We start from the raw sequence: 121,896 nt of genomic DNA on the forward strand, positions 1-121,896 counted from the left end.
TTTAGTGCCCAGCACCATAAAAAATGAGTTAACTAATTAAATTTGATTTTTTAAAGAGAGAAAAATCCTTTTAGATAATAAATAAGTAAATAGATAAGTGACCAGGGTGGCCAGTCCCCTGCTGTGACCCCTTGGGGAAGGTGACAGAGCAGGGGCAACTCTGGGGGCAATGGAGTTGGGGGATCTGCACCTCCACTCCCCCAGGTACAGCCCCCAGAAGACGTCAGGGAGTCCTTCATGTTCTGTCCCCAGCAGGCCCGTGCTCCCATGACCGCTGGCCACAAGGAGGATCTCAAAGTTCCGAGAGCGTGGGCGATGCCCCTACACCACCACCTCAGAGTCCCCAACAGGTGTCAGTCCGCTTCAAACAACGACGACAGACACACCATGTCCCGACCTAGTCGCACTCTTCTAGAAGACCATCCTGTTTCCGAGACAGAGAAGTAGGTGACCAGAGCACAGCCCCCAGGTCTTGAATCCTGGTCGTCAGGTTCTGGCCTGCCCGCCCTCTGGGACGCAGGTCTGGGATGCAGGGTGAGCCCCTGGGCAGGCTCTCTGAAGGTGCGGCTCCAGGGCTCCGGGCAGCGGGGGTCTTCCACGTTCAGTAGGGAGCACTCAGGGTCATGGCCCCACCAGGCGCACGCGGTGGCTGGGGGTGTCCAGAACACTGCTGTTCACTAGCGAGCACGGACCCACAGGGCACCAGGTCTCAGTTGTGCTTCTTTTCGTCCTGGGGAAGGGCCTAGCAGCGCCCGTGTGGACAGGAGAGGCAGCTGGAGCACGTGGGGTGTGAACGATGCTGACCTTGCTGGGCCACGCGGACATCGCCTCCCTCCGCCCTTCTTCCCCTGTGAGTGTGTAGGGGAGCACGGCCTGCCCCGCCAGGCCATATGGGGGTCTGTGCCAGCAAGGAAGGGCTGGGGTGGGGCTCGGGGGCACAGGCTAGCCCACATGCACGAGGTCATGGGAGCCATGCCCAGCACCACTAAAGAACACCAGCCCCTTCTCAGCCTGTTGGGAGAGTCGTTTGGAGCTCACAGACTCCCCTGAGGAGGTTGGGATGCCCAGAGACCCACAGGCCGAGACAGGTCATCTCCTGGGGTCCTGCAGGCCAGGTGGAGCCCAGGAAATGCTGTACCCAGCCCATTCCTAACTGAAGCCACTGAAAGCGCTCTCAGGACCACCTCCCTGCCACCAAGAGGAGGCTGGGCCACAAGGGCCTCGCCCTGGCCCCAGCGCCGTGTAGACTCGGCTTCCCCTCCTGGTCACTGGTGGCCTCTCCAGGCACCCACTGCTGGGTGGGATGGGTACAGGGGCAGGGGAGGTAGGCACAGCCCCCAGGCCTGCAAGGAAGCCCGCGGTGCGTGGGCGGGAGACGCCACAGGTCCTTCAAGGAACAAACAGGAGTGCCAGTTCCCGGGAAGGGCCAACAGCTGCAGGCCAGGCGGGGAGGAAAGTCCACCAGGAGGGTCAGCCACCCACACCAGGCCTCACCACGCCCGGGTTTATGGCCAGGTCCTGTTGCGGGCACAGGTCCAGCGCCACCCTTCTTCCTGCCTGCTTCTTCCAGGAACCAGCGGGGATAGCAAGAGCCAGGGGACCTAGGATCCAGGAGACCCCCAGCTCCTCTGTGTCCAGAGAGGGAGGAAACGGGCAGCTGTGTGCTGCAGACCACAGGGCTGGGGAGCACCACGGGGAGGGGCTGGGGAGCACCATAGGGAGAGAGGGAGCATCATTGGGAGCAGGGCTGGGGGAGCACCACGGAGAGGGGTTGGGGAGCACCACAGGGAGGGGGGCTGGGGAGCACCATGGGGAGAGGGGCTGGGGAGCACCACGGGGAGAGGGGCTGAGGAGCATCACGGGGAGGGGCTGGGGAGCACCATAGGGAGAGGGGCTGGGGAGCACCACGGGGAGGGGCTGGGGAGCACCATAGGGAGAGGGGCTGGGGAGCACCACGGGGAGGGGCTGGGGAGCACCACGGGGAGGGGCTGGGGAGCACCATGGGGAGAGGGGCTGGGGAGCACCACGGGGAGGGGTTGGGGAGCACCACAGGGAGGGGGGCTGGGGAGCACCACGGGGAGGGGCTGGGGAGCACCATAGGGAGAGGGGCTGGGGAGCACCACGGGGAGGGGCTGGGGAGCACCACGGGGAGCGGCTGGGGAGCATCATAGGGAGAGGGGGAGCATCATTGGGAGCAGGGCTGGGGAGCACCATTCAGAGTGGAGCAGCAAGGAACCCCCTCCACATCACTCCTGACTCTGGGCTTCTAGGACATCCTCTGGCTCAGGGTAAGTGTCAGGGAGGACAGATGAGGCCAGAGGACCCTGTCACCCACTCTGTGGGTCTGGCCTGTAGATATAGCTGCAAGGGGTTCCACCTCCCTCCAGCACCCCACATGCCGAGTCAGCTGGGAGGAGGTGGGGCGCAGGGGCAGAGGACGAGTCTGGGGACTCCAGGGCTCCAGGCAGGCAGGTCAGGGTGAGGCTGGGTTGGGCAGGACTTGAGGTCTAGACTAGCCACAGGGTTTGAGGTGGTGGGAACTGGGCTCAGGGCAGGTGAGAGCAAGGTGTGAGGGTGGGAGAGGGCTCAGGAATGAGGCCACACTGCAGCCACTCAAGGAGCAGGACCCATTGCCCAGGAGCACAGGGGCAGCATGGTGGGCACCTGGTGTCCACTCTGTACCCACAGGGCTGCCCCTGGGCAGCTTTGAGGCCTCTGCTACCTGGTTCATAATTGAGGGATGGGATCACAGTCCTAGATGCTTCTCCCAGGGCAGTGGACAACACTGCCTCCACCCGGCTGACTACTCCCTCTGCTCCGGTCCAGGCGGTCACCAGGGAGACCAGCTGTCCTCAGGCCACACAACAGCACAGGTCCAGGCAGGTGTTGGTGCCCAGGTAGGGCCTGACATGCAGAGGGGAGAGGATCTGGGCCACCTCTGTGGTGCCTCCCTCCCCAGGTAAGGCCCCCAGGGGCCACTTCCTGCAGGCCCATCTCTCCCACCAGCTCTTGCAGCAGGCCAGGGAGGGGAAGGGAGGACACTGCTGGGTCAGTGGCCAGAAGCCCTGGGGGCCCATCAGCCCTCCAGTGCCCTGAGGCAGCTGCACTAAGCGAGAGACTGCCCTCCCAGGGACTGCAATGCCCACCTGGCATCTCCAAGCCTGTGTGGCCATGCCACCGGCTGGCCCCCAAGGTGCCGCAGGGCTGAGTCTCAGGTGGAGGTGACCTTGCTGCTAGGGAAGAGGCACAGGCCGGGGGTTGGGGGTGGTGCCAGTTTCCAGAAAGGTCACCTCAGACGGTGGCCTGGGCATAGGTATGGAGGCCCTTCACTGCAGGGCAGGAGGGAGGAGGCCCAGGCCCGGGCAGGGTGGGGTCAGCTCCTAAGGTCATACCACCACTGGGCTACCCCAGAGGGGCCCTGCAATGGCAGTGAAGTGCAGAGATCACGGGCCTGGGGTGGAGTGGGTACCACCCTGAACAGGGTGCCTGGGAATCTGCCCAGAACCCCTGCCTCTTGGAAATGCCAATGTCTCTGTCGCAGCCCAGGGACCCAGCGAAGTGCAGCAGCTCCCAGACCCTCAGTGGACACAGGAAGGCGAACAGGGGCTGACATGGGGCCTGTCGGGCAACTCGGGACCTGAGGACCCAGCAGCTTGGACATTACTGCAAGGGTCATGACTGGGGACACGTGGCAGGGCATGGGCAGAGTAGAAAGGACATGCGTGGTGACAACAGTACCAGGATGCTTCACCCGGTCCCATGCTGGAGAGCCAGTTCCCCAGGGTGAAGGCCCCAAAGGTCCTGTTCAGCCTTGCAGCCAAGAAGGGAGGGGACAGTGCCCAGCCTCCCAAGTCAGATCTAGGGCATGGCCCCTCCTGGAAATGAACAGCTGAGTACAACCTCGAGACCCTGGAGTCAGCTGGGCTGAGCGTCACCCCCACCCCCGGAGACCAGGTATGGCTGCTGGAGGCCGGCAGAGCCGACCAGAGCCGGCCAGAGCCGGGGAGCAGGGCTGGGGCTCAGCCCCCACATCCTCACCACCCAGCTCAGGATTTCCTCTCCCTGAGCTCACCGTTTCCCTGTCCTGCCCAAGCCTGCAGAAGGTTCCAGAGGGCGACACGCCACAATGCTGAGTCCCACCAGCAGGTGGCGCCTGACACCCACACTGTGTCCCCAGGCGCTGTGCCGGGGCCTGTGTGCGGGCTGACAGGGTGGATCCCAGTCACCTGGGGAGCCTGGGGAGCCTGGAGAGCACACTCAGCCCCTCCTGTGGGACACTCTAGAACAGGCAGAGCCAGTTTAGGGATCTGAACCACGGGGGCCGGATGAGCACAGCTGGGCAGTTGCACAGGGGTGTGGGTGTCAGCTCCCAGGGCGGCACAGCCAAGATCTGAACTCTCCAGCGTGAGTACCTTACACCTTGACATCCAAAGGGCGTGCATGTGGGTGCATGAGTGTGTGTATGCATATGGGTGAAAGTGCACAGGTATGTGTGTGTGTGTGCCCACAGCAGGGGAGCAGCCCTGTGTGAGACATATGCTTGTGAGCCAAGTGCATGGGAGGTGTGAGCACTTGCACACACAAGTGTGGGTGTGGATGCTTGTGCTGATTCCCCTGCTGTGGGGATGGGGCAGCAGCCTGCCAGGCACATCCCTCACTTCATGGCCCTGGGGTCCCTTCCACCAGGCCCTCCTGAGGGCAGAGGTACACCCTTCCTCTCTCTGGAACCACTACAGTCAGAGACTGACCTGCTCTCGCCTGACCTGGTCTTTGTCTCTCCTGTCCTCAGGAGAACCTGTCCAGTAGCCGCAGGCCCAGATTCCACATGCCCCCCCAGGGCCTGCATTCACTGTGAGACCAGGGGCATCTGGCTCCTCCGCTTGCTCCCTGCGTGACCCTGGGAAGGTCCCTGCCTCCCTGTGCCTCCATTTCCTCCTGTACCTGGGGACCAGCCATCTTGACCTGAAGTAGGTCCAGGGACAACAGGAAGCTTCCCACCACCCTCAGGCACCCAGGACCTGTTGCTCCAAGGATCACACTGTCCCCAGCTGGTCAGTCCACCCTGGCTCTGCCTTGGACCTGCCTCCCTGCCTGGCCTGTCTGTGACCCTGCTGACAGGGAAGATCAGCCACAGAGAAGGAAGGTCCATATATACCCTCGGAGGCCTTCCCGTCTCTGCCCAAGGCCAGGAGACCCCCATCAGCTGGGCCTAGTGGCCCTTCTTGCCCAGGAGTCAGTGGGGCCTCCTGGCACCAGCCCTGGAACCCAGGAAAGGAGTCTCACAAAGCCCGGGTGGGAAGGGCCAGGAGTCCAGCCACACAGTGCCCTGGGCAGGGAAGCTGGAAAACCCGGGTGTGGACAGGATCCCTGTCTTCCCCACCGTGTCAGTGTGTGGGCAGGTCTCTCCTGCTGTCCAGGAAGAGCCCTGGGTATCCATTTTCCCATAGAAAGGAAGCCCTAACTGGGAACCAATAACTGCAGCCAACCAGGGGTGCCGGGCCCTGCAGAACCAAGACCCCAGAGCTGGATGGGGGCAGGCAGGGTGGGGCAAAGCCAGTGAGTGGCTGTGGGCATCAGCTGCCATGGCTGTCACTGGGAAGCTCACCATGTCCTGCAGCAGTGGGTGCAGGAGAGGCCCGGGCCAGGAGGACACCTGTTCAGCCCAGGGACACCAAGACCCAAGGAGATGAGGTGGGGATAATGCTTCCACAGGGACGGCCTATGGTGCTCTGTGTGAGCCCAGAGCCTGGCAGCCCGAGGGGTCAGGGTCTGCTCAGAAGTTGTGACCACAGCAGCTGGGGCCCCTCTTTGGCAAGGTGGGAGCCAGAGGCCCCCAGAGTGAACAATGTTCCAGCCCCCTGGAGCTGGACTTGCCCATCAGTAGCATGTGGGCAGGTGTTTGTTATAAGGGGGACAGTGGTGCAGAGGCCCTGGGAAGGACAGGCTGGCCCTTCCATATCCAGAGGGGGAAAAGATGCCCACAGCTGTCCCCAAAACAATTTCCAAAGAGCAGAGGAAATTTCACACCTGTGGAAACTTGTGTAAATATGTGTCCAATTGCATCTCCAGGGTCCTGACCCCACACCCTAGAGGGTGCCCTCACTTGGAAACAGGCTGGTTGCAGAGGTAACTGAGATGGCAAGGTCACTAGGGAAGGCCCCTCTCCAGCCGGACAGGTGTCCTTGTGAATAGGAGAAGTCTGCTCGCAGACACACGCAGGGAGCACATCACGTGACGATGGAGGCGGAGGTCAGGTGACCAAGGGTCTCAGCCAAGCAGAGAAGCAGAGACAGCCCTCGCAGCTGGGAGGGACCAGCGGCCAATGCCTGGAGCTCTGCGTCCAGCCTCCAGCCTGTGAGAGAACCTGCCCAGTTCATGTGCTTCCAGGAAGCCACCCAGGAGTCACAGGACTGCCCAGCACCTCAGGCAGGAGAGACAGGGCCCGGTGGGGGTGCTGGTGGCTAGCAGGTGGGCATGGACACCGGCTTCCTGGGGCTTCCTCTCCTCTGTGTTTCCAGGTCGACTTAGTGACCATGCACCACTGTGCACTTCTGTAAGAACTGATGGGGGCTGGGCTGGGCTGGGCTGGGGCCCAGCGGTAGAGCACTTGCCCAGCATACAAGTGAGACACGGGATCTGGTCCCCAGCACCCATTAAACATGATGATAAACTGATACACAGAATGAAGGACTGTGTCCAATCACAACTTAAAAACGAATCGGTTCCAGCTCCCAAGGGCTCCCATCTCCAGCAAGGAGCGTCCTCAGGACGTGGGGTCAGTCCCAGACACAGCAGCCCAAGAGGGTGGCTTAGGAGGTTTGGGCTGCTGCCACACAGCACCACAGATGGTGGCTGTGGATGGTGACACTGCTCCCCAGGTAGAGCCCAAGTCACAGTGGCGAGCCGGGCACTTGGGAGGCTTCCTGCTCACGGTGGGTGCTCTCTCACGGCTCCCTGACAGGCAGAGGGTGCTCTCTGGGCCCCTTCCACTCAGCGGGGACTCTGTCTCTGCCCCAGATTCCGCCTCCTCCTCCCATTGCCCTGTACCATATGGATTTGAGGGACACAGCTTTCTGGTCCACAGTGGCCAGAAAGTGACCCTGCCCGGGTCACCACTCAGCAGAGTCCCCAGGGCATGGTGAGAGGGCCAGGTGGGGTGGGTTGGGTCCTGTGGTCCAGGCTGCTGCAGGGCACGGGATTCTGGCGAGGACAGAGCTGCCCAGAGAAACCTGGGGACCTGCAGAAGACCCTGCCCTGGCCTGGACGTGGAGTGTCCCCCAAAGGCCATGTGCCAGAGCTTGGTCCTCGGCTTGGTGCTGTGGAGACATGGTGGAGCCTGATGGGAGGCCACAGGTCCTCAGGGGTGTGCCCTGGAGGGGGATATTGGGATCCAGCCCCTTTCTCGTGGTGTTACTCCAACATGGCTCCCACCATGGTTCACTGCCTCACCACAGGCCCAAAGTAGCCTATCGTGGACTGAAATCTGTCCTCTGTATGAGTTCATTATCTCAGCTGTTTTGTTGCAGTAGCACAAAACTGACTGACACACCCACAGTGCATGCCTGGGAGGAGGACCCTGGCATGGAGAACCCCTCAGGTATAGGGGGGACAGCTAAGGCTCCTCCAGGTGGGGAGCACATCTGTCCACCAGCACCAAGGACATTTCTAACTCATGGCTCGTGGTATAATGGGCAGGGCAGTCCACAAGGTCTTGCCTCAGTGTAACAGCCCCTGGACAGAATGGCTCCAATCCTTTGCATAACAAATTGCAAAGGTGAGACCCCAAACCACTGTTTCTGCACCTTAACTGTGTCCAGAGCAAAGCTCCAGAAATGCTTGGCTCCCAACAAGGCAAAGCTCACTCCAGCAGGCACCCACTCAAACAGCACCAGCAAGTCAAGAGAAAGCAGGCTTGACCCAAATCAGGACCTGTCCAAACCCACACAGCACTAAAATCAGCAGGCGTGGTCTCAGTCGTCATTCATGTTCTATGTGACCAAACGGCCGTGGGCAGGAGTGAACACGGGAATCTAGAGGTGTGAAAAGACCCAACTTAAACTTCCAGGGTTGAAGAGGACCCTGCCCAGGTGAGTGCCCTGGGTCCCACTGTGCAGATTAGACACTGAGGAGCCGTGAGCCCTGGCCACTGGAGCTCTAGAGGGACTTGGGAGTAGGGAGAGCAGGCCAGGGCCAGCCCCCAGGAGCAGAGCAGGGGGGCCCACACAGCCTGATGCGCACATCAGCAGAGTCAGAGACGGGAGGGGACGGTGGAAAGGCGGCCACACCTGCCCAAGTGTGCCGAGGTCAGAGGCTTCCCCACACAAGGAGCTCATGAGCCCCCAACACAGCGAGGAGGCTCTGCCAGGACCAGCCTCAGGCAGGCTGCCACCATTGGTGCCAGGAGAAAACCTTGGAGCGGGGCAGGGCACGCACTGTGCCAGGATGGCACCCACCACATGAGAGGACAGCAGGTGGCACCTTCCAATCAAACTGACCCAACCTGCTGGGTGCGCACACAGGACGTGGGGAGAGGCCTCTGGGTGTAGGAAGCAGGTGCCCAGGGAATCCGGCCTACACCAGGGCACAAAGCGCCAGAAACAGGACTTGTGGGGGCTGAAAATATTCTGCTGACCACTTTCCCTTCTGTGTTTCAAGGTGCTGGGGTGCTGGGGTGCTAGGTGCCCACTGACCCCTGAGCCACAGTGGCCCTCTGCTCACTCTTTCAACCTCTTAAAGATATCGACATAAGGAAAAGCAGCAATGCAGTGTGGGGCCTGTAACCGAGGCTGTAAGATGTGCATGAAGATATCGGAAGCCCTTTGGGCGGAAAGGCAGCTCTGGGCTCCCATTATGATTCTGGTGCCTCCGGGAGAGGCTGCAGGGAGCAAGGATTGGTCCTGAAACCCCAGGGTGGCACTGGGATCACAGAGCACAGCCGCAGAGCCAGACAGCAGCACACAGCTGAATCCCAAACAGACCAAAAGAAGGCAGAAAGAGAAAAAGGAAGGGACAGAGGCAAAGAGGCCAGGTGGCTTGGCAGCCTCGCCAGCCCTGTGCCGTGAGGGCCGGGCATCCAGGAGTCTCAGATCAGCTCTGCCCCCCCAGCCCTGTCCAGACTGGCCGCCAGCACACCACCACCTTGCCCTCAGGCCACATCAGGGCCCCTTCCCCACCCCCTCTTGGCCCTCACTCTACCAGTTTCTCCCAGCTGGCTCTGGGCTCAAGCCCCCCTGGGCACCCATGGGGCCTGCCCTGGCCCTCCCTGACCCTGGCTGCTGCCTGGAGGGCCCAGAGCCTCCTCTAGCCCTGAGCTGCCGGACCCTGGCTCTGGGCTGCATCTGTCTGCAGAAGCCATTGGACTTGTGCTTCAGGGCCTACTGACCCCTTCACCCCCCTGTGGGGACAGAGGACTCCCAAGGGGGAGGGGGCCTTGTGCCCCCCAGCCCAATTCAGGTGGCCACCATCACCTGACCACAAGCTTTCAGGGCCACATAGACAAGGCACAGTCCTCCCGTCCTCCCAAAGCTCCCTCCCCATTGCCCAGGGGAGGGCCAGCACTCCGGGAGGGCCAAAGGCGCCTGACAGCCCAGCCATGCAGGGCAGTTCACTGTGTGCCGCAGGCAGCGCAGGGGGCCAGGCCCCAGGTCCCAGCCTGCCTTATCTGTTTGCTTTTTATTCAACATCCGCTTGTCAGTACAGGAGCCAACAGGGTGACGCTCTCTGTGGTCACGCAGCCGTGCCCTGCTGGCCCTGGTTTGGGAGCCCTTGGACTCGGCCTAGGAGCAGGAACTGGGCTGATATTACCAGGATATGGAGCCCAGCCCCAGGGCCTGGGCTCGCCCTGGGGGCCCATTAGGGAGAGCCTGCTCCTGAGCCCCTGAGCTCCTGCCAGGAGCAGCCTGGATAAGGGCTGTGACCCCCGAGGTTTGTCCAGAACCTGGGCACCAGGGTACATCGAAGGGCATCCAACGGACAGGCCATGCTCCTCCCAGAGTGGACTGGGCGCCTCACCCTCCCATGGGGTGAGGACAGAAAGGGGGAGGAGGTACGGGTAGTGGCAGACAGTGCCGCCTGCACCCGTCTTGGGGCTCTGAAGTCACCGAGGGCACCCTGGGGGCTTACCTGAGGTTGCAGGTGGGTGACAACCTCCCAGGAGCGGGGGCTGGCTGCAAGGTGTCCCCTTGCCCCAGCTCTTACCTGAGGGGAGGAATAACTGGGCCAGAGCCCATCCTGGGGGGCTGCCTGGACAAGAGATGGTGTCCAATTCAAGCCCACCTTCGGCTCTGGCTGCCCTGACCCTGGCAGGAGGCACAGCTCCCTGGGGGCTCAGCCCACCCACCCACTTTTGACACCAGCCCTATTGGCTGTGGTTTGTCAGCCCCAGCACAGTTATCAGTGGACAAAAAGGACCACAGGCCTGGCCAGGAGGGACAGTAAGCCCCACAGTCGATTTGGGGGCACGTTCCATCCAGCCGGGGCAGAACTGACCTCAGGCGGCAGCCCCCAGTGGGTGGTGGGCTGGGGCCAGGACCTAAGACCAAGGGGAGGGCAGATCACCCCCAAGCCCAACCCAGGTACCCAGGGGCCAAGGCCAACATGTGGACTAGGGAAGGCCCCCAGGAGCACCACAGACGGGAGCCTGGAGACCCTTCCCAGGGCTGCACTCCCCTCTCCAGACCGGAGCCCAGGGCTGAGCTTGGAGCCTGCTGGTTCCATTATCATAGCCGGGAGAGGGGGGCTCTGCAAGGGCCTCTGAAGAGGCAGGGTCAGTTGCTGTCAGGGGTGGGAGCCAGAGGTCAGGAAGTGGACAGGCCCTCGGGCATACCAGGGTGGGAGAAGGCACAAGTGCTGGGGCTCCAGCAGGATCCGGCAGCTGGAGCCACGGTAGCTGCAGGACGAACGTGGACAGAGGTGCAGGGCTCACCGTGTTCGGAAGCACACTGGGACAGCCAGGCTGCACCTGTAGTGGGGGCGTTACCTGTGACACTTGTGGGGGCAGAGAAGGAGGGAGAGTCCCTGCTGGGGCAGTGACTGCTGCCCAGACCTCACTGAGCAACAGGCCCAGATGGCTACCATATGCTGCATGCAGGGCCTGGGGATACAGCTCCCACGCCTCCGCCACTCCATGCCAGGGTCAATGGGTTCCCACCATCTCCCCAAGTAGCAGGTGCCCACGGGCCAGTCCTACCACTCCCTGACCCCACAATGCTCAGCCCAGGTGGCCCTTGTCCCCCTCTGAGGACTGGACCAGGCGGCCCTGAGCTTCACACCCTGATCCACAGGAAGCCCTGAAATACCCCGGGACCATCTCTGGTCAGGAGTCAGGACAGGCTCTCCTGGTCACAGCTGGGCCCAGTCCTGGGCCTTGTCAGCCACACGAGAATTCCTGCTCTGCTGCCAAAATCTATCCCAAACACACCCCAAAGCCAGTTCTCAGCTCTTTGATCTGATGTTGACCAGCTGCCAAGCCCCAGGGCCGGGGCCGGGGCTGCTCTTCCCTGTCCTCCCTCCAGGGAATGTCACACATGGCCCAGGAGGGGTCCAGTGGGCAGGTACAGGATGGGAGGAGCAGGCTGACCGATGTGTCCACTCCAGCATTTCTGTGAATGAGAAGCAATAAGCCCTGGGTTTGCAGCTCCCTGTAGCCCCAGGCCTGTGCTGGAGCCTTCTGGAGGACTTGCCCAGGAGGATGTGCATGTCCTTACCCCAGCCCCAGTGCCAAGCAGAGGTCCTCTCACGGCTATCCAGGAGCCACAGCCTAATGGGCAGTACCTCAGAGTGGAGCCAGGAGGCTGGAGCCAAGCACCTCTCCCTGGACTCTGGGGCAGACCTCGCTGGACCTTAGGCCCAATCCGGATCCTCCTCCACAGCCTGCCTGGGCCCTGGGTGACCACTGCTCATGGATGGCCATAAGAGTCAAGGGTCTGGGCTGGGTGTAAGCATGGACAATCACCCACTTATATAGCCAGCATGCTCCGCTTTCCAGGCAGCGGAACCGGGTCTTATCGCTGAGATTGCCTCAGGAACAATGGCCACATACACTCTTATCGTCCAGCCTCGGAGCTGTGGGCTTGGTGCACTCGAGTGCTCCCAAGTCAAGAGACAAAAACGCCTTTCAGCAGCAATTTCCTGCCAAACAAGTGTGCTGGGAAGGAGGGGGCCTGAAGCCCTGGCCCGCACCAGGAGGGGCCCTCAGCCAGGGCCACGATAGCACTGTTGGGCAGAGCTGTCCACCCACCTCAGCACATGCCCTGAATGGTAGAGAAGATAGGACAAACCCCAGACAGCTGCCAGCAGCAGACGCAAGCCCAGTGCATGCACACACACAGCCTCACATGACACGTGTCCTTCCAGATGCACAGACACAGGCACACGGTGACACCAGTCCAGCCCCCGCAGACATGCCCTCCAGTCAAATGCCCTTTCCATGCTGGCTGCCCTGATGCAGTGACCAGCCCAAGACCCCAGCCCTCCTCACCACTTCCTGCCCCAGCCTACCCACAGCTCAGGCAAGGGCAGGTCCCCCACGCTATGCAGCTGCTCAGCACAACTGGGCAAGTTTCACTCCTTACCCCCAGTTTCCCACCTGAGCAGGCTGGCTGAGCAGGGAAGAACCCTGAGCCAGGCATAGTGGTACTGCCTGTCATGTCAGTGACTTGGGAGGCTGAGGCAGGAGAATTCCAAGTTCAAGGCCACCCTGGGCAACTTAGCAAGACCCTCACCATCTCAAAAGAAAATATCAAAAGGACTGGGGAAGTAGCTTAATGGATGAGCACTCCTGGGTTCAACTCCTAATACCAAAAGGAAAGAAAAAGAAAAAAGAAAGAAATGAAGAAATAACCCAGAACAGGAAACTCAGAAGCAGAGTCCAGAGTGAACACTTAACTGTAATTTTATATGAAAGCAATGTTCTTTTTTCTTTTTCTTTTTTTTTTTTTTTTTTTTTGTCTGTGTGCTGGGAATCAAATCCACGGCCTTGGACATGCCAAGCACACACCTACCACTGAGCTACACTACAGTCCGACAGTCCCTTCCAAGCTGCAGTTTGCTTAAGGTGAGCACATGACACCCACTGCTTCTGTCTCAGTGCTGCATGTCCCCTCCAGGGTGGGGGTGGGTGCAGGGGCTGCACTCCAGGGCTTGCCCCTTGGGGGTTGGGGGGAGGCCCCGGGTCCAGGCCAGGGGACTCAGCTCCTGTGAGATGAGGTGCTGTCCCATCTGGGGAGGTCAGGCTTAGGCAGTGCTGGGCAGGGACACCAAACCTGCAGTGGGAGCTGCTGGAGGGTCCTACAGGGTAGGACACAAGACCCTTCCCCAGGAGAGGAGGCACCTGGTCCCTGGCTCCCCACAGAGCTGGACAACCCCAAGAGTGACTGGTTAGGTCCCGAATCCCCTCCTAAGCTGCAAGAGGGCCCCAGGGAGGACCCCAGCCCTGCCCTCCTCCTGGCCTGCAACCTCACCATTGCCCTGACCTTTGTCCCAGCACTAGCCCTGACCTTTTGTGGCACTGGCACATGCCGCTATCTGCCCCGCCTCTAGATGTTGTCCCAGAAGCCCACCCTTCTTCCAGTGGGTTGGCAGCTCTCTGAGGGGGTCCACCAATGCCCAACATTCATCCCCATGGAGGGGCTCTGGGATGAAGAGACTCCGGGGCCCCTAGTCCTGCTCCTGAGTTGGGTGGCCCCTGCCAGCCGAGCTGCTCAGATCTGGGGGATCACCTCACAGGAGGTGACCTGTCCTGTGTCCCCCCTCCCCACCCCTCAGAGGAGGCCACGTGAGGAGAGGTATCCAGGTACGCAGCAACACGGAGACTCCCCTGGGCATCCCTCAGGCCCGGCCCCACAGGAGGGGAACTCAGGGGTGAGGGCCCAGCACATGGGCAGCTCTCGGGGTATTCGGGACCCAGTGGAGGTTAGGGCTCACCCAGAGCCACCCAGCACCCTGTGCTCCCCGACAGGGCAGACAGGGGCCCAGTGGGGAGGCCCCTGGGACGGATGGCCCACTCCCGGGGGAGGTGTCTGCAGGACCCTGGAGGGCGTGTCCCCTCCCCCCGGGAGTGGGCGATAACGGGCTGCGGCCGCTGCAGAATTTTCCAAGAAAGGTCAGGTGCTGATAAAGTGGAGGCTGAGATCCTGTTTGGCCACTGTGTGCCCGGTCAGCAGTGGCAATTACGGCAGAGTGTGGGGCATGAGTGGCGCAACAGGGGCAGGGCCACCACCCCTACATAAAGCGTGTGGGACTGGCACTCAGGCGCAGCGCCGGCAGTGGCAGGACGGCTGGGAGCCCAGCAGAGGTGCCCGGCCAGAAGTTCCTCTCCAGCGGCGACACCATGGTGGGGCTCTGGCTGCTGCTGCTGCTGCCCCACGGGGGAGCCCTGCTCAGCACAGGTGAGTGGGGGCAAGCAGACCCGCCAGAGGGCCAGCGCCCCACGGGCCCTACACGTGGGCGAGTTCCCAGGTCCTCTTGCCTGGCTGACTCTGCTGAAGTGGACTGACCTGTAGGTGCTGATAAATGGGAGCAGGAGGAGCCAGGTCTGCAGGTGCTGCCTCCCCATGGGCCCACATGCCACTAGGTTCTGTCCGCCTCCTGGGGATCTGGGCACAATGGCCAGGGAGGGTGCAGGAACAGGACAGGGGTCCCTTGGGCACAGCCCCTCCAGGAATGTGGGACCTGAAACACAGCAGCTCCAGACAGGTCAGTCTGTCACCCTCCCTCTCTCAACTCAGCCCTGGTCTCTGGGGCCTGAGGGTAGCCAGCAGGTGTGGAGGGGCAGGGACACAAGTCCCTCACCAGGGAGGCTCATGGCCAGGAGAACAGGATGGACTGCAGAATGGGCCCCTGCCTCAGTTTCCCCTTCTTTAATGTGGGGAGCTGTCCTGTCCACTGCCTGACTCAGACCACTACCCTTCAGCAGCAGCTGGGAGCCTGCTGGGGGTGGACAACAGCTAGACAGAGGGCACCCTTGGGGCTGTGCCCAGCCTGGGGCCAAAGCACTGGTCAGTGCTTGGACTCAAGCAGCGTGACTCCCTTCCCCCAGGAGCCCCACCCCCACTGGCCAGGCCTCATCTGTGATGCCATGGCCAGTGCTGAGCCCCACAGTGAGGGGCCAGGCTCCAGTCAGGTCGTCTGGGACCCCTGCCCCTCACCCAGCACACCTGGCAGGAGAAGGTGTGGGGTGGAAGAGCCCAGATGGGGTCTGGGAGGGGAGGGGAGGGCTTGGGAGCCGCCCCAGTGGGCATTCTTTGTGCACTGATTCTGCACGGACTGGGAGAGGGCAGCGGCCAGCAGAACATGAGGTCAGACAGCAGGTCATGGGACCTGGGGCTGAGGGAGGCCTGTGGGTCAGTCAGTTAGCCCAGGCCATGCAGGGGTGGCAGGCGGGGCCACCACGCGTGCACAGGAACAGTGAGTGCTCCTGCCGCCCCATGACCTGCCCAGGGCTGAGAAAGCCTGGGGGTGGCAGACCAGCCACCCCAGATGCCTTGGGGCCTGGCGTCGGGTCGGTCAGCAGGAAGCACAGAAAGTCCCTGGAAGGAGAGTCCACAGCACTGACGGCCTCCTGATTTTCTTCAAAGGGACCTCTGGGGTCAGCGCCAGGTAGTCAGAGACAGAGGCTCAGTGAGGCTGGCGCCTGGTGGAAGGAGGGGCTTGGCAGGGGAGCGGAGTCACCCACAGATAGGGACAGGGACCCCGGGGCCTGGCAGACATAACAATGAGGGGACTGGGGGCCATGGAGCCAGACACAGGTCTGGGGCAAAGAGAGGGTGAGAACTGAGCCTTGGCCATTGGCACCATACAAGGTTAGGGTGGACCCAGACGTCACCGTCCATCTGAAAGGTAGAGGACTGAGTCACAGAGGATTTTGCCCAGTGCAGACTGACCAAGGTCCCATACCTTCAAGAGGTGCTGTCCCTGGGGCACCCTGGAAGGGAAGGCCAGGACCTAGGGTGGGGATGGGTGAGGAGTGGGCACCAGCCTGCGCCCAGCATGAGCCTCACACCCACAGGGGAAGGCAGGCACATGCCACTGCAGCCGAAAACCACCTTTAGGGCCGGGGCCAGCGTGAGTGGGCCCACACACGCCCAGCCTGTCCACTCTCCAGGCACTCAAACCTGGCGCTCCTGCCAGCCAGAGGACTCCTCCCCAGGCTGAGGCTCAGTCCCTAGGGCCAGACAGCCTCCATGGCTAGGTGCCTCTGCTCAAGCCTCAGCCACACCACCCTCAGCCACCCAGCTCAGCTCCCGGGGATGCCAGAGATGCACACACTCTGGATGTGACTAGCAGCAATGGGAGGGGCAGCGTCACCTCCCAGAGCTTGGCAGAACCTGGGTTAGGGCTCCAGGTGGGGAGTGGGAAGAAGGGAAGCCCCCTGAGCTGTCTCAAGGGATGCACTGTGTGCACCCAGCTGCTCAGCAGGGGGAGCCAAGGCAGGGTAAGGCCCAGGAGCACCTGGACAGCCCAGCCAGCATTCAGATATTGCCATGACCCAAGGGAGCCACAGGAGGGCCAGGTCCCCAAGGTGTGGGGTGGGGGAGGAGGGAAGAATGTTCGTCAACCTGCCCCTTGATGAGGGAGGAAAGGGGTTGGGAGCCAGGAGGCAAACCCACAAGGAGGCACCCTCACGGCCTGCAGGAGATAGGCTGGCCATCTTCCCAGCTTCCCTACTCCATGGTCACCATGACCCATGCTATTTGGGCATCTCCCTGGTCACAGTTGCCAGTCCAGGACCAACCCAGGGGGCTGTCTTGGAGGCTGCCAGGCAGGAAAGAGGCAGGAAAACGGATGAGCTCAGAGCCCCAGGAGGGCAGACTTGGCCCTCGCTCAGCCCCTGGGCGGTTCACAGAGCTAAATGTGGCTCCCCACAGGGATACCAGGAATAGTGCTAGGAACAGCAGGATGTAGCCAGGCAGAGGGTTCAGGGGACAACCCGCTCTATCTCCACCCTCATCACCTGCTTCCCAGAATGCCTCATGCCCACTCTCCTGGCCTCACCCACCAGCTCCAGCGGCCACCCCACCCCAGCTGCCCAGAAATCTCTGTGTCCTGTTATCTCTGTCTGTAGACACACAGGAGGGGCCCAACCTGTCTGGGCAGCAAGTGGTGAGGGAAGCCTGGCAGACAGGCCAGCAAGTGTCCTGGCCAGAGGATGCCAGAGAGCCATGCCTTGGGGCTGCTCTGCCCTGAGGCCCAGAACTGGTTGCCCAGGGCTGCCCCGCTGGCTGCTCCACTTCTGCCTCCCACAAGACAGAGAGTCCCCCCAGGAGTCACTGGGCACTAGAGCACCCAGCCCTGGTCAGAGGTCACCTCCTCAGAAGGTCACCCTTCCCCAGTGGTGGTAGCCTCTCCCCACCCAGCACAGGCTGGCCACCCTTCCATCTGCTCATGGTGGCCGGCAGCCTCTGCAGCACTGTGTGCACGCAAGAGCAATCTCCTGCCAGGACAGGTCCATGGAAGCACCTCCTGCCCTGTGCCCTGGCTGGGTCATGGGCCCAGAACAGGGGCTCCATGAAGACAAGCTGAGCTGACGCTGCATAGACGAACTGAGAGGAGAGGAAGGGACAGGACTTGTGCGGGCCACCCAGAAGCCAGGCTCAGGCTGGCATCCCCCACCCCATCCTCCCCAGGGCTGCTGTGCGCCCACAAGCCGAGTGCTCCCTGGGTCCTGGGAGGGCAGTGCTGGGCAAAGCCGACAGGGATGGCGTGGGGGCTGGCACTGACCACAGGGCACAGGTCTGGATGCTGCTTCCTTTGCTACAGAGTGCAGGCTTCCCTCATGTACCACACAGGCAGGCTCACCAGAGCATAGCCTGTGTGACAGGGCCCAGGCCACTGCACGCCCTCGCCTGGGGCTCCCAGAAAAGCACCAAGCCTCAGAAGAGCCACTGCTCAGTCTGGAGCCAAGGGCTGATGCCCTGGGCAGCTGCACCACCCCCTGCAGCCTCTCCCTGCCAAGACCCCCTGGGTGAGCCCACTGCAGGGGGGCTGAGCAGCGGCCTCCTGTCTTACAGACCCCACGACTGGAAATACCACTGACCCCAATGCTGAGGGCAGCCTACAGTCCAGTAAGGCCTGGGACGGGGGGTGGAGCCCAGCCCAAAGCCAGCAGCCTGGGAGACAGTGTCCACGGTGTGGGGGGAGGCTTCCAACACACCCAGAAAGCTACACCCCTCCCCGTGTGGGCTCCCAGGGTCCTCAGTGGAGCCATGAGCTGCAAATGCCCTTCTCTCTGCAGCCCTGAAAAAGGGCTGGTGTTCCTCATGGGGGGCTGGCCACTTCTCCACCTTTGACCACCATGCCTACGACTTCCTGGGGACCTGCAACTACATCTTTGCGGCCAGCTGCAAGGGTGCCTCACCTACCTTCAGCATCCAGCTGCGGCGAGGGGCGGACGGGAACATCTCTCGGATCATTGTGGAGCTAGGGTCCTCCGTTGTCACCGTGAATGAGACGACGATCTCCATCAAGGACATCGGGTGAGCCAAGGGGCTAGGCCAGGTAGTCAGGGGCTGGGGACCTGACCCCAAGGATGTCAGGTGAGCCACGGGGCCACCTGGGCAGTTGGGGGCAGACACTGACTGCTCTCATCCACAGGGTGGTCAGCCTGCCCTACACCAGCCATGGGCTCCAAATCACACCCTACGGCCAGAGTGTGCAGCTGGTGGCCAAGCAGGTGGAGCTAGAGCTGGTGGTCATGTGGGGCCCAGACGCCCACCTCATGGTGAGGACTGGGGGCCTGGGCAGGGGCATACGGGCCCAAGGTGCAGGGCTCAGGAGGAGCTGCCCTCCTTGGGCAGGGGTCTCAACCTGCTCTGATCCTAATTGGCAGTACAGCCAGGCCCTTTCTGCCAGGCAGCACTGACCCCTGGCCAGTAACCTGGACTGGATCTAGGTTTTCTTGGTAGCTGTTTCCCCACTTAAAAATAAGGAGGATCCAGCAAGAGGTGGAACCCCCAAGGAGGAACAAGGTGTGGGGACGGTGGGGGCCCGGGGAACAGGAGTGAGTGGCCCGGCCGGCTGGGCAGGAGCCCCTCCTGCACCCCATGGGGCCCAGCAGCACCCACCCTGCAGGTTCTGGTGGAGAGGAAGTACATGGGCCAGATGTGTGGGCTGTGTGGGAACTTCGACGGGAAGACGGCCAATGAGTTTCTGAGCGAGGATGGTAGGTGGGAAGGGGCAGGCAGGGCTGTGGGGACCCAAGCCCACTTGGCTGGACCCCAAGGTGTTGACCCCCACCCCATGCCCTAGGCAAACTCCTGGAGCCCTACAAGTACGCTGCACTCCAGAAGCTGGATGACCCCAATGAGATCTGCACCTTTGAGGCCATCCCCAGGACCCCCGTCCTGCAGGCCACACATGTACGTGAGGTGGCCAGGCCCTGGGGCCATGCTGGGGCCAACAACCCCACCTTCCAAGCCCCAGGCATGGTGTGGGAGGTGCCCTGACCTGTGTGACCCTGAGTGGTCTGCTGCCCAGGTCGGGATCTGCACCCAGCTGCTGACCCTGGTGTCCCCTGAGTGTGATGTGCCCAAGAAGCCATTGGTGCTGAGCTGCCAGGTGGACATGGCTACATGTGCCCAGCCGGGCCAGCAGAACTGCAGCTGTGCCACTCTGTCTGAGTACTCCCGCCGGTGCAGCATGGCACACAGGCCTGTCAGCAACTGGCGGGGCCCCGGCCTCTGCTGTGAGTCCCGGTGGGATGGGGCGGGGCTGGGGGAGTCACAAGAAGGCCCCTCCTGGGTGGGGTCTGGGCTGCTGGCTGGGGTGAGGCCTCTCACAGACCCTGTGCCTCCTAGCCGTGGGCCAGTGCCCAGCCAACCAGGTGTATCAGGAGTGTGGCACGGCCTGCATCAGGACCTGCTCCAACCCACAGCACAGCTGCTCCAGCCCCTGCACCTTTGGCTGCTTCTGCCCCAAAGGTGAGGCAGGTGCTGGCTCCCACTGTCCCCGACACCTGGAGATGAGCCCTGAGAAGGGACAACACACCCTGCCTGACTTGAGCACAGACTTTCTGCAGCTGGAGCCCCAATCCCAGGGCCCCTCTGCCCACCCCCAAACCTCACAGCTCCTACGGACCTAGGAACCCACAGCCACACTTGCAAACCCACAGGCGTGAGTGGGGCCAAGGGGTGGGGGTCAGGGGGTCCAAGAGCTGCTGCGGATAGGTGGGCTTTCAGGTGGGCCTGAGGCAGTTATGCATCCGAGACTCGCCAGGCTTGCCCCTCACCTGGGCCTGCACCTTGGTAAGGACCAGCAAGGCCTGCGCAGGACGGCCAGGGAGGGAGCATCCAGCGGGAGGGTGGGAGGAGGTCAGTCCCACCCAAGCCCAAGAAGCCACTTTCTGGCAGGAATGGTACTCAATGACCTCTCCAACAACCACACCTGTGTGCCGGTCAGCCAGTGCCCCTGCGTGCTCAATGGAGTCACCTACAGCCCTGGGGAGGTCGTGAGGGCTGCCTGCCAAAGCTGGTGGGTACTGGGGAGGGCCCCTGATGGCCTGGAACACAGGGGAGGAAGGCCACTTACAGGGTCACCCCCTGTGGCCCCGCAGCCAGTGCACCATGGGCCACTGGACGTGCACAGGGCAGCCGTGCCCGGGCCACTGTTCTCTGGAAGGCGGCTCCTTTGTCACCACATTCGATGCCAGGCCCTACCGCTTCCACGGCACCTGCACCTACATCCTCCTCCAGGTAGGAAGGGCTTCGGGGCTGGTGGAGAGGGTGTGGTCCCTCCACCCCTGAGCAACCTGGTCCCCCACAGAGCCCCCGGCTTCCCAACGAGGGCACGCTCATGGCCGTGTATGACAAGTCAGGCTACTCACACTCAGAGACGTCCCTGGTCGCCATCGTCTACCTGTCTGGGCAGGTATGGCTGCCCCCACAAACAGAGGTGGGCCCAGCTCTTGCCTGCTCTCAGCCCTCCCTGATGCAGGCTGCCCTCCCTCCAGGACAAGATTGTAATCTCCGAGGATGAGGTGACCAACAATGGAGACACCAAGTGGCTCCCCTACCAGACCCGTATGTTCCTGCCCAGCTCCGGGGCCTCCTGGGCCACGCCTCTGGGGGCAGGCCTGACAGCCTGCTGAGCACCTGCCCTTGCAGGCAACATCACCATCTTCAGACAGACGTCTACCCACCTCCAGATGGCCACCACCTTCGGGCTAGAGATCGTGGTCCAGCGTCAGCCCGTCTTCCAGGTGTACATCACCCTCGGGCCGCAATTCAGAGGCCAGACCAGAGGTGAGGCCCCACCCCTGCCTTGGCCAGGTGGCGAAGGACACATGAGAGGCTGGCACTGGCCCTGCACATTCAGGGAGCCCACAGGAGTGTGGCCACCTGAGGCCAGTAGCCTGTCATGGGGGCACAGCAGGACACTGCTGGGGTGCAAGGGGGCACAGGAAGGGCAGGTGGGGCTTGGCCCTCACGGTCTGCTGCACAGGGCTCTGTGGCAACTTCAACGGGAACACGACCGATGAGTTCACAAGCAGCGCAGGCATTGATGAGGGCACAGCTGCACTCTTCGTGGACTCCTGGCGGGCGGGGAACTGCCCGGCTGCCCTGGAACGGGAGATCGACCCCTGCTCCATGAGCCAGCTCAACAGTGAGTCCACCTGCCCTGCCTCCCAGGCCTGGGGCTGGGGAGGGGACACAGGGCCCACAGCCACTTTGTCACCCTAGAGATGTACGCAGAGACCCACTGCTCCGTGCTGCTAAAGAAGGATGGTGTGTTCGAGAAGTGCCACGCCGTGCTGGACCCCAAGCCTTTCTACAAGGTGGGCCTACAGGCACCTGGGGAGGCAACACAGTCCTGGGCACCTGGGGCCATGGCCAGGGAGAGGAGGTGCCATGGCCTGCCACGGCTGGCTCTTCCCGCAGAGGTGCGTGTACCAGGCCTGCAACTATGAGGAGACCTTCCCGCACATCTGCGCGGCCCTGGGCGCCTATGTGCACGCCTGCTCCTCCCAGGCCGTGCTGCTCGGGGACTGGAGGGACAGCGTGTACAACTGCAGTGAGTGCAGCAGGCCAGGGGGTGGAGTCGGGGGTGGCTAGGACATGGAGTCCCAGGCCGCTTCTGCCTGGCCGCCCCACTGGCCAGTGGGCAGCACGGCCCAGACCACAGGCCCCAGCTGCCATGCGGAGGGCCTGACCCCAGCTCCCTGCAGCCATCCCTTGCACCGGCAACCGCACCTTCAGCCAGCAGAGCCAGGCCTGTGACCACACCTGCCTATCCCTGTCCAACCGCGAGGTGGAGTGCCACCCCAGCGCCGTGCCCGTGGATGGCTGTAACTGCCCTGACGGCACCTACCTGGACCACAGGAATGAGTGTGTGCGCAAGGCCCAGTGCCCCTGCCTGCTGGACAGTCACAAGTTCATCCTGGCCGGCCAGTCCACCATGGTCAACGGCATCATCTGGTGCGGGTTGGGCCTGGGGGTGTGGGGCATCGGGGCGCAGGCTCATGCAGCCTCTTGGGGGCATTGGGTGCAGGCTTACGTAGCCTCATGCAGCCTCTTTCTTATAGCCACTGCATCAATGGACGGCTGAGTTGCCCAGGGCAATCGCAGGTGTTCTTGGGTACGTACAGCTGCAGAAGCCACCCAACGGGGGACCCTGGCCTCCCTCCTCTGAGACCCTAACCCCACTCTCCACTCCTGCAGCTTCCTGCCCAGCCCCCAAGACCTTCCAGTCCTGCAGCCAGTCCTCAGAGGACAAGTTTGGGGCCGCATGTGCCCCCACGTGCCAGATGCTGGCCACCGGCATCACCTGTGTAAGTGGCAGTGAGAAGCAGCTCAGGGGCCTAGAAAGGGTTGTCACAGGCACAGGAGGCTGCTCTGCCCTCACCCCTCTGTCTCCATCTCTGTCTGTCCCAGCTGCAAGTGTGGGCTGTGGGTCAGGGGTCAAGAGTAACTCTGTGGCCAAGCAGCTGGATGAGCATGCTCAACTGCAGGGCTCTGTGAGGGCAGGGCCAGCCTGGGGCACCAGGCTCTCAGGCCCCGGGCCAGGGCAGCCTCAGGCAGGCAGCATGGAACCTTCCCTTAGAGAGGTGGTTCTACCAAGAAAGACCCCCGCAGGATTCACGGAAGTGCCTGGGAAGAAGGCCAGGGCTGGGCGGCAGGCTGGGGCTGCCCCCCAGGGATGCTGACCCAGCCCCCTCCAGGTGCCCACTAAGTGTGAGCCTGGCTGCGTCTGTCCTGAGGGATTCTACGAGAATACCAGTGGGCAGTGTGTGCTCCCCGGGCAGTGCCCCTGTGACTTTGCGGGGGTCTCCTACCCCGGGGGTGCTGTGCTCCGCACCGACTGCAAGAACTGGTAAGCCCACCTCACCCTTGAAGCCCAGGCCCCTGGGACTATCTGGACAGACAAGGGGCACCCAGGGTGGGAGACCCAGGGGTGGAGTGTCCAGGAATGGGATGCCCAGAGCTGAGGTCCCCAGAGGCAGGGTGCCCAAGGCCTCCAAGGACCCCAGGGACCTCACCACATGTGGGAAGAGAGCTGCCACAGCACCCCACCCTGACCTCTCCACAGCACCTGCTCACAGGGGAGGTGGACCTGCCAGCAGAGTGCCCATTGCCCATCTACCTGCATTCTCTATGGGGAGGGCCACATAATCACTTTCGATGGGCAGCGCTTCGTCTTTAATGGCAACTGCAAGTACACTCTGGCCACGGTAACTGCCAGGACCCCAGGAGCCAGGCGACAGGGACTGGGCTGGGCTGGGCACCCAGGGCTCCTCCTCAGCACCCTCATCCCTGCAGGATGACTGTGGTGCCAACTCCCAGCCCAGCTTCAAGATCCTGGTGGAGAATGTCGTCTGCGGGAAGTCAGGGGCAACCTGCTCCCGAGCCATCCAGATCCTCCTGGGCGTGAGCAGCGGGACCCCCCACAGGGCAGGAGAGGGCTGGGCCCATCACACAGCTGGGCCCTCACTGTCCAGGACCCTCAGGTCCCATCTGTGTTGTGCAGCCCCCCCTTCCCACCCCCTCCTCACCTGCATGACAGGGAGGGAGGAGGGCGTGCTCATTGCCCCCAGAAACCATTCACCAAGTGGGCATCTTGATGTGCTGCACTAGTGGCTGATGACCACCACCTCCTTCCAGGGCATCACCTGGGCAGATGGGAGGGTGTCCTCCAGGGGGCCGAGCCTGTTCCCATACTCACTGGAACCTTCTGCCTGGGGCTGACTCCCGGCAGGTGCCCCTGCCCAAGTCCTTGATGGACTTGGTCAGCCTTGCCTTATACACTCAGTCCGGGGCAGCCCCAGGTACCACGGAGGCCAAGCAGCGGGCAGCCAGTGCAGCCTGTCTCCACAGGGCCTGACTGTCACGATGGCGGACAGGAACTACTCCATCAGCGGGGAGAACTCCCAGGTGCACGTGCTGGTGAAGCCCAGCTCCTTGAACCTGGTTCTGGACATAGATATCCCCAACCGGCTCAATATGACGCTGGTCTGGAACAAGCACATGAGCGTCTCCATCAGGGTCCACCGTGCCTCCCAGGTACCTGCCACGCTGGCCAGACACAACCCTGGTCCAGCCAGAGCCCTGAGGTCTCAGGGTGGGGTGGATCAGGAAGGCCACATGCTCCCTGCCTGACACAGAGTCCCGTAGGACGCCCTCTGTGGCTTGTGTGGCAACTGCAATGGGAACATGAAGGATGACTTTGAGACACGCAGCAAGTATGTGGCGTCCAACGAGTTGGAATTCGTGGACTCATGGAAGGAGAGCCCGCTGTGTAGGGACGCGAGCTACACAGAAGACCCCTGCAGCCTCAACCCCTTCCGCCGCCCCTGGGCAGAGCGCAAGTGCAGCATCATCCACAGCCAGACCTTCACAGCCTGCCACAGCAAGGTGGGCCCTTGGGCACGGCCTACAGCGCCCAGGGCTCATGACCCACCCTGGCCCAGAGTGGAGAAGCCAAAGTCCTCCCACAGTTGGGGGGTGGACAAGGAGAGGGCAGAACCCACAATCCAAGACAGGAGCCCTGCACTAAGGTCCGACTGCTACAGGGTGCGTAGCAGCACCCAGGCCTCTGCCCTCCAGAAGAGGATGGTGGCCTCCAACAGGGTCAGCAGGATTCAGGTGGAAAGCCCACTCTGCAGCACCTGGTCAGGGGAGGAGACCTGGGGCTGCCCAGGGTAAGGACCTGGACACTCAGGTTCTCAGGCTTAGCAAGCACAGAAAGGGGCCAGCAAAAAGTCGCTGAGGCAAGGAGCTCAGTGCTGTGGATGCTAAGCCACGAGCACAGGGACGGGGCAGGTCGGGGGGACCCTGGCCCAGGGGTGGTCTCTGGGAGCATGAGCGCCCATCAGAATCCTCCCTCGTGGCCTCAGCCGAGCCCCTGCAGCACTGACCTGGGCAGACCTGCAGGGCAGGGGTGGCTGAGCACGGGGCTGCAGCGGCACAGACAGGCCTGGCCCTGGCCCTGCAGGTCTACCGCATGCCCTACTACGAGGCCTGCGTGCGGGACGCCTGCCTATGTGACAAGGGTGGGGACTGTGAGTGCCTGTGTGACGCAGTGGCCGCCTACGCCAAGGCCTGCCTGGACAAGGGCGTGTGCGTGGACTGGAGGGCCCCAGACTTCTGCCGTGAGTGCCCTGCCCCAGCCCCAGTAACCCTGAGCCCTGCAGGGCCATGCCCGTCCCCGCCCCGAGGCCCCGCCAACAGAACCCAGACCTCCCACATGGACTGACCACGGCCTCTCCTCCAGCCATCTACTGCGACTTCTACAACACCCACTCGCAGGTGGGCGACGGCAAGTTCCAGTACACGCAGGAGGCCAACTGCACGTGGCACTACCAGCCCTGCCTCTGCCCTGGCCGCCTGGACAGCTTCCCAGACACGAATGTCGAAGGTAGGGGCACAGGCACCTTGTTTCCTCATGTGTGCACTCATCACTGACACACACACACAATTGTTTGCACGCTCATACACACACACCCACTCGCACACCAAACCGCACCTTCAGGTACCCACAGCCTCCTTCACCCACAGTCTCCTCCCTTCCACCTGGCCTTTCACGCACTCCTGCTCACAGTCACGGATTCACTACACACACGCTCACTCAGCAATGCCCAGGCCCAGAGCGGGGTTAGGGACAGGGCCTCACAGAAAACAAACTGCTCTGACTTCCACTCTGGCCAGAGTGTCGTGAAAACCAGGCCAGGAAGCAAGACACTCAGGCACAGCCTGGTAGAGGGCAAGACGGGAAGAGCCCAGGAGACAGGCAGGGAAGGGGACAGGAGGGGAAGGGGACAGGAGGGGAAGGGGACAGGAGGGGAAGGGGACAGGAGGGGAAGGGGACAGGCAAGGGAAGGGGACAGGAGGGGAAGGGGACAGGAGGGGAAGGGGACAGGAGGGGAAGGGGACAGGCAGGGGAAGGGGACAGGCAGGGGAAGGGGACAGGAGGGGAAGGGGACAGGAGGGGAAAGGGACAAGAGGGGAAGGGGACAGGAGGGGAAGGAGACAGGCAGGGGAAGGGGACAGGAGGGGAATGGGATAGACAGGGGAAGGGGACAGGAGGGGAAGGGGACAGGAGGGGAAGGGGACAGGCAAGGGAAGGGGACAGGAGGGGAAGGGGACAGGAGGGGAAGGGGACAGGCAGGGGAAGGGGACAGGAGGGGAAGGGGACAGGAGGGGAAGGGGACAGGAGGGGAAGGGGACAGGCAGGGGAAGGGGACAGGAGGGGAAGGGGACAGACAGGGGATTCCAGGGCAAATAAGCAGTGGAGCCAGTGCAGCCAGGGCCAGAGCAAGGAGCGGTGGCCACCAGGACAGAGCCCTGGTACCCAGGAAGGGGGTTTCCGAGCTGGGAGTGAAGTGAGAGGAAGGCAGGGGCTGGTGGGGCTCGAGCCACAGGGGGACCCTGCTGGTGGCAGGGAGCTGGGTGCCAGCTGGTGCTGAGCCTGGCCCTTCTTTGCCCTAGGCTGCTACAACTGCTCCCAGGATGACTACTTCGACCACCGCACGGGGACCTGTGTGCCCTGCAGTAAGTCCAGCTGCAGGCAGGCAGCGCCTCGGGCCCCCTGTCTCCTCCACAGACCACGTACTCACCCAGCTCCAGCTCAGAGCAGAGCCCCCAGGCCTGACAGGGTATTGGGGAGCACAGTGGGAATCTTCCTGGGAATCTAATTCATTCAGCAAGAGACACCACTGGGCCACAGCAGCCGGGCAGCTTGCTTCTCCAAGCCAGCTGAGAGCAGAGGGAGGGAGGGCAGGGGACGGGGAGGCGGCAGGCCGCTCAGCACCCTGCCCGGGTGGCACTCCCCTGCCCCTGCCATGAAGAGCACACAACTCTGCCTACCTGCTCAAGGAACCCCTGGGCGAGGGCTGGGGGCCACGTGGGCAGTGGCATCTGACCACCCTCCTCTTACAGTGCCATCCAACACAACCCTGCCGCTGCTGCCGACCACAGGTGACTGCGCTCACTGGCTGCCACAGGGTGTGGGCGTGCTGGCTGGGGACTTTCTGGCTCCATCAGAGAGCCCACACACTAGCCCAGCAGGGGAGGGGGCAGGAAACACGAGGGTGAACCCCAGGTCCAAAGGGGGAGGGCATGCAAAGTTTACCTCCACAGCCCTGCCCACTCAGCCCTTGCTGGACTGGCCACTGAGCATGAGGCAGGGACTCAACAGTAAGTCACCCAGAAGACCCCACCCGGAGCCCATGCTGCCATCAGAGGCTCGGCCATCCCCTGGGCCTTATACTCCATCCCTCAGCCCAGGGGCCATAAGGCTGGGTGGCAGGAAAAGGCGAGACTCAAGGGGGTGCAGGTCTGCCCCTGCCTGTGCATGAGGGCAAGTCTGCCCCACGCAGGTGCACCACCCACAGAAGTCCAGCCCAGCACAGGGGCCTCCAGGACCACCAGCCCTGGGCCTAGCTCCCTACCCATAGCTACGTACCCCATTGCCCAACCCTCAACCCATGCCTCCACTGAGGACCGGACACTCTTGACCACACGGATGCCATCTGCACTCTCCTCAGGCGGTAACACGGAGGGGACACTGGAGTATCTGGCGGGTGTGGGGAGGGGTATCACCTGCATCCCACCCCTCAACACACAGCAGACCTCCTGCTGCCTGGGACTATGAGAGGACAGAGCATTAATCCACCCAGCTGACCAAAAGTAGGCAGAGAGAGCCCCACGTGACCATGGTCCCTGCCACAAGGCCATCATCCCAGAAGTGATGTGGAAGACATAAGAGCAAGGCCAGGGGAGGCAAGAGGCCAGGATTCCTCCAAGGAGACCCTACAAGGGACCCTGGCTCACAGGAAAGGGGCAGGGACTCAGGCACAAGCCTATGAGATGCAGGTGGGAACACAAGATGACACTCTGGGTGGCAGTCCTTGGCAAAATCACCTCCAATGACAGCAGCCACCTCTTACCTCACAGCCACACGGAGGTCAACAGCCACAGGACTGACGGTGACGGAAGCCATAACACAGGCCACAGCAGCTCCCGAGAGCCAAGGCACAAAGTCCACAGCTCAGTCCACAGCAAGAACCACGGAGGCCCCACCAAGCTCAAGAACAGGAACGCTTCCCAGCCAAGGTGAGGGGTGGCCGGGAGGTCAGCTTCCCACAGCCACACGAGCCACAGGGTGCCACAGGTGGGCCACACCCTGAGAAAGCAGAAAGGCAAGTCCAAGAACAGGGACAACGAGCCCAAGGGGACAGAGGACAGAGGCAGAGAGGAGGGGGCAGAGCCAGAAAGACGCTCACAGACATGGGAACTGAGAACAGGTGCAGGAGGGCCACCGTTAGGACGGCAGACCCATGGGGACCCACGGGACACACCTCCAAGCCAACACAGAGCTCCAGAGAAAGAGACAGGTGACCAAAGAAAGGTGCTTCAGGGTCAGACACACTGAGGACAAACACCCACCAGCGAACCCTCAGGGACATGCCTCCAGACAGAGCAGGAGCCTGGAGTTCAGGACTGAATGGTAACACATGTCCTGGGTCCACAGAGACACCAACCCACCAGGAAGTGCTCAGAACGACCAGGAGTCCTGGGACCAGCAACACAGAGCCACCTGGTGCTCTCAGAACAACATCCTCACAGCAAGAAGACGATGACACGGAAACCTCAACAGCAGCCACATCCAGTCTAGGGACAGAAAAAACAGCCTCCTCCATCAAACCACATGAAACCACAATCAACACACGGCACACGTCCACCACAGCCATCTCAAACACCACGCAAAGTTCAAACACCCTCACAGGGGGATTCCACACTACGACTGGTCCCAGGACCTCACTGACCTCTCTGGTTTCCACACTGTCCACCCTCTCTCTCACACCAACTCCTCAAAGCCATACAAGCCCATCCAGCCAAGAGGTCCCCTCTAAAAACTCGGACACAAGTTCAATGGACACATCTCTCACCAACACAGTGGTCACAGCCACTGGACCCACCTACACCTCACCTGTGGTCACTACGTCTACCAGTGCCTCCCACAGGTCCTTCATCACTTCCACAACCTCCCCTGCCTCCCTGTCACACCTTTCCTCCTCCCCACATCCCAAACCCACATCACCCCTGTCCACCAACATCACACCCACACCCACCAATACACAAACGGGGACCCCGGTGGCCCACACCTCCTCTGCCACTCACACCAGTACACAAACCTCACGGACCTCTCAGTCTTCAAACACCGCGTCTGCCTCCAACACTGCCCACCCTTCCGTTCCCCTCCCAGGAACATCCGTCCAGATCACCAGCGCATATCCAACTCCACCCGGTCCCCAGACCTCACTTACCTCTCGGGCTTCCACATTGTCCACCCGTTCTCTCACACCAACTCCTCAGAGCCTCAGCAGCCCGTCCAGCCCAGAGGCCGCCTCAGAAAACTCTGACACAAGTTCAATGGACACCAGTCACTCCAACGCCATAGTCAGGGTCCCTGGACCCTCCTACACCTCACCACTGAAGACCACATCTACCACTGCCTCCCATAGGTCCTTCATGAATGCCACAACCCCCCCTGCCTCCCTGTCACATCCCACCTCCTCCGCACAACCCAAACTCACCTCACCCCTGTCCACCAGCATCACAACAACACCCAACAACACCCAAACTAATAGCCCTGGGGCCCACACCTCCTCTACCACTCACAACAGGACACAAACCTCTCAGTCTCCAAACACCACGTCTGCCTCCACCCCTGTCCACACCTCCTTTCACCTCTCAGACCTGCCCCTACAAAACACCATCCTGTTTCCCATTCCTACTGGTCCCTGGACCTCACTTACCTCTGTGGGTTCCACACTGTCCACCCCACCTCTCACACCAACTACACAGACCATCAGCAGCCCGTCCAGACCAGAGGTACCCTCGGAAGAGTCCGAAACAAGTTCAATGGACACCAGTCACTCCAACGCCATAGTCAGGGTCCCTGGACCCTCCTACACCTCACCACTGAAGACCACATCTACCACTGCCTCCCATAGGTCCTTCATGAATGCCACAACCTCCTCTGCCTCCCTGTCACATCCCACCTCCTCCGCACAACCCAAACTCACCTCACCCCTGTCCACCAGCATCACAACAACACCCAACAACACCCAAACTAATAGCCCTGGGGCCCACACCTCCTCTACCACTCACAACAGGACACAAACCTCTCAGTCTCCAAACATCACGTCTGCCTCCACCCCTGTCCACACCTCCTTTCACCTCTCAGACCTGCCCCTACAAAACACCATCCTGTTTCCCATTCCTACTGGTCCCTGGACCTCACTTACCTCTGTGGGTTCCACACTGTCCACCCCACCTCTCACACCAACTCCTCAGAGCCTCAGCAGCCCGTCCAGCCCAGAGGTACCCTCGGAAGAGTCCGAAACAAGTTCAATGGACACCAGTCACTCCAACGCCATAGTCAGGGTCCCTGGACCCTCCTACACCTCACCACTGAAGACCACATCTACCACTGCCTCCCATAGGTCCTTCATGAATGCCACAACCCCCCCTGCCTCCCTGTCACATCCCACCTCCTCCGCACAACCCAAACTCACCTCACCCCTGTCCACCAACATCACAACAACACCCAACAACACCCAAACTAATAGCCCTGGGGCCCACACCTCCTCTACCACTCACAACAGGACACAAACCTCTCAGTCTCCAAACACCACGTCTGCCTCCACCCCTGTCCACACCTCCTTTCACCTCTCAGACCTGCCCCTACAAAACACCATCCTGTTTCCCATTCCTACTGGTCCCTGGACCTCACTTACCTCTGTGGGTTCCACACTGTCCACCCCACCTCTCACACCAACTACACAGACCATCAGCAGCCCGTCCAGACCAGAGGTACCCTCGGAAGAGTCCGAAACAAGTTCAATGGACACCAGTCACTCCAACGCCATAGTCAGGGTCCCTGGACCCTCCTACACCTCACCACTGAAGACCACATCTACCACTGCCTCCCATGGGTCCTTCATGAATGCCACAACCCCCCCTGCCTCCCTGTCACATCCCACCTCCTCCGCACAACCCAAACTCACCTCACCCCTGTCCACCAGCATCACAACAACACCCAACAACACCCAAACTAATAGCCCTGGGGCCCACACCTCCTCTACCACTCACAACAGGACACAAACCTCTCAGTCTCCAAACACCACGTCTGCCTCCACCCCTGTCCACACCTCCTTTCACCTCTCAGACCTGCCCCTACAAAACACCATCCTGTTTCCCATTCCTACTGGTCCCTGGACCTCACTTACCTCTGTGGGTTCCACACTGTCCACCCCACCTCTCACACCAACTACACAGACCATCAGCAGCCCGTCCAGACCAGAGGTACCCTCGGAAGAGTCCGAAGCAAGTTCAATGGACACCAGTCACTCCAACGCCATAGTCAGGGTCCCTGGACCCTCCTACACCTCACCACTGAAGACCACATCTACCACTGCCTCCCATAGCTCCTTCATGAATGCCACAACCCCCCCTGCCTCCCTGTCACATCCCACCTCCTCCGCACAACCCAAACTCACCTCACCCCTGTCCACCAACATCACAACAACACCCAACAACACCCAAACTAATAGCCCTGGGGCCCACACCTCCTCTACCACTCACAACAGGACACAAACCTCTCAGTCTCCAAACACCACGTCTGCCTCCACCCCTGTCCACACCTCCTTTCACCTCTCAGACCTGCCCCTACAAAACACCATCCTGTTTCCCATTCCTACTGGTCCCTGGACCTCACTTACCTCTGTGGGTTCCACACTGTCCACCCCACCTCTCACACCAACTACACAGACCATCAGCAGCCCGTCCAGACCAGAGGTACCCTCGGAAGAGTCCGAAACAAGTTCAATGGACACCAGTCACTCCAACGCCATAGTCAGGGTCCCTGGACCCTCCTACACCTCACCACTGAAGACCACATCTACCACTGCCTCCCATGGGTCCTTCATGAATGCCACAACCCCCCCTGCCTCCCTGTCACATCCCACCTCCTCCGCACAACCCAAACTCACCTCACCCCTGTCCACCAGCATCACAACAACACCCAACAACACCCAAACTAATAGCCCTGGGGCCCACACCTCCTCTACCACTCACAACAGGACACAAACCTCTCAGTCTCCAAACACCACGTCTGCCTCCACCCCTGTCCACACCTCCTTTCACCTCTCAGACCTGCCCCTACAAAACACCATCCTGTTTCCCATTCCTACTGGTCCCTGGACCTCACTTACCTCTGTGGGTTCCACACTGTCCACCCCACCTCTCACACCAACTACACAGACCATCAGCAGCCCGTCCAGACCAGAGGTACCCTCGGAAGAGTCCGAAGCAAGTTCAATGGACACCAGTCACTCCAACGCCATAGTCAGGGTCCCTGGACCCTCCTACACCTCACCACTGAAGACCACATCTACCACTGCCTCCCATAGCTCCTTCATGAATGCCACAACCCCCCCTGCCTCCCTGTCACATCCCACCTCCTCCGCACAACCCAAACTCACCTCACCCCTGTCCACCAACATCACAACAACACCCAACAACACCCAAACTAATAGCCCTGGGGCCCACACCTCCTCTACCACTCACAACAGGACACAAACCTCTCAGTCTCCAAACACCACGTCTGCCTCCACCCCTGTCCACACCTCCTTTCACCTCTCAGACCTGCCCCTACAAAACACCATCCTGTTTCCCATTCCTACTGGTCCCTGGACCTCACTTACCTCTGTGGGTTCCACACTGTCCACCCCACCTCTCACACCAACTACACAGACCATCAGCAGCCCGTCCAGACCAGAGGTACCCTCGGAAGAGTCCGAAACAAGTTCAATGGACACCAGTCACTCCAACGCCATAGTCAGGGTCCCTGGACCCTCCTACACCTCACCACTGAAGACCACATCTACCACTGCCTCCCATAGCTCCTTCCACACTCCCAGACTCTCCCCCGCCTCTCGGTCACATCTTTCCCCCTCTCTACACCAGGAGTCCATGTCACCTCTGTCAATCCACAGCATGTCCCCAACCATGAATACACACACTAGAGGTCCTGTTTCCCACCCCTCCTCTGCTACTCAGACCCGTACACGAACGCCGCGGGCCTCTCAGTCTTCATACACCCCATCTGCCTCCGCCACTGCCCTCACTTCTGTACCCCTCAAACTAACACCCCTCAAGACCTCCAGTGCATTTTCAGATCCTTCAGGTAAACGGACCTCACTAAACTATCCGGTCTCCACATTGTCCAGATTCTCTCCCAAAGCACCTTCTCAGAGCCTCAGCAGGACAACCAGCCAAGAATTACTTTGGGGAGCCTCCACCCCAAAGCCAAAAAACTCCAGTCTCTCAACCATAACCGTCAAGGCCACGGGACACCCGAGCACTGCACCACTGAAGACCCTGGGTACCAAGGCCTCCACACACGCCCACAGCTCACTCAGCACTTCCAGAGTTCCACCTACTCCCCTGTCACACCCTTTGTCCACTCCACTCCAGGAACCCACATCAGCTCTAGCCACCACCAAGACAAAACCTGAAAGCCCTGTGGTCCTCACCTCCTTGGGCACTCACAGCAGGCCACCAGCCCCAGAGAACCTTGACTCTTCACGCACCATGTACACCTTCGCGACTGCCCACCCCTCAGTTGCCCTCACAGGAACTTCCCTCAAGACTGGGCCCCAAACCACACACACCTCTGTGTTTCCCAACTTCTCCACGCTCTCAATGACACAGAGCCCTATCAACCTTTCTAGCCCAGAAGTCCCCTCCGAAAATTCTGACCCAAGTTCAATGGACACCAGTCTTTCAAATACAATGGTCAGGGCCACTGGACCAACCTACACTGCAGCACTGATCACTACGTCTACCAGTGCCTCCCACAGTGCCTTCCTCACCTCCCGGACAACCCCTGCCTCCCTGCCACGCCCTTCCTCCTCCCCACACCAAACCTCCACATCCCCCCTCCCCAGGAACATGATCCCACAAACCTCCCCTGCCCCTCTATCCTTCCCGTCGTTCAGTCAATACCTGAAATCGACATTGCCTTTTGCCACCACCATCACAAAAACCAGGAAGCCCATGCCACTCAACTCCTTGGACCTGCACACGACTCAACAACTCCCACTGACCCCTAAGCCTTCCTATCCCGACTCTGCCTCCACAATCGCCAACCCATTCAGTGACCTCACAAGAAAACTTCTATACAACACCCGCCTACTCACAATTCCTACTGATGCCCAGACACCACCAGCCTCTCTGGTTTCCACACTGTACACCCTCCTTCTCACACCAGCTTCTCAGAGGCTCACCAGCCCTTTGAGTCCACAAGTACGAAGAGGAACCTCCTCCCCAACGCCCATGGGCTCCAGTCTTTCAAACACGACTCTAAAGGCCCCTGGACCCACAAACACTGCACCACTGATGACCACTGCTACCAATGCCTCCAGACTCTCCCACATCTCAGGGAGCACTTGCAGAACATTCCGTGCCACACTGTCACATCCTTGGTCAACTCACCTGAAATCCACGTTAGCTGTAGCCACTACCCTCACACAAAAGGGGAGCCTCGTGACGAACACCTCCTTGGCCACTCATAACACTCTGCAAATTCAGTGGACCTCTCAATCTTCATATAATGCATCTGCCTCCACAAATACTCACCCTTACGTTGACTGCACAAAGACGACCCACCAGACCACCAGCAGGTTTCCGATACCAACTATTCCCCATACCTCACTGATGACTCTGATTTCCACACTGTCAACGCCCACACTCACACAGAATTCTCAGAGCCCCCGAAGCCCACCTAAAATAGAAGGGCTATGGGGCACCTCAACCCCAGGACACATGGGTTTCAACCTTACAACCACAATCAGCAAGGCCACTGGATCATCAAAAAATCCTTCACCAAATACCACGACAACCCAGGCTTCCATAAAAGCCAAAAGTACGGTCAGCACTCTTCCAACCTCACCTAACCTCCTGTCAATCCCACTGAAGACTCCATATGAAACCACCACATTACCTATTGCCACCACCATCAGACACATCGACAGTCCCGCCGCACACACCTCCATGTCCCCTCCCAGCACTGCACACACGCCATGCACCCCTCAGGCTTCATACACCTCGTCTGCCTCCACCACTGCTCACCCGTCCCTTCACCTCACACCTACGCCCCTCAAGACCACCAGCCCATTTCCACCTCCCACTCCTCCTCACTCCTCCCTTTCCTCACTTATTTCCACACTGTCCAGTGGCTCTCTCACACCAAACTCTCAGAACCTCAGCAGCCCATTAACCGCACACGTGCTCTGCAGCATGTCCTCCCTGAGGTCACTTAGCTGCAGTCTTTCCACCACGAACATCCAGGACACTGGACCCACAAACACTACACCACAGGTAACAACATCCACCAGGACCACTCCACGACCCAACATTCTCGACACCAATTCTAGACACTACACTGAACCTCGGTCATTCCGACACACGACTATGTACACGAAAACCAAATTACCACTGACCACCATCATGGAGAGGACCATGAACCCAATGGCACTCACCAGTGTGGCCCTTCCCAGCACTCGACTAATCCCATCGCCCTCTCACTCCGTGTACACCACCTCTGCCTCCACCACGGCCCGCCCTTCCATCCACCTCACTGGAACGTCCCTCAAGACCAGCAGCACACTTCCAACGCCTACTGGGCCGCAGACCTCACCCACTTCTCTGGTTTCCACACTCTCCACCCTCTCTCTCACACCAACTTCTCAGATCCTCAATGCACAATCCAGTACAGAGGTCCCCTCTGAAAGCTCCCACCCCAGTTCAATGACCACCACTCTTTCAACCACAGTGGTCAGGGCCACTGGACCCACCTACACCTCACCTGTGGTCACTACGTCTACCAGTGCCTCCCACAGGTCCTTCATCACTTCCACACACTCCCCTGCCTCCGTGTCAAACATTCATTCCTCCCCACATCCCAAACCCACATCATCACTGTCCACCAACATCACACCCACACCCACCAATACACAAACGGGGACCCCGGTGGCCCACACCTCCTCTGCCACTCTCACCAGTACACAAACCTCACGGACCTCTCAGTCTTCAAACACCGCGTCTGCCTCCAACATTGCCCACCCTTCCGTTCCCCTCCCAGGAACATCCGTCCAGATCACCAGCGCATATCCAACTCCACCCGGTCCCCAGACCTCACTTACCTCTTGGACTTCCACATTGTCCACCCGTTCTCTCACACCAACTCCTCAGAGCCTCAGCAGCCCGTCCAGCCCACCAATGCTTTGGAGCACTTTTACCCCAAGGTTCATTACTTCCAGTCCTACAACCACAACCGTCAAGCCCACGGGACCCACAGCCACTGTTCCACTGATGACCACATCTACCAGGGCCTCCACACAGGCCCCCAGCTTGATCAGTACTTTCAGGACCTCCCCTGCCCCTCTCTCACACCCTACGTCCACTCCGCACACAAAATCCACATTACCTATCGCCACCACCAGCACACAAACATGGAGCCCTGAGGCACTTACCTCCGTGTCCCCTCCCAGCACTGCACACGTGCCATGGACCCCTCAGGCTTCATACACCTCGTCAGCCTCCACCACTGCTCACACGTCCCTTCATCTCACACCTACGCCCCTCAAGACCACCAGCCCATTTCCAACTCCTCCTACAGCCCACACCTCACTTACCTCCCTAGTTTCAACACTGTCCACTGCCTCCTTCACACCATCTTCTCAGAGCATCCCCAGCCCATCCAGCCCTGAAGTTCTCTGGACCACCTCCTCCCCGAGGTCAACGGGCTCCAGTCTTTCAACCACAACAGTCAAGGCCACTGGACCGACAAGCACTGCACCTCTGGTAACCACATCTACCAGGGCCACGACACGAGCCAACCTCTCCGTCACCACTTCCAGAACCTCCACTGCACCTCTCTCCTTCCCATCAACCACTACTTACTTGAAAAGCTCTTTACCTCTAGCCACCACCATCAAGCAAACCATGAGCACCATGGCACTCACCTCTGGGACCCTTCTTAGCACTCAACTAATCCCATCGACCTCTCACTCCTTGTACACCACCTCTGCCTCAACCACGGCCCGCCCTTCCATCCACCTCACTGGAACGTCCCTCAAGACCAGCAGCACACTTCCAACGCCTACTGGGCCGCAGACCTCACCCACTTCTCTGGTTTCCACACTCTCCACCCTCTCTCTCACACCAACTTCTCAGACCCTCAATGCACAATCCAGTACAGAGGTCCCCTCTGAAAGCTCCCACCACAGTTCAATGACCACCACTCTTTCAACCACAGTGGTCAGGGCCACTGGACCCACCTACACCTTACCTGTGGTCACTACGTCTACCAGTGCCTCCCACAGGTCCTTCATCACTTCCACACACTCCCCTGCCTCCCTGTCACACCTTTCCTCCTCCCCACATCCCAAACCCACATCACCCCTGTCCACCAACATCACACCCACACCCACCAATACACAAACGGGGACCCCGGTGGCCCACACCTCCTCTGCCACTCACACCAGTACACAAACCTCACGGACCTCTCAGTCTTCAAACACCGCGTCTGCCTCCAACACTGCCCACCCTTCCGTTCCCCTCCCAGGAACATCCGTCCAGATCACCAGCGCATATCCAACTCCACCCGGTCCCCAGACCTCACTTACCTCTCGGGCTTCCACATTGTCCACCCGTTCTCTCACCCCAACTCCTCAGAGACTCAGCAGCCCGTCCAGCCCACAAGTGCTTTGGAGCACCTCTACCCCTAGGTACATTACTTCCAGTCCTACAACCACAACCGTCAAGCCCACGGGACCCACAGCCACTCTACCACTGATGACCACATCTACCAGGGCCTCCACACAGGCCGCCAACTTGATCAGTACTTTTAGGACCTCCCCTGCCCCTCTCTCACACCCTATGTCCACTCCGCACACAAAATCCACATTACCTATCGCCACCACCAGCACACAAACATGGAGCCCTGAGGCACTTACCTCCGTGTCCCCTCCCAGCACTGCACACGTGCCATGGACCCCTCAGGCTTCATACACCTCGTCAGCCTCCACCACTGCTCACACGGCCCTTCACCTCACACCTACGCCCCTCAAGACCACCAGCCCATTTCCAACTCCTCCTACAGCCCACACCTCACTTTCCCCGCTGCTTACCACACTGTCCACTGCCTCCTTCACACCATCTTCTCAGAGCATCCCCAGTCCATCCAGCCCTGAAGTTCTCTGGACCACCTCCTCCCCGAGGTCAACGGGCTCCAGTCTTTCAACCACAACAGTCAAGGCCACTGGACCGACAAGCACTGCACCTCTGGTAACCACATCTACCAGGGCCACGACACGAGCCAACCTCTCCGTCACCACTTCCAGAACCTCCACTGCACCTCTCTCCTTCCCATCAACCACTACTTACTTGAAAAGCTCTTTACCTCTAGCCACCACCATCAAGCAAACCATGAGCACCATGGCACTCACCTCTGGGACCCTTCTTAGCACTCAACTAATCCCATCGACCTCTCACTCCTTGTACACCACCTCTGCCTCCACCACGGCCCGCCCTTCCATCCACCTCACTGGAACGACCCTCAAGACCAGCAGCATACTTCCAACGCCTACTGGGCCGCAGACCTCACCCACTTCTCTGGTTTCCACACTCTCCACCCTCTCTCTCACACCAATTTCTCAGACCCTCAATGCACAATCCAGTACAGAGGTTCCCTCTGAAAGCTCCCACCCCAGTTCAATGACCACCACACTTTCAACCACAGTGGTCAGGGCCACTGGACCCACCTACACCTCACCTGTGGTCACTACGTCTACCAGTGCCTCCCACAGGTCCTTCATCACTTCCACAACCTCCCCTGCCTCCCTGTCACACCTTTCCTCCTCCCCACATCCCAAACCCACATCACCCCTGTCCACCAACATCACACCCACACCCACCAATACACAAACGGGGACCCCGGTGGCCCACACCTCCTCTGCCACTCACACCAGTACACAAACCTCACGGACCTCTCAGTCTTCAAACACCGCGTCTGCCTCCAACACTGCCCACCCTTCCGTTCCCCTCCCAGGAACATCCGTCCAGATCACCAGCGCATATCCAACTCCACCCGGTCCCCAGACCTCACTTACCTCTCGGGCTTCCACATTGTCCACCCGTTCTCTCACACCAACTCCTCAGAGCCTCAGCAGCCCGTCCAGCCCACAAGTGCTTCGGAGCACCTCTACCCCAAGGTACATTACTTCCAGTCCTACAACCACAACCGTCAAGCCCACGGGACCCACAGCCACTCTACCACTGATGACCACATCTACCAGGGGCTCCACACAGGCCGACAACTTGATCAGTACTTTTCGGACCTCCCCTGCCCCTCTCTCACACCCTATGTCCACTCCGCACACAAAATCCACATTACCTATCGCCACCACCAGCACACAAACATGGAGCCCTGAGGCACTTACCTCCGTGTCCCCTCCCAGCACTGCACACGTGCCATGGACCCCTCAGGCTTCATACACCTCGTCAGCCTCCACCACTGCTCACACGTCCCTTCATCTCACACCTACGCCCCTCAAGACCACCAGCCCATTTCCAACTCCTCCTACAGCCCACACCTCACTTTCCCCGCTGCTTACCACACTGTCCACTGCCTCTCTCACACCATCTTCTCAGAGCATCCCCAGCCCATCCAGCCCTGAAGTTCTCTGGACCACCTCCCCCCCGAGGTCAACGGGCTCCAGTCTTTCAACCACAACAGTCAAGGCCACTGGACCGACAAGCACTGCGCCTCTGGTAACCACATCTACCAGGGCCACGACACGAGCCAACCTCTCCATCACCACTTCCAGAACCTCCACTGCACCTCTCTCCTTCCCATCAACCACTACTTACTTGAAAAGCTCTTTACCTCTAGCCACCACCATCAAGCAAACCATGAGCACCATGGCACTCACCTCTGGGACCCTTCTTAGCACTCAACTAATCCCATCGACCTCTCACTCCTTGTACACCACCTCTGCCTCCACCACGGCCCGCCCTTCCATCCAACTCACTGGAACGTCCCTCAAGACCAGCAGCACACTTCCAACGCCTACTGGGCCGCAGACCTCACCCACTTCTCTGGTTTCCACACTCTCCACCCTCTCTCTCACACCAACTTCTCAGACCCTCAATGCACAATCCAGTACAGAGGTCCCCTCTGAAAGCTCCCACCCCAGTTCAATGACCACCACTCTTTCAACCACAGTGGTCAGAGCCACTGGACCCACCTACACCTCACCTGTGGTCACTACGTCTACCAGTGCCTCCCACAGGTCCTTCATCACTTCCACAACCTCCCCTGCCTCCCTGTCACACCTTTCCTCCTCCCCACATCCCAAACCCACATCACCCCTGTCCACCAACATCACACCCACACCCACCAATACACAAACGGGGATCCCGGTGGCCCACACCTCCTCTGCCACTCACACCAGTACACAAACCTCACGGACCTCTCAGTCTTCAAACACTGCGTCTGCCTCCAACACTGCCCACCCTTCCGTTCCCCTCCCAGGAACATCCGTCCAGATCACCAGCGCATATCCAACTCCACCCGGTCCCCAGACCTCACTTACCTCTCGGGCTTCCACATTGTCCACCCGTTCTCTCACACCAACTCCTCAGAGCCTCAGCAGCCCGTCCAGCCCACAAGTGCTTTGGAGCACCTCTACCCCTAGGTACATTGGTTCTGGTCCAACAACCACAACCCTCAAGCCCACGGGACCCACAGCCACTCTACCACTGATGACCACATCTACCAGGGCCTCCACACAGGCCCCCAGCTTGATCAGTACTTTTAGGACCTCCCCTGCCCCTCTCCAACACCCTACGTCCACTCCACACACAAAATCCACATTACCTATTGCCACCACCAGCACACAAACATGGAGCCCTGAGGCACTTACCTCCGTGTCCCCTCCCAGCACTGCACACGTGCCATGGACCCCTCAGGCTTCATACACCTCGTCAGCCTCCACCATTGCTCACACGTCCCTTCATCTCACACCTACGCCCCTCAAGACCACCAGCCCATTTCCAACTCCTCCTACAGCCCACACCTCACTTACCTCCCTAGTTTCAACACTGTCCACTGCCTCCTTCACACCATCTTCTCAGAGCATCCCCAGTCCATCCAACCCTGAAGTTCTCTGGACCACCTCCTCCCCGAGGTCAATGGGCTCCAGTCTTTCAACCACAACAGTCAAGGCCACTGGACCGACAAGCACTGCACCTCTGGTAACCACATCTACCAGGGCCACGACACGAGCCAACCTCTCCGTCACCACTTCCAGAACCTCCACTGCACCTCTCTCCTTCCCATCAACCACTACTTACTTGAAAAGCTCTTTACCTCTAGCCACCACCATCAAGCAAACCATGAGCACCATGGCACTCACCTCTGGGACCCTTCTTAGCACTCAACTAATCCCATCGACCTCTCACTCCTTGTACACCACCTCTGCCTCCACCACGGCCCGCCCTTCCATCCACCTCACTGGAACGTCCCTCAAGACCAGCAGCACACTTCCAACGCCTACTGGGCCGCAGACCTCACCCACTTCTCTGGTTTCCACACTCTCCACCCTCTCTCTCACACCAACTTCTCAGACCCTCAATGCACAATCCAGTACAGAGGTCCCCTCTGAAAGCTCCCACCCCAGTTCAATGACCACCACACTTTCAACCACAGTGGTCAGGGCCACTGGACCCACCTACACCTCACCTGCGGTCACTACGTCTACCAGTGCCTCCCACAGGTCCTTCATCACTTCCACAACCTCCCCTGCCTCCCTGTCACACCTTTCCTCCTCCCCACATCCCAAACCCACATCACCCCTGTCCACCAACATCACACCCACACCCACCAATACACAAACGGGGACCCCGGCGGCCCACACCTCCTCTGCCACTCACACCAGTACACAAACCTCACGGACCTCTCAGTCTTCAAACACCGCATCTGCCTCCAACACTGCCCACCCTTCCGTTCCCCTCCCAGGAACATCCGTCCAGATCACCAGCGCATATCCAACTCCACCCGGTCCCCAGACCTCACTTACCTCTCGGGCTTCCACATTGTCCACCCGTTCTCTCACACCAACTCCTCAGAGCCTCAGCAGCACGTCCAGCCCACCAATGCTTTGGAGCACTTTTACCCCAAGGTTCATTACTTCCAGTCCTACAACCACAACCGTCAAGCCCACGGGACCCACAACCACTGTTCCACTGATGACCACATCTACCAGGGCCTCCACACAGGCCACCAGCTTGAACAGTAGTTTTAGGACCTCCCCTGCCCCTCTCTCACACCGTACGTCCACTCCGCACACAAAATCCACATTACCTATTGCCACCACCAGCACACAACCATGGAGCCCTGAGGCACTTACCTCCGTGTCCCCTCATAGCACTGCACACGTGCCATGGACCCCTCAGGCTTCATACACCTCGTCAGCCTCCACCACTGCTCACACGTCCCTTCACCTCACACCTACGCCCCTCAAGACCAACAGCCCATTTCCAACTCCTCCTACAACCCACACCTCACTTACCTCCCTAGTTTCAACACTGTCCACTGCCTCCTTCACACCATCTTCTCAGAGCATCCCCAGCCCATCCAGCCCAGTAGGGCTCTGGAGCACCTCCTCCCCAAGGTCATCGGGCTCCAGTCTTTCAACCACAACAGTCAAGGCCACTGGAACAACAAGCACTGCACCTCTGGTAACCACATCTACCAGGGCCACGACACGAGCCAACCTCTCCGTCACCACTTCCAGAACCTCCACTGCACCTCTCTCCTTCCCATCAACCACTACTTACTTGAAAAGCTCTTTACCTCTAGCCACCACCATCAAGCAAACCATGAGCACCATGGCACTCACCTCTGGGACCCTTCTTAGCACTCAACTAATCCCATCGACCTCTCACTCCTTGTACACCACCTCTGCCTCCACCACGGCCCGCCCTTCCATCCACCTCACTGGAACGTCCCTCAAGACCAGCAGCACACTTCCAACGCCTACTAGGCCGCAGACCTCACCCACTTCTCTGGTTTCCACACTCTCCACCCTCTCTCTCACACCAACTTCTCAGACCCTCAATGCACAATCCAGTACAGAGGTCCCCTCTGAAAGCTCCCACCCCAGTTCAATGACCACCACACTTTCAACCACAGTGGTCAGGGCCACTGGACCCACCTACACCTCACCTGTGGTCACTACGTCTACCAGTGCCTCCAACAGGTCCTTCATCACTTCCACAACCTCCCCTGCCTCCCTGTCACACCTTTCCTCCTCCCCACATCCCAAACCCACATCACCCCTGTCCACCAACATCACACCCACACCCACCAATACACAAACAGGGACCCCGGTGGCCCACACCTCCTCCTCCACTCTCACCAGTACACAAACCTCACGGACCTCTCAGTCTTCAAACACCGCATCTGCCTCCAACACTGCCCACCCTTCCGTTCCCCTCCCAGGAACATCCGTCCAGATCACCAGCGCATATCCAACTCCACCCGGTCCCCAGACCTCACTTACCTCTCGGGCTTCCACATTGTCCACCCGTTCTCTCACACCAACTCCTCAGAGCCTCAGCAGCCCGTCCAGCCCACAAGTGCTTTGGACCACCTCTACCCCTAGCTACATCAGTTCCGGTCCAACAACCACAACCTTCAAGCCGACGGGACCCACAGCCACTCTACCACTGATGACCACATCTACCAGGGCCTCCACACAGGCCCCCAAATCGATCAACACTTTCAGGACCTCTCCTGCCCCTCTCCAACACCCTACGTCCACTCCACACACAAAATCCACATTACCTATCGCCACCACCAGCACACAAACATGGAGCCCTGAGGCACTTACCTCCGTGTCCCCTCCCAGCACTGCACACATGCCATGGACCCCTCAGGCTTCATACACCTCGTCAGCCTCCACCACTGCTCACACGTCCCTTCACCTCACACCTACGCCCCTCAAGACCACCAGCCCATTTCCAACTCCTCCTACAACCCACACCTCACTTACCTCCCTAGTTTCAACACTGTCCACTGCCTCTCTCACACCATCTTCTCAGAGCATCCCCAGACCATCCAGCCCTGAAGTTCTCTGGACCACCTCCCCCCCGAGGTCAACGGGCTCCAGTCTTTCAACCACAACAGTCAAGGCCACTGGACCGACAAGCACTGCACCTCTGGTAACCACATCTACCAGGGCCACGACACGAGCCAACCTCTCCGTCACCACTTCCAGAACCTCCACTGCACCTCTCTCCTTCCCATCAACCACTACTTACTTGAAAAGCTCTTTACCTCTAGCCACCACCATCAAGCAAACCATGAGCACCATGGCACTCACCTCTGGGACCCTTCTTAGCACTCAACTAATCCCATCGACCTCTCACTCCTTGTACACCACCTCTGCCTCCACCACGGCCCGCCCTTCCATCCAACTCACTGGAACGTCCCTCAAGACCAGCAGCACACTTCCAACGCCTACTGGGCCGCAGACCTCACCCACTTCTCTGGTTTCCACACTCTCCACCCTCTCTCTCACACCAACTTCTCAGACCCTCAATGCACAATCCAGTACAGAGGTCCCCTCTGAAAGCTCCCACCCCAGTTCAATGACCACCACACTTTCAACCACAGTGGTCAGGGCCACTGGACCCACCTACACCTCACCTGTGGTCACTACGTCTACCAGTGCTTCCCACAGGTCCTTCATCACTTCCACACACTCCCCTGCCTCCGTGTCAAACATTCCTTCCTCCCCATATCACAAACCCACATCACCCCTGTCCACCAACATCACACCCACACCCACCAATACACAAACAGGGCCCCCGGTGGCCCACACCTCCTCCTCCACTCTCACCAGTACACAAACCTCACGGACCTCTCAGTCTTCAAACACCCCATCTGCCTCCAACACTGCCCACCCTTCCGTTCCCCTCCCAGGAACATCCGTCCAGATCACCAGCGCATATCCAACTCCACCCGGTCCCCAGACCTCACTTACCTCTTGGACTTCCACATTGTCCACCCGTTCTCTCACACCAACTCCTCAGAGCCTCAGCAGCCCGTCCAGCCCACAAGTGCTTTGGAGCACCTCTACCCCTAGCTACATCAGTTCCGGTCCAACAACCACAACCTTCAAGCCGACGGGACCCACAGCCACTCTACCACTGATGACCACATCTACCAGGGCCTCCACACAGGCCCCCAGCTTGATCAGTACTTTTAGGACCTCCCCTGCCCCTCTCCAACACCCTACGTCCACTCCACACACAAAATCCACATTACCCATTGCCACCACCAGCACACAAACATGGAGCCCTGAGGCACTTACCTCCGTGTCCCCTCCCAGCACTGCACACGTGCCATGGACCCCTCAGGCTTCATACACCTCGTCAGCCTCCACCACTGCTCACACGTCCCTTCACCTCACACCTACGCCCCTCAAGACCACCAGCCCATTTCCAACTCCTCCTACAACCCACACCTCACTTACCTCCCTAGTTTCAACACTGTCCACTGCCTCTCTCACACCATCTTCTCAGAGCATCCCCAGCCCATCCAGCCCTGAAGTTCTCTGGACCACCTCCTCCCCGAGGTCAACGGGCTCCAGTCTTTCAACCACAACAGTCAAGGCCACTGGACCGACAAGCACTGCACCTCTGGTAACCACATCTACCAGGGCCACGACACGAGCCAACCTCTCCATCACCACTTCCAGAACCTCCACTGCACCTCTCTCCTTCCCATCAACCACTACTTACTTGAAAAGCTCTTTACCTCTAGCCACCACCATCAAGCAAACCATGAGCACCATGGCACTCACCTCTGGGACCCTTCTTAGCACTCAACTAATCCCATCGACCTCTCACTCCTTGTACACCACCTCTGCCTCCACCACGGCCCGCCCTTCCATCCACCTCACTGGAACGTCCCTCAAGACCAGCAGCACACTTCCAACGCCTACTAGGCCGCAGACCTCACCCACTTCTCTGGTTTCCACACTCTCCACCCTCTCTCTCACACCAACTTCTCAGACCCTCAATGCACAATCCAGTACAGAGGTCCCCTCTGAAAGCTCCCACCCCAGTTCAATGACCACCACACTTTCAACCACAGTGGTCAGGGCCACTGGACCCACCTACACCTTACCTGTGGTCACTACGTCTACCAGTGCCTCCCACAGGTCCTTCATCACTTCCACACACTCCCCTGCCTCCGTGTCAAACATTCCTTCCTCCCCATATCACAAACCCACATCACCCCTGTCCACCAACATCACACCCACACCCACCAATACACAAACAGGGACCCCGGTGGCCCACACCTCCTCCTCCACTCTCACCAGTACACAAACCTCACGGACCTCTCAGTCTTCATACACCCCATCTGCCTCCAACACTGCCCACCCTTCCGTTCCCCTCCCAGGAACATCCGTCCAGATCACCAGCACATATCCAACTCCACCCGGTCCCCAGACCTCACTTACCTCTTGGACTTCCACATTGTCCACCCGTTCTCTCACACCAACTCCTCAGAGCCTCAGCAGCCCGTCCAGCCCACAAGTGCTTTGGAGCACCTCTACCCCTAGCTACATTAGTTCCAGTCCAACAACCACAACCTTCAAGCCGACGGGACCCACAGCCACTCTACCACTGATGACCACATCTACCAGGGCCTCCACACAGGCCCCCAAATCGATCAGCACTTTCAGGACCTCCCCCGCCCCTCTCCAACACCCTACGTCCACTCCACACACAAAATCCACATTACCTATTGCCACCACCAGCACACAAACATGGAGCCCTGAGGCACTTACCTCCGTGTCCCCTCATAGCACTGCACACATGCCATGGACCCCTCAGGCTTCATACACCTCGTCAGCCTCCACCACTGCTCACACGTCCCTTCACCTCACACCTACGCCCCTCAAGACCACCAGCCCATTTCCAATTCCTCCTACAGCCCACACCTCACTTTCCCCGCTGCTTACCACACTGTCCACTGCCTCTCTCACACCATCTTCTCAGAGCATCCCCAGCCCATCCAGCCCTGAAGTTCTCTGGACCACCTCCCCCCCGAGGTCAACGGGCTCCAGTCTTTCAACCACAACAGTCAAGGCCACTAGACCAACAAGCACTGCACCTCTGGTAACCACATCTACCAGGGCCACGACACGAGCCACCCTCTCCGTCACCACTTCCAGAACCTCCACTGCACCTCTCTCCTTCCCATCAACCACTACTTACTTGAAAAGCTCTTTACCTCTAGCCACCACCATCACACAAACAGGAAACCCTGTGCCATTAACCTCCTTTCGCCCTCCTAGCACTCCACAAATTCCATGGTCCTCCCAGTCTTCACATGCCACGTCTGCCTCCACCAGTGTTTATCCTTCTGGTCCCGTCTCAGAAACGGCCCTCCAGACCACCCATACTTATCCAACTCCATCTGGTTACAAGACCTCACTTACCTCTCTCGGGTCCATACCGTCCATGGTCTCCCTCACACCAACTTCTCCAAGCCTCTCCAGCCCATCCAGCCCAGAAGTGCTCAGTGGTACCACCACCCCAAGGCCTATGGGCTCCAGTCTTTCCACCACAACCATCAAGGCCGCTGGAACCACAAGCACTGCACTACTGATGACCACTTCTACCAGGTCCTCCTCTGCTGCCCCCCTGTCCCTCCCACTGTCCTCTCCTTACCCGAAACCCACATTATCTCTGACCACCACCATCAAACTCACCGGCAGCCCTGTGGCACTCACCTCCATGGCCCTTCCCAGCACTCAACACACCCCATCGACCTCTCACTCCTTGTACACCACCTCTGACTCCACTTCGGCCCACCCTTCCATGCACCTCACAGGAACGTCCCTCAAGACCAGCAGTGCATTTCCAACGCCTACTGGGCCCCAGACCTCACCTACCTCTCTGATGTCCACACTGTCCACCAGCCCTCTCACATCTCCTTCTCCCCGGCCCACCAGTCCTGAACTGTTATGGAGCACTTCCTCCCCAAGGTCAATGGGCTCCAGTCTTTCAACTGCAGCCTTCCAGTCCACTGGACCCACCAGCAGTGCAGCGCAGATGGCCACGTCTTCCAGGGCCTCCACAGAAGCCCACCACTCAGTCGTCACTCTTAGAACCTCTGCTTCCTCCCTGTCACACCTTTCCTCCTCGCCATACATGGAATCCACATCACCCCTGTCCACCAACATCATAACCACACCCACCAATAGACAAACTCGAAGTCCTGTGGCCCACACCTCCTCTTCCACTCACACCAGTACACGCACCTTATGGACCTCTCGGTCTCCATACACGGCATCTGCCTCCACCACTCTCCAGCCTTCCGTGCCCCTCTCAGGAACGTCCCTCCAGACCACCAGTGCATATCCAACTTCAACTGGCCACAAGTCCTCAGTTACCTCTCTGGGTACCACTCTCTCCACCATCTCTCTCTCACCAACGTCTCAGAGCCTCACCAGCCCGTCCAGCCCAGAGGTGTTATGGAGCACCTCCATCCCAAGGCCAATGGACATCAGTCTTTCAACCACAGCCGTCAAGGCTACTGGACCCAGAAGCACTTCGCCACTGATTACCACGTCTACCTGGGCCCCCACACAGGCCCACTGGTCTTCCCACACTGCCAGAACGTCGTCTTATTTGCGGAGCTCTTCTTCTCCCTTGTCCTCCATTTCTACCTCCAGTTCTACTTTGTCCCCCGTAGCCTCACCATCTGCACTCCATAGTATTTTCACCACGTCTGTTTCTGTAGAGACTACACATCCTTCCACACTTTTGCCCAAGGCCTCATCCACAACCTCCCTGCCAACTTCTTTTCAAACCTCTTCCTCTCCCATTTCCACCTTGCTGTCACCGAGATCTCCTCTTACCACATGGTCCACCTCAGTCCCTTCAACCTCCCCCACTGCTCCCCCACTGTATGCACCTACCAGCAGTTCCATCCCTCCTGCTCCGTTTCCCACTGCATCTACGAGTGGGTCCCATTTCCCTTCTCCTTCTGTCTCTCTCCTCCCCACCCCAACCTCCAGTCCTGTTAACACTTCCCTTTTACCTCTTTTAAACTCCTCTTCCCCTGACTCTGCTCTTCCCACCCTGCCAGCTGTCCACACATCTGCCACCCCAGCTCAGGTGCCAAACTCCAGCCCAGGCTTCCCTTCCACGTCCAGGATTACACCCAGTGCCTCCCCTTCCTCTGCCTTCTCACAGTCCACCACCTCCCAGCTTACTTCTCTTACCACCCAAGCCTCCATGCCAGGCCTTGTGTCTTCAACCTTGGGGATGACAAGCTCAACAGTTTCCCCTACTACCAACCTTACCAGCAGTCCTCCTGGTACCTCCAGGCTGCTAACGTCCATGCTCCTGTCCAGCTACATAACCTCGCACGGAAGCTCCTCTACCTTCCCCCCAGCAACCCCCTCCAGGGTGGCCCCCTCAGTCTCCTCTCATGGTAAGTAGCATCTCTGTGGCCCCCATTGGCTCAGGGCTGCATTCCAGGCCTGCCTCTTTCCCAACAACGCTGTGCTGCCCCTCATGCATACTGCCTTCCCTCATCCCGCCGCTCCCCCATGTTGCCCACAGCCCTTGTGCCTGTCCCAAGCCCCATTCTTTTATCCTCTCCTGAGCACCCCCTGTGCTAACGCCAGTCTAGATGAAACTGGTGCTTTCTTGCCCATGTCTCATACCAGCATCAGAGGCATTTTTCACACCCCGGGCCTCTGCTCATGTCCCTCTGCAGTTTTGACCTCTTTTCAGGCTGACATATCTCCCCAAGCAGCCTTCCACAGCTGACTCTTGGGAAGCTCAGAGGGTGTGAAATAGCAGGGGTCCCTGAGCTCAAGGAACATGACCTCCTTGAGTTAGAGAGGAAAGCAAAGTCCACTGCAAGTATGCACCTCCCTGACCTGCGGGAGGCCGAGTGGGCCTGGAGACCAGGGCTGCCATTTAATGGAGGCACTCTCTGTGAGCTGCTACTTCCAGCCCCCCTCCTGCCCAGCAAGTGCCAGGGTGCCCTGCAGAGCAAGCATAGGCCATGCCATGCAGCAAGAGCTATCCACCTTGTGTTCTGGGTATGCCCTTCCTTCCCTGGAAGTATTCCTCCTGTTGAACATGTTCTTGGAGCCAGGCTGCCCTGGCACGTCGTCCCCCAGCAGTTCCTTCTTGCCAACCCTGAGCTTCACATTCTGCTGTGCATGAGGGCTTCTCACCATGTGAGATAAGGACTTGGGCACAGGCTCTTTCCCGTGGAAGTAGCATCAGGAAGCAGAACAGAGGAACAGGAGTAGGCCGCTGGGGCTCAGCAAACTGGGCCGTGAGCCCCTCCTTCCTCAGCTGGTGCAGGAGAAGCTGGGTGTGGTGGGTGACAGAACCAATTTGGTGGAGGTGAGGGAGAGAAACACGGTGCAGAACATCCAGTCTGCCAGAAACTTCTTATTTTTTTTTTTAAATGTGTTGTAATGCCTGTCCCCTATACCAGCGCACCCTGGGCTGTGCTGCAGCATCACCACCATCTGACCAGGTGTCCTGGTCCTCACACCACACCCCTCCTAGAAACCCAGACCAAGGGGCCTGCTCTGCTTCCCTTCCCCCAGTCCTGGTGAGGGGAGTCCCCTTTTGGAGACACTGAAACACTCTCCTTGGCCCTCAGCAGGTCCTGAAACACCTATGGCCATAGGCCATGTCTGGGGCATAGGAAGGGAGGTGGTGAGAGCTGGGTCTCAGGTTCCTGTGGGGCCCAGCTCACTGCCAGGTCCTTCAGAAAAGCCAGGAATGAGAGGCTGCCAGCCTTTGTCCCCATACAGAGCCTGGTCTGAGCTGCGGGGGCCACAGTGGGACCTATAAGTCTTCAGGCTTCTCCAAGCTTCTCCAAAATCGGTCTGCTTATGCAGCTGTGCTCTCAGCTCAGTGGCCCTGCTCTGTGTGAGCATTCATCTCACTGTCCACTTAACTCTTGCCTCTTGGCCCCCAGGAGCCTGCAGTGTGCAGGAACATGAACAGGAAATCACCTACCAGGGGTGCACAGCAAACGTGACCCTGACCCGGTGCGAGGGTGCTTGTGCCTCTTCCGTCAGGTGAGCCCCTGGGAGTCAACCTTCCTGGCTGGGTCAAGACCCACAGCAAGTTGCCAGGCTGTCGGGTCCTCGCAGTGCTGCCTTGTCCCAGTCCACAGGGTCCAGGTAGCCTGCTCCATGCCCAAAGTCAAACTTGCCTTGTGCCTGTGAGCAGGAGTCAGCAGGAAAGGGAAGGCTCTTAAAGGTCTGGCCTGCAAACGGCTTGGGGTCCTGCTGCTCCTCAGGGGAGAGGTGCTGCCCTGACCCTCTGCTTGTCTGCTTCTTGGCAGCTTCAACATCACCACCCAGCAGGTGGATGCTCAGTGTAGCTGCTGCTACCCGCTCAACTCCTACAAGAAACAGCTCCTACTGCCCTGTCCAGACCCCAACACACCAGGCCAGCAGCTCAAGCTCACCTTGCAGGTGTTCAGCAGCTGTGTGTGCAAACTCTCGCACTGCAAAGACTAGAGGAGCTGCCTAGTCTCGCACGCACCAAAGGTCGCAGGCCAAGAACAAGACAGATGCCACCACACTCCTCCTCTGGACTTGTCCAGCAGCCTCTTTCCTGGACATAGATTTGGACTCCACGAGCCCTCGGAGGTGGCTCACCTGAGGCCACTGCAGGGAAGAAGCTGCTGGGAAGGAGCCCTGACCATCCACCTCCTGCTGACCCAACCCAGAGTGTGGGTGTGACATGGGCACGTGCTGATCGCAGCATCTGCCACGCACACAGCCTCCCAGCCTTTGGTTGTAGAATCTTGCAGAGAAAACAACCCAGGAGCAGATGCCAGGGAGGAGGCTGCTCCAACAGGGCTGCTGGGGGAACATGTGGGCTGATCAGAATGGGGACATGGAGGGTGTGGGTACCTGGACAGGGACAAGGAGGACGAAAGGCCAGGTAAGCACGAAATACAGCAGGGAGGGGTATCCCCAGTCAGGGTGACAGGCAGGTGCAACACAGTGGCACCCAGCTGTGCAAGATGGCTGCCACCAGAACCCACATCCTCAGAGGAGGCTGTCACCCACCACCAAGTTGATTCCAAATAAACTGGATCTTGTCCAGGCAGAGGCTGATCCATGAGTGCCACTGTGCCATCCCCAACTCCCTCAGGCCTCTCTCCCTGGGTGAACCTACATGGTGGGCACAGGACCAGGGCTGGGTGGGGCTGCTGCCAGGTGGGGCTTGGAGAGGAAAGGCCACCACCACTGGCCGTGCCCCCACCCAAAACTCTGCGCAAGCCCCTGGTGAGGCTACCACCCTCTGGGTCCCTCCAGCACCATCCCTGCCAGGCTACAGGATCCCTGGCAGGGGCAACCTCACCCTACAGGCAGCTCAGCAGGAAAGAACCCTTGGGCCCATCCCTCCTGTGCACTTAGACCAGAGGCCTCCAAGGCCAGGACTTCCAAGGAGCCACAGCCCAGCATCCATTGAAGCAGGGAGCCTAGGCAGACCTGGCCATACCCAGAGTCATGCTATCAGAGCAAAGGTGCTTTGTGGTGTTGTGAGGTACTGTCCAACACTGCCCAGGCCCAGAGAGACTGTCCTAAAGCTGAAGGACAGGTTGCACAGGCAGATGGTACTCCAGGTCCTTGGTGCCAGCACCCACAATGCCCACAGGACACTGCCCAAAAGACAACACACACATCCAACTGTACTAGCATTTATTTTTCTTTGAAAAGGAGCACAATGCACAGATGGACACCCCTGGGACAGCACAGAGGGCAGGCCTGTGCCTCAGCAGCCCTTCCTATGCCAGGGAGACTTGTTGCCCAGAGACCACTACCTGGCTGCCCATGCACAGGAGCCATGGTCATGGGCCCTGCTGTCCACATACAGTGTGTGGACTGCACATCAAGGACAGTCACTCTGTCCAGCAGCTGGAATAAGAGGATGCAGAGGCTCGCCCTGGCCAGCCAGGCCATCACCTGCAGCAAAGCCCATCTGAGGCCGGGGCATATCTCAGGCAGACCAGGAGCTTTGGGGCACACACACACCAAGACCAGCACAGGAGGAGTTGGGTACTCTGAAGGCCACCCTGCAGCTGTCCCTAAGACTCAGGATGGCAGGATGATGGCCAGAAACTGAGGCAAAGGGCCTTGCCATGCCCAGTGTCTGGACATCAAGGGAGTGACAGTGGGTCCTGACTTTCCTGTGTCTCCTCAGGTGCTAAGGGCTCAAGTGTGCTCAGACAAACCTGCCTGTCCCCTATGTGCTGACCCTAGGAGCCACCGCAAGGCACACCTGCCTGGGCTCCCCAGGCCTCTCTGCCCCTCCACATCCTACCTTGCAAGCATGTGCAGGGACACCTGTGAGGGCTGGGACGTGTGGCCAGCAGACCTGGTGCGCCCTCAGTACAGCAACATCCAGGGCCGCTGTCCTCCCCAGTTTAACCTCCTCCACCCCCACATTCAGCAAGGACTGGACAGATGCAGTCTGCAGCTCTCGGTCTCAACTGAGGCCCTAGGAATGTGCACTTGACAGGTGGAGGCCACCAGCAGGAAGGACAGGCACACCCTGCAGAGTCTTGCAAGATGAGCCATGGTCACACCCTGCAGAGCCATCAGGATCCCTCCACCCACCAAGTGCAAATCTAAGGTGTCAGACAGAACCCATCACATAAGTCCCTTCAAGAACACCGGTGCTGTGGACAGGGCTGGCTGAGGACAGCAGGTGCCTGGTTTGGCCAACAGTCATCAAAACAGACGCTTCCAGCTCCTCAATTACAACCCTGCCCAGGAGTCGTCTGGCAGTGCCTCGGCAAGCCCCGTGCAAACACTGCCCAGCCTGCAGGGTTAGCCACACTCCTCTCGCAGAGTGGGTCACGCCAGCACGGCCAAGTAGTCCCAGGGTAGCCCTGTAAGCACATTAGTGCTGCTGCTCCAAAATCTGAGAAGGGTCTGCAACAGAACAGCGGCACTCAGACAAAACCTCAACACAATCCCCACTTCCACTCAAACTTCTTATTTCCCTTTAATTTGTAGGCTGAACCACAGGGCTGTCTTGATTCCCAGGGCCCGAGGCCCTCCTGCTGGGGCAGGCCCATTGCAGTCCTCCTCCAACAGTGCCCGCTGTCCCGCGATGACCAGGGGCCGGGCCTGGAGGCACCTTGTGCTGTGATGTTCAGACATGGGGTTTTGTTTGCATATGGTGACGAAGACAAATGGCAGAGACGAGGAGAGACGCACAGATACGAGCCAGACCTTCTGCCCATGGATTAAAACTGCTCTGACAGCAGCTCACACAGCCTCTGCGAGACGGTGTCTTTGCTGGTGCGCAGTGTGAGCCGGTACATCTGAAACAGAGACAGAGGTCAGTGGCACACCGAAGCCCCGCGCAGCTCCTTGAGGCAGCAGACACAGGCTCTGCAACAGACAGCAGCCTCGCAGCCCGAGGGCAGCCAGCAGCTCCCCTCAGTGGGCCTCCACCTCCCAAGGGCAGCTGCTCTCCAGGGATCACCCATGAAGTGACAACAGGTGCCCCCAGCAGAACTGGACACAGAGACTGGGGCCCCTCGGCCAGAAGGACACTGCTCAGGACTAAGAGGAAGCACCACTGATTGAACTGCAACACGGAACTTGCATGGGACCCCACATGCCAGGGCCCATGGAGAGGCGGGAAGCCTATGCACACTGACGGGCGCAGGCACACGAGGTCTCCACTCGCCCCCACGGGAGTCCTGACCTGGGCTTGCAGATTGGGCTCCAAGCGCAGCAGGCACCCGATCTGGGTGGTTCTGGTATGTATGATGCCAGCACCCACAAAATTCGCAGGATTGGGATCGACTTCCTCGAGGAGTGCAGAACCAAATCCAATGATCTGTCCAAAAGGAGGAAGGGGTCAGGAAAGGCACCGGCCATGGTGTCTGCCTTGGGGACACCACCACAGCCTTTTACCTTTGCTTTCGTGATTTCTGTATCCATCGGATGCTTTGCTTTGAAAATGTTCTGCACCTCTTGTTGTGGGCTGAGGAAGGGCACGGAGGGCTGTCAGAGCTGGCAGACACACTGGAGGCTAACAGGCCACCCACTGGATGACCCCTGATCCTCTCCCCACCCCCAAGCATAGCCCTCTCACTTGCTCAACTGCTTCCAACGTTGAAAGAAATCCTGAGAAGCCATTTCTGTGGGCTGGAAAAATTTGTTGAGCGTGATGGGTAGCTTGACAGACACATTCTGGAAGGTGCCACCATACCTATGGGCAGACGTGTTGACAAGAGGGAAGGGACGGGGTTCCTGGTTGCACAGCCTTAGGGCTTGGGAAGCCACCCAGGCCACCCCAGCAGCAGGGTGGACAGTGCTCCTGCAGGAGCCAAGCCAACCCTCCATACACCTGCTGAGGCAGCTGGCACAAGTGAGGCCAGGGCCACACGCACTGTCTGGAGCAGAGTTGGGAGGACCGGCACTCACCCTTGCCTCTCATCTGCCTCCAGAGCACCAGTGTCTGTGGTCAGGGTGGGATATATCCCCACAGAAAGACTGAAGAGAAGCATTTGCGTAAGTACTGTTTCTAGAATTTGAAAACGTGCTTCTCCAAACACACTGGCCTCGGGCCTACAGGGAACCCACAATCACAGGTACTCCACAGTAGTACTTGCAAGACGATGGGTCTGCATGCAGCTGCACAAGAAGCCCTGCCTGGGTCTGGAAAGCCACCAGCATCTCCTCTGCAGCTGTCTTTCCCAGCAGTCAGTGCCCAGGGCCCAGCTGTCAGCTACTGCAGACTGGCCCTGCATCCCCTTGGGCCACAGAGCAGCACTTGGGACTTCAGGGCACTGTGGTACATGATGCACTCACGGCTAGCTTCCTATACTCTGGAAAGCTCAGGTGACTGGGTGTCCCCCGTGGTGGGGGGGGTGCTCCCAGGCACATGGGCAGGTGCCCAACGCTCACTCCTACCTGAACTGAATGTTGAGGACAGGTGCCTCTGTGAAGTCAGACACGCACTCTATGTTAACCACCTGCTGCACCTGTGCGCCTCCATCTACAGTCGGGTCCACAGGCTTGGTCTGCAGGTTCAGATGTGAGCAGGAAGGTTAAGGAGTTCAGACAGGTCTGGAAGAGTGGGCCCCACTGGGCAAACCCCTGATCCCTTACCCTTACAGGAAATAAAAAATTTCAAGGGATGATGGGTGAGACAGTAAGCAGCCTAAGGGCAGAACTCCATGTGTGGTGTTACCCACTTTTTCCTAGTAGTGACCACAGCACTGCTGTGTGACTTGTCAATGCTCGCAAACAGATGAATACAGATGATACTGATAACTGAGAGCCTAATCTCTAACCCTCAGCTATTTGAAAAGCATATGACAGACAGGAAGTAGTGCATGCCCCACCACACTGCAGAGCTCAGGCCAGGACCATCACGAGACCTGCCCTTCTGCCTGTGACTGGACAGCGGGCCCAAGTGCCCAGGGCTGCTGAGCATCTGCCCACTCCCTTCTCTTGCAAGGCCACTGGAAAGGACTGCTCTGCTCATCCTACCATGTGGTTCTGCTGCCCTCAGCAAAAGCCAGTGCCCATGGCTTAGTAAGGTAACTATACCACCTGGGGCAGCTTTGTGCAGTCAGCAAGCAGGTGCTACTGAGCTGCAAGCCCCTCGAGAAGCCACCCACACAACCCAGCTGGGTCTGGAGGCGGAACAAAGGCCTCTCCTTCCCTCTGGACCCTGAGCCCACTGGCCACTTGGCTTTCAGGCTCAGGACTATGCCATGGCCCCTCAGAGCACAGCAGGCCCTAGGGAGGGACATGCAGGTGTGAGCCTTCACTCCTGATCTTGGACAAAGACTCAGTGCAGCAGACTCTGCATCTGTGTGTTTAATATCTATTCTGGAACAGTTTCAAGAGTGTGTGTTAGTATCTCTCTAAAAACACATGTAGATCTCAGGTGGAGAGGAACTCAGTTCCACCCATCTGACCAGGTCCCCCAGGGAGGTGCCCTGTGCGCCCTGTTCAGACTATAGACCTGTCCCTAAGTGGCGACTCCCCACACACCCTGCTCTCAGTAGAAACAGGCCAGCTGCAGGCCTCGTAGGGCAAGGAGCAGCACTCAATGGTGACTCACCAATGACTCCATAGGATAGAACGAGCCAGGAAAGGCAGCAGATGGGGGGCGGACAGGCGCACTGTCTGAGGCACACCAGAGGCCACCCTGCAGGGGCCACTGACCTGCCTACCTGGAAACACCTTGCTATCATGACCAAAAGCAAATTCCTCCAAGGTCCAGCTAAACCTTAGATGGCCACCTGTCTGTCAGTGTCTGAGGCCCAGGTTGTACCAAGGATATTAGACTGCAGGTCATCTGCACAGATGAGAGTTGGAGTGAAGTTCAAGAACTGCGTGGAAGTCTTGTTACCATAAAATATGAACATCCGGCCTAGAAAACAAAAACAACTGAGTCGCACACTTGGTCTGCATATTTACAGTGAAAACCAAGGGCCCCTGTAAGCCCCGGCTGAATCAAAGCTAACTGCCATGACAAAAGCTATTGCTAAAATTAATGTTTTCACTGATTTTAAAGGGCATGTAGCCAAGCACAGTGGCACAGGTTTGTACCCCCAGTGACTGGGGAGGCTGAGGCAAGAGGATCATAAGTTCAAGGCCAGCCCAGTTGGGGGGGAGGTGGTGGGGGGACCTCTGTCACTTAAGGAGACCCCATCTCAAAAAATTAAAAGGACTGTGGATGTGGCTCAGTAGTAAAACATCCCTGGGTTCAATTCTTGATAGCAAGAAAGAAAAATGATGGCATGCCAAAGCCAGAAGCAGCACTGCTCTCCACCCCTCAGCAGCATATCTGGGTCTTCTGACAGCTCCTGCACACCTGTGCAGGGAGGGCCCAGGGGGCCAGGCTGGGAGGCACCACTCACACCAGCAGTGCTGCAGGGCCCTGTGCAGGGTTCCGGTCATGACAGCCCAGCAGCATTCAGACCCCACTTAGCCCCTCTGGGAAGGCCTGGCTGGGCCTGGACCCACTGGATGGCCCAGAGCCAATGCTGCCATGTAGGGACTGTCCTTCAAACATGCACACTGAGCCTGCCCCACCACAGACCACCGTGCCAGTCAGCTGCTGCTCTGTGCCAACCAATTAGAGCACCAGCACCCTCACACAGGTCTCAGTGGGATTTCCACCCTTTCAGTTCAGAAAGGAATGTAAGCCCCAAAGGTTCTGAGAAGACAAGTACTTTGCTGTCTATGGGAGGCCAACTAGCACGTGACCGCATTTGTCTCCTCTTCTAGATTGGTGTGGCATCATCTGTCACTCTGTGATCTGGTTGCCTAGGTGACCCAGACAGTAGCCCTGATCTTTAGGGTGCAAGCGACTATGTCTTTGTGCATGGACGTGCCTTCCTATATCGCCATGGGTGGAGTTATGCTCACCTGTTCCTTTGTAATATTACCCCTTGCCCTGTTTGGGATAGAATGTTCCATGGAAACACCCTTTGTGTGTCCTCTTCTCTTACTCTGTCCTTGGGTGTGGCCTTCCTAGATATCAGTCAACTTGCTGACAACAGACATCATGAAGCTAGACTCAGCCCCTTGAAACCTGACCCCTTGCCTCATATGAATGGCTTCTCCTCAGTAAAAGGGGTGAGCATGTGCGCTCTCTCTCTGCGGACCCTTAAGGTCAGAAGAGCCATTACAGCACCCCCAAAGAAAAAGGTATTTCTGTCACGTGTGGTTATTTCGCGCAGCCCAGTTCCCCTGGAGTGACCCTGAGTGTTTTAGTTGAGTGCAATCCGGCAGGTGTCACCCCTGCACAAACCAAAAAGTAAATCAAGACCAGGCAAAGTCATCATAGCCAGAGGCTAGGACCTTGGTCACAGGAGCAGGAGGCCTGCTCACCACAGCACCTGCAGAGCCCTGCCCCACCCCCACCAGGGCCAGCAGGAGAGGCGTGTTTTCCCTTCCTCCCTACACTCCTGCTCACGAGGCTCCCTGGGTGGGAGGTGGGACAGCACATCCCACAGGGGCCACTTCAGCAGCACCATAGATTTGATGGGTATATTTTTTCTTTTTAGACTCAAAACTTTTCTTTTTCCATATAAAAATTGGTAAGTGGGGGCTGGGGTTGTGGCTCAGTGGTAGAGCGCTCACCTAGCACTTGTGAGGCCCTGGGTTCAATCCTCAGCACCACATAAAAATAAATGAATAAAAAATAGGTATTATGTCCCAAATACAAAAAATAAAATAAATTAAAAAAAAATTGGTAAGTGTCTCAAAACCCACAATAAACCATTCAGTCAAGTTTACAGTGTGCAGTCCAGGGCACTGAGCATGCTCACACTGCTGTGCAGATGTCACCACCTCCACCCCCAGGGCTCTCTCTAGTGGAATACTCCCAGACTGGAACCTGCCCATCAAATACTGTTCCCTGCCCTCTAGCCCCTGCCCTGTCCAGGCACCTCATGTGACTGGGATCATGCAGTGCGCTTCATGGTATAATTGGTGCTTTACTAAGCCTCGTGTCCACAGGGTTCCTCCACGTGCAGCAGGTGTCAACACTGTCCTCTGTGCAAAGCTGATCAGTACCCCACAGTACACACCTCTCCACCACCCACTTTGAACACTCGGGCTATCTCCTCTGAGTTACTGTGAATGACGCGCAGCCACGAACATGTGTCCACGACACCTCTTCCAGACCCCGCTTTGACTCTTTGGTCTACACCCAGAAGCAGGCTGCTGGATCATGCCCATGATCATCTCCACCTTGCTGAGGGGCAGCCCTGCTCTCATCCACAGCGGCCACCCCAGGTTACACCTAGCAACTGCCCAAGGCTCCCTTCTCTCCACATGCTCTGCCTGTGTGTGAGGTGGCGAGAGCTGCAGCTCCCCATGCTGTGGCTGTGTCTGCAGCCTGATGGGGGAGCGTCATGCATGCCGGGTGGCCCTGTGCTCCTTTCCTCTGGAGAAGTGATTGCCCTGGTCATCTGCCGCCTCTAGACAGAGCTACTCCCAAGGGGGAGGTGTGCAAAGGACCCCTGCATGTTCTGGATATGAGGTTCTCGTCAGGGCCACCTGTAGCATTTCTTGTTTCCCACGGTTTTCAAAGGGAGATTTTATTAAATATTTAAAACACGTACCTAAATTCTGCCGAAATTCAGACTTAAGTCCAATTTGAAGCAGCTGGTTTTCAAACAACACACCATTATTTTTACAAACAAACCTAGGAGAAAAGGAATAGTATGATGTCACTCAAAGCCACTTACTGCAAGGGAACTTTTTTCAAAAACGGCTTAAAGTCCACCAAGGCTTAGATAACTGGTGGGGACGGGAAGACAGCGTAGGGACCACTCCTAAGACCACTCACAGTGGCTGCCAGAGACGGAGAGCAGGCAGCAGCCATCATCTCCTTGTGTTCCAGGGAAGAGGGCACCACTGCCCGTACTCAGGGATGAGGCTTGCGGCAAGCTGGGGGCTGGGCAGTGTGCAGAAGGCACAGCTACAGCCCCTCCATGCTCACAGTGGCAGCCCACTGGGCAATCTCCTTGCCTACCCGCACCAACCCCGCACTCATCATCTTCCTGAATTCTGTGGCCACCTACCTGAGCCACTTGGGCAGATTCCTCACAGGCACTGGGTTGGCACACTGTGACCTAAGAGGGCTTTACCAGCTCTGCTCCAGGCCCTGTTTCCAGGAGCTGTCCAGGCAGCAGGCCCATGGACATCCCTCTGTAGACCCAGTTCCTGAAGGCTCTTCCAAGTCCTTCAGGCCACAGTCTGACAGACTGCCCAGCTCTGGCCACCAAGAAGTGCCACAAAGTCAAATCGCAAATGGACAGGCAGGACAGTCTTCCAAAACACCAGAAAGTATGTGCTGAGCTCCTCACAACTGAGGCTGTCCCCATCAAGAGTGGGCTCACAGCCTGGGGCTCCGAGCACAGGCACCATGGGGCTGCCCCACTGCAACTCAGCCATAGAAGGGCCCATGCCAATAAGGGGCCATGGGGGTCACACTTGATTTGGACTAAGATATCTTAAATTGAAATCTGTCAGGGATACAGAAAGGGTATCCATCTACTATCCCCAGCATACCACAGATGTTTATGTGGTCAGTAGTTCTCTAAAGGGCCAATCTCAACTGCACCTGATCCCTAAGGAACGTGCAATGAACAAAGGCCATGCCAGGAGGCCACAGCCTCCCTGCACTGACTGTGCCCCAGTGACCCAGCCCTGTGAGAGCCAGAGCACAAATCCTCCACACTGCCCCAGTCACACACTACATGACGACCCTCTGTCAACGTCCAAGCCAGAACCAACACCCTGGAGCCCAAGGAAACAGGGCCTAGCCACCAGAGGAAGCATGCACACAAGGCCAGACCACCAGGGCAGCGGGAGGTAAGAACAAGGGTACATGGACCTGGAGTGCAGCCTCAAAGGGACAGTGGGCACCAGAGGCACATACAGGACTCTCAAGGCCCTCCCCTCTTCCACCACTCCATCTCCAACAGGACATCAGGGAGAGCTGCACCCAGTTGCTCAGAGGGTCACAATTTAGAAATGCCCTGTCTGAGTCCCACAGAGCAGCAAAATAGGCCTTTGGCCCAGTCCCTGGCAAGTGCTCAAAGCCTTGTGAGGTGACAATACAACAAGCCTGGGGTGGCTCGCTAGATGGAGCCACTGCCCTCAGAGGATGTCCAGATTATGAGCCCTGCCCCAGGACATACAGCTCCTTTGGCCACAAGCACCTTGGAGCCTGGGTCCACTGGGCGCTCTCGAATTGAGACTGGCACTCTGTGAATGAGGAGAAGTCTGCTTAGGCCTTCTCTAAGGAACAAGAATCAGTATGCAGGATGACCACAGAAACCGCAACACACGCAACACCACAAAATTTTAAAAGTTGACCGTCCAAAGCTAAAGTGGGGGAAATTTTGGACTCAACATTTCGATTATAAGGAACTAAGAAATTTTTCTAGACTTCAAGATTACAAGCCAACAGTGTTGTGATATTGACAAAATAAAACACTTAAATAATAAACGGGAGGATGGGCTGGGGTTGTGGCTCAGTGGTAAAGTGCTTGCCTAGCACATTTAAGGTACTAGGTTCACTACTCAGCACCACATAAAAATCAAAAACAAAGTTAAAAAATAATAATAATAATAAAAAATGGGAGGAAAGCCCACAGGACTTCTACTACCATCTTCAAAATGGGGGGACAAAGAACCATTGCATTAAGGTTTTCTAATCTGCACCCAGGACATGCTGCCACTCTGCAGGGTGGAAGTGAGGGCCCATCATGTCCACAGATCTAGACATAAGCAGGCCTGGCACAGTGGTACAGCCTAAATCCCAGCACCTCAGGAAGCTGAGGCAGGAGGATCGCCAGTTCCAGTCCACCCAGGGCAAGTTAGCAAGAACTGTTTCAAAAAACAAAAAGGGCTGGGGACTTGGCACAGTGGTAGAGTGCTTTCCCAGCACATGCGAGGCCTAGGTTCAACCCCAGTACTTCAAAAAAAGGAAAGGAAGGATGGAAGTGAGTTGACTAGGGATATGGCAGTGGCAAAGCACCCCTGGGTTCAATCCCCGGTACCAATTAATAAGTAAATTTTGATTATAAGGAACTTAATCAATCAATCAATAAAAGCAGATTCAGTCCTAAGATGGAAGAAAGAGAGTAAGTGCTGGGAAGAACAGTCTGACATCCACATTTTGAAAATGGGGGAAGACAGGGAACAAAGGCCGGAGCCAACACGTACTGCAGCAGGGTCAGGAGGCCCTAGAGCTGCAGAGCTGCAGGAAGAACTCACACCTCCAGGCCAGGCCAGGCAGGGTGCAGGCAGAGCGCAGGCAGGCCACCACTAACTCAAAAGTGAATGAGTCCTTAAAAAAGAAACGGCATTTATCCACAAGGCTGACAAGGAACAGTGACAGGTTAGAGAGCAGGGTGCAGCGGAGAGCAGCAGCCAGAGTGTGTACTGAATGCCCAGAAGCACCAGACCTGCAGCTCCACTGCCCACCCTGGGACGCAGACCTGCTGACCTTGTAGCAGGCACAGCACCAGCAGGGGTGCCGGGGGACTGAACACAGAAAGTGGTTTACACCTCTCTCCCAAGTAGCAACCAGGTGGTCATGCTGCCCGCTGCCCAGCCGACCCTGTCTATACTTCCCATATTTGGTGCAGGAACCTGGCTACCTGGCAAAGTTGTCTTCAGAGCCGGGAGCAAGAGGTGCCACCGAGGAAGCCGAGTCTGAGAACACATCCACCAGCAGCCCGCCAGAGGAGGGCGGTGGCGCCGCAGGGGCAGGGGGGGTGGCCCCCAGGCCCAGGAGGTCTGCCGACGGAGAAGGCGTGGACTGGAAAAGGAGGGACAGCATCAGCACCAGAACTGGGCACGGCAGTGTGGACTCTCAAATCCCCCAACCCACATCCACCCAGGCCAGACAGGCTGCCCTTTCTGAGTAGGCACACAGGGCCAGGTGGGGCAGCAACAAGAGGCTACCCTCTACACAGCAAAGGAACGGCCAGCATTTCTCCACAAATGCCACTGGAATGAAGAGAAGTCCTGAAAACATTTTTGCCATCAGACAGCAAGTTTTAGAAGACAAAAAAAAAAAATAATAATAATCAGCAAGCCACTTGCTACAAGGCATTCCTGGCCTATTTGTCAAGTCTTATTCAGTTGAGGGGAAAGGCAGATTAAAAATTGTACAAACAGCAGGAGGCTGAAGCACTGCAGGTTTGAGGCCAGCCTAGGACACTTGGTGACACATGACTTAAAATACCAGGGGGTGAGATGTGGCTCAGCAATGGAATGCCCTGGCTCAGCCTCGGCACCATACACAGCACGGCCTGCGGACAAACACATGACTTTGATCCTCAGAAAACTATTATATCCCTTGGTGTGATGGGGGCCAGAGAAGGGATCCCTATATCACCCGGTGTGACGAGGGCCATAGAAGTGACCACTACATGATCTGCTATGAGGAGGGCCACAGAAGTGAGTGCTACTTCACCAGGAGGCATAGCTCCACGCACCTGCACTTGCTCTTCAAGACACGCAGCTGGCTCACCTCGGCTCTGATTCTATGTGGGCCTGGGCCCAGTTGCAGAATTAAGCCAACCACACAACTGGGTGCCTGGGTGCTTCCAGCAGAGCTCTTCAGGACCACTCAGGCCTGGGATCTGATGGTCACATGACTGCAGATGCTACTGACTACATGAACTTAAGGCCAGAGATGTGGGTGCCTGCACGAAGACACCCTCCCAGTGGCTGGTCCAAGTCCCACTGGACAGCCATGAAGACTAAACCAGGTTACAATGTTCCAAGAACTAGGTCCTAAGGCCATCCAACATACTCACTCAGTCTGCACTGGTTTTCCCCAGAACTAGCCAAAAGGCTGTCATTCCCCATGTGGAAGCCCCGGCACATGGTGCCAGGCCTATAGGCCTGCCATCTGGCCTTTAGCAGAGCCATACCGGGCACAAAGGACCTTGCGGCCCCTTCACACCAAGCTGGGGTGTTAAATGTGTTTAACTGCATGTGCAGATACATGGCTTTATGCATGGACATGACTCCAAGATGAAAGAGGCACAGAACATCAGCTGGTGAGATGGGTGTGGGTATCAGAGGCCCATGCTGGGCCAGGCAAGCCCACTGGTCTGTCTCTGCAGGTACCAGGAGCACTGTGCTCCCTCCTCAAGGGGCACTGATTGACCCAGAAGACCTGGGTCACACATGCCCCAGGAGAAGAGAGAGGCCACAGAGGAGCGGGCAAGTCTGGCTGGACCCACTGCAGGTGGCTACTCTACCCCTCCGCCCAGACCTGTGTCTTCAGGAGGCTGTATGCCAGAGGGCTATGGGTTACAGACGGGCACCCACAGGGTGAGCCCCTGCAACTCTGCCAGCCAGTCAGCTCCTCACCACTGGCTCCTGAAAGGTGGTTCCAGTATGTCTGCTTTCTAAATGTCTCTTAAAACTGGGAAACCCCCCTTTGTCCTATTAAACAAGCACCCCAAGAGTTATGAGTGTAAGAGCAAGGCTGCTGTATCAGGAGGACCCAGCAAGCCACAGCCACACCCCTACCTCCCCAACCTGCTGGCCTCCAGGCCTTAGGGAGACCCTCCCAGGAGTGCTGCCAGCATCTAGACACCTGAGCTGCACCTATTCCCTCCAACAGCAATCACAGCAGGAACTCAAGCAAAGAGCACTTGTGCCCAGACTGGGGCCAGCACAGCCTCTGGGGACACCTGGTCAGCAGGATGGCCAGCCACAGCCAGGCAAATCTGCAGTCGCAGGTATGTCCTGGTGCCCTCCATGGGATCACAGGTGAGATTTTTGCAAAGATGTTCTGGCATTACCCATGACTTTAGTAAAAGACACTTTGGTCAACAGTGCCCCAGATAAAAAGTGCCACATGAAACTCAGACCTCCCAGTGTTGCTAGGCAAACCAGGTGTGCCCCTGCCCCCATCCTGCTCCTCTTCCTCAACGCCCAGGGCCCACCAAAAACCCACTTTAGGAGGAGGTCTGCCATTGCATCCCATCGTGGAGTTCAGGGTGCAGGCTGCAAGTCTCACCATTCCCACTTTCCCAACCATTCGCCTGCCAGGTGCCTGTAAAGTCAGGAAGGGGCAGGCAGCCCAGTCAGAAAACTGAATCAACCTGAGGAGGCCTCCAGAGGGTGGGCCTTATCAAAAAGCCAAGCCTCAGGGAGCCCACACCTACCTTCCAAGGACAGCCTCACTGCACCCAAGGCTCTGACCCCCTGAGCACATAGCCCAACCCCTCAGCCTGGGTCCCAGGCCCACCTCCCAGTCCACACACACCTGGCTGGGCATGTCATACCTCACTTATCAGGGTCAATGCACAAGAGAAAAACCAAGTAAATCCAAACAGAGACCAACGACAGCCTCATGGTAGCCACCAAGGCCCCTCTATGCCTACGGATGCACCTTCTTCAGAGCTGCAGAGCCCATGTGACACCCTAGCAGAACTCTGTGGCTCTCCTCAGAGGCTCTGTAGGACCTGGTCACTGGACACCTGCACCCACATCCTCCTCCAGACGTAGCCTCACCTTGCTAAGGCCAAAGCCTCTGCTCTGCAGGACATGGCTGCTGCCCTTTTGCCCTGGCCTGGACCCCATGGATGCCTGAGCTGGCACCATGTGAATAGCCCCATGTTAACAAGCCACTCTCACCACGTCACTCACAAGGAAGATATTTACTCTACTTTTCTGTAGAGTAAAAAAGAAAACCTCCAAGAGCAGGGCCCGTCCTCAGCCTAGAAGCATGCAGACAGGCCACCATGGGAGGGCAAGGGACCAAGCCCCCAGGTCACCTGGAGGGAAGTGGGGAGCTGGCCTGCCGCCAAGAAGCCAGTCACACAGATACCTCCAGCAGGCAGACACCAGCCTCCTGCAATAAGCCACCTGAGAGCCTGGGTGAAGAAGCACGCAGACCCCAAGCCGAGAGCCAACACTGGGCTCTCAGTACACATTAATAAAAATTCTCCCTGACATGCTCACACTCTGTGTATCCTGATCTCAGGTTGTGGGGCCCCGGGGGTCAGGCACAGTAGGCAAGGACCCACCGCGGCGCTGGTGCTGGCTGGGGCGGGCTCAGGGCCCCCATTCACATCCGCACTCCGTTCCCGCTTGGTCTCCTCCAGGTCGGTCACTGTGCTCGGGCCCTTCTTCTTCTTGAGCTTGGCCAGGATGGAGGACTCACGCTCTGGGAAGGGCGGCATCTCCTCCAGGACAGTTGCCTGGTTGAAAGAACACAAGCTTGGCTTGGCCCAGGGCCCTGGATGCCTAGCCCCAGTCCACCAGGCCACTGCGTACCAGGATGTCAGTGCTGGCAACAGTACTGAGGCGCAGATACTCCACAGCTCGCTGCTGCAGCTCCACATCCGCATTCTTCAGCTGGCTGTCGCTGCGCAGCACGTCCTGGATGGTGGTCTTTACCTCCGGAAAGAGGTTCACGAACTTGATGTAGGTAGACAAGAGCAGCGCCCGGGTGGGGACGCTGCACAGGTGGAACTTGGAGTGCAGCAGGTCGAACTGGATCAAGGGGCTGGTCAGGGCAAGGCAGGCTGTCAGCTTGCCAGCTCAGAGGCAAGCACAGCTGGGCGCTCATGCTAAGATAGAAGTCCCCAGGGAGGCTGCGTTTGTTGTGCCAGATCTGTCTGCAGGTACTTGAGGACACCAGCCACAGGACCACATAATCTGCACTTTTAACAGAGGCATGCTACTTGAATGACTTGGAGGGTGTTGGATCAATGTGAGGACAAGCACCTCCCATCAGGAGGACGAAGGGTGCAGGGCAACCCACGACAGAGCACATGCCAGCCGGCACACAGGCCCCACCATGCCCAGCCTAGAGCTAAAACACCCATCCATCTTACCTGGATCGAGGATCCCCAGCTATCAAGTTTCCAAACTCCCCCAGGATGTAGCCGCCTACTTTGACCAGATTCTCGTGGCATGCTGGAGCCTGCAGAGCCTACGAAACCATGAATGGGCTGAGCCAGGTACAGGAGCTGCAAGCCATAGCAGAACAGCCAGGGGCACCTGAGCCCAGGAGGAGAGGCTCAAAGGGACAGCAAGCTCAGGGCAGGGGGATCACAGGGTACAGCAAACAGGAGCAAAAAGGGCAAAAAACACCACCCACCGGGATTCACATGAGCATGGGCACCAATGCCCTACTCACCACCCTTGCCCACCACATGAACCCAGGCCGCACCTCGAACACCGTCTTGGCAGCATAGCCCTGTACGTCGTCCCGGTTGATGACAATCTGAATGACTCGGTACCAGACCTCCTCGCTCACGTAGTCTCCTGCGATGCGGATCAGGTTGAGGATGGTGTCCACGTACCAGGTGTAGTCCACTGCATACTTCTCAGCCAGGATGGCCACCTTCAGCACCTGCCAGGGGACCACCAAAGGACAAGCCATCATCCAAATCCGTAGAGGACCTAAAGTTGGGGTGTGCAGAAAGCCCTCACTGGTTCTCTAAGGAGGCCCAGGGTGTGGAGCCACTACTCAAGCAAGAAAAGCCATCGACCTCCAGGGACAGGCAGCAGTAGCTGAGCCAGGCATGCAATGGGACACTATTACCAACAGCCTTGTGCCACCTGCAAGATACCCCAGGTGAAATGGCACTGCACACCATCGTCAGGCCATGGCTCTTCCTCCCGCCGGCTTGCCCACCACATCCTCAGGCCTCCTCTTATTTGCCTGCCCTCTCTCCATGGGAGGATTGCCAATTCACCACCCCTAACCTAGCCCCGCAAGCTCACACCATAGGGGCAGCCACCCAGTCTTCTTGCATGGAGCCCAAAGGGTACCAGCTGCCAACCCTGAGCCAGCCATCATGGTGACCAGATCCCTCAGGCCCCACCATCCCCAGCCTAGAGCTAAAACACCCATCCATCTGCTCTGCACACGCCCTCTCCCATCAGATTCCAAGACACTTCCAAAGCGTCAAAGCCCATGGCCTTCGAGCCAGCCCTTGCCCTCAGCTGTAGGCTGGGGGCCCTCACCACCTCCCATAGAACATCTTCCTGAGGCTACCAGGCCTGCCTCCAGCACCCAGAACACATGCAGACCACCGTCCTGCCCCCAACCTGCGAGCACATGAGGGAGAACAGCCTGTGGGCTGGGTGGCCGTACCACCCAGACCCCCAGCAGCCAACAGGGCAACAGACAGGTGGGTGGTGGGTGAGTCCTGGTCCTGGGACTGAGACATGTCAAGAAAACCAACAGGACAATAGCTCCTTGTCTAACAACCCATAAGCCAGCACTCAAACCCTGAGTGCGTGGTGCACACGTGATGTGCCAATGGGCACAGTTCCCCTGACTGCCACACCCCTTAGAGCAGAGTTAAGGAGGGCCTCTCCAGTGACCAGCCCCCAAACCAGACACACCCCAACAAGCCCCACAACTCAGGCCAGAAACAGACACTGGCTGAAGTCGGCAGGCCACTTGCCCAGCCATGCCCCACATAGGTCCAAAGTGACCTTGAACTCTAAGCTGCAAAGCTGGAGTCAGAATACACCTTTCTAGGCGGGGGTTGTGCTCAGAAGTAGAGCGCTTACCTAGCACACGTGAGGCACTGGGTTCGATCCTCAGCACCACATAAAAATAAGATAAAGACATTGTGTCCAAAAAAAGCATTAAAAAAAAACACACCTTTCTATTGTACGTCAATTACCTCAGGTACTTCAGAGAGCTCAGCAACACCCTGCAACACCCTGCCTATCCTCGGGCATGGAGAAGCCAGTGCCACCCCTGGGTTAGGAGCAGAGCAATCAGGGCAGCCATGGGGCTCCAAGGTCCCCTCCCTCAGACCTGCTCTGTGACAGAAGCAGGGGCTTGCTGGGCGGCAGCAGCCTGTCAGGAATGTGCCTGCTGCATGGCGACTGACAGGACTCACGAAGGGAGCCACTGCTCAGGCTTAGTGCCAGCTAGAGATGCCGAGGACCAGGAAAATCAGAGACGCGTCAGCTATAGTCCAAAGTCAGCACTGCTGAGAGCTCTACCCACAGGATGTGAAATGCTGGCCATGACGCACACCACGGAGGCCTCGTTCAGACCCTGCCAAACTAACACCGCACTGAAGGACAGAGGTCCTGGGAAAGCCTGCTGCTGGGCAGATGTGAGGCTCTCCTTGCTGACTGGAAGGCCAGCACCAAGGGATCCTCTGTCGAGCGTCCTCAAGCCTGCTGGACAGCCACAAGCCACCAAGGAACAGTCCAGAGGTGGGCAAGCCTGGGCTGAGGACTCACAATCTCCTCTCGGATGGAGTAGTCGGCTGTCTCCAGGTAGCTCAGCATCTCGGCCACAATCTGCTGGGCATTGCTGCGGTCACACATGGCGTAGAGCAGGTCCACCGCTCGCTGCCGCACACTCACGTCCCGTTCTGTCTGCAGGGGAAGGAAGGAAATCAAGAGACTGCCCATGCAAACCACAGGCTGGTGGACAGTGGATGTCCCCTGAAGTGTGTGTCCCAGGGGCCCTGCATCTGCACCCTGAGGGGGCCACCCGGGGCTCCCAGGGCTCTGTCCTCATCAGGCAGCCACTGCACCCACCCCCTCACCATCTGGACCTGGAAGCCCAGCAGACTGGGTCCCAGACCCCTCCTCACTCCTCACTCACCACCCCAACGTGGTCAAACAGTCCCTCCCGCCTGGAGTCTAGCTCCCTCCCACTCACTACCACACCCACTTCACCAGCCAGGTTCTCTGTGCCCAGTGGTGGAGCCATGGAGGCCTCTCTATTGTGTGGTCACAGACTGGTTCCTTCTGCATCACCTGGGAGCTCGCTATGACCCTGCCCCAGAAGGAACCAGAACACGATGTGTGAGGAGGGTGGGTGTGGTGGTGAGCTGAACACCCCAGAGCAGCACAGAGAAGAAGGGCCCAAACAAGGGCTAGAGCCATGTGAAGTGAGAGCTGTTCCCTGTCAACGACTATGGAAAGACTAGAACAGACACTAAGCCAGGACCAGAACCCAACCTCAACTGGTCCCCACACAGAGCTCAGGGAGCCACAGAATGCCAGGACACGTAGACCTGCTGGGCCACTACCCACAGCTGGGTCAGGACACGTACTGTGACCTCCACCTGTAGCTCTTTGCCGCTCCGTGCTCACAGGCAGGCCCGCTGGTCAGTCCTGCAGACTTGGGCAGAGAGCAAGACATGGCGACCCCAGCTAGGCGCCTCCAGAGCTTAAATTTTAGTTCTTAAAAAATATCTGAGGGGCTAGGGTTGTAGCTCAGTGGTAGCGTGCTTGCCTAGCACTGGGTTCAATTCTCAGCATCACGTACAAATAAATAAAATAAATGTCCATCAACAACTAAAAAATTTTTTTTAAAAATCTGAAATCCTCGAAAAAGTGAATTTTTCTCTGCCAAGTGTGATTTTTCTTAAAAAGAATAAAATATCTCATCTTTCAGCCAGGTGTGATGGTGCCCAGCTGGGGAGGCTGAGGCAGAGGACGGCAAGCTCAAAGGCAGCCCCAGCAGTGGAGGGAGACCCTCAGCAACTTAGTGAGACCGAGTATCAGACATTCAAAGATATGAAATAAAGGACAGGGACAGGGCTCAGGGGTTAACATCCCTGGGTTCAATTTCTGGTACCAAAAAAAAATTCACCTTTCTACCAAAAAAGAATCGCTCTGTTCACTGAACCATTAGATGGAACTCAGCAAGCAGGATCCCACAGGAGAACTGTCCCACAAGAAGTCAGGACTGCTGTGGTCACATGCGTGCAGCCCAGAGTCCCATGCAGTGTGGGACTGGCCAGGCAGTGTGGCCTCAAGACACGGTGGGACCCCATGGCAGGGCAGATGACAACTAACCCAGAAGCTGTGCCCATTCTGTGTGATGGGTGACAAGAGTTAGGCCACCACTTCTGGACCTAAATGCAACTGCCAAGGGGACCCAGCGGTGTCACAGAAGCACCCACGACTCCCACCATGGTGCTACCTTGAGGGCGTTGATGACAGTCTCAATGTGGGTCTTGACAGCCTCATGGGAGAACTCGGAGCTGGCCAGCGTGCACATACTCTCCAGAGCCAGGTAACGCAGATTGGTCTCCCGGTGCTGCAGGAACTGGCCCAGCTGGTTGCAGGCGCGCACTAGCAGGTTTGGTTCACTGCACAGGCAGAAGCGGGCGGGAGAGGCTTCCTCAGCACTGGTCACACCAGCAGGAGAGCCTTGGACCCTGCTGTGCCCTGACAAGAGCATGATATGCCGCCCAAGCAAGAACTCCAGGGGCCCGAGAGGCAGGAGCCCAGCTTGGTTCCTCAGTTGGGTGTCGCACCCTACAGCTCCTGCTCCCTCTGGAACCTCCCAAAGCTCTGAAGAACCCCACCCACTCTGGAGTCTGAAGGTCAAGGTGCTGCTGGCATCAGGTCCTGACCAGAAAAGCAACTTCAATCAGCAGCCAGCTTGGTGCACACGTGTATGGGCAGCAAAAGGCCAGGGCAACCAGCCAGTGAGGAGGTACGAGGCGCGCACAGGCAACTCCACGCAGCCCCCACTGCTTCAGGTGACTCCGGCTCTCTTTAAGTATATTCAGTGAGGACCATGAGGCAACCTCCAATTAGAAACCTCATTTCACACCGCTCCCGACCCTGATGAGGGTGGACATCAGCCTGCTGCTCTACAAGGAAGCAGTGACTAGAGAACAGCTACTGTCTGCCCACAGGCCCCGTGGGCCACACGTCCCCTCTCTGAGCCAAAGCACAGTGCTGTAGGCCCACAGGGGAGCAGGACAGCTACCCACAGCCCTCTGTGCTGTGTCCACAGGCAGGGTTGTCTCTACCACTGCCCCAAGAGACCTGGGCCAGCACAGGACACACAACCTTCTGCAGGACTATGGGAGAAGCCAATCGGACACAGAAGCACAGAGGGACAGGAGGTGGCTCTGGGGATGGCAACAGTCAACAAAGCATCTGATGAGGGTTCTGGGGCCAGAGAGGGCATGCCAGGTGGCAGTGGGGCAGAGCCCATGGGGAGCAATGCCGAGAGTCACACCAGCGTGTGCAGGAGGCCAGCAGCTCACCTGTCATGGTGGATAATCAGGCTGATGGCCTCGAACAGCACCGCATTCTTGGCGTTGGAGTGCTGTACTTTCTTTGACTTGGGCGGCTCCTGGGCTTTGTTCAGGATGGTCTCCAGGCACTCGGTCAAGCGGCCTCGCACTGCAGGGTCTTCTAGGCAAGGAAGAAGGACTGGTCAGGCTCCCTGGCCTCAGACCCACACCTGCTGAGAGGCCCCCAGACTAGCACAGCAGATCTGTGGACCCTCGACACAGCCAACCCTAACGGTGGGGCAGCTGGGAGCACTCACAAAACCACGAGAAAGCCGAGTCAGCACCCCATTCCCATGGCACGGACACCAGAAATGAAGGGTCCTGCACCTCAAAGCAGGCCACACACAGAGCACTTTTACTGGGATACAGATCACCTTAGTGGAAGGGGGATAAAATCCACAGATATGGACAAACACAATGAAAAAATCTTAGGGCTAAAGGGCCAAAGGCCTTCTATGCACCTGCTCTCATCCACAGGGACAGGAAGAGCTGCAGTGGCAACACAGAGGGAAGCCTCACAAGGCCTCTGGGACCAAAGGGAAGGAGCACAAGGACCAGTGATAACTTGGCGACTCCTGTGACATGGCTACTAGCACTGGTGACAGGCCAGCATAGGACTCAGTGGCACAGCTCTGGAGTTGATGGTAAGCCCTGCTTCATCTCTAGCACCATGGAAAGAAGGCTTGTCTCAAATTGCACAGATCTGAGACCACAGAAAAGCACAGAGGAACCCTAGTCTTAACAAAACTGAGACACTGCTGTATCAGCAGAGGGAGCTACAAATGAAAACCAGGACTCCTGCAAGGAATTTCCCACAACAGCAGAAGGCTCAAATTTACTCAAAGAACTAAACCCTCCCGGCGCAGGTCTGGGTAGGCCGACTTCCCCTGCCCCACTGGCCATCACCTGGGGGTGGGTAGCACTGCAGCAGCCTTAGGAGCTTGACCGACAGCCAGGGCGCCGGGACAAAATAGTAGGTGTAATCCTGAAGATCTGTTGAGGCCGACGTCACAATCTGTAACACAGAACAGGTGAGAGGTGCTGACAGCAGGAGCCCCAGAGGGCACCCAAGAAGCCACGCTGACTCCTGAGGCCATGCCCATCTGCAGATCCACTCTGTTCCAGGTGCAGGTGCACACACAGCACTGCTTTCCTGTCTCCACATCAGGCACACTGTGGGCCTGAGCCACGCTCCAGTGGACAGTCCTGTCCTGTCACCATGATGCCTGCCGTGCTCTGCAGCACAGAAGGGTCACAGCAGGTGCCAGTCAACAGCCAAGCAGCAGTCCTCTCTGGCACCCCACTCTGTGATGCCTGAATGTGACATCAGCCTTTCCTCTGAGGGCTGGGGAATGAATGGCATACCAGAGCAAGAGCTTTAGGCCCCTAGGAAGGGAAGAGAGAAGCCAGAGTTCTGACCCCACCCAGGCCCTGCAGCCCCAGGCACAGACCTCTGTAGTGAACTTGCCGAGCAGCAGCAGGCTGCACTTACAGCTCAGCACAGCCCTACACAGCAGACCTCACCATCCTTGGAAAGGAGAACCTATGGCCAAGACCTCTTTCCTATTGGCACACAACCAGGGTCTTCCTCCTCCCGCTCCAGGAGCTCAGAGTGGCTCCTCCTCCCCACAGAGCACACGTGTGACATGGATGCCAGCATGAACCCATCTGAGAAAGCTCAACCCACCCTTGCCCTAAGCTAAATGGTACTAACCTAAACTGTGGTCGTACACACACCTCCTGCAGAAAGCAGAGCTCAAAGCTGCTCAGCAAAGATAGACCGACAGGACAGACACGCACTGCCAGAGAGCAGAGGCAAGCACATTAGGCAGGCACCACACTGTTTCCCATAGGGGAATTCCTACAAAGGAGACCCTACTTTAAATGGCTTCCAGTTAATTAATTATAAAAGTGTTCAGCAAATTAAAGATAGGAACTTCTTTAACGTGATCAAGAAAACCAACAAGCAGTGGCCACATCTGCCATCCCAGCTGCCTGGAAGGCCAAAGCAGGAGGATTCAAAGCTCAAGGCCAGACTCAGCAACTTAGCAAGAGCCTGTCTCAAGATAAAAACTAAAAAGGGCTGGGGGTGTGACTCAGTGGTTAAGCAACCCAGGGTTCAATCCCCAGTACCCAAAATAAGAAAACCAACAACAACAAAAAAGAAACCATTCTACAGCAAACATCATACTTAATGGTAAAATATCAAAAGCCTTCCCAATGAGACAAAACACAAAATACTGATCACGACTTCTGTTCAACATCACAATGGAGGTCTGTATTGGAGCAATAAAGCAGGTGAAATAAACAAATACGGACTGGGAAAGGAAAAATAAACATAGATGATATAGTGGAATGTAAAGAAAATCCAAAGAAAGCTGCACATAAAGTACTATCAATCAGAGAATTCAGGGGGCTGGGGTTGCAGCTCAATGGTAGAGCACTTGCCTAGCCCATGTGGAGCACTGGGTTCAATCCTCAGCCCCACATAAAAATAAATAAATAAAACGGAGGTATTGTGTCCGACTACAACTAAAATTTGAAGGAAAAAAACAACAACAACAAGGAGTTTGGGAAAGTTGCCAACTCCAAGATCAATGCAAGACTGACTATAGTAGCCACCTTTGGTGGCATACGCCTGTAATCCCAACAGCTTGGGAGGCTGTGGCAGGAGGATTGCATCAAAGTTCAAAGCCAGCCTCAGCAATGGTAAGGTGCTAAGCAACTCAGTGAGATTCTCTCTCTAAATACAATATAAAACAGGGCTGGGGGTGTGGCTCAGTGTTTGAGTGCCCCTGAGTTCCATCTCTGGTACACACACACACACACAAAAAAAAAAAAGATTGACTACAGTAAGCCAGGTACAGTGGAGTCCTCTCCCCAGAAAGCCAAGGCAGAGGTGTCACTCGAGCCCCAGAATCCAGGGAAAGCTTTAGCAACAGAAAAAAACCCAATCACACAATATATGGCCAAATGATTTTTGAAAAGGAGACCAAGACCCAATGGGAGAAAGATAAATCTTTTTAAACAAATGGTGGTGGAAAAGGTGGACATCCACCTGAGAAAGAATGAAGACGGATATTTAACTAACACCATCCACAAAATTAATGCAAAATGGATCAAAGATCTAAAGCAATAGAACCCTCAGAAGCAAACAGGGCAGAGAGTGATGACACTATTTTTGGCAATGATTTCTTGGATATGACACCAAAGCTGTAGACAACAGAAAAAAAAAAAAAAAAAAAACAGACAAATTGGATTTCACAAAAACATTTTAATTTTCTGCACATCCAAAGATACTATTAACAAAGTAAAAAGACAACCCATGTGATGGGCAAAAACTACATTGAATACTGCCTTGCACACACTAAGAAGAGTACCCCCCCCCCAAAAAAAAAAAACAAAACAAAACAAGAGCACCAACAAAAATCAGCAGAACATGCACTGAGGAGGGTATGGAGAGACTGGAACATCTGCTCACTGCTGGTGTGAATCCAAAATGGCGCAGCTGCCGTGGAAAACAGAACAGCATTCCTCAAAATTATAACAACAGAGGCTGGGGTGCCGGTGGCAGAATGCTTGCCTAGCACGCTCCAGGCCCTGGGTTCCCTCCTCAGCACCACAAAAATAAATAAACAAATAAACAGAATAAGCATATAATCCAGCAATTCCTCACTGGATGCACACCTGAAAGAAAAGAAAGCGGGGTGGGGGAGGTGGAGGAGTAGCTCAGTGGTAAAGAGCTTGTCTAGCACTTGAGGCCCTGGGTTCAATCCTCAGCACCACATAAAAATAGATAAAAATAAAAGATACTGTATCCATCTGTAACTAAAAACAATACACACACACACACAGAGAGAAAGAAAAAAAGAAAGCGGGGCCTGGGAGAAACCTGCACAGCATGCAGATGCCCAATCCACTGGAGGTCTAGAGGGGAAAGGTGGGGCATTTACAAGAATTGTACAAAGTGCCCAGAGTCAATATGGAGCAGGAAGAGGGTCTGAGCATGAGGAGATGGAGAGAAGAAAGGAGTCTGCCTCTGTGACCCCAACCCCAGCCTCCCAAAGTCTTTGAGCATTTGGGCTCAGTCAGCTGTCCCTGCCCCACTTCAAGGCCTAATTCTTGAGCTGCTCAGAGGAGTGGAAGTTTCCTCAGTTTCCTTCCCACACCTGCTTGACCCCCAGCGTCTCCTAAGGTGCCGCAAGGCAGAGGGAGAAGGAACAGGACTGCCTGCAGTTCCAGCTGGGTGCCAGTTCCCCTGGCCCAGCCCCATTATCCTCCTCCCACACCAAGCAGCCTTGGAAAACAGCAGGGAGGACAATCTCTGCCCCCAATTTAATCCAGAACCAAGGTGATGACAAAGGAGCATCCCCTCCCCATCCCCTTCCCCTCCTACAGAGGCAAAAGGAATAAGAGAGAGGAAGAGGAAGGGACCCAGACTGGTCACACACAGCAAGGAAACACATCACAGGCCTGGCCAGGGCAGTTGGCAGACCTCCACTTCAAAGTGTGACAGTGCAGGCCACCTACATGCTCATGCTGACAGGCCCAGCAGGAAGGGCTGTGGCCTAGCACAGAGCTGTCATCAGGGCTGTGGAAGGGCACAAGCTGGTCAGCGTCACCCTCCAGGGGAATTAAGCAGCCAAGTGGCAGTTTCTGTTTGATCCCAAGGTAGACAGCAACGTATGAGCATTCATTCCCCAAGTCTGGCATACCCCTCCACTCCCTGCCCCTGCCCTCCAGTCCTAGACCTAGCCATGGAAAGTGCTGCCGACGGTGAAGCTACAGGCCAGGAGACTCCACTCCCCAGGTCGAGGAACCAGGCTGTGACTGAGAAAGGCACCCACAGGTGCCTGAGCTGATTCCCACAGCATTCTGCATTACCACAGGTGTTCCTGCAAGTGATCGTGGTGGGAGGAGGCTGTCAGGGGTGCCCCGCTGTCCTTCCATAGCTTGGGGATCTCAGCCTTGCGGTGGTTGTGGGCACTGCTGATCATGGTGCTGGAGGTAGGCAGCCCTTGACTCCACCTCCTGAGGTGCTACAGCTCAACTTCAGGCCTGGCAGCTGCTCCTCCTACCACTCGGCCTCCCCCAGGCTGGCCAGGCTGCCCCAGGAGTGGAGGGATGCCAGGGATGGGCCACAGAAGGCACAGGTGGTGACAGATGAAGGGGTGCCTTTCCTGGAGCATGACAGCTTGGTATGGGCAGGCTTCCCCTCCTGTGCCAGGGCCAGCCTGGGACACCCAGTCCCCACCCTCCAGGGTCTTCCTATCCTGCAGGAGGCAGCTGGGGGTCACTCCTTGTACTTCTGGCTGTTGGAGGCCTCTCAGTTTCTTCCTGGTGTAGCCCCCACATACCATCACCTCCATTTGCTTAATGTCCCCAAAGTTCTGCTCAGGCTCTGCATGTGATTCCAACTCCTCAGCCTGTGGCTGGAGAGCACAGTGTTTACTTGGGTTCACCACCAATGATCTCTATAGGATACTCTCAGTCTGTGGATATAGAGAAAGGGACCCAGTACTTCCCCTGAGGACACACTCCTACAGCTCCTTGAGGGCAAGGAGCCGCTGACAAGGGGTACAGCATGATGCCAGGCATCATCCACCTCTGGCCCATTGTACCTCTTGCCCTGGAACAGCTCCAGGGCAGCAAATGGGTGTTCCTGCGAAACATGTCCAGCTTCAAGCCCAGAGTGAACTCACTGCTGAGCTGAAGACTGTGACCTGGAAGTCTGGAGGTCGACATCGGCATCTGGCAGGAGTTCCCCCGCCCTCAGTCCCCATGCACAATGCTTTTCTAGAGTCAACAGTGCGCTCGGTACATCCTGGCTCCTGCGTCCTCCTCCCTGTGGCCACCAGGTACATGTCTCCTCAGTCTCCACCAGCTTCAAGAGCTTCATGTGTGGGGTGTTATAGGCCTTTCATGATGCGGGCTTCTTGCAACAGCCTCATCAAGCTGCTGGGGTTCTGCTGGACCCTGCCTGGATGGCAACCTCCCGCTGGGCCAGCTTGCCTGATTTGAAGCAGGCAGCAGTTGCCCATGCAGGGCTGTTCCTCAAGACACAAGGCGATGGGGTTCAGCAGCAGGCACCCAGGGAGCAGCTGGACCAGGACAGTCCTTTGCCAAAAGACTGCCCCTGCCCAAAGTGCCATGCTAAAGCTGAGACGCAGATGGGAGGATGAGGCCTGAGCCGCACTGCCCCCGTCAGATCACCCCGTCAGATTGCCAAGGCTTCTCTGTCCAGTTCCAGCGGTTGCCTAGGGCGTGTGCCTACCACCAACACATCTCCTCTGGGTCCCAAGGGGCAGAGGCAGCTGGGGAAGGGGGAGCGGGTCCAGGGGTTCCCCATCTTCCCCTCCCCTACTGCCAACCTAGGAACATGAGCCCAAAAGCTGGGTGCCACGATGCTTGAGTCCATGCTGTGGGAGAGGAAATGATGGGGAGGGGGCGTCAAAGGTCTTAGCAGCCCACACAGTGGGTTCACAGGGTGCCATAGGGCGGCTCACAGAAAGGCAGGCAAGGGCCAGGGAGGGGCACAGAGCAAACTGGGGCCATCTATATGAAAGAATATTACATAGCCTGAAAATGGAGTTCTGAAATATTCGGCAACACAGGTGAACCTTGAAGGCAAGTAAAATGAAAGAAATAAGCTAATCACAAAAGCAATCCTGTGTGATTCCACTCATGAGGTCCTGGGCTTGTCAGAGTCCCAAAGACAGAAGGCCAGCCACTAGAGCAGGGGTGGGGTAGGGAGCCCATGTTTAATGGGGACAATATCAGATTCACAGGAAGGGAAGAGTCACAGTGTTATGTGTGCATTATTAAACCACTTCACACCACTGAATTACACTTGGAAAGTTAAGAGGGCATTCTGTTACCTTATATAAACAGACAGTAGACAACAGTGAAGAACTGGGCTGGGGTGTGGCTCATGGGGAGTGCACAAGGAGCTGGCTCAATCTCTAGCATCACACACACAAAAGTAAAAATTTCAAGCTACTGCTGGGCGTAGTAGCACACACCTAGAATCCATCCCAGCGGCTTGGGAGGCTGAGGCAGGAGAATTGCAAGTTCAAAGCCAGCCTCAATAAAAGCGAGGTGTTAATAAGCAACTCGGTGAGACTCTGTCTCTAAATAAAATATACAAAGTGCTAGGAATGTGCTCAGTGGTTAAAGCCCGTGGGTTCAATCCCCAGTACCCTAAAATTAAAGAAATAAAAAAATCAGGCTATCATTCAAAATAGCATTTTAAATGTAAAATATAGAAATACATCTAATGAAAGAATCTCAAAAAGATAAAATGCTATGGAAAGTAAAGACTATCTTGGGCCGGGGTTGTGGCTCAGTGGTAGAGCACTTGCCTAGCATGCGTGAGGCACTGGGCTTGATCCCTGCCACCACATTAAAAAAATAAATAAATAAAAATAAATAAAATAAAGGTATTTAAAAAAAATAAAGACTATCTAAATAAATGGAGAGAGATACCGCATTCATTCATAAAGTCAATCCAAAATCCCAGCAAGATTTTGGGGGTAGGGAACCAGAACATCAGGGTTTGCTCTGTGGGACACCAAGAGCCAGCCCAGTAAGGTCAGGAGCACAGGAGAAGAGTGCTTGAGGAGAGCACAGAGAAAGGCGCCTGGTCTGCGGGGCTCTTTAGCCGGTCCAGGGTGCCACACCATAGAAGAGGCATCTGCACCACCAGCCTTGGAACACAGGCTCAGCAGCCGCACTCAGAGAGCATTGATCACAGAGAAGCCTAGCAAATCTGACTGCACTGCTGTAGAACCTGAAAAGAAGACTCCATGAAGACCATGAAACACAGGTTCACAGCAATTTCCAAACACAGAGCAGGGCAACCCATGTGAAGCTGCCATTTTTGAAGATCAACCAGAAATAAATGTTGGCCAGTTCTAAGGTCCAAACTAATATAGCCAATAGAGTTCTCGTATCTAAAACAAACAAGGAAATTCCACGAAACAACAAAGACAAAGAAAAATGAACAAAAGTCTTCAGCCCTACATAGGACAGATCCCAGCAGCCAATCCACATGAAAAGTACCACCTCACAGACAGTGAGGAGAACACAGCATAGACCACAATGAGAAGCCACAAGTCAAGAGGCTAACCCCTGCAGCACTGGGCAGGGTGCAGAATGGGTGCACAGATACCCAGCACGGGTGCAGACGGCAAGGCCACTTTGGAAGCTGGGTGCATTGCCCCTCAACTTAGGAGAGCCACCCTGGACCAGCGTGAGCAAGAGAGAACCACAAGAGCCTCACTGTGTAGAGGGGCTCAACACATTGTGATCCACCACACAACCCAGATATCTGCAGCCTCCGAGACCAGGGGCGCCAAGTCACACAGAACAAGCATGAGGACTACACATGCAGAGCACACGTGCCCAGGGATGGCTCACGGGACCCAAGATAGTCAAGGACGCCACACAGGTGGGTGCCACCCAGGTGAGGACAGGCATCCTTTCCAAGAAGCCCCGTTGTGACCCTCAGCCTGCACAGGGGATGGAATAAATAGCAGGCTTTGTGTGCTAGCCCTGCTGGGACAGGATTTTTCTCAACTAATAAAAAGGTTTAAAGAAACATTAAGGGCTAATCAACCAGTTTCCATTCTTAAATTCACAAAGCATTCAAAAACGTAAACTAAGAGATTAACTGAATAAAACAATGAAGACTAAAGCCCACCCGACGACTGCCCCACCACACTCACTCTGCTCAGCCTGGAGACAGCCAGGGAGACTGAGGTCTTGAACTCCTCTGGGTTCTTCTGGGCCAGTGTGCTGATGAGGCTCGTAGCAGCAGTCACCACACCCTGAGAGACACAGCAACAGATGCCTGGTTTCAGGCAGACAGCCATGTGGGCCCTCAGGCCTGCTCTGATGGACCCATCACATCTTTAAGATGGAGACAGTACACATAGTCTCCTTTACCCAGCTTCTCTCTAGAACCCAGGGAACATGGCTGGCCCAGGCTCTAGCGTGGCCAGATCCTGTGTGGAGCAGCCTTTCTCTCTGCCATCTGTCCGCCTGTCGCCACCTGCTGGGCTGCCCAAGTGACACCACTACAGAGGCAACCAGGCCCACAGACTTGAGTCTTCATAGCCCTGCCATGCCTCACTCTGCCCCTGAAGTGCCACAGCCTGGATGGAAACCCCCAAGCCCAGGAGACCCTCCCCTGCAGTGCATGTACACCATGCAGAACCCCCAGAAGGCAGGGTCCTGTAAATGAAATCTCTTCAAAGACTTGGACTGAGTAAAGACATTCTCTTACAAATATAAGATAAAGGATAAAATGAATGACTCTGATTGGCCCTGAAGACGTGGGCAGTCAGCTCAGCAGTTGTCCACTTCAACCACTGCCAGAGCCTAAGGTTCCCACCCTACCTACTCCTACACTGAGTGGGGGAGTGGGTCCACGAGGGCCACTAAGGGCTCTCTTCCATTTCCTGATGGAAACAGGAACACTAGATTCAAGACAGACCTAATTGGGCATCCTGTGCTTTTCTCAATGGCAAGATAAATGCTGACACGTCTTCCCATAGCTGACCAAGAAGAACCTTTAGGAAACAGGATATGCGACATGCAAACCCACTGGGACAAAGTCTTTCACCACCCAGCTCCTAGAGTTTGAGATTCTCATCTTTGCAGCTGCCCGGCTCAATGGCTGCCAACTCAGGGCGTGCTCTCCTGTGCAGTCTTTCCAGGGAGTCAGGCCTGAGGGGACGTGTGTGCTACAAGGGCATGGCGCCATGGCAGGCCACAGTGTGACTTCCACCACCTTCTCCCTGCCCCCACTTCTCAGCTCATTTCCTCATCCACTCCAGCCCACCCACTCCATCACATGACCACAGGGTCCAGGACCACCAAGCCCAGCTCAGGGCATAGCACGTGGCTCAGACCCATCTCCTTTCCCACCCTCACAGCCTCTGCACTCACCTGACACTGAACTCCTGACCTCCTCTGCCAGGCCTGCCCACACCTCACCTTGCCCCATCCGCAAGGCCCTGAACCCCTATACTGCTCTCTGATTAGGCAAATGACACCTTCCCAGGGACCCTGACCTTAAGGTCAGAGGAAGCCAAGCCCCAGGCCTTGTTCACAGCAGAGCTGGAGACGAGCTGTGCAAGGAAGAAAAGTGGCAGAGAGGACGAGGTACTAGGCCATGAAAGGCTTCCTGGCCCTTATCTATTGCAAGCCTGTAGCCCAGAGCTTGTCCATCAACTCACCTGGCAAGACAGAGTTGTGCACAGAAAAACCTAAAAGCAAACCAGGTCACTGGGGTCTCAGTCACAGTGTGTGGCAAGAGGCACCGTCCTGCCACCCTGTGAAGCTCTGTGCATCTGAAGCCATGGGAAGTCTCCCTCCAGGCTACATGAAGGCAACACCTGCCAAAACTCCACAGACGCTCACACACTGCAGAAGGCCTGTCAGCAGCAGGCTGGCTGTCCCTTAAAGCTCTACTACGCCACACCTTCACAACACCTGGGTCTGAGACTGCCGGACACCCTATGGAAGCCTAGCTTCATCTTTCTGAACCTTGGTTTCCTCATTTGCAAACCTGCAAAAGGCCCACTGGCCCACAGGGTCTATTAGCAGTGAAGTGTGACTAGAGAAGATGCCTAGAAGAACATCTTGCAATTCATTGCTGAAGCAGGCTGCCCCGCCTGCAGCAAACCCACTCCTGCAATGGTGTCCTCAGAGCGTGCTCCCTGCACCAGGACCTGCAGGAGCCAGCTCCCTCTCACATCCCAATAAGCACAAAAGTCATCATGTGCATAGGAACAGCTCAGACAGATGTCACTCCACAGCAAAATCCCACTGCAACCCCCATGCTCTCTCTCCTTAATGATACATGTAATGATTTTCATTTTTAATTAACTTTTGCAGAAGATTTCTCCTGGGGAAAAAGCAGGAACCAGCTAGCGCACTCACCTACCCACCCAGCAGGGAGACTGACCACCTGTCCAGCAGAGGACAAGCAACACAGCCACTGCTACCTCCCATGGCCCTGGCCTGGCCTGGGTGGCCTACTCCATGACATACCCTGACTGCTGAGTCCCTGAGACCTCACCCCATCTACAAAATGAATGACAGCTGGGCTCACCAGCACTAAGCCTTCATGCCAGAGTTTACCTGGGACCACAGGATTCTACCTCCCAGCCCAAGCCAGGCAGCTGCCAGAAACAGTAGTGGGAATGTCCTGTGCGGGACAGGCTCTTCCAGAAGGCACTGACCTGGTGGTGCCCCTCCCCACAGGTGCAGGCCACCTGTGCACTGGCTGTGCAAAAAGTGCAGGGGCAGTTGCACCTCTGCTGGTCCCTGCTCCCTGTCTGCAGAGCCGCACTGCCTCTTGGACCAAGGCTCTTCCCAGGAAGACTGCAGGGGGCTGGAGCACATACCAAATGCTGGTCGTTGAGGAGATGCACAACACGGGACGTCCAGTCACCCATGGGGACAAGGTCAGGAGACGTTCTGTACAGGCGCAACAGGCACAGGGCTGCACTCTGCTTCACGCTGTCCATGGTGTCTCTAGAAGACAAGATACCAGAAGCTACTGCAGAGGATGACCCCCTGCACACAGTGGTGTAAAGAGCATGCAGGATCACCAGAAGACATGAGTCAGGAGTGGTATGGCAGAGTTCCTCTGGGAAAGCCTTCATCCTCAGCTCCCTCCTCTAGACTCGTCACCATTCCCAGGCACTGAGTGAGGCCCAGCTGTGTAGGCTGGCCCCACTCAACAAGGCTCCTCCTGGTTCTTCCCACAACCACAGGGCCACCTAAGAGGGCCTCCCCTGCCACAGCAATTTCTTCTCTGGCCTCCAGAATGCTGTCCAGCCCTCCTGTAGCCACTGCACACACTTTGCCCTGCTCCACCCTGCCGAGAATGGGAGCTGGCTGGGTGCTCTGTGGTCTGCAGTGAGGAGGAAGGGCCCAAGACACAGAGGCCTGGGGCGTGAAGGGCACCAGCACTGCTGCTAATGCCCAAGGCAGGGAAGGGCTTTGATTTGTGTACAAAGATGAGCAAATGGGAGGTTTTAGGAGAACACACCTAGTGTGGCACAAAGGTGTCACTTCCATGTCCAGCCTGGAGTCACACCTGGCGACTATCCACCTGCCTTCCGGTCACATTGAGCCAAGTCTCGGGGCCAGCGTCTGACACAGGGGCATACTCTCCTCTCTCTTCCCTCCCAGTGAGCAAAAAGGCCAGCAGCACAAAGGCTGCAGGTCAGTGCAGAGGACTGTTAGGGGTACCTGCCAAATGAGCCTCCTTCTCCACACCCCCAGCCAGACTCCCGAACAACAGGCACACCAGGAGATACCTCCGGCTGCCCGGATGACCTGGAAAGAACCAGTCCATGTCCTGGAGATACTTAAGGTGGAAACAGCTATTCCACTTGAAAGAGAGATGAGAGCTTGGGGGCTTTCCTGCTTACCTTTTGTATTTGGGATTTTTATTCCTAAATGTGATAAAAACCAACATGAGAAATCCCTACATCTCCCCAGCACTATTCTAAACAAAAGTTACTTCGAAAGAAAAGTTCTTTTAGACACAAACACCCAGAAGAGTAGCAGGCATCGTGCCCCTCCTAGCCCTACAATCAGACCTACTGGGTCTGCAGGGTCTGTGTGGCACCAGCCAACTGACTTCCTATGCATCGCCCTGAGTGGCCAGTCTCTGTGCCTGTGACAAGGATGCTGAACAAGAGTTGTTTGTGCATTGCCCCAGGCCTCTGTCGACAGACCCTCCTAGAGCAACTGTCCGTAGCATGTCCTCACAGGAGGGCCAAGGCCAGCCATCAGTGTGGACTCTGGGGCATTGCACTGGAACACCGGGGCCCAGAGCACTTCTAAACTGCTCCACAATGCTGAGTATCACCAGAGTCCCAGGCCAATGATACCACCAGCCTCCAACCCTGCCCTCTCCTGCATCCCTATTTCTGGTGACAGGACTATACTCCATGAAGTTGCCTTCCGCACCTAGGAGTCTCCTGTCTCCAGGGACTGGAGGTCAGCAGTATCCTCTGACCATGGCATCGACGCCAGAGCACTACTTTCAGAGCCACCTACTGCCCAGGGGACTCCATGACTGGCCTGTTGTTGTAGTGAGCTTTGGAAGAGGCAGCAACTGTCCATAGCATGTCCTCACAGGAGGCCCAGCTGCAGGGAGATGCCAGCCCACCTGTCAGCTGTAAGAGAGCTCTTGCTTGATCTTCCTCCTCACCCTCACTTACATGCAGCATGTGGGTGACCTCAGGAAGCACTTTGCAGGAATGACCCAGCTTACATTCAATCCACCTAGATTCTCACTAAGCACTCCCTGTGGGCCAGTCCTGTGCACAGTGATGGAGGAAAGCGGCAGCCACAGCTGACAGAGATCCCAGCAACCACTGCTCAGGACAGGTCAGGCAACACAGAGATGTCCTGTGCACAGGGCTTTGCAGTGACTGAGCAGAGAGGAGGGCCTGGGGTCCTCGCTGGCCTCTTCTCAGACCTTCCTCCCTAGCTCTGACATCTGGCCTGTGCTCTGCTCAACACCCACTCAGACCCTATCCATCTCCTTCCATCTTGGAGGTCCCGCTTCTGGCTGAACTCCCACTGCAAACGCAGCCAAAAGGTACTACCACTTTCCTCCAAGCCTTGAAACCCTGTTCAATCACTGACAGTCTCCGCCTCTTTCAGATCCTGCTTGAAGGTGCAGCTGGGCACACCACCCTGTGAGTGTGGTCCAGCTATCCAATACCAAGGAGCACCAGAACAAGCACGTGGTGGTTTCAAGGCCCAGGCTGTTTGAACCTCTTCGAGAGCCAGCTACTCAGCCCACTCAGCTACTCTCCCAATTAACGGGGAGGGGGCGAGATGGCTCAGAATCCCCAGGATTCTACAGCATGGCCTCTTCTCCTAATGTTTCTGGGAAAGGCAAGAAGCAGAGCTGGCACAACAGGACACCTCTGTGACTCCCCATCCTGGTGCCATGCCAGGCTGGAGCCCCTTCTGGCCTGGCTGCTGCTGCCTGGGCCGCACTTCCTTCGGCAACGTGTTGTCTAAATCTCAGTGGCCTCAGGGAGGTGCAATCTGACAGGACTTCACCCAAACTCTGAACCAGCAGCTTTTTTTAAGAACTAGTGACTGAAGCCAGGGGCACTCTGTCAATGAGCCACATTCCCAGCCCTTTTCATTCTATTTTTATTTTAAGTTGCTGAGGCTGGCCTGAATGTACAATCCTCCCCGCCTCAGCATGTGCCACCATGCTCAGCTAAACCAGCACGTCTTGACCTAACCTCAGAGTATGCCACATGCCCATTACACAGCTGGGAGGCCAGACCAGTGTAAGTGGCATCGCACACCCAAGGGTTCAACATGGACAGAAATGGCAGCCCAGAGCCCTCAGATACGCACCCTGCCACGAGGATCTTGGGGATTTCCCCGGCAAAGGCCTCAGCCATCTCACGGCTGCCCACGTTAGCGATGCAGTGCAGAGCCAGGCCCATGAACGTTGGGTTACGGCTGGCCAGGTCATTCTTGATGGCGTTGTTTATCAAGCGGATCAGCTCACTGTTGGAGTTCACCAACACGGAGATGAAAAGGTAGCCCTGCGTTCCAGGAAGGGCAAAGTCATTCAGGTAAATGTACTTCCCAGTAAATGCACCAGCCCAGACTGCAGGGCACATCCCTGGGGCACAGAGGTGAGGTCATAAGGAGAACAGCAGGAGAAGCCACCTCACCAGAAGAACCCCACCCCAGGAAAAAGGCCCGCCCTTGCATTCCCCTTGCCCAGGAGCATCCATGTGGGGTGGAAAGGGCGGGGTCCCAGGGTGTTCACTAAGCGTCCACCCAGAGCACAGAGCGGGACAGGAGAGTGAGGCCAGTGGGCATAAGACCCACCCTGCATCCACACTCACAATCTGCTTTTCGGTGTATCTATTTGAACTCAACAGGTTCACAGCCTCCATGTGCCCAAAGTCAATGTCGTGACCAAGGAGAAAGATGAAGAGCAATTTGCAGACATATTTTTTTTTACTGTAGCCATCAAGAGCCTTGTCACCTAGAGAAAGGGTGAGAAGAGGGTCAATTCTAGTGAGTGAGGCTGGGAGAACTGGCCAGCAGAGCAACAGGGGTAGTGAGTAGACCTTCACAGGGACAGGGCAGTGGGGCCTGGGCCAGTAGCCACAGCCCACATGCTGAGCATCCCCTTTAACAAAGGAATGCCTGGCAGCAGAAGCTCCATCCTCCCAGGACAACCCCGCAGGCTGTACAGCAGTCTGGACCTCCCCTGTCCTGCCACAACCCACCACAGCTCCCGCTGTCTGGAATTCACACGTCCTGCCACAAGCTACAAGTCAAGTTTTAAAATGTGTTTATTAATTTAAATAGATAAACATCCTCTAAATTATCTTCTACTTCACAAGTTTTAGAACAAATCACGTAGCCATGAGAGCCACATGCACACAGCATTATGGAACCACCGCAGGACCATGGCAAGGTGGGTCCAGAGCCACCACCAGTAGACATACCTCTGCCCTCCCTTCCACCTCCAGCCCCACCAGGCAACACTGGCAAGGTGTGTCTTCTCACTGGGTGGGGTCAGCACATGGGGCTTAAGGGAGGGCCCTGGGAGGATGGCTGAAAAATAAAGTCCCCTACAAGGGCTGACAGTGCACCAACCAGCTAGAAACCACAGGTGGCATGCCTGGGGACCTTCCTGTTCTTCAGCAACAAGTCAGCAGCTCATGTAAAAGACCAGAAACATAAACAAGACCAGCACAGACTCCATCTCCACCCTGTTCCCTGGCACAAGCCCACGGCACCTCCCCTGGGAGAATCCAGCAGTGCATCTCCTGCTCGCTCCAGAACCTGCTGCCTCTGGAAGCCTCCTCTGACCACAGCCCAAAGCTCTGCTTGCGCTCCTCCTGCTGCTCAGGTGAAGCACTCTGACAGGAGCATGGGGCAGGGAAGCAGCTGCTCGTTAGGCTGCATCTGTGGAGACAGCAAAGGGGCTCTAGCCCTGGACCAGCAAGTCCTCTTGGATTCTACTCCTCCCAGACCCAGAAGTATCATGCTTCCTATGGAGGAACACAGCTGGAGGGGCCATTGTGGGTGGGTCAGCAGGCAGGCTGAGGACTTGGGTTAGGCTCTCAGCCAGACCAGAACCTTGCCATGACTCTCTCCACAGGTCCACAGCACCCAGCTTTCCTCTGCAGCCCCATGTGACTTGCTAGGGCAGGGGGCACCCATACCTGTGCAGGCCCCCAAAAGCTTGCGATTATCTTACTAAACAAGCAACTTCTCCAGTCTCAGGGGACTAAGCCTCCCCTATGCTCCTTGTCCTGCCTTGGGGACACACAGGCCCTTACATCTCAGCTACTCTCCCCAGAGTTCAGTGTCCTCTCTCAGATGAAACCCAAACTGTTACCAACTTCAAACCGTTAGATTCAGTACTGAGCTGGGCTTGTTCCCCGCCGATCTTCCAATAATTTCAAAATGCTAAGGAAACTTTCACTTCCTGGACTGTAAAATGGGAAGGATGTAGCACTGCCCACCTGTGTGGCTTGCTGTTAAGATCAAAGGACAGGGTAGGTAGAAAACCTCCTGCTGAGCAAGGACTAGGACTCTAGGACAAAGGGGATGACCGCCTGGTAGGCCTGGCCACAGGTGAGGCCTTCACTGCTCCTTGACCCCTCCAGGCCCAGTATGCTCTTGGGGTGCTATGGAAACAAACAGGGTGCTGCACACAGAACTCAGCAGTGCTGGGGACGAGTGACCAGGACTGGTGTGGAAGGTCTCCTGGGAGGGACCAAAACCATGCCATAGGCACCACAATGGTACCCACTCTGCCCTCTGCAGCCCCAAGCGGCACCACCTCAGGAGTAGCTGGGCTATCAGCCAGGTCACTGCCAGGGCCCTCACATCTAAAGAGACCCTGGCACTGGGGGTGGCTCCACAGGCCTGTGCTGAATAAATAAGGAAAGAGTAATCAGACCACTGCAGCTGGAATACAGGCTGCCCAGGTGAAAACAAAAGACATCCCAGTCTTCCCAGTTACGGATTCATGAAACTTAATTATAAATGGACAACCTTCATCCCATTCCCGTTACCTTAGGAATACAAAGTGTTCTCCCCACAGAAGACTACACCAGGGCAGGGTGTGTTCAGTGGCAGGGTGCTTGCCCAGCACATGTGAGGCACTGGGCTTGATCCTCAGCACCACACAAAAATAAGTAAATAAAATATTGTGTCCATCTACAACTAAAACAATTTCTTAGATCAATTGACCCTAAATTAAATGTAAGCCTTGGGTTCAATCCCTAGCAGTACCAAAAAAACAAAAAATATTATGCCAAGTACTGTATTAATTACCTTGAATTAGCTGTTCCACAATGTATACACACATCTAAACACCAAGCTGAAGGGGAGAGAGGAGGCGGGAGTGGGCAGGTGGGGGCAGGAAAGATGGTGGAATGAGGTAGACATCATTACCTCAAGTACACATATAAAGACACAAATGGTGTTAACTCTATTTTGTGTACAACCAGAGACATGAAAAATTATCTATATGTGTACTATGAATCCTAATGCATTCTGCTGTCATATGTAACAAATTAGAAAAAAATTAAAAAGAAGTATTGAGACATCATGGTAGGTCACTGGGGACCCTGCTCTTAAAGTAGTTTCTTGTGGAACTATGATTAATTGCTCATAAAAAGATTGCTATGAATGGGGAAAAAAACACCATCTGCATACTGTAAATATGTAGAATTTCTGCTTATCAATTAAAATTCCCAACTGAAAAAAATATTTTTTCATATTAACTCACCAAGTCTTCAGTTATAGTTTACACAATGAAACTCAAACATAACTGCACCTGCTTGTTTTGATGTATTTTCTAATATAAAATGCTTACACTTCCTGGCCTGGGCAGGCACCTAAGTGAGGGCCAAGGTGTGACCAGCACTCCTTGTGCAGCCCAGTAGGTCCCCACCTGACCAGGAGACCTTGGCACTAAGCCAGCTAATGCTCTTGGCCCCGCAGCCCACAGACCTTGAGGTGCAGACTAGGCTGGGGAAGGGGCTCCAGTGCACCAAGGCTCCCCAGGTCTCAGATGGGAACCTCCCAAGTGGGCAACAACAGGCACGACATTAACTAACCCACACCCTGCCTGGAGCTAGGGCTTAGAACTCCACATGGAATGAATCTCTCAGTGACTTCTCAGACACAATTCTGAAGCCCCAGAAGGAAACTGGATTGATCAAAATGGCCACTATTGAGTTGAAGCTGCATGCAGCTCAGTGGTAGAACGCTTGCCTAGCATGTGTGAGGCCCTGGGTTCAATTCTCAGCATCACATATAAGAAAGAAAATAAAGGTTCATCAACAACTTAAAAAAAAAAAATGTCCACTGTTGCACCAGTGGACAAGGCAGCCTATGAAATGGGCGATGTTTCAAACCAAATATCCAGCTAGAGGTAAAACTCAGAATATGCAGTATCAGTGGAAAAATCAGAAACAGGAAAAGGCCTCAGAAAAGCATTTCTGCAATGAAGGCAGACAAAGCCCACAGTACACAGAACAACACTCCTCACCCCTAGCTACCAGGAAATGCACATCAACGTCATGACAACTGCCTTGCTGAGAAGGAAGAGAAAACAGAAACAGCAAGCTTGTCAAGAAGGAGAAACAGCCCCTCAGGTGGTGCTGGCGGGAATGCAAGACAGGTGGCCACTGTGGAAAACAGCACAGGGATCTTTAAAACACCAGACGCACACAGCAGGCTGGGCATGGTCCAGTGGGGTGCACCTGCCCAGCATATGCAAGGTCCTGGTTCCATCCCAACACCACGAAGCAGGGCACACCTGTCATTCCAGTGACTCCAGAGGCTGGGGCAGGAGGACCCCAAGTTCAAGGCCAGCCAGGGCAACTTAGCAGGACCCTAACTCAAAATATCAAAAACTTTTCAAAAGGGCTGTTGATAAAGCTCTGTGGTAAAGCAGCCCTGGTTCAATCCCCAGTACCACAAAAAATAAAAATAAAAGAATCAATGAATGAAAATAGAACCCTGATCACATGGTCAGGTAACTCTGCTTCAGACCATGCTGTGGTCTGAATCTGGAACATCCCCCAGGCTCCTGTCTGCTCCCACCGAGCACAGTGGTAATGTTGGTGGGGCCTGGCTGGCTAAGGCAGGCCAGCCCACAGGTTCAGGTCTCTGAAGGATGTGCCTTCTCCCGGGCCCTTCCTCCTGCCCTCTGGGCCCCGGCAGACATGGGGCGAGCAGCCTCCTCTGTAGCACACTCCTGCCTTGACATTCTGCCTCACCTGAGGTCAAGCAACGGGGCCAGCTCACCCTGGACTGAAACCTTGGAGACCTCGAGCCACAACAGATCTCCTGCCCTTCAAGCTGTCTTTCTCAGGCACCCTGAAGCAGCAATTGTGTTTCAGTCGGCTTTTTGACTGCTGTAATTCAAAGACCCAACCAGCACAACTGCAGAGAAAAGGTTTATTCAGGGACTCACAGTTTTAAAGGTCTTAGTCCATAGAAGGCTGGCTCCATTTCTCAAGGCTCGAGGTGAGGCTGAACATCATGGTAAGGGAGTGTGGCAGAAGGAACCATTAAACAGACACAGTCCATATGCCAGATATCAATATATCCCCAAAGCCCCATCCCAATCCCACCTCCTCCAGCCTCACCCACATCAGCTCCACTCAGTTAATCCCTGTCAGGGAATTAATTCACTGATTGGGTTAAGACTCTCACAACCCAATTGTTTCTCCTCTGAATCTTCTTGCACCGTCTCACACATGAGCTTCTGGAAGACACCTCACACTCAAACTATAACATAGAAAGCCACCACAGGGCACAGGCCCCAAAGAACTAAAAGCAGGGTCACAGACCCTCACTCAGCATGTGCACAGCAGCATCACTCCTAATGGCCAAGAGGTAGAAGCCTGACCGCCTGCCCCACCCCCATCTGCAGGAGAGTGGGTGGGCATGGGGTGGTGTGTGCTGTGCACTCAGTGAAGCACCGTCCAGCCTAAAAGGGAAGCCCTGCCTACACTAAGGTATGGAGTAACTTCAAGGCAGGATATTAAATGAAAGAGCTGGAAATGCAAGGACAAATACTGTGTGGTCCACTCATGAAGTCCCCAGGCATCAAAATCCTAGAGGCAGGAGCTGGGATATAGCTCAGTGGTAGAGTTCTTGCCTTGCATGCACAAGGCCCTGGGTTCAATGCCCAGCACCACAAAAAAAAAAAAAAAAAAAAAAATTAAAATTAAAAATAAAAATATAATAAAATCCTAGAGGCAGGAAGATGACGGGTGCCAGGGCTCAGCAAGATGGAAAGGCCTAGAGACAACCTGGTGAAGGCCACACAGAAGAGCAGCCGGCCAGAGGGGATCAAGGCTTTCCTCTACCTGCAGTGCAAAGGGTGGAACCTAGGGCCTCCGGCATGCGAGGCAAGCACCTAACACCTGTGCCATCCTCAGCCCCTAAATGGTAAATTTTAAATTATGTGAATCGTATCACAATTTTTAAAAATTTTAAGTACAGTAATAAAGTATCATTAGATAACCTGTCATCTTTAATAGAATGGAAAATCAAATTATGAGTCTTTTAAGCAAAAAATAATAATGAAGCACTTTTACCATAAAAAGTCGATTATGAAATTAACGTGACAATGTCACCCACCTGTGGCTCATCCCAGCACAGGCTGTCCTGGGTTTGCTTCTGTTTTGGGGTTGGGGGGGTCTATGTTGCCCAGGCTGGTGTCTGATTGCTAGACTCAAGGGATCTTTCTGCCTCAGCCTCCCAAGGGCTGAGGCTACCGGCAGGTACCACGGCACACGTGGCTTTCTGGATAGCAAACCTCAAGATCACAGATTTAGTTCTCTACTGACCAGGGGACTGCTCAAGTGCTATCCTCCCTTAGTCTGTGTGTGATTATGAGAAATAGAAAGTCCAGCAGTCCATTTTCAGAACAAGGTATTTAGCCTTTAGTTTAAAATTGAGATATAAGAAAGGCTGCTGGAGGGGAGAGCAGAGTGGAAAGTTATAAGCAGGTAATACCAGAGTGTAAAAACTCACAGCCCCAGTCAGGCATGGTGGCACACACCTGTAATCCCAGCAGCTTGAGAGGCTAGGCAGGAGGATCTCAAGTCCAAGGCCAGCCTCAGCAATTTAGTGAGGCCCTAAGCACCTTGGCAATACACTGTATCAAAAAAATAAAAAGGGCTGGGAATGTGGTTCAGTGGTTAAGAATTCACAGTCCCTTGACAGACAGGAGGTGAGACGGAAGGGACCTAACCTGACCAACAGAGAGAAACTGTATATGTGCCAAAAGGCACTCAACCCAGGGGACTTTCCCACCACAAGTAAACAAAGGGAGGTAAGGACAACCTAGGGTTTATTTCTTTGAATAGCACAATAGGAGACACTAAAATCTAGGCCCGTGCACCCCAGAGAACCAAGCCAATGAGGAGCCAGGGAGGGACCTTGCTCCTGGGGGATGATGCTGGCTGTGCTGCTGTATGGGCCTGCTCCGCAGACACCTGCTCTCCCAAGACTGCCCCGAGCTCACCTCTGAACAGCTGTACCTCGGCCCATCCTTTGGGTTTGGACAAGGTGTGTTTCTCATGCCACCAGGTGTCGTACAGCCACATGTATTTCAAGCTCCACAGAACATCACCACACAGGGACCGCTATTCACCCGAGCATCCTCAGCTTCCTTTTTCATGCTCATGACCCTGAACGACTTCCCTTCGCACAGGGCTTCTGCTGGGAAATTCTGTTTGTCTTGAAAAGTCTTCATGAGCTTCACCCTCAGCAAGTCACCTTAGCAGGGGTGGCCTCTGGAACTGGCTACCACCTCCTTGGCACCTGGGGATGTCACTGATATCTCCTGCCTGATCTCTACTGCTGGAGGCCAGCTGCCAGGCACGGGTGCTGCTCCTGTGGGGACAGCCCTGCACCCCTTCCAAGGCCCTATCTTGGCTCTCCCCTCAGCACACTCATGGTCCAGTTGCATGTGTCCTTTTATTTATGCTGTTTGTTTTGTGAACTCTTACTAGTTTTCAGCCCTGCGCTTCCCACAGGCTCTGCTAGCCATCTGCCGGCCCCCTCTCCATCTGCCCGGACAGCCTTCTGATCTACTCCCACAGCACCAGCTCTCTCTTCAGCTGCGTCAGTCACCAGTTCTGTCCACTGAGTCCTTCATTTTGGTTACAGCGAGTTTCAATTCTAGAATATTCATCAGGTCTTATTTCAAGATTTGCTATCACTTTTCACTTGCTGAGTTTCCTATGTGCCTTGTACTTCCTAAGACAGTGACAAGCCTTGATTGAACACCCTCTGGCTGCATTCCCATGCAGTGCAGTGCAGGCGCCTGCTCACAGCATTCTCAAGGAGCACCACGTCTCTGACCCCACCCCACGGGGTGTTCTCATGGCGATGTGCCTTCCTGCAGAGAGGACTGCTACTCCTCACCTTGACCTAGGTTCAAGGTGTGAGACTAAGAGGAGCTCAAGCCATGAGGCATCCAGGGAGGGCCTGGGAAAGGCCAGACTTGGCCAAAGGCAACTGCAGCTTGAGGTGGGCAGAGCTTTAGGCCCCCTAGACCAGGTCGGACACCTTCACCAGATCATTCTCTGCATGAGAAGCTGTCGAGCCCACTGGAGTCCACCACCTCCCTGGCCTGCACTGCAGGCAGCGGCAGCAACTCCCACCTGGTGACCTCCAAAGCATCTGTCTCCCAGGGCAAGATCAACCTGAAGGTAAATGCTACTCCAGGTGAGCGGTCACCAGAGCTGGTTCTGTGTGGTGGCAGTTTCTCTGGGGTCAGTGAACTTTGGGGCACAGCTGCTATCCCCCGTTGTGAGGGTCCCTGGCTTCTGTTTAATGCCTTAGGATTTCTTGAAATACAGAGTCTGCTTTTCCAAACTGTTTCCAGTAGCAGACTGGCCTCAGTCTGCAGTGTCCAGAACTGGGGCCCCAACCACTTGTGCCACAAGCACGGAAATGTGGCTATCCACATGGGGCTTCACAGAGTTGCTGGGGAAAAGTGTGAAACTCCTTCATAATTTCTCTCATTACATGGTGCAATGGTATTTCAAGTGTCCTGGGTTGTCAAACAACCCACACTAGGCTCAGATATGTGCCCATACAAAGTGGAGACAGCTGTGCGGTCAGGGCCTGGGCTAAATAAAACATGGTTTGTTTGTTTGTTTGTTTGTTTTTAATTTGGAAAAACAGCATGATTGTTTTACTAATTCACTGCATGACTTCTATTTTTCCTACTTTTTTTTTTTTTTGCTGTTTATACTCTATTTTCAATAAATCACATTCTTCAGGCTAATTTCATCTGCTTCTTTTGATTTTCTTCAATGAGGCCAATAGAAAACTCAGACCTATAAGATGACCAGCACAGAGAGTCCCTCAGGCAGTGCAGATAAAGTCAGTAGGCCACCCTGACAGGAAGGGACACACAGGCTACACCTCCCCAAGGATGAACACAGATCTTTTGTGAAAACTGATGCCCCTGTCCAGGGCAGATGCATGCTCAGAGATGCCAACTGGCCAGTACATAAGAGTTTTGTCCCTCCCAGCCAGGACGGCTTAGCTTGACATAGCTGTGAAGTCCCCTGGGTCCCAGAGCACTTACACAGTGAGTGAGCTGAATAGATGGTCCTCGGTCTCAAGGAGCTAACTGTCGACAAATGGGTCTGTAACTCCAAAACCTCTTATAGAATCTCACCTACACCACCCAGATAGCCCTGAACCCCCAGAACAACACAGCGGTCACCATGTGCTTGGTGCTTGCCTGTGAAACAACCCACACTAGGCTCAGACATGTGTCCATACAAAGTGGAGATGGCTGTGCGGTCAGGGTCTGGAGTTTCTGCCCTGGCTCTGGCACCTATGAGCCACACACCTGGCCACCCTCAAGCCTGGCTTCCTACCCTGATGTTCCTCTCCAGTAAATCCCTGGCAGTGCAACCCCACCGCAGGTCTGCATCCTGAGAACCCAACATGGACAACTAGCTTCTCCATTCCACAACCTAGGAAAGAGATGTGAAAGGGAGATAGCACCCTGGAGGCAGCATGTAAGCAGAAGCAAGGGTGGCCAGGGTGATCACATGACCTTCCCTCACAGGACAAGGAGACAGAGTTACAGACCCTCAAAGATGTACATGAATAAGTCATGCTCATCCAACTTCAGAAGTTTCACAGGCCTTCTAGAGAATCCTGGGCCTGGTTTTAAAATGTGAAAACCTAATACCTTCACAAAAGCTCAACAGCAAATACACCAATTCTAATGACTGCAACATCACACGTCTCCATCAACTGCCCATACAGGAGACCCATTCCCGAGGCCCCACAAAGCACCTGTCCTAAGGCATCCCAGGAGTCCTGCAGCCCCCTGCAGCTCTCACGGTCCAGCCCCAGCCACTTCACTCGTTGCTTCTGGGCAACTGCAGCCACTTTTGCGGCTAACATGTGTGCTCATAGACATGAGCCAGGTCTGAAACCTGTGAAAATCAACCAAAAAGCTACAGTTTCAGGGATTAGCTGGGCTTTCACAAATGCCCTATGGACTGAAAGCCAAATTTATGCTGTGCAATTCTCAGGCACTAGACGCCTGGCTGACAGGTAGCCACCTGAGAGGGTTGGCGCCACCCTGCCGGCACCAAGATGCAGCAGGAACACTTCAGCTCAGGATGTGCCAAGCGTCCCTTACATCTCCACACACAGAGCCCTTGACTCAGGGCGCAGCTGACACGGCCCAGCACAGTGCCAAGCAGCACACATGGGATACTAGGTCAGTGTCATTCCAAGGAGAGAAAAGACCCACACCAGGAAGGCCCAGGCCATCGAACGATTCGACACATGCTGTTCCCACTAGAAAGTGGACATACTTGGCCTCACAACATTGTCTTCTTCTGGCTGACTGCAACAGTCACTGTACTGACCCAGAATCAACTTTGGCTTAGAGTGGGAAATAAAAGACATTAAAAGATTGAGTTCAATTGGGCGTCATGGCACGTGTCTATAACCTATGCTACTCAGGAGGCTGAGGCAGGAGGAAAAATTAAAAAAAAAAGGGGGGGGGGGGGCTAGTGATGTATGATGTAGTTCAGTAATTAAAGCACCCTTGATTCAATCTTCAAGGTTTGAAAAAAAAAAAAAAAAAGATTAGGTCCTTACTATGTAAACGTCTACAAGGGAGTATGTCCTGGAAAAGGTTCAACACTTACCTTTAAATTTTGATCTAATATTTGCCAGCTCCTTGTTTATCCTCTTTATTTCTGCTTCTTTACTTTTGCCTATAAAAAAGAACACAAAGGCATCCTTTAACTGACTTCTAAGAAAAAGCATTCCCTGTAAGAACCTCACTGAGAATCAAAGGCACTGGGGCTGCCAGCAGGAACAGGCCCTGGAGCCGCCAGAAGCCAGGAAGATACCACGGGAAGAAGCTGGATGCCTCCCACCGCAGGCCAGTGGCAGAGCCCAGGCCCCCACTCCCTGGCAGGGCCAGCCAGGGCCGGGCAGGGGCAGGGGCAGGGGCAGCAGGACCAAAGCTCAATGGCTGCGGGGAAGCAGGGCCTCACCGGGTGGGCAGCACAGCAGTGTTTTCATCCTGTGTTGTGTCCAGTTACAGGACTGAAGGCACTCGGATCAACCGCTGAACATTTCCCACAATCGGTTCAGTTTCTGATTTTTTTGGTACTAGAGAAGGACCCTAAGGGTGCTCTACAACTGAGCTACATCTCCAGCCTTTTTTTTTTTTTTTTTAAATATTTTTAGTTATAGTGCTGGGGATGTGGCTCAAGTGGTAGTGTGCTCGCCTAACATGCGTGCAGCCCGGGTGCAATCCTCAGCACCACACACAAAAACAAAGATGTTGTGTCTGCTGAAAACTAAAGAAATAAATAAATATTTTTTTTAAAAAAAATTTTTAAATATTTTTAGTTATAGACAGATGCAATATCTTAATTTTGTTTATTCATTTTTATGTGGTGCTGAGGATTGAACCCAGTGCCTCACGTGTGTGAAGCAAGCACTCTGCCACTGAGCCACAACCCCAACCCCTCCAGCCTTTTTTATTTTGAGACAGGGTCTCGCTAAGTTGCCCAGGCTGGTCTCAAATTTGGGATCCCCCTGCTTCAGCCTCCCAGTGATTGGGATTACAGGCATGCATCACTGCACCCAGCCACACTTAGTTATTTATCAGCTAATTAACAGTTCACTCCTGAAACTGATTTCTACAGACAGAAGTTACAAAGGTATAGTTTAACTACCATAGGTTTCCAATTGTCCAACTTAGGAATGAAACTCATCAAAAAACAAAACCTGATAAGTCCACTTTCATAACATCCAATGGAATTCAGGAGCTGCCCATCATACAAAAGAGACAGGAACAGTAACCATGGGACAAGTAAGCTTTTGCTACATGCTACATCAGCTGCTAAAGTGGCCATCTTTCCACACACATCCATGTGCAGGCCTATGCAGCACAGAAAGACGGCACCACCTGTTGTCCCTGTTTGTGTGTGTGTTTGTTAGCTTAGGAAGCAGGCTCTCACTAAGTTGCCCAGACTGGCCTTGAACTTGTGATCTTCCTGCCTCAGTCTCCAAAGTTGCTGGAATTATAAGTGTGGCAACTACACCTATTACTAACTGTCATTTAACTCTAACTCTCTGGACTGAGGTGAACACCAAGGCCCAGACCATGCAGCTGAATCTACAGGGGCCACACACTTACCATACTGGACAAACAAGCTTTTTTGTAAAAACAAGTCTATTTAACTATAAATTGCCCTCAGAAAGCATCAGTGAAGCAAGATATAGTGGCCCACACCTGTAATTCCAGCAATTCAGGAGGCTGAGACAGGAGGATTGCAAGTTCAAGGGCAGCCTCAGCAATTTAGGTGAGGTCCTAAGCAACTTAGTGAGACCCTATCTCAAAAAATAAAAAGGGATGGGGATGTAGCTCAGTGGTGTGACAAACAGAAAGCGTGGTGGTTCATTTTCAAAATCTAGTATTCAGCCTTAACTGGATCCAACTGTAGAGCTTCCCTTTTGTCCACCCTATTCACATAGATTATAACTCCAAGTTCCTCTAATCAGAGTGAGGGCAGCTCTGCATTGAGTTAGACACATAAAGGCAGACTGCCTGCCCAGGCACACTTGCTAGCCAGGTTCAGTAGCAACCCTGCTGCCAGAAGTAAATGTTTGCCTTGCCGAACCACTTTTGAGCATGTGTTTGATTTCTTGAAGTATCTCAGTATTTCTAACAGTGGTTAAGTGCCCCTGAGTTCAATTCCTAGAGTCAAAAAAAAAAGTAGCACTCCTGGAGCCAATCCTACACAAGCAAGCTCTCCAGGTGCACAAGGAGTCAAACAGGGAGCAGGTTCCGGTGCAGCTAGGCAGAGGACACCCTGGATGGGCCCTAAGTCTCAGGGCTGGAGCTTGTGTGTCTCAGCTGAGCAACTGAAGGCTCCACCAGGACACAGAGCAGCCAGCATAGTGCTAGCACCAGTGCTGGGTGAGCTGCCTGGCATGGCAGACTAAGGGCAAATTATTTTTCAGACATTTTTTCTTAAAACCCTACCTTTGCTAATGTAGAAAATATTTTTTGGATCTGGCTGAAAGAGCCATGAAAGCTTCTGCCACACACCCAGAAACCACAGGCAACTGCACACAGCATGGACTGAGCATGCTCCAAGTGCCATATGGGAGCCTCATGTGTCTTGGGTATACGTCTGTGTGTGCCTGCATATTGTATGCACACACCTATATTAATCTATCTCCAAAAGGGACCTGCTCTGCTTTCTGCCATGGATGGCACTATCTGCTACCCATGCTCCAGGAAGACTTGCCATCCAGAACCAGAGCTCTGATCTGAAGTAGACAGTACGAACGAGAGAGCTATGGCAGAGGAAACGACAGGGAGCTGAGACAGCTTTCAGAGGGAAGCTACAGACTTAGCCAAGATAGATGAATCACAAAAAAAAACTAAAAGATACAAGAGACACAGAAATAAAGCTGTGCTCTGTCAAGGAACATAAACAAAGGCAAGACACTATAGTACAGCCAGTTCACAATACATGCACACACACGCATATTGACATGTGCATACACACAGACACATATACACTCCTGCACGTATACACATACTCATGCAGACATGCAAACATGCACGTGTGCATAGACGTACACCTACACACGCAGATCCATGCACACATGCACATATGCATACAGACACATGCACACACAGACACATGTGCATATACGTGCACAGGCACAAATGCACACACACATGCAAACACCCAATACACATGTACACACATATGCAGACACATGTGTGTGCACGTACAACAAATGTGTGCACATGCACACACACCTACTTCCCTGAGAGAAGCAGTTCGGTGATGACAGAGGGCGTTTAGTGATTCCCAGCTTGGACTCCAAGAGCAGCTTCTGAGGACTCTGTGACCTCTCTGAGCCACAGTTCCCCCACCAGGAAACTACCAAAAGCCATAAGACCTCTTGTCTGAGCAAGAGATGGAAGAAAAGAAGAGGCTATATGTCAGGTCTGAGCCAGGAGCACTCCTGCAGATACAGATGTCCCACAGAGGGTTGGGAGCAATATGAGGATGGCAGCTGGAGTGACCCTAGGCCTCCACAGAGCAGAGACCACAGGACTGGTGTCTACCCTGAGCTGGACAGGAACAAATCTAGGGAAAGCAGTGGTGCAGCAAACACAGGCTGACAGGGACAGAGACCCCAAAAGCAGCCAACAAAAAGACAGCAGAGAGGAAGCTCTGGGGTAGACAAGCCACTCAGGACCATGCCCCTCTGGCAATTCAGGAAAGATAATTTCACATACAAACAAGCAATCATAGGGGCTGGGGTGCGGCTCGGTGTAGAGCACCTGTTGATACACCCAGCCTGATTCCCTATTAAAAATGGGAGCCATCTCGCCACAAAGCCATGAAAAGCTAATTTCAGCTTTACTATAAATTACTGCAAATTATGAACCTGCTTGGAATTCCTGCCTGTGCTTTGAATTCACCCATGCCTGGCTCTCTCTGACCAGATAGCAGCCCTCTCTGAAACTTTAATGACACCTCATAAATCTTGGCCTTCCCTGGCCAGATAACAACCCTCTGAGGCTCTAATGACCTTCATAAATTCTGATGTCAGGGCCAGCAAAAATGTAAACCAGCCTTTGTGTTATGCTCGTCAGAGTTTTGTTATTTGTAACACCCCCCTCCCCGTGTGTAACTTTCTGGGTTATAAAGCTGGGCTGCAAGAAAGCTGCAGTGCTGTCTTGTTCCCGCGGTATTTGTTGGGAGAGGCAGCCCAGCTGGTCAAAATAATAAGCTTGCTTTAATTTGATTTTAATTGGAGTCAGTGGTCTTTTCTTGCATCCTGGTCTAACATTTTGGAGTTCCCCGGTGAGATGACCCTGCCAGACCAGACCACAAGACCAGACTGCTAGAAATTCTAAAGCCGGCCTTCGCTCCAGGGCTCCGGGCTAGAGAGCCACTCTAGGGGGTGCGCACCTTGAGACGTTCCAAGGCCTCGGAGTGAGCCTCGATCCCCGGAGTACTGGAGTGAACTGCCGCCCTAAAACAATTAGCAAGCATCTGGTGGAGGAGGCCTCTATAGGTAAGTGGTGCCTTTATAACATCTATATTCGGTTAAGGGAGATCTCTTCTGAAGACAGAGAGGTGGCCTGGCAAGGCTCACATATACTCCTGTCCGGGACAGTAATGAGATATCATTCTGTCCTCTGTTCTGTTCTGTAGGGAATTCCTCTGGAAGGGTAGAGAGGTGCTGATGGGCATATACGCAATCCTACCCCCGGAGCTTTAGCAAGACATTGCATTGCTCCTCTGTTTTTTCAGTTTTGGCTCCGGGTTTCTGTTTTCTTGTGTTTTGTTCTGTGTTCTATATGTTTTTTTTTTTTCCCCTGCCTTTTGTTGTGTGACTTCTGTGGTAAAAACTTAAGAAAACTGGACATGAAAATGGGTAATAAAGCAAGTAAGCCTGACACCCCTTTGAACTGTGTTTTAAGGAACTGCGATAAAACTTTACCCCCCTTTGTTAAGCAGGTTGAGAGAAGCCCCTAGTTGGCTGCCTGGAGCACACCCACTGCAGAGGGAAATGCCTTCTGGGGACCTAAGAACTGAATATCTCCCAGATTAACAATGAAACTCCTTTAAAACCCCTATCCCTCCAGATGAAGAGAGTCACAACCTTTGAGGCAGAGTCCCCTGTGTTTCTCCTTTGTTAGCAAAGCAATAAACCTCCCTTTTTTTTCTTTTTCTGAAAATCCTGTCCTCATTATTAAATTGGCATCAATTAACTTTGAGGACTGGAACTGAACTTTCAGTTACAAATTTTGATACCCCAAGGGGGACTCTAGAGGACCCCCACTCCACTTTCTTGGGGAAGTCTGACACTCCAAACAACTGCATGTGGAGAATGTAAGATAAACTTTTTGAGAAATTAACTGAAATGTTAGGAGATGATGGAGCGTGCCTAGGGTGGAACGATCCAGAGGAGCTAATCCTGTAAGTAAAAGGAGGGACTGAGGGACTCCCAGCAGCTGCTGAAGCCCTTTTGCTTCTGGGAACTCCTGCCTTCCTTCCCTGCACTGTAAGGATTATGCTACCTCTGTCTACTTAAAAAAGAAAAAGGAAACAGTAAATGCAGTAAAGTCGCCACAGAGACCCTTGATTTTACATTTCTGGTTGCCCCTCTGTGAAAATATCTGGTCCACTCGCGGGGACATATATGATGCCACCGGTGTAGGAGTCATAATTAAATGGGAGTTAAAAACTTGGGGAGATTTTCGTCTTATCTACTCTGTTTTAAAAGTTCCTGTCTGTCAGTCATAGTCTAGAGCTCCTTTCTGTCTGTCTGTCGTTGTATCTTTGTTCTTTTCTGGCCCTTTAAGACATGGGCAATAATGTGTTGCTATTATAGATTGTTTCTTAGGAATGATCTTTGCTGAATGTTGTCTAAAAGATTATGTTTTACTGTAACAATCTGGTATCTGAATGGGTTTTTGAAGCATTGCACAATCTTGCAGTTAAGAGTTGAGTATAGGTAATTGTTTAGTTTATGATTTCAGATAATTCATGCCACAGAACTTAAATACTTAAGATGGAAAACTAAAGAACTCTTACTTCCAAGTTGGCAAGTAACTCCCAATCATTCAGTTTTTTCACCAATTTTTGAATTGGGTAGCCTGGGAAGATGTCACTGTGTGTACCAGTGCATTAATTTGGACAAGGATAGTAAATCATAATATGGTATCTGCTCCCCTCAGTGTGTAGGGCTTGGGAAAGAATAGTGTTGGATTGGGAGTTGGTCTGGATTATTAAAATGACGTTGAATAGCAACAGTCTTGGAAATTTTTAAAGATCAATTTTGGATATAGATGGTGGTGTGTGGTTCTCTTTTAGAACTTAATACTATTATAAGAACTTCAGAGCAAAGGAAGTGGCTTAATGATCCTGAAGAAATTTCTTCTGATAGTAGCTTTTATATCATCAAGTAAGATCCTATTTTCAGTTTTGTGTAAACAAGTTTTTCTAGGGTAGAAAAATTTTTCCTTTGACAAAACATGATGTGAAGGTATAAAATTTTGTAAATTGTATCATAATTTAAAAACTTGTATCATAAATTAAACTTGTATCATAATTTTCAACATCCAAACCTGAAAATCATGAGGTTTCTATTCAGAATAGCAGTTTTCCCTACTCCTTCCCGACCTCAGAAAATGAAAGAAGCCTGCAAGCTCAGCAGGAGACTGATCTGAGGCCTAAGGGAATGAATGAATGAATGAATAAATTGTATGGTATTTACTAATTACTGGCAGGTCATTTTCTAGAACTCCTGCTTTTTCTTAGATTCTGTTATTTTGGGGGGCTCATGATTTTGATCCTACAGACCTAGGTTAATGTTTTTCTGATCAGTTCTATTTTTTATCAACTGTGGAGTTTTTAAACATAGCAATGGAGATTTCACCTGCAAAGGCCACAATGCTTTTTCTATTGTGTTATGTGTGCACACTTGTGTTATGTATGTCTATATGTATGTATGTCCGTATATCATATATATGATATACAAATTAACAGATATAAGAAGCACTCATAAAAAATTTTAAAAATGGATCCAAAGATCTTTAATTCATGTGATTTAAATGGTTCAATTTAAATTGGGTAAACAGATAAAAATAAATGTCTTTAAATTTAAGCTTATAAGTTTTTCTAGGTATTCAAAAAAACTAATAAAATATTAATGTCTATAAAACATCTAATATGCCTTGGTTCTAGGACTTTCCTTCAACAAGGAAAAAAAATTGTTAACACTGTTCAATATACTTGTCTAATATTTTGATAAAATAAGTAAATTTGATATGGGATTACTCATTCATGAGTACTTTTGTTAGATATCTGATTGATTTACAATCAGTCATGTATTAAAAAGACGAAGATTTCTTAAGACATAAGTTTACCCATAACATTGTGTTTATTAAGTTTTATTTCTTTTTTTCTAGAGCAAGTAACCATAAAAATTAAACAACTGGTTAAATAAGAACTTTATTTAATTTTAGAGCATTGTACTGTCATTTATTTAAAAGCTAAACTTGGTTTATATAAAAACATCAATGTAATTGTGATGCTATTAATGTGCTCATATCTTCCAGGTATACAAGTCTGTAAGGTAGAAACTTTAAAAGAGCATTATATCAAGCTGGTGTTCTAAAGTTGTATGGTAATTTTAAGCTTAAAAAAAACATATTGGGGATTTATTTACCTGATATCAATAAGATATGTAAATTTTTGTGTTTTTTTTTACATTGGGGAACAATTCAAATATATTTTTAAGTTGATGAGAGCCTAATCTATTGTAAAGCACAAAGTATTTTGTAACCTTTCCACAAAAGGTTAAATACTTTCAGCCTTTCTTTAATTCATGTTTTAAATGTGATATCATATGGTGTTAGCTAATATTCATGTGACCTCAAACAATTTATGTAAACTTTGTAAAATGATATTTAAAAGGCAAAGATCAGTTTTAGAACTAGAATACTTAAGATTTATGAAGAGCCCTGCCTTACCTGAGAATAGGCTGTGTCCCATCTTACCACATGTGAGAATGACTACGAAAGCCGTAAGCCAGATTTTAGTTCATTTAAAGTTATGTTCAAAAGTTGTTTTTTTCTGTCAAGATTATTAGGATCTCAAACAGGGGATTTAATGTATAACTCAGCCAAAATTCAAGGTTGCTATTACACGAACTAAATATGTTTTTACTCTTGTTAATTTTATTTTGTAATTTCCTTCTAAATGATCTAAAGATTCCCTGTTAGTGTTTTGTAGAGGTGTTGCTTTAAGAACACAACCTTGGTTAATTTAAGATAATAAGCCATCACCTAAAAGACAGATAGGATTATACAGACCCCAATTAATAAAAAAGGTAAATAATTGTAAAGTTATAGACATTAAAGCTCAATACTTTTAATTTAAGGCTGATAAGGTTAATTTGCTAAATGTTTAAGATCAAGACTTAAAGATTAAAGTTAAATGAAAAGGGCCAAGAAAACCAATATTTGGCTCTTGCCCTCAGAGTCAGTCTGAATCCAGGGAACAGGGGACTTCTCTAAAGAGCTTTGCAACTCTGGGCCACATAACCTCCCGATCAGGGAGATTAATGAGACCAGTGGAGAACAGAAAGTCAATCAGTGCATTTGCTATGAAGAGGAAGGTCATCAGAGAAGGGAGACACCCCTGATGCTTCCAAGGGAAGCCACTGTCAAGCAAGACCTGGACCCATCCTAGCGCAAATGGCACTAGCGGAACTGAGAAGCTGCTCTAAAGCCCCAGGATTCCCATGGAAACTCGGCTGACTGTGAACAATAAATAGAAACAAAAGTCAGTTTGACTGCTTCATCTTAAACACTTAGCAAAGATAGTTAAAACCAAAACACAGCCATTCCTGGGCATTTTTAATAATAACAATTATTATTATTATTATTTTTTTTTTAAGGTATACACCTTATGTTAGCCCCCCAAAATAAGAAAGACTGGAGGCTACAAAGAAGGATTCTCAGACAGAAATGCCTGATAACTATAAAAAGAGACTATCAAAAGGAACTGCCAGAGACAGAAGTTTTTAGTTTAAGGCCTACAGATATTCCTAACCTACACAGGTAGGCTTGATGTTTGCTAGTATGATTATCCAGCCCTGAGTAACAGAATTAAAGGTTTCTCTATTAGACACTGAGGTCATACTATTAAAAGGATTTTACAAGATCAGATGACATTAAATTATTAAACTGTATCTTATGGGGAAGGACATCTGTAACACTAAAAGTTAAAAGTTGTGTTTATATCCCTGATAACTTTAAAAATGTTAAAGATTTACGTTTCTATATAAATGCCTTATTATGGAGACAGCTTCTCCTGGTAAATATATATATACTAACTTCTCAGCCCTCACACCTCCTGGTGAGAGGACTTCTACTATCAGCCACATGTTCCAGCTGCTGCATGTACCCACAGTGATGTGCTACATCACACAGGCCCACAAGCAATAGGACCAACAGACCCTAAGCCAAAACCTCTGAAACTGGGAGCCAAAATAAACCTTTTCTCTTTGTAAACTGATTAGCTAACATTTGTTATAGGAACAGAACCCAGTCTAGCACGACTATAAGCCCACTGGTCTCAGAAGCTCAAATCCCAAGCACAAGAAACATGAAGAAAATTAACAGTGCATTATGAATCAAAGTGCCTAAAACCAGTAGCAGAATACTAAAAGCAGCCAGGAAGGATGACACCCTCTATATGCGCAAGCAGGACAGCTGCAGCAGCCTCCAGGGCTACTGAGGAAAGCACCTGATGCACCTGGACACAGGGCCCTGCCTACCCCCACCCCACCCTACCCCACCAGACCCCACACCCTGGGTAACAGCAAGGTGGTCCATGGGCAGTCGCTGTGACAGGACCACTGACCAGCAACTGATAAAGGACAGAGGTTTATTCAGACCATCCTGAAGGCTAGGAATTCTAAGATCAAGGGATGTTCCAGAGAGTCACTGCTACATCCTCCACTGTGAAAGGCAGGAGCATGGTAATGGCTCAACCACCTCCTAGCCCACCTTGTTTCCCGGAGGTGACTTTAGGAGACACACTAACACCCATACCCACACTGTCTGCCCGCTTCAACCTTGGCCCCGCTGCCTGGCCTCACAGAAGCCAGGACAATCTTATTACAAGCAAGATGTGCTCAGCCCTCCAAGGAACACCATGAGCCACACCAGGCCAGCCAGCTGCCCCAGGCCCAGGAAACTGGTTCCCACCTTGTGGCCTCCCTCTGTGAAAGCCATACCCACTGCTCCTGTCCTTACTCCATCCTCTCCATGATAAAGATATGAACAGAGATGGACAGATTCCTGTCTATATATAAGAATTTCAGTTCTAAAAATAAAGGGGTTTTGTGCATTTGATTGACCACCAAATCCCCATGGCCAAAAATAATGCCTGGCACATCCTCAGTAGATATGCTTAACAGATGAATGAATCTTAACAATTTTATGTCAGAAAGTAGAATCTAGAAAGATAAAGAAAATTTGAAATGACTTTAAAATACCTGTCACTCTTGGGATTGCATCAAAACTATAGGAATACAAGAATGCAACACGAGGATCTGTTTCTCTGCTTATCAAATAAATCCACAGCAAATGCACATTAAAGAATGCACATCAAATGGGCATTAGCACTTGAAAGAACCCAGCACCCACAAATGGTAATCCACACTCGCGCTCAGGGAGAACCATCTCAGAGATGGAGCCACAGGGACTGAAGGACTTGGCCCTTCACACAGAGCATCCTCCTCCAACACACCCTCAGCTCTAGGGAGAGCTAGATGCTACTCTGCACAAGGATGATTCAAGCTGTACTTAATAAGAAAATAAAAGTTTAGAGAATTAACTGAACATAAAATACAAGTAAAATTAATAATCATGAGCATTCTATCAGAAAGGACGACTTCCAAACTATTACCTGTAGATGGACACACCCCTTCTAAAGTGGCCCCAGGTACAACCAACCAGCTTTTCCAGATCACAGAGATTTTTTAAACTCTTGTTGGCACAATGGGGTTCAAAGTAAGGTTCAGGACTAGTGGTGCTGTACATGACAAAAAAAAAAACAAAAAACCAAAAAAGCGTATTCTGTGTGTCGTGCTGGGGTTTGAACCCAGGGCCTTGTGCATTGAGGCAAGCACTCTACCAACTGAGCTATTTCCCCAGCCCCAGATGCATATTCTCAATAGCAGTAAATGCACTCCAAAAGTGTTTAGAAGTGCTCATGTGTGTTTTCTACTGGCCATTTAAAAAGACATTCCAGAATGGGGTTGTAGCTCAGTGGTATAGCACTTGTCTAGTACATGTGAAGCACTGGATTTGATCCTAAGCGCCACATAAAAATAAAAAAAGGTTAAAAAAAAATTACAATCATTCTGGTGCTTTTCTTTTGATGCTACTCAAGCTGTAAAAGAAACTTGCTATATCAACTACTTCAAAAGAAGGAAGCAAAACCCTGAGTCCAGAGGCTCCACCCAGAGCTCAGAGTGCTTGACAAACTAAATAACCCAACACACTGTACTCGCCATCCGAAAGGATGTCACAGTAAGAAGGGATGTCTCAGTAAGAAGGGAACCCTGATCAAAACCAAACCCAGCACTCCAGTGGCAATCTGACCTCTAAGGGGTGTTTTTGTTGTGGTACTGGGGATGGAACACACGGTGTTCTACCACTGAGCTGCACCCCCAGGCCTTTTTGTTTTTTGAGACTAATTTGCCTAAACTGGACTCAAACTTGTACTCCTCCTGCCTCCCAAGCCACTGGGATAACAGGCGTGTGCCCCTGCCCCTGGCTGGCCTCTATACTCTTAAGCCATCTTGCAGACAGACAGTAAACCTGGGGTAGATGGGAAGAAAGGTAAATGGGGAGCACTTGAGTACAAGGAAAGGGGTGGGTATGAAACCACTTTAATTCTCACCGGGTTTATACTCCATCAAAAGTGATGTCTCAGGCTGGGGATAGCTCAGTTGGTAGAGTGCTTGCCTCGCATGCACTAGGCCCTGGATTAAATCCCCAGCACCAAAAAAAAAAAAAAAAGTGAAGTCTCAGCTGAATCCAGTCACCACACCCTGTCACCCAGGGGACTAGGGAGGCAGATATAGGAAAATTACAAGTTCAAGGCTAAACTCAGCTACTAAGTGAAGCCCTAATCAACTTAGCAAGACCCTGTCTCAAAATAAAAAATTTAGGGCTGGGATTGTGGCTCAGCGGTAGAGCGCTCACCTAGCACAGGTGGGACCTGGGTGCAATCTTCAGCACCATATAAAAATAAAGGCATTGTGTTGTGCCCGTCTACACCTAAAAGATAAATATTTTTAAAAAAAATAAAAAGCTGGGGGTGCAGGGCTGGGGATGTGGCTCGAGCGGTAGGGCGCTCACCTGACATGCGCGGAGCGCTGGGTTCGATTCTCAACACCACATAAAAATAAAAAAATAAAGATATTGTGTCCACCGAAAACTAAAAAAATAAATATTAAAAAGTTCTCTCTCTCTCTCTGTCTTAAAAAAAAAAAAAAAGCTGGGGGTGCAGCTCAGTGGTAGAATACCCCATGTTCCATCCCCCAGTACAAAAAAAAAAAAAAAAAAAGCAAAGACTTCAGGCATCCACAGGGCTGTAGCCGCCATTCACAATCACAAGAGTCGCAATACAACCAGAATCTGACCCCAGCCCAAACCATGGTCAGTCACACATCCTGCAGAAAGACTGCTAGGAGAGCTGCCTGGCCCACGGAAGGACAGCCCACATCTGCGCACAGGGCAGCTGTGGGCACATCAATGCCACTCTAAAAATCCTGCAGCACCGACCACCACCAGCAGAACCTGCACCCTGTGCTCCTCCCAGTGGTCGACCCCCAGAAGTCTTTCAGACCCTGCTTCCCTGATCAGTGGTTTTGGCCTGGTCTCACTCCTCTCTTTCACCATGCTGAAGCGAAAAGCCTAAGGATTGGCAGGAAGTGATGTTAGAGAAACAGCAGGAACAGGGCAGGATATTACAACCTGTCATCCTAGCAGCTCAGGAGGCCATGCAGGAGGATGGCAAGTTCAAAGCCAGCCTCAATGACTTAGCAAGACCTTGTCTCAAAAATAAAAAAAATTAAAAAAAAGGGCTGAGGGTATAGGTTAGCAGTAGAGCAGCTCAGGTTCGCTCCCCAGTGCTGCAGATACGCATGCCTGTAATTCTAAGCCACTGTGGTCTCACTGACCCTCTCTTCTTGGACTTCCCACTCCAGTCTCAGGGCACCACTTCACAGTAGAGCAGTGCCTGGTCCATGTTATGTACTCTATGCATCTGGGCCAATCCTATCCACCATCTCCAGCACAGACCTACCTTATCACAGTATTAGCTCCACCTTGACTGGGGGGGACACACCCACTCAAGCCCACTACACTAATATTTTCTCAGCACACTATACATCCAGCACTGCTTGTCAGGGTACTTCAGCCTTCCCACATGGTCAGGGAAGCTGAGAAGATTAATGCTCCCAGGACCAGTGAAGGGCTTTACAACCTAAAGCTGAGGCTTCATAAGGCCTAGCAAAAACATGCATTTGATTTTTGGGTGTCATTCAATTGGAGGTTAGATGCTTTACTTTTTTTTCCCCACATACCTTTATTTTATTTATTTATTTTTATGTGATGCTGAGGATGGAACCCAGCGCCTCACACATACCAGGCAAGTGTGCTATACCACTGAACCACAACCACAGCCCATTCAATCTATTTCTTCACTGGAAAAAAGTCATTGAACTTACTCCACACATCACCAGAAGCCAACAGAAGCCATCCAACTTGGTAGCTCCCAACACGCAGCTTCCACACCAAACCCTGATGTAGCTCACCTCAGGCCAGGCTCAGGACTGACCTTAGGGGGCAATCTCATTTGTTCTATATTCTTTTGTCATGCTGGGAGTAGGGGCTTTAACAGAAGACTGCTTGCTCAACAAGGCCATATACAAACAGGAAGTCTTCCAAGTTCAACTTGGAATTAGTCTTTTGTGGATAGGCAAGCATCCTGCATGCCTCTATTATTTCCTTCTGCCTTCCCTTAGGATGACCCTACCTCCCAAGCAAATGCCCACCTTGTCCATCCTATGTCCTCTGACTCCCTGGGCAGGCAGTCCTGAACACAGGAGGTGCTCAAGCACCAGTGATGCCAGGAACCCAGCTTCAGGCTGGGCTGAGAGCTCCCGGGGCAGCCAGCTGCCTCCAACTCAGCATGCTGCAGGCACTTCAGTGTGGGACCAGCTCAACCCTTCCTAATCTACATCAAGAGGTCAAACTGGTTCCAGACTCCAGAGAAAACCAGCACACCCCACATGTCCTCACACCTGCCTGCTGCAAAACTAGGGCAGTATTCTGAAAGAAGAACCTCCAGGCTCCTAAGCACCCACAAGCTGGGGCCCCCATCTAGCCTGCCTACTGCACGGAAAGGACCATTTTTTCCCCGCTTTGGTGGGGGTGCTTAGGGTCTCACTAAATTGCTGACATGGACCTTAAACTTTCAATCCTCCTGACTCAGTCTCCCAAGTCACTAGGATTACAAGTGTTCACTATTGCCCTGGCTCTGGATACAGCATTTTTGACTAACCCATTTACTATAGACTTACAAAATGACTTGGTAGCTGGGTATGGTGGCACATGCCTATAATCCCATGGACTTGGGAGTCTGGGGCAGGAGGATTACAGGTTCAAAGCCACCCTCAGCAACTTAGTGAGACCCTGTCTCAAAATAAAAAATAAAAAGAGAGGGCTGGGATTGTGGCTCAGCAGTAGAGCGCTTGCCTCCCATGTGCGAGAATAAGTGAAATAAAGGTGTTGTGTCCAACTAAAAAAAAATAAATAAAATATTAGAAAAGTTAAAAGGGCTGGGATGTGGCTCAGTGGTTAAGCACCCTGGGTTCAATCCCTGGTATCAAAAAAAGGGTAGGTTTTTTTGAAACTTATAAAATCTGAAAATTGAGCTTAGGGAGGATGGCCCAATGCTCAAGAACCTAGAGAACAGGTGAGGGTCAGAGGGACTCACCCCCACCCCCCCGTATGCAGGAGCTCACACCATGTATTCTAACCATATTCACATCACTGAAAAACCTCCCCAAAATGTCATTTGCTACACTAGACTCTAATCTTCCCCTCTGGACTGACTCATCTAATTTTTTTAAGAGCCAAGGAAATGCCATTTAATCCTACAAAGACAGCCTTTCCAAGAACTCAGACTACAAGACCCTGACAAATACTGTGCCAAAAGCAGCAGAGTAAAAGCCATTCTGAGAGGACAGAGAAATGAAGTCCTGAGTTGGGAACATGCAATCCCTGGGTCAGTCAACCTGTCACAAAAAAAAACTGCAGCCCCACCCTGGCAGGCACAGAGCCTGTGGCAGCAGCCACTTCCCCCCTCACCCTTCCTCTCCCTGTGGCACACACTTCCTAGATCAGTTTCTAAGGAATATGAATTATGCAGAAGATGCAAAAACTATATATGCAAGAAGAGAGTTCCTTTAAAATAGTCAGCAGTTCTTAAATGGACAGTCAAGAAAGACAAAATGGCTTGGGTTGTTTTTCTTTGATACTGGACAGTGAACCCAGAGGCACTTAAACACTAAGCCACATTCCTGGCCCCCCCCCTTTTTTTTTCAGTTGCCGATGGGCCTTTATTTTATTTATTTGTTTATAAGTGGAACAGGGATTCAACCCATGGCCTCATACATGCCAGACAAGCACTCTACTGCTGAGCCATAACCCCAGCCCATCCCTGGCCCTTCTTATTTTTTTTAATTTTTGAGACAGGGTCTTGCTAAATTGCTAAAAGTCTCATTAAGCTGCTGAGGCTGGTTTTGAACTTGCGATCTTCCTACCTCAGCCTCTCAAGCAACTGTGATTATAGGCATGTGCCAACACTCCCAAACACAAAATAGACATTTAACTTTGAAGGTTCTCTTAATATTTCAATGACAAACTGACAAAGTCTCATTCTGTCTTTACCACTATGCATGAAAATCATGTAAAACATGAAAGTTGTGCTAAAGTGCACTTCAAAGGGATGTGTGATTTCAAAAGCTAGAAAGACAATGCAGCACAAACAGTAGGGCACTGGCAGTCACCCTATTTGGGGATTCTACACCCTCAGCACAGCTCAGCCCTTTCTCAGGGACAAGGGAAACTGCTCCCCCAACCTGTTCCACCTCTCCTCCTGTCTCCTGCACTCCAGTGCCTGGAGGGCTAGGCAAAATGTCCCCAAAAACAATGGAAGCAGCTCCATTCATCCCCAGAGTCCCAGCCCCACAAACACAGGAATAAGTAGCCATGTTTGCCACTTCCTGCCTTGGACATGCCTGGTGCACAAAGGACCTATTTGCTCCCTTGCAGTCAGCTCTCAGAGCTTAGCATGCTCAGTGGCGTTACATGTGGATGCTCCTACATCACCGTAAGATTAAGACACCGGGGGCTGGGTTGTGGCTCAGTGATAGTGCTCACCTAGCACGCATGACACACTGGGTTCAATCCTCAGCACCACATAAAAATAAATTAAAGAGCTGAGGCGCCGTGGTGCATGCCTGTAATCCCAGCAGCTTGGGAGGCTGAGGCAGGAGAATCATGAGTTCAGAGCCAGCCTCAGCAACTGCAAGGCACTACGCAACTCAATGAGACCCTTAGTGCCTGTCTCTAAATAAAAACACGAAATAGGGCTGGGGATGTGGCTCAGTGGTCAAATACCCCTGAGTTCAATCCCCAGTACCAAAAAAAGAATAAAATAAAGATACTGTGTCCACCTAAAACTAAAAAATAAATATTAAAAAAAAAAAGATTAAGACACTGTAGATAGAAATGCAGGAAACACAACTCACCTACACCATCTCAGCTTAGCCAAGCAGCACACTGTTCACTGTGCTGTCCTAGCCATTTGCCCAGGTGACCTCAGGGGTGCAGGCTGCTCCTCACTGCCACTGCCCAGCATCATAAGAGAATATGTAACAACATATAGCTAGGCCAGGACAGATAAAAATGCAAAGCAGGAGCCAGGTATAGTGGCATACACCTGTAATTCTAGCAGCTCAAGAGGCTAAGATAGGGGTTGGGGATATAGCTCAGTTGGTAGAGTGCATGCCTTGCATGCACAAGGTCCTGGGTTCAATCCCCAGCACCACATAAAAAAAAAAAGGAGTGGGGGGTTGGGGATGTGGCTCAAGCAGTAGCGCGCAGCCCAGGTTCGATCCTCAGCACCACATACAAACAAAGATGTTGTGTCCGCCGAAAACTAAAAAATAAATAAATATCAAAAAATTCTCTCTCTCTCTTTAAAAAAAAAAAAAAAAAAGAGGCTGAGACAAGAGGATAGTGAATTCAAAATCGACCTCAGCAACTTAGCAAGACCCTGTCTCTAAATAAATAAATAAATAAATAGGGCTGGGGGTGTGGCTCAAGCGGTAGAGAGCTCGCCTGGCATGCTTGCCGCCCAGGTTCGCTCCTCAGCACCACATACAAAGATGTTGTGTCCACCGAAAACTAAAAAATAAATATTAAAATTCTCTCTCTCTCTCTCTCTCTCTCTCTCTCTCTCTCAAAATAAATAGGTAAATAAATAAATAAATAAGCAAGCCCTAGGGATATGGTTCAGTAGTTGAGCACCCTGGGTTCAAACCCTGGTACACCCCCCACCAAAAAAAAAAAAAAAAAACACAGATTAGGGCTGAGGAGGTAGCTCAGTGTTTACCACTTGCCTAGCATGTGGGAGGCCCTGGGTTCCATTCCTGGAGATGCCCCCCCCCAAAAAAAAAACTGATATAAGTTATATATGACTCTCCTTCACAGATACCATTTGTGTAAAAGCAAACAAAAGTTCCAGAACAACTGAATAGTGAGTAATGGCTATTTTTCCAGTGTCAGCAGCGCCCCCCCCCCAAAAAAAAAACTGATATAAGTTATATATTACTCTCCTTCACAGATACTATTTGTGTAAAAGCAAACACAAGTTCCAGAACAGGGCTGGGGATATGGCTCAAGAGGTAGCGCGCTCGCCTGGCATGTGTGCAGCCCGGATTCAATCCTCAGCACCACATACAAAGATGTTGTGTCCGCCGAAAACTAAAAAATAAATATTAAAAAGTTCTCTCTCTCTCCCTCTCTTAAAAAAAATAAAATAAAAAATAAATAAACTTCCACTCAACCTTCATTCCAACTCCACCATTAAAAAAAAAAAAAAGTTCCAGAACAACTGAATAGTCAGTAATGGCTATTTTCCCAGTGTCAGCAGCTCTTTTGTTCCCTTGGGACCCTTTGCTCAAATAAGTGCCACCAACCCAACAGCTTGACTAATCTCAGGAACAGTGCTGAGTGAAAAAAGCCAGGCAATGTGAAAGGTCCCACACTACAGGACATCCTTGAAACCAGAAAATCAGAGCAAAGTAGATGAGCGACTGCCAGGGCTGGGCAATAGGGCGGCTGTCAGAGCTGCACAGGGTGCTTTGTGATGACGGCATGGTCTGCATCTCCACTCAGGCAGGAGTCCCACAACACTGCATATACTAAAACTGCAGACCATACACACACACACTCTAGTGCACCTAAAACTAGCAAGGCCTAAACAGCCCAGTGGTCTACACCACATCAGCTCCCTGTGTTGAAAATGCCATCATTATGCAAGATACGCACATCAGGAAATATGGATGAAGGAAGCCAGAGATCTCCCCGTCTTTTGCTTCAGCTTCCTATTAACCTTAAGTGTTTCAAAGCAAGAAATTATTTAAGCCAGATGCAGTGGTGCATACCTATAATCCCAGTGGCTTGGGAGGCTGAGGCAGGAGGATCATGAGTTCAAAGCCAGTCTCAGCAAAAGCAGGTATTAAGCAACTGAGACCCTGTCTCTAAATAAAATAAAAAATAGGGCTGGGATGTGGCATAGTGGTCAGGTGCCCCAAGTGCAATACTCAATACCCAAAAAAAAAAAAAAAAAAAAAAAAACCATATATATATATATATATATATATATATATATATATATATAATTAAATTAAATAACTAGAATTTTTTAAATAGTTTTTTTAGTTGTAGATGGACCAGTATCTTTATTTATTTTTTTTTTTTTTAATGTGGTGCTGAGGACTGAATCCAGTGCCTCACACATGTGAGGCAAGTGCTCTACCACTGAGCTACAGGCCCAGCCCCAGAACTAGAATTTTCTTAGTAACACAAAGTTTATTAACTCCCACACACTGAACTCACATTAGCAAAGTCCTTAGCCCTGCTTAAAGTAAATCAGGAAAGATCAAGGCAATTTCACAAGACACTAAATTAGTTTGCCACCTGAACCATAAGAGCTACAGGTTTGAATGGCACAATGTACCAGGGAGCACCTCTTCACATCCTGAAGCATATTCATTGCTGCCTGTGCCAAGGGAAATGGACTACCAACCAGAAGTGCCCACAGATGGAGACAGCTCAGTTTCCACTTGTCCCTTCCACATTACCCTCAATGCTTAGTACAACCTTCAAGGGGAAAACTTAAGCAAGTTGGTAGAAAAGTAAAGGGAGCTGCCAATTTAGAGTTGAAACAGATTTCAATCACACTTCCACTCAAAACTCATGCTCTGACATCAGTTCAGTCACTGGTGGCTCCCAACAGAGCACCCTCTTCACAGAGCCTGGGTACTCCTGTCACTCTCTCAACAAGCACACAAACCAGAGCCAGGTCAGGAAGAGAAGCAGTGACTGATCTCCCTGCAACACAGGGGTAAGTTCAGACCGCGTTGGCCCTGCCTGGCTCGAGCTCACTCAGCCCTCTCATTTCTCCTGTGAGTCTTCTCTGGCTGGCTCCTGGTCAATGCCTTCACTGGTCACACACCATGTGCCTGACACTGAGAGGCATGGGGTTAGGAGGAATGATGTGGTGAGCAAGGCATAGGATCCCCATTCATGGAGCTTACAGTGAAGAGGTACAGAGTCCCAGACAGGACCATTGCTGCCTGTGCCAAGAGGAATGGACTACCAATCAGAAGTGCCCACAGATGGAGACAGCTCAGTTTCCACTTGTCCCTTCCACGCTACCCTGGTTCAGCTCCAAAGAAAAGCAATGCCACAGCAGATGAGAGAGGGACCTGAGAGCCAGGAGGGAAGGTATTTCTGAGGAAGGAGGACCAGGTACCCCTTCTTCCAACGGCTCATCTAGGGGAAGAACTGGCTTGCCCACTGGTCCACATCAGTGGTTCTCAACCAAGGGCCACTCTGCTTGTCAGGGGACATTTTATAACAGTACTACTGAGGCATCTAGTGCTGCTGAACGACCCCCACAACTGAGGAAGGTCAGTCCCAGCTATCAGCTGTAACAAGGTGTGGGACGTCTGACCTACAGTCAGTCAATGAGCACTTACTGAATATTCAATATATGGCACATTTTCTGGTCAAATGCACAGAACATGTGTTTAAAGTGAGACAAATTGTGTGAAAATGATTTTCACTCTCAATATCCTTCCCAGTGTAAAAATGGAGGATGACATCACGGCCAACTTAAGGCCACTAAGCCTTCATCCAAGGGGTCCCCTTCACAAGCAAACACACACTTAGCTTCACAAAATGCATCGTAAGTTCGAAAGCATTGTCTTGGAAATTTCATTTCATGTCAAAAAAAAAAAAAAAACCAACAGGAAAAAGGGAGTGGCCTACCTGTAGAAGCTCTGGCACCTATTATTCTTCAGAGGAAGAAAGGGACCAACATCCTCTACCCTTCCAGAGAAGCCTGGTACACCCAGACTGGCCTTGAGGCTCTGCTCCAAGGAGGTGAGGTTGACAGGGAAGGATCAGCACATCAGCACTTAGCAGTAGGTAATGTCACAAAATGTCTCAAAATACTCATTAACCTAAGGTAATAAAAATCAAGGAACCACCACGTGTGGTGGCACATGCTTGTAATCCCAACACTGGGGAGGCTGATGCAGGAGGATCCCAAGTTCAAAGCCAGCCTCACCAACTCAGCCAGGCTTTGAGCAATTTAACAAGACCCTGTCTCAAAATAAATAAAAAAATGGCTGGGCTGTGGCTCAGTGGTTAAGCACTCCTGAGTTCAATCCTTGACCAAAAAAAAACAAGAAGAACCAATTACTTTTTGCTGGATAACAAGAAAAAACGAACAACTGGGGCTGGGTTTGTGGCTCAGCTCAGCGGTAGAGTGATCGCCTAGCATGCATGAGGCCCTGGGTTCGATCCTCAGCACCACATAAAAATAAATAAATAAAAGTATTGTGTCCAACTACAACTAAAAAATAAATATTAAAAAACAAAAGCGAATAATTGAGCCCCCTCTTTAGCAGGCCCTGCCTTCCTGACCCATTTCATTTTGGGTGGCTTTTTTTTTTTTTTCCACCAGGGACATTTGGAGAGGGCCTATGCCTGGAGACCATAGAAGCTTAGCTCAGAGCATCCCCACCCGGTTGCTGCGGGTCCCCTGGGGGAATGAGTCACTTCGATCGCAGCGGGTGAGATCTAATCGGCCAGCAGAAGGCCGCCAGAACCGGGTCACAGGCCGTCTGCTTGAACGCGCCGTCTCTGGATTCTGTGCCCGGAGCGAAAATCCAGCTACTTTGAAAAAGGCTGGGTTACGCGCTCCATTACCAGAAAGGCCGAGATGACATCATGCTGGGGAGGGGCGTTTTGGCCGGAAGCCCCTCTGCAATACCGCCCACCCCTCAGATCCCGGCCCCGCATCACGGTCCCCACACCGAGCCTCGGTCTGGACCCTCACCTGGCCATCCCCGGCCTCTCAACCCAAGCATGGCACCTGCACCCTCCCCACCGCCAGGTCCTCAGACCCTCGCCCCAATCGCAACCTCGACCCCGCTCCCGCACCCCGACCCGACAGACCTCCGTCCCACCGCCAGATCTGCACCCGCAGACCCCCACCCGCACGCCGGCCCGCCGCCGCCTCACACCCGCACCCGGGCCCCGCCGCCAGGTCTGCCCCCCGGCCCGCGCCCCCCAGGCCCGCCGGACACTCACAGTTGCGGATGTCCGAGATGAAGACCGCCAGGCCCCGCATCCCGTCCCCCTTGGACACGGCCGGCATCTTCGGGCCCCGGCAGCGGCCTGGGCAGCGGGCCCAGGAGGAGCGGCGCGCGCGGACGGGCGGGCGGCAGTCACGCCAAGGCCGCTGAGGGCCGCGGACGCCAAGGAGCGCAGGAGCGCAGGAGCGCGGAGCCGCCTCGCCACAGCCGCCTCGGGACCCGAGCGCCGCTCTCAGGGCCGCGCACGCGCACGCACGACGCACGCGCCGGCACGCACGCGCGCGGCGACGGACGGCGGCGCCGCTGAGGAGGTGGCGTGCGCGTGTCCGCGATGCGGGGTCGAGCACGCGGGAGCCGTCGCGCGGGGTGCGGCCGCCGCTGGTTATCGCAGCCGCCACTGGTTAGGGCTCCCGCGGGGATCCCTGAGGAGGCGGGCCCGCCTGGGGCGTTGTCCAGCCGCCCTAGGTTGCGCCCCGGGTGCAGACGAGTCTTGCGCGCGCCGCGCTGCCGCACCAACGTGGACAGTGCTGGGGACACCCAACGGGGGGCGCCAGCGACACCTGCCGCGGGACCGCCTGGAGCTGGTCAGGCTGCGGAGAGCGGGGCTAAGGATGCGCTGCTGCACGTACCGTCTTCCCTTCAAATAGGGAAACTGAGGCTTGAAAAGTGACTGCATTCCCGCACTGTGGCCGCTGTCCTGAGGCCAGACCCTTGGGGACCAGTTAGGCTTTTTGCCACTGTTGCCTTGATGGCCCCTGTGGACCCGCTGTGCAGAAGCCCTGCTTGGTTGGGCCTTGGCTCGGCACCGACCCCCAGGGACTCTGGAGAGCAGATGGCCCTGCCGATTGGCCTCTACGAAGCCAGATGGTTTGGAGAGAAAGCTCCCTCCTCAGGAGTTTTCCTGGCCCTGTATCTGGAATTGTCCCAGACCCACCTGTGAGACCTTTGTCCCCACCCTGACTCACTTCCACAGTCCCGATGAGAGGTTAGGTCTGGGTAGAGCTTGGCCAGGAGGAGAAAGGGCAGGGCCGTCCATGTACCAGGCACCCCGGAGGCCCCAGGACCCTGGGGAAAAGCAAGCTGTGACAGGCTCAATACCCAAAAGGCAGCCAAGTTCACCACCTTCCAAGACAGACAAAGAGCTGAGCCAGGAAAAAAAAACCTCTAGAAGAAGGGGAGACTCAGGGTCCTCACCTCACACCAGTGTGTTAATCCTCCCACATCCACCTCCTGTCTAGAGCAGAGGAAGTGGGCCTGGGAGGCTTCTCCCCAGCTCGTGCCCCCTCCAGGCCCACTGGACACTCACATACCCCTTCCTCTGAAGTCTTCCTTCCCCAACCCTGAAAATATGCAGGGCCAATTCTTGACACAAGAGCACCTGTGCAGCATATGAGCATGCTGGGCAGGCAGCCCCAGGAACCCTGATGTGCCTGTGCCCAGCTCAGAGCAATGCCAGAAGATTGCCTGGGACCGCTCCTCTTGCTCTCTGCCTCAAGCTCCTCAGCTGGGGAATGAGGATCTACAGGA

The 121,896-nt window shown here is 54.6% G+C and overlaps 1 protein-coding gene across 6 annotated transcripts; it reads right to left on the reverse strand.

Annotated features, from left to right (window-relative positions):
* Positions 1 to 53,329: 53,329 nt before the first annotated feature.
* On the reverse strand, positions 53,330 to 120,593 carry Ap2a2 (adaptor related protein complex 2 subunit alpha 2). 6 transcript variants are annotated; one of them, XM_076847807.2, is made up of 22 exons: positions 120,365 to 120,593; positions 98,469 to 98,537; positions 88,125 to 88,267; positions 87,622 to 87,815; positions 84,624 to 84,753; positions 81,936 to 82,037; positions 74,116 to 74,224; positions 73,180 to 73,327; positions 72,099 to 72,267; positions 70,400 to 70,537; positions 68,355 to 68,537; positions 68,017 to 68,114; positions 67,454 to 67,685; positions 67,204 to 67,377; positions 63,808 to 63,968; positions 60,757 to 60,839; positions 57,961 to 58,052; positions 56,579 to 56,700; positions 55,758 to 55,874; positions 55,577 to 55,646; positions 55,365 to 55,499; positions 53,330 to 54,975 (listed from the first exon to the last, which is right to left on the reverse strand). In XM_076847807.2, the coding sequence occupies exons 1-22, from the start codon at positions 120,429 to 120,431 to the stop codon at positions 54,898 to 54,900; spliced, it is 2,814 nt and encodes a 937-aa protein (XP_076703922.1). In that variant the 5' UTR covers positions 120,432 to 120,593; the 3' UTR covers positions 53,330 to 54,897. The 6 variants fall into 6 exon arrangements, 5 of the variants coding, with proteins under 5 accessions (XP_076703922.1, XP_076703921.1, XP_076703923.1 ...); XM_076847806.2 differs by having other exon boundaries at positions 73,180 to 73,330; XM_076847808.2 differs by lacking the exon at positions 120,365 to 120,593 and adding an exon at positions 89,031 to 89,199 and having other exon boundaries at positions 73,180 to 73,330; positions 98,469 to 98,500.
* Positions 120,594 to 121,896: the final 1,303 nt, after the last annotated feature.

Source organism: Callospermophilus lateralis, chromosome 2 (genome assembly GCF_048772815.1).
Source record: "Callospermophilus lateralis isolate mCalLat2 chromosome 2, mCalLat2.hap1, whole genome shotgun sequence".
Classification (NCBI taxonomy): Eukaryota; Metazoa; Chordata; class Mammalia; order Rodentia; family Sciuridae; genus Callospermophilus; species Callospermophilus lateralis.

Bases quoted from the DNA above. Each gene is read 5' to 3' on its own strand.
- Ap2a2 (XM_076847806.2), bottom strand. From the start codon at position 120,431: ATGCCGGCCGTGTCCAAGGGGGACGGGATGCGGGGCCTGGCGGTCTTC. The intron at 58,053-60,756 runs GTACGTGTTTTA...TTTGTTTTCTAG, and splicing joins TGAATTTCGGCAGAATTTAG to GCCGGATGTTCATATTTTAT. The intron at 55,500-55,576 runs GTAAAAGGCTGT...CCTTTTGGACAG, and splicing joins CAGAAATCACGAAAGCAAAG to ATCATTGGATTTGGTTCTGC.